This window comes from Canis lupus, chromosome 2, assembly GCF_011100685.1.
Source record: "Canis lupus familiaris isolate Mischka breed German Shepherd chromosome 2, alternate assembly UU_Cfam_GSD_1.0, whole genome shotgun sequence".
Lineage (NCBI taxonomy): Eukaryota > Metazoa > Chordata > Mammalia > Carnivora > Canidae > Canis > Canis lupus.
The window spans coordinates 72,547,691-72,668,578 of NC_049223.1; the positions used below are offsets into that span (position 1 = coordinate 72,547,691).

At 49.7% G+C, this 120,888-nt stretch overlaps 8 protein-coding genes and 1 long non-coding RNA gene across 11 annotated transcripts; 5 read left to right on the top strand and 4 right to left on the bottom strand.

Annotated features, from left to right (window-relative positions):
• The first annotated feature begins 4,574 nt into the window (after positions 1–4,574).
• LOC119876078 (terminal nucleotidyltransferase 5B) lies at positions 4,575–13,397 on the top strand. The gene is made up of 2 exons (XM_038531423.1): positions 4,575–5,650; positions 10,699–13,397. Exons 1-2 carry the CDS (start codon positions 5,387–5,389, stop codon positions 11,716–11,718), a joined length of 1,284 nt encoding a protein of 427 aa, XP_038387351.1. The 5' UTR covers positions 4,575–5,386; the 3' UTR covers positions 11,719–13,397.
• Positions 13,398–15,949: 2,552 nt separating this feature from the next.
• Positions 15,950–22,341, bottom strand: TRNP1 (TMF1 regulated nuclear protein 1). The gene is made up of 2 exons (XM_038531424.1): positions 21,435–22,341; positions 15,950–16,724 (listed from the first exon to the last, which is right to left on the bottom strand). The coding sequence occupies exon 1, from the start codon at positions 22,240–22,242 to the stop codon at positions 21,577–21,579; it is 666 nt and encodes a 221-aa protein (XP_038387352.1). The 5' UTR covers positions 22,243–22,341; the 3' UTR covers positions 15,950–16,724; positions 21,435–21,576.
• Positions 22,342–47,724: 25,383 nt separating this feature from the next.
• Positions 47,725–56,165, top strand: KDF1 (keratinocyte differentiation factor 1). 2 transcript variants are annotated; one of them, XM_038531426.1, is made up of 4 exons: positions 47,725–47,842; positions 53,488–54,555; positions 55,015–55,089; positions 55,540–56,165. In XM_038531426.1, exons 2-4 carry the CDS (start codon positions 53,520–53,522, stop codon positions 55,620–55,622), a joined length of 1,194 nt encoding a protein of 397 aa, XP_038387354.1. In that variant the 5' UTR covers positions 47,725–47,842; positions 53,488–53,519; the 3' UTR covers positions 55,623–56,165. The 2 variants fall into 2 exon arrangements, with proteins under 2 accessions (XP_038387354.1, XP_038387353.1); XM_038531425.1 differs by having other exon boundaries at positions 47,803–47,903.
• A 1,248-nt stretch (positions 56,166–57,413) lies between these two features.
• On the bottom strand, positions 57,414–71,494 carry NUDC (nuclear distribution C, dynein complex regulator). Its single transcript, XM_038531427.1, has 9 exons — positions 71,282–71,494; positions 69,101–69,178; positions 60,800–61,003; positions 60,645–60,710; positions 59,461–59,580; positions 59,190–59,384; positions 58,252–58,335; positions 58,051–58,169; positions 57,414–57,689 (listed from the first exon to the last, which is right to left on the bottom strand). The coding sequence occupies exons 1-9, from the start codon at positions 71,360–71,362 to the stop codon at positions 57,638–57,640; spliced, it is 999 nt and encodes a 332-aa protein (XP_038387355.1). The 5' UTR covers positions 71,363–71,494; the 3' UTR covers positions 57,414–57,637.
• Positions 71,495–71,535: 41 nt separating this feature from the next.
• LOC119870389 lies at positions 71,536–101,042 on the bottom strand. Of its 2 annotated transcripts, none has more exons than XR_005355928.1 (4): positions 100,373–101,042; positions 98,615–98,699; positions 92,455–92,574; positions 71,536–72,024 (listed from the first exon to the last, which is right to left on the bottom strand). It is a non-coding gene; the product is annotated as an uncharacterized LOC119870389 (long non-coding RNA). The 2 variants fall into 2 exon arrangements; XR_005355929.1 differs by lacking the exon at positions 71,536–72,024 and adding an exon at positions 91,620–92,212 and having other exon boundaries at positions 100,373–101,003.
• Positions 84,211–86,235, top strand: NR0B2 (nuclear receptor subfamily 0 group B member 2). Its single transcript, XM_038531441.1, has 2 exons — positions 84,211–84,813; positions 85,595–86,235. The coding sequence occupies exons 1-2, from the start codon at positions 84,273–84,275 to the stop codon at positions 85,891–85,893; spliced, it is 840 nt and encodes a 279-aa protein (XP_038387369.1). The 5' UTR covers positions 84,211–84,272; the 3' UTR covers positions 85,894–86,235.
• GPATCH3 (G-patch domain containing 3) lies at positions 92,874–100,617 on the top strand. The gene is made up of 7 exons (XM_038531428.1): positions 92,874–93,345; positions 94,722–95,143; positions 97,496–97,670; positions 98,180–98,239; positions 99,022–99,143; positions 99,258–99,385; positions 99,879–100,617. The coding sequence occupies exons 1-7, from the start codon at positions 92,910–92,912 to the stop codon at positions 100,093–100,095; spliced, it is 1,560 nt and encodes a 519-aa protein (XP_038387356.1). The 5' UTR covers positions 92,874–92,909; the 3' UTR covers positions 100,096–100,617.
• Positions 100,791–111,487, top strand: GPN2 (GPN-loop GTPase 2). Its single transcript, XM_038531440.1, has 5 exons — positions 100,791–101,407; positions 101,979–102,135; positions 104,522–104,682; positions 105,692–105,822; positions 109,237–111,487. The coding sequence occupies exons 1-5, from the start codon at positions 100,997–100,999 to the stop codon at positions 109,307–109,309; spliced, it is 933 nt and encodes a 310-aa protein (XP_038387368.1). The 5' UTR covers positions 100,791–100,996; the 3' UTR covers positions 109,310–111,487.
• A 6,554-nt stretch (positions 111,488–118,041) lies between these two features.
• On the bottom strand, positions 118,042–119,390 carry SFN (stratifin). Its single transcript, XM_038531442.1, has one exon. It carries the CDS (start codon positions 119,288–119,290, stop codon positions 118,544–118,546), a length of 747 nt encoding a protein of 248 aa, XP_038387370.1. The 5' UTR covers positions 119,291–119,390; the 3' UTR covers positions 118,042–118,543.
• Positions 119,391–120,888: the final 1,498 nt, after the last annotated feature.

The following is a 120,888-nucleotide window of genomic DNA, read 5'->3' on the forward strand; positions in this document are numbered from 1 at the left end:
CATACAAGTACAGACGGTAAAGGGTACAGGGTTTCTTTTAGGAGTAATTAAAATGTTCTAAAATTGAGTGGTACTGGTTGAACAACTGTGAGTGCACAAAAATCCACTAAGTTGTATACTTTATATGGGTGAAGTGTTTGCTATGCAAATTGTATCTCAATGAAGCTATTACTAAAAGACATTGATGATTGGACTTAGCGATGTGATTTTTGTTTCTTGGGCTTTGGTTTTTGTTTTATGTTTTTTAGATGCAAGGAATTATGTTTTAATAGGAATGATCCAGTAGAGAAGGGGAAGTCGCCAGAGTGAAGTCCTTAAGCAGGTGAAAGGCAGGTGGTCTGGTATAGAAGCAGAGGAGTAGCTGCAGGGAGGAACAAGCAGGGTTCCCCCTGAGGCAGCAGGAGGGAAGCTAAAAATGAGGCACAGACCCAGTGATTGGGTAGGCATTGAGAGTCTCTGGAAATTCTCCTTTGATTGCTTCTATTTTCTCAGGAAAATGTAGGAAGCAAAGTCCTCCACTGAGAGGGAGTGAGGGAGGAGCTGTCCACGATGGAGGTGAGGAGGAGAGGCATGGAACTGTCTCTAGGGAGAAGGAGAGGTATGGAATTGTTTCTAGGACCGCAGGGGAACGAAAACACCAGGTCACACGGTAGGCCTGCCAGCTGGTGCTAAGGGACCCTAGAGAGGATGAAGGCCGTGACCAGATGAGTGAGACCTGTCAGCAGGGCCGTGTGTCTTTCTCCAGCTTCAGTCAACTGTAGGGTACAAACCCACAGCTGGATTAACCAGGGTGTGGTTTTGCCAGATGAGTGCAGTTTAACGTGAGAGGAGCAAGGGGGGTGAGGGTGTGTGCGAGGAAGTAATTATAATGATGGTCCATGGGATCAAAGCTGGTTAAGGAGGCAAGAAACAGTGGGGGGAAAGGTGGGAGGATCAATGGATTGAAGGGTCTGGGGAGTCAGGACCCAGTGCAGCCAGGGTTCTAGAGGTAGTGAGCAAGAAAGACAGGAGGTGGTGTTAGGAGGATGAGACACTTGCTATTGAAAGTTTACGGGGCACTGGCAAGGTCGAGAAAAGTACCTCGGCCGTGAGAGGCTGAGGCACGGTGGAGGACAAGAACCGTAGATGAGAGGACAGGTGATTCTCCAGAGGGGAGGACCATCTCTGTGCAACCGAACAAACCAAGCCATCCTCAGAGCAGGGCCCTGGGTAGGGCATGGGCCTTGGGCTCAGCCAGACCTGGGTGTGAAGCCTGTCCTTCCAGCTGTGGGGCCCTGCACAAATTAACTGGTTTCTCTGAGCCTTAATTTCCTCTCACATAAAGTGAGAGAGCACTCCTCTGTCAAAATTTGTGTGTTCTGGGAGTGCCTGTGTGGCTCAGCCGGTTAAGCATCTAACCCTTGATATCAGCTCAAATCATGATCTCAGGGTTGTGAGATCAAGCCCCAGGTCAGCTCTGTGCTCAGCATGGGAGTCTGCTGGAGATTCTCTCTCTCCTCTGACCCTCCCCCTGCCCACACTCGCTCTCTCTCTAAAGAAAGAAATAAAATCTTAAAAAGTAAAAAAGATTGTATTCTGAAAATTGAATAGGAAACTATGGAAGTTGCCTCGTGTGGTTCCAGGCACAGAGTGCTCAGTCATGTGGGCAGATCCCAGAATGCTCTTGTCTGCGGTCCCAGAGCAGAGGAGGGACCAGTGTGGAGGCCAGCACTCCCCGCAGGACCCCTTCTCCTTCCCATCACTTCAAATCACAGGTGAGTGGAAAAACCTGACTCCTACTTTGCTGCCATTTTACAGAATAGGAAACTGAGGCCCAGAAAGGGAAAGTGACTTACCTATGTCACTACAACTCAGTTATCACAGAGAGTACATTTCCCCCCTAAAATCAGAGTCAGGATTGGGATGGGAAGTATGTATGGGAGGGAAAAGGCTCATATATAACATTTGAAAGCCAGATGAACTCTTCGGAAGGTACCCCAGTCATTGATTCCCTCCATTCACGAGGACAATTTTTTGACAGAGCACAAACAGGGGGAGTGGCAGAGGGAGAGGGAGAAGCAGGCTCCTTGTGGAGCAGAGAGCCCAACGTGGGGCTCGATCCCAGGACCCTGGGATCATAACCTGAGCCAAAGGCAGATGCTTAACCGACTGAGCCACCCAGGTGCTCTCACTAGGACAATTATAAGTTGGTCTTGGTGAAGGTGAAAACCCTCCGGAGTATACCCCTGCTCTCTCGCCTTCCCTCTCCTTCTTCCTACATTCCCAGATCACCCACACTCTCAGGGCAGTGATGTTCAGGTACTATGATCCAGCAAAGATTGGACCGATTAGCTTTGGAATAGAAGTGTCAACAGAAGGGTGATTCACAGCGCATGAATTTGCTAATTGCTCTTCCTAGCCCAGGCAGCAGGAAGGTGACAGGAAAAGAGATCTCTAAGTTTCCTTTCTTAGAGAACTTGATTCAAGCCTGCGGAGTGGGCACAGCACCAGGCCCCGCCCCCAGGGCGCCTACCCCTGTGTAGTTCCAGCCCTAGCCAGTCTCCCTGGGCAAATTCCCTCTGGCTTCCTGTACCCCAGTTTACTCATATATAAAGTGGGAAGAGAGTGAACAAAAGGATTGTCAAAAACCCCCTCCTCATTCCCCCCAGCTCAGGGCTTCAGGGTTGTAGGAATGTGTGGCTGGCACCTTCTCTGCTGCCCTGGCTATCTGGGGACAAGCACAAGGAGATAGGTAGAAGCAGATTCAGCAGTTGCAGTAGAAATGTAACCTCCTTGGGCAGGATCTGTGATCACACCAACAAAGGACATCAGTCTCTTCAGTTCTCTCTCTCTCCCATACCCTGTTTTATTTTCTTCTTAGCACTCTCTAAAATGTCTTATTTATTTCTTTACTTAAGTATTGTCTTTCTATACCAGAATGTCAGTTCTAGGGCAGGGACCTTGCCTATCACATCTCAGGGCCTAGCCCAGCACCTACTGGGTGCTTAGTATATATGTGTTGGTTGATGAATGAATGAATGGATACATCTTGAGGGTGGTACCAAGGCTGTGCCAAGCACAATACTGTGATCCGTGCCAACTCTTCCACGAGGAGCAATTGGAAAATAGGGCTCTGGAGTCAGGAGACTTGGATTCAAGTCCCACCCTGCCAATTAGTGGTTGTATGACCACGTCACTTGACCTAAGCATTGGTTTCTTCATCTGTAAATTGAGGATAATGATCCCACATCTTGAGGCGTATTTTTAGAAATTAGAGGTCGTGTATGTAAAGTGACTTGGTACCTAGTAGGTCCTCGGTAAATGTTAGTTTCCTTTCTTTTACTTCCCCTGCTGGGGCATGGGGGTGGTAGGGCAAGGGTTTGGAGACTCTTGGCTCAGCAAAAGAGGTTTCTCATGTACGTTTTCTCTTTCAAAAGAACGTAAAACAAAATAGCAAGCAACTTCAGTGAGAACAGCACCTGAGACTTGCCCATAGTCACACAGCCGAGCTGGGGAGCAAGCAGCAGTTCCCCTTCCCGGGGGGCCAAAGGAAGCCCCTGATCCCAGACGGAATGGAGGGAGGGGCCATAGGCAGGATCTTGCTGGGGCTGGCCTTCAGAAAGAGGACGTGATCGCTCTAGTCTGAGGGTCAGGGTTCTACGTCCAGATCTGTCGGAGACAAGCTGGTGACCCTGGAATGTAGTTTACCGTGTGTAGGTCCCGGTTTCCTCTTCTATACATCGGGAATCTCACTCCTCACTCCGCCTGCCTTACAGAACCGGACAGTGTTAGAAGAATGATATTTAATCTAAAATAGGGGATCCCTGGGTGGCTCAGTGGTTTAGCGCCTGCCTTTGGCCCAGGGCGTGATCCTGGAGTCCCGGGATCGAGTCCCACGTCGGGATCCTTGCATGGAGCCTGCTTCTCCCTCTGCCTGTGTCTCTGCCTCTCTCTCTGTGTGTATCTCTTGTGAATAAATAAGTAAAATCTTTAAAAATAATAAAAAATTAAAAATAAAGATGGGTAAAAATAATAATAATAATAATCATCATCATCTAAAAGAAAATATTGTAGTGATACATCAAGCAGACTCAATTTCTGAAATTCTGCCCCAGGTACACATATTGAAAATCAGAAGAAAAAGTGAATTCAAAAGTAACACTGAGCCGCATCCCTCTAGACTCTGTAAAGTGGGAAAGAAAAACATGTAAGCATATCATTTCAATAGAACATTGGAAAACGTTTTCGCCGACTATGAATAATCAAATCAAAAATTTTAAAATATTTATTGAACATCTTCTCTGGGACAGAAAAGGAAACTGGCTCAGAGCGGTGAGTGACTTGCCTGGGGGCACACAGGACCTGCTAAGGCTGAGAAAAAGCTGGCAGGAAAGACTTCCACCAGCTGCTCAGGAAACCCCCACCAGAAGGGGTTGCCGAGGAGCCCAGGACGCTGGGTCAGGAAAACCAGCTCCCTACTTCCAGCTGCCCTCTATCCTCCAGCCCTTTAAAGGCCCTGCGTCTGCACAAATGTAACGGAAAGAGCATGCGCCGCAGATTCTAGAGCCCAGGTTCAGCACCCGGGCCCCGACTCGTCTGCTGTGTAACCTGAGGGAGTCACGCCCCCTCTCTGAACAGGTCTGCCCTCCCCTCAGTAGGAACTTAGACGCAGGTCAGGCTGTGGGCCAATCAGGAGCGCGTTAAATAGCCTCGACCTCGGTAGACAGTTTGTCACCTTTCCGCCACACTGAAAGCGGGAGGAGCGCCGTGTGGAGCTGAACGAGCAGCACGGTCTCTCTGGGCTTCTGGAAAGAACAGGTGACCAGGACCAGGCCAGGCGATTTCTAAATTCCTTCCAGCGCCAGAAAGAACCCTGGAACTTCTTCGTGGTCCAACTCCGCTCCGAACTCCCCAGGTCACCTCCCTCCCTCCTGCCCCTGGAGGGCGCCGTCCCTTTAAGTCTAGGTCGGCCGCAGCCCGGGCCAATCACGCAGAACCGAAGTTCTTTAAGGACCAAAGGAGGGAATTCAGCCGGAGCGGGAGGGCGGGGCAGGGGCGTGCCATCCAGCCAATCGGAATCTCCCTGGCGACTAGTGACTCACGTGTAAAGCTCCGCTGACCAATGGCAGGGCCGCCGGGAGGCGGGGCGCTCCCGCTGTGTGACAGCTGTCTGGACCAATGGGCATGTCGCCCGCGGCCTATAAGAGTCCGCTGGGCCCCTGGCTACGGGCTCTAGGGTCGGTTGGTCGTCGCCGTCGGAGGTGTGCCCCGAGTTTGCCTCGCCGTCGCTGCCACCCGGTCCCTGCAGCCGCGCCCCTCGCCTTGGCCCAGGCGCTCTCCCCGCCCGTCTCCCCTTGGTCACCCCCCACCCCCCGGTTTCTGCCGTCGGGGCCCCGGGGCTGGGCTAATGATGCCGTCGGAGAGTGGAGCTGAGAGCCGGGACCAGGCAGCCGCGCAGGTGGGGACGGCTGCGGCCTCGGCGGTGGCCACGGCCGCCCCGGCAGGCGGCGGCCCCGACCCGGAGGCCTCCTCGGCCTCCCTCGGACGGCACCTGAGTGGGCTGGGCTGGCCACAGGTGAAGCGACTGGACGCGCTCCTGAGCGAACCCATTCCCATTCACGGGCGCGGCAACTTCCCCACTCTGAGCGTGCAGCCCCGGCAGATTGTGCAGGTGAGAGGGCCCTGGGCGCGGGGTATCCTATCTCCGACCTGAGGCTGTCGTGCCGGGAGGCACCCAGAGTCTGTCCTGTTCTCTGGACTGCTAGGGAAAATGAGGCTTAGAGAGGGACAGGGATTGTAACGATCTCCCCGAGCATGGATAGCAGACCATGCGCCCTCCCCACTTAGCTTTCCCTTCCCCCGCCTCTGGAGAGCCCGATTCCTCTGGAACCATTCACCCTGGCCCTAGCTAGGAAATGGGAGGAGAGTGGGGAGGGACTTGGCTGTGCTGGGGGTGGGGGTGGGGGTAGCGGCGGCGGCGAGAGAACAGCCCTGGCTGCTAAGAAATAAGATACCAGGGAGCCCTGGATGGGTAGGTGTGCATGCTTGGGTTAAAATAGTTGTTGGGTGTTTTTTTTTTTTTTTTTTTTTTTTCATCTCCAAATCTTCATAGTTGGGCTTCACCCACCCACACACACACACCCATTCCCTCTCTCAAGGTCCTAGGGGCAGACTTTGTCCTGTTCTCCCACAGCCCTTGGCTCAAGAGCTCCGTAGCTAAGTGGAAAAGCCAAGAAATTCCTTTTTTTTTTTTTTTTTTTTTTTTAGATTTTATTTATTCATAAGAGACAGAAAGAGGCAGAGGGAGAAGCAGGTTCAATGCAGGGAGCCCGATGCGGGACTCTATTCAGGGCCTTCCGGATCATGCGCTGAGCCAAAGGCAGATGCTCAACCACTGAGCCACCCAGGCTTCCCAAAAGCCAAGAAATTCCAATAAGGACTCCCTCTCAGCTCGAGTTGTGGCAGGAGGGGATTAACTAAGCACCAAGCCAGATCTGGTGCCTGCATGCTGGAGGTGTCCAGTTTAGGTGGTTCTCTCCTTCCCCAAAATTGGAAATGAAGGCTGGCCCTAGTGCCTCCTGAAGAGCAGGAAAAGAGAATTCTGATAGCCCTCTCCCCTTTTTTGGACTCCTTTTCCCATTTACCTAACTTTTAGCACCCCTAAAATTGCTCTTTCATCTGTATAACCTAGGTGCTGTCATACTCTGAAATGCCATAATATGGTAATTATTGTATCCATTTTCTGGCTGGGGAAGCTGAGGTTCCAAAAGGGGCAGAGAGCTGCCTAAGATTACCTAAAGAGGTGAAAATCAAACCTAAAGAATCGTGGGTCTTCCTGGGAGCCACCTGCTGGCAGGTTCAGTGTTTCCTACTCCATCCTCAGTTCCTTCTAAGGCTCAACTTCTAAGTCTTAGGAAAGTCTTCTGATAGAAACCAGAAAATCCAGCCATAATTCCTGTGTATTCCTGCCAGTAGATGGACTTTCTTTCTCGGGAGTTGTCCATAGAAGCAAGTGAAGCAGGCCATTCCCCTGCCTCCTACCATCTCAGCCTCCATTGAGGAGGAAGGGTGCCTGCTAGGGGATTACCTCGCCCTCCCTCCCAGGGAATGGGAGGGGGTGGGGGCAGATTCCCCAGGGCTGACTCACCTGCAGCCCCAGTGGTGCTCACTGAGGCATTCCTCAGTAGCTGCCCTGCTGTCATGGGGTAATTAGGAAACCAGTTGAAGCTTTTCTCCCCAGGACACTCAGGTCAGCCTTGGGGCCCCAGCTGCTGTATCTCCAGGACTGCTGTCCCAGACACAGGGGAAGGAGGAGTCCAGTGTGGAAACTCCCCTCTGCAGGGACAAAGGGTGCTCTGGAGGGGAAGTCCCTGCCAAACTGCCTTTACTGGTGTCCACTCTGTGTCAAGCCCTATTCTGGACACCAGAGCTACAGATGTGCCTGGGACCCCACCTCTCTGCCCTCAAGGTCCTCCCTTGAGAACAGTATTCTCCCGGACTACGGTCAAAGATGTCCCAGAGCAGGGAGCTGCTGGCTGTGGTGGAGAGAGGCAGGGGAGGCTTCAGAGCTGGCCTGGGAGGTTGGACATCTGGCTTCAGGGCCTGGACTATTCTCCGTTCCCTTTGCTGGGCCCAGTGTCCCCATCTGGTCAACACTGATGAGTTGAACTACTCTGGCACACCCTTTCAGGTTCCAAGATCCAAACAGAACAGGTACCTTCACCTGGCCTATACACTTGCACCCACAGGGAAGAAAGTCCATCTGCGGGTGGGAATCTACAGCTGGCAGCTTCACAAACTGTGTTGTGTGTGTGTGTGTGTGTGTGTGTGTGTGTGTGTGTGTGTGGTGGGGCAGAGGTGGTCCTGGGTGTGCATGGGGCATGGACAATGGTGCTTGGTGTATATGGGGATGAGGGTCATCATGCTGGCTGTGTGGAGGTGGGGGTGCTGGTGATAAAGGGAGGGATGTTAGCTATGTGTAGTGGGGGAGGCTGGTTGTCCATGGTTCAAGAATTAGAACCTTTCTCCCTCTGTCTCCCCACAAGACCTAGCCTACAGCAGCAATCTGAGCAGCTAGAGATGCTATTCTTGCATATACCTGAGCTAGAGGGATTCATTCTCCTGTAGGAGTCATCGTGACGGGCCCCCCCCCCCCCCCCCCGCGTACAGCTCTGGGATGCCTGGTTCTAATTGAGCTCAGCCACACTTCTTGGCTGTGTGACCTTGGATAAGTCCTTTGCCCTCTATGGGCCCAGGGAATTGAATTAGACATTCAGATCTCTCTAGCTGCAGCCAGAGGGCCTGCATCAGGCAGCTCCAGATTTGAGTTTTGTAAGCCTGCTGGTGGACAGCACCTATAGCCCCCTGCAGGTCTTGGCAATGACCCAGGAACAGAGTTTCTGGGGAGGCCCTTGGCACAGGGGAAAGGAGGGTGCAGCCATGGCCCTCTCCACGGCTAGAAAGTCTGATTCAGGAGGCTCCAAGCTGCCCTGCAGTCTTTGGGAGTGGTGGCGGTATCTGGGGTCCGCCTGCCAAGCTGGCTGTAGTCACACCTGGGAGGGAGACACCAGCTGCAGGCTGGCTGACACAGCCGGCCCCATGGCCTGACGTAGGCGATTTAACGAGGATACTGCTACCTACTCACCAGGCCAGATGCCATGCCCTGGGGTGAGCATCAGCCTGGGAGCAGGAGCTGGCATTGAGTAAGGCTCAGTCAGCTCTACTGGGACCCGGGGAGGGGGCTGGTCTGCTCTCTTTGGCCTGCATGGGCGCAGCTGCCAGCTGCCCGAGTGTGGGTTACAAGTCCCACAGGCCGGACTGTGGCAACTGGCCCCTGACCTCCAGCTTCTCCAGCCTGTCTGGCCAAGGCATCTCCCTTTCCTAACTGCCTTGCCTCTGGGCTGCAGTGACTGGAGGGTCACCTCTTTGAAATTTTGAAAGTGAGGGAGGATTAGAACCCTAGTTTCTGGTCTCTACTCCTAAACCCTGGGATGGCAATGTGATGGAAGGAGAGTCCGCCCCACCTGGATTTGAAGGCACCTCTACATGATCTTGGGCAGATGACTATGCTCCTGTGAGCCTTGGTTTCCCCATCTATAACTCGGAGATCATAAAGAGCTGTCCCCAATAGGGGCGCCAGGCTGGCTCAGTTAGTGGAGCATGTAACTCTTGATCTCAGGGTTGTGAGTTCGAGCCCCATGTGGGGTGTAGGCATTACTTAAAAAGAAAATCTTTAAAACGAGGTATTAAAAAAAAAAAAAAAAAAAAAGCTCTATCCCCCATAGATTGTGGTGAGAAGGTCCAGGTATTCAATAGGTGGCAACTGGTATTCCTTTCCCACCCCCCATCCCCACAGCTCCTCCTCAGCATGTTCCTGATGGCCAGTTGCTGACTCCCGTAGCCATCACAATACCTTCCCTTAGTCGGGATCCTCCTCCCGGAAGCCTTCCTGGAGGGAGCCGCCCGCCTCAGATTGCCCCACTGCGGCTTGCCTCCTCAGCACTTAAGTGCATTCTTCGCAGTAATTCCTGAGAAGCGAGGAGGGCAGCCCAGCCCAGTGGTGCACGCTGACTTGGCAGCAAGGCGGGGTTGCAGAATCACTCAGGGCAGGAATGCTGCTTGGTCACTTTCAGGACTGTGTGTGAAGCACCCTGGGTTAGTGAGAAAACTGAATGTCCAGGCCCAGCTCCTTCTACCCACATGGTCCTAAGCCCAGAGAGATGCCTCTGGCCAAAGAAACAGACTCCAGATGCCTGGTAGGTTTGCCGGTCACGTTCCTGTGTCAGCAGACAAGGTCTGCTGCATCTCTTCCCACTTGGGCTGGGCGCTGAGCGCCTCCTGAGATGATCGTCCCAAGAGCAGAAAAGGTCTGGGTTTTCACCCCCAGCCTCGCCACTTCCGAATATCCTCCCCACTCGAACCTTAGAGGTCTCACCACTGCAAACCTCAGGTTCCTCGGCTCTAAAACAAGTGCTGTGTTTGCTTCACAGAGTCCTTGGAAAGATGAGTTAAGATGAATATATCATAGTCAAAAGAGCACGAAAGGGTTGGAGAATCCAACTGACCTGAGCTCCAAGCTCAGCCTGGCTACTCTCTGACCTTGGACGTGTTTCTTAACCTCTCTGTGCCTCTGGTCCCCCATCTGTAAATTGAGATAATAATTCCCAAATACAGGATTTTTATGAGGGTTAATGTAGTAAGGCATGTGAATCTCAATTACATTCCCAACACATTTGAGCAGTTAGCATCATGCCTGGCACAAAATGAAGTATTTTACTTGTAGCTTTAGAGAGGTAGAGTAGCCTAGTGGTTAAGACCTGAACTGAGTTTAATTCACCAGCTATGTGACCTTGGGCAAGTTACTTGGCCCCTCTGTGCTTCTATTTCTCCATCTGTAAAATGGGAATAATAGTACCTACCCTTTGAGGGAGGTACTAATTGTGAGAATTATACGAGTTTATATCCTAACGTATAAAGTACTTAGACAGGACCCGGCATTTAGTAAATTCTACATATGTGTTTGCTATCATTAGTGCTGTTCTTTCGGAGTCTTTGCTCCAAATGAGCCATTCTCCATGTTAGGAAATCAAAGCTGTAGAGGGTCAAAAGACTTTCTAAAGGCATGACAGCTGATAAGCGGTCAACGCGGTTAATGTTGGCGTGCTTATTACGGGGGGCCCAGGATCCTGACCCCTCTCTCTCCTGCTGTCTCTCCGGCAGGTGGTCCGCAGCAGCCTGGAGGAGCAGGGACTACGCGTGCATGGGGTGCGGTTACACGGCTCAGCTGCCAGCCATGTGCTGCACCCAGAGAGTGGCCTGGGCTACAAGGACCTGGACCTGGTGTTCCGTGTGGACCTGCATGGGGAGGCGTCTTTCCAGCTGGTCAAGGAGGTAGTGCTGGCCTGCCTGCTGGACTTCCTGCCAGCCGGTGTGAACCGAGCCAAGATCACTCCACTGACACTCAAGGAGGCATACGTGCAGAAGCTGGTGAAAGTGTGTACCGACACGGACCGCTGGAGCCTCATCTCGCTGTCCAACAAGAGTGGCAAGAACGTGGAGCTCAAGTTCGTGGACTCGGTCAGGCGCCAGTTTGAGTTCAGTGTAGACTCCTTCCAGATCATCCTGGACTCCCTGCTGCTGTTCGGCCAGTGCTCATCCACCCCCATGTCTGAGGCCTTCCACCCAACGGTGACAGGCGAGAGCTTGTATGGGGACTTTGCCGAGGCCCTGGACCACCTGCGGCACCGTGTCATCGCCACGCGCAGCCCCGAGGAGATTCGTGGCGGTGGCCTCCTCAAGTACTGCCACCTCCTGGTGCGGGGCTTCAGGCCAAGGCCCAGCACTGACGTACGTGCCCTGCAACGTTACATGTGCTCCCGCTTCTTCATCGACTTCCCGGACCTGGTAGAGCAGCAGCGCACACTGGAGCGCTACCTGGAGGCCCACTTCAGCGGGGCCGACTCAGCCCGCCGCTACGCCTGCCTGGTGACGCTACACCGCGTGGTCAATGAGAGCACCGTGTGCCTCATGAGCCATGAGCGTCGCCAGACGCTGGACCTCATCGCCACCCTGGCGCTCCAGGCGCTGGCTGAGCAGGGCCCGGCCACAGCGGCCGCCCTGGCCTGGCACCCCTCGGGCCCCGACGGGGTTGTGCCCACCACCGTGAGTTACTATGTGACTCCTGTGCAGCCCCTGCTGGCTCGGGCCCACTCCTACCCCACCTGGCTGCCTTGTAACTGACTCAGACCCTGGCCAGAAAGTACTGGGCCCACGCTGATGGAGCAGGGCCTCCAGGAGTGTGCAGAGGATGCCACCAGAAACAGGCAGCCTGTGCCGAGTGGCCCAGCACTGCTGCAAGGTTGGGCCTTTGACTGAACACACTGGACCCCACTCATCCCCAAGTGAGGCCCCCTGGGCTTAAGGCCAAGCTGAGGTTCTTGATTGGCCTTTGGGTTATTGCACCCCACTTTGGAGCAGCATAACTGTGGGGTGTGGGGGCTCTTTGTCTTGGGGGTCAATTGCCTTCAGGAGACAAAACCTGTTTGGGGTGATAGCCTCAATGCTCATCATCTTAGGTCAATTTCTGTGGCCTAGAAAGGGTCTTTTTGGGTAAAGCCAGCCCATAGTGATCCCAGCAGCCTCTGAAGACCTACAGCCCACACAATAGCTAAAATATGGTATGTTATACAAACTACTCACTTTGGATTGAGCCAGGCCCCTAAGAGGGCCTGGCGATCCAACCTGATTAATCACTGGGAGGAGGGAAACTGAGGCAGGAGGCAGCTACCTGGGTTTGCAGAGGGATAAGTTTAGCCCAGTTTGCAAACACCCCTACCCCAAGCTGTCAAGGTTTGTGGTGAGCAAGAGCCAAGCTGCCAGGGGTGGGACACAGCCCATGCCCCTTCTGGGCTGTTGCCCTCTTCGTCTGTGTTGTGAGGATCCCTCTGCCTAGAAGCTTGTTCTTCAAAGGGTGCTGGGCCCAGAATGGCCACAGTCAAGTGCTCCCACCCTACTGGCCTGGTTACAGGGTCTGCACTTGGAGGAAGGGAACCATGCCCCACCATCCCTCTGGATTTGTCACCATTTTGCACTCTTAACACCTGCCAATAAAGATTGTCTACACTAAACCTAGCACCTGATTTCTCCTGGGAGAAGGACTTTCCCTGGCAGTGGGGGCTCTGGCTGCCTCTCCCAGTCTGTGTCTGGCTTGTGTTGTGGGCAGGGACATTTAGGTGGGTTGTTGTCTGAATCCTGGGGTGTGGCTGAGGGTTTGCATTTGCTTCCCTCAACCCCAGCCCCGGCTGGAGGACTATGCCAGGAGCTCTCATCTAGAACATGTGACTTATACCTGCTAATTGCCTCAGCAAGTCTCTTGTTAAAGAGTAAATTTGTCAGTATTTCCTCCCTGGAGTCCTGATGACCCTGGATTTGGCCTCACACTCCAGGGCTAGGGCTGCTTGACTCCAGCTCTGCCCACCCAACCCTACTCCTTCTCAGGAGGCTGGTAGACAAGCTGAGTGAGTTTGAATTGGAGACCCCTTCAGACTGGGGGTCTTCTAACATCTTCCAGAATGAGAGCTCAGGTTTGGCCTCCCTACCTGAGAAAGGGGTTCCATCAGTTCTCTGGCTCCCTCTCTAACTGCCAAGCACTGATAGGCACACTCTGGCCTGCCCTAAACAGGTCTCCTAGAGGGACAGGGTCTCTCCTTTTCAAATCCAGCCAGGGCCCTGTCAGGCTCTCGGGGAGCTATTCCCTCAGGGCATCACCCAGTCACTGGCCTGGACGCTGCCCACTGTTTACCCAGCCCCTTTGATCCAGGGATTGCAAAGCCCTTAACATATTCAGCCTCATTAGTGGTTTCTGAAGTGGTGGCTTTGATGGTTTCAGCCAGGGTAAAAAAAAAAAAAAAAAAAAAAAACAAGGCCACAGAGGAGGCCCCAGGTGACTTGGGTGAGTCCAGCCACCTCACCTGCTCAATGAGTCCCTGCAGTGCTCGAAAGGGCTAGGACATTGCGTGGAAAGAGTTTCTTGGCTTGGTAACTGAAAGCAGCCTGCCATCCCACCCTATTTGTGCCCACCCAGCTCTGGGCCTGGGAGAGAATAAGTTTCTCCCAGCTCCCAATGGGGGCATGAGGGGGGTGTTCACCGGGTAAGAACACAGGTTTGGCTTGTTGGGGTGGGCAGCAGGGTTCACCTGGATATGGTTGTTTTAGTAAGAAAGCTAGACACCCACAGTATGTGTTTAGACACTGCATTCAGACCACCATGTGCCAGTGACCCAGGTAGGAGCAGAATACATCAGCAAACAAAAGATCAAGATTGGGGATCCCTGGGTGGCGCAGCGGTTTGGCGCCTGCCTTTGGCCCAGGGCGCGATCCTGGAGACCCGGGATCGAATCCCACGTCGAGCTCCCGGTGCATGGAGCCTGCTTCTCCCTCTGCCTGTGTCTCTGCCTCTCTCTCTCTGTGTGACTATCATAAATAAATAAAAAAAATTAAAAAATAAAATAAACAAAAGATCAAGATTCCCTACTCCCATGAAGATTACAGAAAATAAACTAAATTATATAGTCTGAGAAGGTCAATGATGCTTACAAGTATGTAGTAGGGCAAGGGTTTGGAAGTGCTGGAGTACTGATTTTTAAAGGTCAGGTTGGACCTCATCGAAAGGGTGACATTTAATCAAAGACTTAAAGGCAGACTGGATGGCAAGTCATGCGGTGTCTGGAGAAAGAGCTTCTGGGCAGAGAGAATCTGTTAATGTGCACATGCTCCTGGCAGGCGTGTCTGGGGGAGGACACATGTGCCTGAGGGTGTCTGGCCGGCCTTGCTCAGGCATGTGTGCACACCGCTGCTGGTCTGCAACATGCATGGGTGTGAAATGTGGGAGAGCCTGAGCAGGAGTTCCTGGTAACAGCTGCTGTTTCTGGAGCCTCTCCTCTAGGCCAGGCACTGCTAAAGTCTTCAAGGTCACTACCTCTCATTTCATCCTTGAGAGAAGAGTGATTGTTATTTCCACCTTTACAGACAAGGAAGCTGGTGTCAGAGGTCAAAATGTGGCTGGCTCCAGAGCTGTTGCTGTGAACCCCTGAACTCTCCTGCTCCTACACTGATTTCATGTGGATAAGCGAGACAGTGTGTCTTCTGTACATATGTGTGATGGAGCATGTTTGGTGTGTGACAGTTTGTACTGCTGTGCACTTACCATTTTATGTAGGACTAGGGCAGTGTAGCAGTGTGCTGAGATGTACAATTTCTTGATGTACATGACACCAGCCATAGCTTGCAGTGACCATGTCAGAGGCCCATGATGGCAGCAGGTGTGCCTGTGGGTGTGTTTGGGGGTGGTGCCATGTTTCTGGGTGTGAAAAAAACAATGACTCAGTGGCTGGCATTATTTGCTCATGGACAGTTCCTGCAGCCATCTAAGATGCCAGGACAGGTGGAAATCAAGAACTGGGAACCAGAGCCAGAGAGGGGAAGGCTGCAGGAGGAAAGCCCACACCCCAATCCCCTGCAGTGCTTGCCCAGCAACAGTCCACCCATCACCCCTCATGGACCGTGGTGGGTGGCAGCACTTCAAAGGGGAAAGAGGCACTGCTATGAACTTTGGGGAACAGAAGACATGCCCTCAAGCAGTGATACGATGTGTGACCCCTCCAGTCCCACACTCTCCTCTCTTCTCCATGTTTTGAGCCCCGGGAGGCTGCCCTCTGTGGACTGTGTATCAATGGCTCTCTTGTTCTCAACCTTCCTGTTGAGTTCAGGCAATGAGAGGCCCCAGCAGGAGACTGAAAGGAGGAGAATGGGGTGTTTTGTCTGCCTGCTATCTCTCCCCACCCCACCCCCCTGCACCAGGCTGCCATAGTTGGCTGCATCTCTGTCAAAGACCACTGCTCCTGTCAGGGGTGCCCTCCACACAGCTACCCCCTCTGGTCCTGTGCCCTCCCTCCCCCTCCGCCTTCTCCTTCTCCCTGTAAAGGCTCCCCACTCTTGCTAGCCCCAGAGAGCTGCACCCATCCCTTGTTCTCTTTTTAAGCCCACCTGTTTGGAAATAATTTTTTTTAAATCTCTTCCCAGTTTGAGGGTGGCTCATCTGCTGCTGGGGCCCTGACTCACAAACAGGTCCCTATCATCACCAACACAGTCACACACAACCCCCCCCCCCCCCCCGCCAATCCTCATGCTGTCACATTATCACAGATATGCACCACCTTCTCCATGTGACACGGTCTCATGTATGCACCCCCCACCCCCTAGCTTCCTCATCCCATCCTTAACTGGGGCAGACTTCCTAGCCTGGAGCCAGATCAAGGGGAAAGCACTCTGCAAACCAGTCCACAGGGCCAGACTGCTGACCCAAGCTAAACCGAAGCTGCTCAAGGAACTGCCAACTTAAAGAGTCGTGAGAGACACACACAAAGGAAGGGCAGTAGGGACACTTGGCAAAGTCAACCTCAAAACCACATGCCTTTGTCTCACGTCACTGAAATTTATTCTTCCTGAATGTATAAATCAGGGGACTGATTCAATATACATTCATTTTGCGGAATACAAGTTCTGGGTTGTATGTGAGTAAATGTGCCCCCCGCCCCTTCCCTATATTTTCAGGATATTTGAATAAATATGCTCCTTTTTTTTTTTCATTCAAAACTTTGTTTTGAATGTTTAGGTTGCCACCACCTCTCCCTGAGAATGAGGTGCCCCTCCCCTTGGAGCCAGCAGCGATCATCTTTCTGAGGGGCCCAAAGGCACACCCCTAGGCAGAGAGGGCAAGGACAGTGGAGGAGGGAAACAGATTTCTCAGACCAATATTTCCCCTCAAACAGGCCTCCCAGCATTGTCAGGGTGAGAAGCAATGACATCGACCACAATGGAGACCCCAGCTGCGCTGTGACTTAAGAATGACAACTCTATTTTAAAAGAAAGCCTTTTCATTTTCACACTGGAAATGTTCGCTGCTTTCTTAAATAATCTGATTGCAACTCAGAGGACCTGTTGTAACATTTCCAATCACAGTGTCAGCCAAAGTCAAATGTGGCTTAGATTACAGGCACCTTCCCCAGAACCGAGCACCTGGCCGCCGTTGAGTGCAAGGCCCCTGTGATGAGAGGATGGTGCCAAGATCATACGGGATCAATTTGTTTAAGGTTGTGGGACGTCTTCCTGGAGGAGGTGCCCAGGAGCAGGAGCAGAATCCAGGAGTCCAGATCCATAGAGTGGAGGCTCTGAGGAGCTGGGAGGAGCTAGAAAGAATCATTTCAAGAGCTTTAATTACCTTCTTCCCGCAGCCACCCAACCCCACCCAAACTCTTCGACATTTGCGTCAAGAGGGACCATTGTGGATAGAAGGTACAGAGCAATATTATGGAACAGGGCTCCACTGGCTCCTGCTCTGGAAGGGATGGGGGCTCCTGGGGTAAGCAGAGGTTCCCTTGGGCCTTGTCCTTGGCTGGGATCCCCACTGGTCTGAGCAGCTGGAATGGAATGTTCCTGGGAAGAAAAGCCTGCCCCTCCACCACCTCTCCCCTTATGGAGTTCCCCAGAGCCCACAGTGGGGGGAGAAGGGGGATTGTTCCAGGGATTCCTGATATGGCGATGCTCTGGGGAAGCAAAGGCCCACACTGCCTGGGGGCTCTGTCCTGGCAGCCTCTACTGGGCTAGGTAGATTGGATCTATCAAACATTTATGAATCTCCACCATGTGCCATTCAATAGTCAGGAGTTATCTCCTCTCCAGCTCCCCAATAAAACATACACATACACATGAAACTGGGAAGTCATTTGCCCTAGGTCTTTCAGCTGAGAAATTACAGGCAAACACTGAACCCCAGATCTGTCTTATTCCAAACTAGGGGCGCTTCCTGCCCCCACCATGGAGCCTGTCATCCTCCTCCTCTGCCATCCCAGGCTGTTTGCTCTCCTGGGCACCCAACATTCTAACTAGGTGTACAGAGAGAGGAGGTAACCCTCCAAGGCAAGCCCAGGCCCTGAGCATCGTTGGCTGGCCCTTGCCTGAAGCAAAGTGTGCTGACTCAGCCTGACTCACCCCCTCCCCGAGCCCAGACAACCAGGGTGGGGAGCCAACTTCTAGGGGTGTGCCCAGACCTTGGTGGTGGTGATGGGGTGGGGGGGATGTACTTTCTGCCACCCTCCCAGCATCTCATCACATCCTTCCCAGATCTGAGGTTCAGGGGTCACAGTACTCAGACTTAAAGAGTAAGAGCCCAGAACCCCCCTCAAATGGAGCCCTTGTTAGCCTGATAAATGAAAAGCCACGTAGACTAATGTTTAAAGGACCTCTTATTTACAGGCTCTATATCCTTGAGCAAGTCATCTGCCCTCCCTGATCCTTAGTTTCCTCATCCATGAACATGAGGATAATAACCCCTACTTTGCAGAGTAGCTGGGAGGATTATAAGAGATAAAGGGTGTGAAGTGCTCAGCACAGTGCCTAGCGTGGAGGTGATTAATATATTTCAGAACCAAGGAACTTGGCCAGGGTTTGGACTAATGGAAGTTCAAGGACTAGTAGAGGAAGAAATAGGCTGGGGATCTCCCAGCTTTCCCAAATGCCTCCTCCCCCGGGCTGTAAAGCAGGGAGCCTCTCATTAATCTGAGAAGCCTGGCTATTGGGTTTTCTCTAGGGACCCAGCAGGTGGGAATAGGGGGGCAGGGAAGCCTCCTAGAGACTGCCCACTACAGGCTTGGAAGCACCTTGGTCATGATGACCTGTTGTTTAAGCCTAGTTTCTAGGAAGCCTCCCTGGTCCCCAGGTGGCTGAAGAATGGGATGTTCTGATCAATGATCGGTGTAACAAATCTGTGAGGAGCGAAAAAGACTACAGCCTTTCACTCAGACGGTGACTGCCAACCAGGGCGACCTTTTTCCAGGAAAGCCTTTCCTCGTGAACCTGTTTCTTGAGGTCCGAGCCCCGGCCCAACCACATGCCCAACCTTACGCCCCTTCTCCGAATGACCGCCATACCCGCTCGTTCTGACAGACCTTAAAACCCAAGACCTGCGTGAAGGAAGGCTCTGCGTGACGGGAGGGGGCTGGTCGGGGGAGGGGACCCTGGGGAACCTAGCTTGCTCCAGGCCACGCCCCCACTCCCCGGGAAGCAGCCCCACACTGCCCTCTGGTGGCGCCGCCCAGAGACGCCTTCGCTTGGTTAGGGCCCTCCAAAAGAGGAAAAGGCTTATCCAAGGGGAGGGGCAAGTTTAAATTAGAACCCTGAACTTTCTCCCAGCCCTAAGCACTGGCCTGAAGAAGGGCTCCTGTTCTTATCTCCCTTTGCTGAAATCCCAGATTCACTGCTGGCCATCGATATTCTCAAGATTCCCAGGGCTGTGGCCATCAACAAGGTGTTGAGGAAGGGCACCCAGGTGGCTCAGTTGAGCGTCTGCCTTCAGCTCAGGCTCAGGTCATGATCCCAGGGCCCTGAAATCGAGCTCCACAGCGAGATCCCTGCTCAGTGGGGAGCCTGCTTCTCCCGCTCCCTCTGCCCCTCCTCTCTGCTCATGCTCTCTGTCTCTCTCTCTCTCTCAAAATTTTTTTAAAGTGTTCAAGAAGCTGGGAAGGGGGTGGGGGATGCTGTGTCAGTCACCAGACCAGAGGCTATAGTTATTTGTGAAGGCTTCCAACAACACAAATTGCCCAGTCCCAGAGGGACCCCTGGGATAGTTACCACCAGGGATAGTTGCCTCGAGGAGAGCTGGGAGACACCAACCCTTAAAAGCAGAGACCCTCCGAATCAGTGTTCCTTCTTGAGCCCCTGGACTGATTACACTGAGGAAAAAATGGAGCCTCCCAGACGGGGTTGGGTGGGCCAGACAGGGGTGGGGAAGTGGCTTTTATTAGCTGGCTGGGGAATAGTGGGCAGAGCACTGAATCGTGAGTTCAAGTCACTGAACACTGTATGCCTGGGCCAAGGCCCTTGGTGAGAGGCAGTGGGACATCTGGCAGGGGGGAGGGGGACAGAGCTGCCTGTGACACTAGGACCAATCACCATCTCCCACAGACATGCATCACTTTCTCAGCAAGAGCCATCTCTAATTCCTCCCTCCCCACCTCCTCCAAATCGGGACAAAGCTGATGACCAATAAATCCCAGAGAAAGGCAACATCGTCATGGCACAGAGCACTTTACACCATTAGCTAAAAGCTTCTCTGGACCAAATGCCTCTCTCCTGTACAACACAGAAAATGAACAGTGCTGGCTGCAGCCCAGTGCTGCAGCTTGAGCTCCTCACTGTCACCTCCAAGAAGTCCTTGTCCTCTCTGGGCCTCTAGACCCCAAATGAACTAAGTAGCTTCAGAAGGTTCTCCTTTTCCACGGAGGCCAGAGGATCCCAGGGACCCTCACTGCTCTCCTGGCCCCCACACTAAGACTCCCTGAGACTGCCTCCTAGACTTCCCTTCCCTATAAGAATGGGTTTGGAAAGGCCTGGTTGTCAGAAAGCAGCCCTAAAGTTTGGTACCTGAGGAGAGAGAGAGGAAGTGCTGATGAGACTTCAGGTTAGGGCCCCTGGGGCTCTGCCTTTCAGAACAATGCACCTGACCCTCAAGACTCTAGGATTAAACCAGATTCCTGTGACTCTGAAGTTCTCATCCTACCCTCTCTTCCCTATTCCCAAGCCCTGACATGAGGAAGGACAGCTGTGTACAGAGAGGGACTGAGGAAACCGGCCCAAAGAGGAGGCAGAGTTGTTCTAGGTCACACAGCAGACGGGCTGCACACCAGCTCTCTGGAGCCCCTGCCCCTGGGCAGGGAGGAGACACTATGGGAAGGACACACACAGGCCTAGGACCTAGTTCTGTCCAGTCGTGACATGTGACCTTGCCACTCCATAAAATGAGTACTTTAAAAAGTAGCTCCTAGCTCCACCAGCAACAGCACTGCCTGTTTCTAGGTGTGATTTTAAAAAAAATAAAGCATTCCTCCATCACTTGAGGGGGGGGGGGAGAAGAAAGACCTCTGCCCTGTGTTAACCTCACTACAGCCCTTCCCAGAGGTGAGGATAAGCACTTCACAGACGGAAAAGGGAGGTTGAAGTCCAATCAGCCGATGAGCAGCAAAGCAGCAGCCTGGCCATTTAAGGCTGGGAGGATGGGGAGGGGGTCGAGTAGGGGCCGGTGGTTCCTGAAGGGCATGTGGACAGGAAGAGAAGTCAATCTCATTTCAGGTCTGGCCCTTTAAGGCCCCCCTTTCTAGAAGCAGATGACATACCTGCCCCCTTGGGGCCTGTTAAAGGATGGAACCTGGCTCCATTCCTGGCAGAGCCATCTTAGAGACAGGTTAGGAGCGGGCCCCTAGGAGAGCAGGTGCAGCGTCAGGCAGTTACCAAACACCCTACCCTGGTTATCTACGTCAGGAGGTACGCTCGGCAAAACTGCTTGAGAGCGTGAGAAAAGATCTGCCTCCTAGAAGTGGAAGGGCCTAAGTATGATGGAAACAAATCCTCAACTTCTCTGGGATTCCATCCCCTCAAATGGGAAACAGGGGCTTAGGGAGAGAACTCGGGGGTACGTCGCTGGCCCAACCCCTACCCCATCCCGGGACCTCATTATTCTGTCCTCCCCAAGGTGTGGAGCTGGGCAGTTCCAGAAAGCAGCAGTCTCAAGGGCAAGACTCTCCTGACAGCCACAAGGGACCCAGGAAAGGCAACGCGGGCGGGGGGCTGGGGGCGGGGGGGGGGGGGGGAGGCCTGCGTCAGTGCCGCAGGCTCCAACTGGGAAAAAGTTTGCCGGCAAGCCCCTCCCGGAACCTGAGCATCTTCAGTTTATCCAGCTCTACAATGGGGACGTTCTGCAACCACCTCACTCCCCGGGAGGGCTGGGAGAGGCAGAAACAAAGTGGCCGGCTCCATCGGGGACCCGGAGGCCTCCAGAGGCCCCAGGGAAGGGGGACTCGCCGCCCCGCCCGCCCCCTCAGACGCGCCCGCCGCTGAGACCGCACCTCAGCCTCCTTCACTGGGCCCCCGGCCCCCGACTGTCTCTTCCCGGGGTCTGTCAGCTCGTCCTCGCCGGCGACGCCGTCCATCCGTCGGTCGGCACCTCCGCGACGGCCTGTCGGGGGGCCTGGGGTCCCGGCGCCGAGGTCAGCGCTGGGGGGAGGCGGGGCCGCGGGGCGGGCTGCGGCGGAAGGGCGAGTCGGGTTCCGGGCCGTGGCCCCGCCGCAGGCGCCCGGCGCCCCAGGGCACGCAGCCACCCAGGCCCAGGGCCGAGGCGAGCAGCGCGGGCGGGCGGCCGCGGCGGCCGCGGCGCTGGCCCTTCTTGAGGCGCGAGCCGTGCGCCGCCAGGTAGAGCTCGGCCTGCGCCACGCCGCCGCTGAGGCGGCCCAGGCTCTCGGCGCGGTGCGCGAGGCGCAGCTCGGCCGCCAGGAAGACGCGGTGCAGCTGCAGCACCCGGCTCTCCAGCTCCGACACCAGGCGCCGGCGGCCCTCCACCTCCAGCAGTCGCCGCCGCGCTTCGGCCAGCTCCAGCGCGCGGCCCCCCGCCCCCGCCGCCGCCGCCGCGCCCCCTGCCGGCCCGGTGCCCCCGGCGCCCCCGTTAGCGCCCTGGCGCCAGCGCTGCAGCTCCTGCCCGTCCGCCGGGGCCGCGTCGGCCGGCGACGAGACCTGAGCCGGGGTCGGAGTCAAGGTCGGAGTTGGGGGCGGGGGCTGAGGGGACGACAGGAGCTCCCGGGGCGGCGGCGGCGGGGACCCGGGTTCCGCGGTCCCTTCCTGGGCCCCCGGGCCGCAGGCGCTGATGCGGCAGCCCGGCATCCCCCGCCCCCCGGCGGCCTGCAGCGGTCGGTCCGCGGGTCTGGCCAGCTGCCCCCCGCGAGGGGGAAGACCGACGCCGCGCGCGCGAGAGAGATGCCGCGGCAGCCCCCGCGCCGGCCGCGGGCGAGTTTTATAGCGCACGGGGCGGGGCGATGGGCGGAACAGCCAATCAGAGACTGGCATCCCCGAACCCGCCTCCCCGGCCCCGCCTGCTCAGGACCCTGCCCAAACCCCTCGGGCCCTGGTCCTACGTCCGGCTCTGCCCTGCTGGGGCATCCGATCCCCATCCACCTCCCCCAAAATTTGGGGTGAAAGAGGACCGCATCTTCTCTGCTCTGGTCCCTGAGGCATAAGCTCTGGTAACTGGTGCTTAGAAATCATGGACTCCAGTCCGCTCGCGGCGAAGGGTGAGGCCGAGGGCGGGGATTCTTGAGGCCACACCGTGTGCGGGTGAGAGTCTGGACTAGAACTCAGGAGACTTGACTCCTTGCGCAGTGCTCCTTCCCGTACCGCACCGCCTAATGCGTTCTGCCTGGTCTGGACCACCAGTCTCGCCAGGACCCCTTCTCTAATCTCCCTGGTCAGTGGCGAGGTAAATGTAGAGGAGTGGCTGGCGTCCTGGTGGGGATCTGGCCCTGTTGGTTCCCCGCCAAGGAAGTCCTTGGCTTGCAGAACAACCTACAGCGCACCCGCTGAGCCTGGCATGGCTTTCACAAAGGAGCCCCAGGCCCCATGGTGTGCAAAATTCTTTCTGTGTCCTTGCTCCTGTTTGCTCCTCCCAAAATATAGATATCCCCACACCTAGAAACAGAGGAGGAAACAGACCCAGAAGGTGCAGTGGTACCTTGCCCAAGGTTCTGTTGCAGGTCAGTGGCTGAATCTGGACCACTGAATGAGACCAGGTGGGCCATTCATGCCCTCTGGGAGCTCAGATACCTGGGTCTCTCGTCATTGAGGGACCCTCCTTAAATGTGACTTTAGTCATCTTGGCAAAATGATAAGACTGAGCCCCACTGGGCAGCCCCGGTGGCGCAGCGGTTTAGCGCCGCCTGCAGCCCAGGGCGAGATCCTGGAGACTCTGGATCGAGTCCCACGTTGGGCTCCCTGCATGGAGCCTGCTTCTCCCTCTGCCTGTCTCTGCCTCTCTCTCTCTGTCTCTATGAATAAATAAATGATATCTTTTAAAAAATGTTAAAAAAAAAAAAGAAAAAGAAAGACTGAGCCCTGCCCATTTTTCCTTGGAGAAGAAGTGACCCTGCTTTATTGCCTCCAAACACTCAGACACCATGGCCCTGCCTCAGTTTCCATACATTTGAAGGTGCCATGAGAGATGAGAGATATCTGTTGTGGGCGGGGGCAGGGACTGGAGGCCAGAGACCAGTTCTAAAACTGATTGGGAAGAAACCCAGCAAATCCATCTCAGGAGGACTTGCCAAAAATGTGTAGCCAGTGTGCCAACTGCCTCAGCCTGAAGAGGAGGCTGATGGGGAAGCTGCACTCACTTGGTGAGGAGGAGGGCTTCATGGGGAGGAGGACTAGGGAGGATTGCCCCCCACCATGTTCTCTAAGTGCTCTCAGGTACCTTAGACTGATTGATGGGGACTCATGGGTGAGAAAGTTTGGCTCAAAGGGGCTAAACTTTGAGAGGGGAGTGGTCCATGACGGTGTACCAGGCTCATGAGGAAGAGGGAGGAGGAGTTGGAAGGAGTGAGGAGGGTGTTCAGTGACCCGGCTCAGTGGAGGCGGAGGCAAGGGCTCAGTGAGGGCAAGAAAAAGGGTCCAGTGAACATGATGGGCTCAATGGTGGGAGAGGACTAGTGGGTGCACTGGTGCCAGAAGAGGCTCACAGAGTGAGAAGGGAGCATGAGTGAGGGGGATGGGGGCTCAGGGAGTCAGAGGAGCTCCATGGGGTTGATGGAGGCTCAACAAGGAGGAATGTCCTGCTAAAAGGTGTCCTTACTTGGAATTGAAAAATCATGGTCGAGCTTGTTTAGAATGTAGGAGCCCCTTTCTCCTTCCTTGCTTCCTTGCTTCCTTCCTTCTTTCTCCCATTCAATAAATTTGAGGGGCATCTGGGTGGTTCAGTGGATTAAGCGTCTGCCTTTCAGCTCACGTCATGATCCCAGAGTCCTGGGATCATCCCCTTCAGGCTCCTCGCTTAGCAGGAAGTCTGTTTCTCCCTCTACCCACCCCCACCCCACTTTGAGCTCTCTCTCACTCTCTCTCGTAAATAAATAAATCTTTTAAAAAATTTGATCATTATCTCCTTGTTGGGCTCGCTGGTGCAGGTACCGCAATGATCAGCTGGGGCTCTGCCCTTAGGGTCTAGTGGGGGGGACATAGCCAGATGATGGCATTTCAGTGCGATATCTACTGGGATGGAGGGAACACTGAGGCTATGAGGACCTAGAACAGACACGGAGCCCAGCTGGGTGGGAAAGGGTTCAGGAGAGTTCCCTGCAGGAGATGATATTTAAACTGAGACCTGAAGGATGAATCAAATTGAGTGATGCACAGATGGGGGTGGGGAGGACAGGAAGGGAAGACTACTCAGGATGGGAACACTATGTGCACAGGACCAGATGTGAGAGACGTTTGGCATCTACTATCTTCCGTCCCAGCTTCCCTTTTTTTGCCCCCCCTCCCGGCTTCCTTAATTGGCCTGCACTCCCATTCCTGGGAGTGGACAGGGGCCACTGCTAACCACCTCTAAGGACACAGCCAGCCTGGCAAACACAACATTTGGAATTACGGAATTTTTTTTTTTTTTTGAGAAAGTGAAAGCAAGAGAGAACACAGAGGGAGGCAGGAAAGCAGGAGCCCGATGATGATGATGATGATGATGATGATGATGATGATGTGATTCGGGGCTTGATCCCAGGACCCTAGGATCATGACCTGAGACAAAGGCAGACGCTCAACTTACTGAGCCACCCAGGCACCTGGAACACATTTATAAATTGTAATGATTATTGGCATTTCTGATCTTTATAAAAGTTATACATTCCTTTTGTAGACGAGATGAGAAACAAAGAACACATTAAAATATTTTGAAGCAATAGGGAGGGAGGGGAAAGGCATCCGAAATTAGAGAGACTGCAGTCTGAATCAAAGCTCAGTCCATTCCTAGCTGTGCAACCCTAACAAAAGCACTTTTTCTCTGTGAACTTCAGTGTCTAGGGAATGGAATTACCAATACCCACAGCACAGACAAGGACACAGATGCAAGGGTTTGTCCAAGGTCCCACGAGCTGGTTGTATCTGTCTGTGGTCTGAGTCAGAGACCAGAAAGAGAAGAGGCAGCCCGGGGAATACAGAGTCCTATCCATTATATGCATGCTTCTCCCAGGACAGAAGCCAGTGGAGAAAGACAGAGCCTGACAGAGGCTATGGCCCAAAGCAGGATCCCCCTCCATCAGCTGAGAATGGGGTGGGGCAGGAGGTCAAGGCCAGAGAAGTCTGCTTCCCTCCCAGCCTAAAAGATTCCAGGCCTTGCCAAGAAATGTAACCCCTCCTTTTCAGTCTCTTCCTGGCAACCTGGCCTGGATGTGATATCAGTTTAATAATTTAGCAGATGCAGACAAAGATAGCAGCTCTGAAAATAACCCAGCTAGGCCCCAGCCTCCATCTCCTCTTTCCTCAAACTCCCCTGCCCTCCCCACAAGGTTTCCGGTTGCCCCATACCTGTCAGTGCCGCTGCCTGCCAGTGAGCACGTGAATCTACACCTCCTCCTCCACCTCCTCCCTCCTCCTCACCTCTTTCTCTCCATCCTCATGTTAAGAGCTTTCATATTAATTAGAGCTTACAGGAATCTTGGGTGTAAGTCCCATCATTCCTAGTCTCTGTTCCCATAATGATAAAATGAGGCCTTTGAATTCCTAGATGTAGCATGAACAAAATGTTTGGAGGGTGGCAATTATTTAGAGAGAGGACTGGACATCTTTCTCAGGAAGTCACAACTTGCAGGGTCAGTTCTGCTTAAGCCAACTGCACCGCAACCCACCAAGCCGCTCCATCTGGAGAGCTCACAGATATCCTTGTTTTTTATTTCTCTCATGACGAGAATTTTGCCCCAGTTTGTATTTCTAGAATAAAAGGCTATGACTTGTGTTCACAGTGGATGCAGCAGGTCCACATGCATTTGGTGCTCCATCACGTTTCCTTTTTTTTTTTTTTTAAGAGACTTTATTTATTTATTCATGAGAAGACACACAGAGAGAGGCAGAGACACAGGCAGAGGGAAAAGCAGGCTCCCCATGAGGAGCCTGATGTGAGACTTGATTCCAGGACCCCGGGATCACGACCTGAGCCAAAGGCAGATGCTCAACCACTGAGCCACCCAGGAATCCCACCCATCACATTTCTGCAAGTAGAAATGTTACTTCCCTGTGGGAAGAGCAATACCTCTCTCTCCTTGAAATTTTGCTCAAATCACTCCATTTTTATGGGTCTCAATTTCCACATCTCTAAAGTGGCCAGGTGTCAAAGGGTGAGTAGAACAAAGACTCCATGATGTCTATCTAGATCGTAAGCTCCAAGAGGAGTGAGAGTGCATCTGTTTTCATGCATTCATTCAACAGCATCATCAAGCACTCACTATGGACCAGCCACTGTGCAAGGTACATGGCAGTAAATAAAAGAAGCACAATCCCCGTTCCCCCAAAGTTTATGTTTCAGAATCAAATAATTGAGCCCTCCCAAAAAATAAAAAATAAAAAAAATAATTGAGCCCTAAGAAGTGTGCCATGAAGAAAATACCTGCTAATATTTATTTAGTGGTTACTCTGCCAGGTACAGATCCTGTGAGGCACTATTATTAGCACACTCCATTTTACAGATGAAGAAACTGAAGAACAGACTGAGTAAATGTGACTGAGATCACATGGCCAAGGAATAACCAAGCGAGGATTCAACCCAGACAGTTGCCCTGCAGAATCTATTTTCAACCATGATGCTATCTATAGTGCTTCCCTAGAAATCATGAACAAGGAATCACCTGGTGACATGATAGAGGAGTCAGGGAGGTGACAGTTAAAATGAGACCTGAGAGATGATCAGGAGTCAGTCATGTGGAATCAGGGAGAGAGATTTCCTAGCAGAAAAAAAGTACTATGTGCAAAGGTCCTGAGACAGAAAGATCAGTGTGCTTGGTGCCTGATAAGCCAATAGGAGAATGGGGAGAGGTGAGATCAGAAGAGCAGGTTGGACCTGGAGGTCTGGGCAAGGATTAGGATTTTACTCTAGGTTCAGGGGAAGCCTGTGAAAGGTTTAAGTGGGGATCAACATGATCTGATTGGTTTTTAAAAGATTGTGCTGTTTGCTGTATTGAGAGTGACCTGCAAGGGAGCAAGAGTTGGATGAGGGAGATCAGTTAGGAGATTACTGCAGTAATCCAGCTGAGAGGATGTGGCTAGGCCAGGAGTAATGGCAGGAGGGGGAGGTGCGGGTGGATATGAGCTTTATTTGGAGGTGAACTGAGAGCCCTCATGGATGGATTAGTGGGGGTGGGAGAGGGCGGGGGCAGGGAATGCCCTCCGGGTTTGTGGGTAGGGCACCAGCATGGATTCTGATGCCCTTGATGAGATGGAAAAGATGGGTTTCAAGGAGAAATCAAGGCCAAAGGGTCTTTTTCTTTTTCTCCCCCCTAAATGTTCATTTGCTTTGGTACAAAAATAAGAACAAAAGGGGTCTATGGTAATAGCCCATTATATCTTCCCATTTTTTAGTCCAGTTAAGAAATATATTTTACAGGAGATATGCACACAGTTTCAAAGGTGAAATATTATTTGAAATAAGTGACATTGACATAGCATTCAGAGAATATGGTTTGAGTTACTGTGCACTGGAAAGTGGAAATACAACTTGTAAAATCGTGTTCATTAAGTATCAATCTAATGTAGAAAGGGAAAACTCAAAAAAAATACAGAGAGGAAAAATATATTTCTAGTAAAGGTCTACACACATAGGGGATAGGTATACATTTGGAAAGAAGTTTGGTTTGGACACATTTTGGAAATTATTTTCTGATTTTCTTTTTTTTTTTTTTAAGATTTTTTATTTATTTATTCCTAGAGGCAGAGAGAGAGAGAGAGAGGCAGAGACACAGGCAGAGGGAGAAGCAGGCACCATACAGAGAGCCTGGTGTGGGACTCCATCCCGGGTCTCCAGGATCACCCTCTGGGCTGCAGGCGACGCTAAACCGCTGAGCCACCGGAGCTGCCCTATTTTCTGATTTTCTTCTCTATTCTCAATACCCTAGTCACAGAATACTTCACTTCTGACACTTTTGGTCACCAAATGTGTGTGTGTGTGTGTGTGTGTGTGTGTGTGTGTGTTTCCCACACCAACCAATCCGGCAACACCAGCTGGGTATCCTACATTTCAATTCAATTCTGGCATTAGCTGGAGTTAATGAAGACTGCACAGGACAGGGCTCATTCCCACAAGACTGCTCTCCACTTCAGACCCTACTTGCAAGTTGTAGGCCCTTAAGTTACCCAAAACTTCTGTCTGACTTGGCAAATCAGAGTTTCCCAGGAGCCATTCCTTGGATTCAGTCATTTGCTAGAATAGCTCACAGAACTAAGGGTAACGTTTATCTTTACCAATTCATTATATAATAAAAGATGTGATAAAAGATACAAATGAAGGGTGCCGGGTGGCTCATTTGGTTAAGTGTCTGCCTTCAGCTCAGGTCATGAATACAAGATCCTGAGATCGAGCCCCATGTCAGGCACCCTGCTCAGTGGGGAGCCTGCTTCTTCCTCTCTTCCCCACTCATGCTCTCTCTTGCTCTCTCGTTTACTATCTCTGTCTCTCTCAATAATAAATAAAATCTTTTTTAAAAAAAGATATAAATGAACAATCAGAAGAAGAGATACATAGGGCGAGATCCAAAGGGCTCCAAGCACAGGAGCTTCTGTCTCCAGGGAATTAGGGTGTACCACCCTCCAAGCATGTATATGTTTTCACCAATCCAAAGGCTCTCCAAAACTAATACTTGGTAAATTTTTATGGAGGCTTCATGACATAGGCATGATCAATTCTTTTTATTTATTTATTTATTTATTTATTTTTTTATCAATTCTTTTTAAAAGATTTTATTTATTTACATGAAGGGGAAAAGCATGTCCAGGGAGAGGGGCAGAAAGAAAGGGAGAGGGACAAGCAGACTCCCCGCTGAGCACAGAGCCTGACGCTCCATTCCAGGACCTGAGATCATGACCTGAGCTGAAGTCAGATGCTTAACTGACTGAGCCATCCAGGCGCCCTGGGCATAATCAATTATTAATTCAATCTCCTATTAATTCAATCTCCAGTTTCTCTCCCCTTTCCAGAGGATGGGGCTGAAAGTTTCAAGCTTCTAATCATGGCTTGATCTTTCTGGTGACCAGCCCCCATTCTGAAGATATCCAGGAGCCCATTAAGAGTCACCTCATTAAAGCAAAAGATGCTCCTATGACCCAGGAAACTCCAAGGGATCTACGAGATCTGTGTCAGGAACTGGGGTCAAAGACTGAATATTGGAGGAAAAGAATGCTCCTTATGCTTTTATCACTTGGGAAATTACAAGGATTTTAGGACCCCTGTACCAGGAACCAGTGGCAGAGACCTATATATTTTTTTTCTATTATTTCATAACACCCAAACTGGATATCCATGGTAGGTAGGCAGGTGTATAGATGCATCTGGAAGTCAGCACTGGAGAGTCAGGGCTGGAGACTTAAATTTGCCATCAACATATAGATGGCACTTAAAGACATGGGGCAGGATGAATGGTCTTGGGAGAAAGTGCTGATAGAGAGGAGAAGCAGAGGCCTGAGTCAGGATAATGGTGAGGAGTGAGCCATGGAGCCTGAGCAGGAGCGGCTGGTGATAAAAAGGGAAAATAAAAAAGTGGCTGAATAAATTGAGAGTGAGGAAGTACTCACAGCAAATGTAGACCACTTTTCTGCTCTTCTGTGAAGTTTTGTTTTGAAAGCAAACAGAGAAGTGGGGTGGTAGCAGGCAAGAAACTGGGGTTGAACAGGAGTTCTGTAAGCTACAAGGAGCACCTTGATACGCTGATGGGATTGATCCAGTGGAGAAGGGAATCTAGCTGCCTGGCATCAACCCCAGGTGGGAGATGCTTAAGAAAGTAAGAGAAGATGGCTTTCTCACAAGCTCATTCCTGCCCAAAGCCTTTATTAGGCGCTTAACTCTGTGCTCTACACGCTAGAACATAGCAGTGATCGAGAGGTGCCAGGTCCCTGCTCTCTGAGCACTCTCAGTGCAGAAGGAAAGAAGGAGGCCACAAGGAATCAATACAAATATTTCAGATTGGGTTACCTGTGTGCTTTGAAGGAAGTAAACAGGGTGATGGACCGGAAGTAACCAAGAAGACGTACTGTAGATCAAGAAGTCAAGGATGATGGATTAGGGAGCTATGGTTTTTGCCTTCCCATCATTCATCTATCCTACTTTTGACAATAACACCTTTATGTTTCGGGGGGCACCACTTCTCCGACAAGCTCAATGCATGTTTTTTGTGGGATTGACCCCAGCCTATCTCCAGAATGGACCTGTGATTCTGGCCTGGCCAACAAAACTCAATCCTAGGACATTTGTTAGAACTCCTGGGAAAGAGAGACTTTTTTTACCTGGGAATTCTTGGCTACATAGATTATGAACTGGGAGCTGCAGGCAGTCCTCTTGCTAACCACAAAGGAAGTACCTGCCTGGTGCCTGGCAGGAGACCCCAGAAACAGAGACCTCATGAGTGGAAAAATCACATGAGCCCCTGATTCTAGCTATACCTGAAGGTGGTACTCCCCTTGGACTCTTCAGTTAAGTGATTTTTTTTTTCTTTTCCCTGAAGCTGTTTTGAGCTGGGTTTTCTTTCATTTATAATTGAACAAATCCTGATTGATGAAGAAGGCTTAAAAGATGGAAAGGGGGGAAAAATGAAAAATTTAAAAAAATTAAAAAGATGGAAAGGAGCCAGGCTTAGAAGTGCTGGGGAGAAAAAATCCAGGTGGAAGGAGCAGAAAGTGTGAGATTCTCTGCAGAAGAGAGTTTGGCACATTTGAGGAATACAAAGGAGGCAAGTGAAGCTGGGTGTGGAATAATGAGCTGTGGTGTGGAATGAAATGGGATAGAACCACTGGAAGAAAGTTCCATTTCTAGCAAAATGACAGAAAGGGGAGCAGAGAAACACTTCCCCATGTACAGTATTTAAAAAACAATGGATACATTTTTAAAATTATTTTTTGTAAAGCATTGATGAACTGACCACAAAGTAAGGGAAATAACAGAGGCCAGAAATGACAAGAAAGGACAGTTCCTCAGGAATAAAAGAGTCTTGTAGCTGGTGTTTGCCCTAAAGGCATCTATTGAACCCCAAGGCCTGGTCTAAATGTTTTACTTCAACACGTAAGACATTTTACAATAGGATTCAGTATGCAGACAAGAGATTCATAAGCAGTACTCACCCTAATTACATGTGAGACACATTTCTTTTTCCTAGACTAGTTTATTCTGTGTTAATCTATTTCTTTTCTTTTCTTTTCTTTTCTTTTCTTTTCTTTTTTTTTTTTTTTTAAGTGCTGGTTGGAGTGCCTGGCTGGCTCAGTCGGGGAAGCATGTGACTCTCAATCTCAGGGTTGTGAGTTTGAGCCCAATTGTATGTAGAGATTACTTAAAAACAAAATCTTAAAAAAATATATAAGAGCTAGTTGAGTTCCATTAAATGATGTAGTGCCAGGAGCTGCAGAGCCTTCTATCTGGAAAGGGAGAGTGAAGTTGTAATCAAATTCCAAGTTGCAATCAGGAAGCATTCAAAGAAAAAGACCCTTTGAGGCCCCAGCATGTTATTGGATTTTTCTTTTCTAGGGAGTTAAAATTTGGTCCTACGGAGTTTTAAATGCCTATTAGACAGAGATATTCAAGTGGAAATTTTGAGCAAATGCATTGAATTTGCATGTCTGGAGCTCAAGAGAGAGAGGAGTAGGCTACAGATGTGAATTCCAAATTCACAGGACATAGGCAATATTTATTGGGACCATGGGATGAAGAAGGGAGAGAGGCCTAAGGACTGAGTCTATGCACTCAGTTGGCAAGCAACCGTTTCTCCTTTCCCATCCTGTTGCCAGAAATGGGGATGTGATGGGTGTCATCCAGGACCTTATGACAAGGACCTGACTCTGGGGATAGTAGAACAGTGGGTGGGTCAACTTCCAGCTGAATCTAATTCTGAACTGATACAGGAACAAAAACTGAAACATTCCTGGGAAGACTGATTGAGAAAGAAAAGGAAGGTGGCACAATTAAACAGTGTTGGGCTTGAAAAACAGACTACAGAACTACAGCAGTAGACGAAATTTAAAGGATAACAGAACATTACAGACAATTTGATGACAACCAACTTAAAGGTAAAATCAGCAAATTCCTGGGAAAATAAAAATTTATTTCAAAAACAGTCAAGGACAGGGCGCCTGGGTGGCTCAGTCAGTGGAGTGTCTGGCTCTTGATTTTGGCTCAGGTCACAATCTCAGGATCCTAGGATAGAGCACCACGCTCGGTGGGGAGTCTGCTTAAGATTTTCTCTCCCATTCCCTCTGCCCCTCCCCCTGCTCTGCTCCTTCTCTTTCTCTCTCTCTCTCTAAAAATAATAAATCTTTTTTTAAAACAGTCAAGGGGGCAGCCTGGGTGGCTCAGCGGTTTAGCGCCACCTTCGGCCTGGGGTGTGATCCTAGAGACCTGGGATCCAGTCCCATGTCGGGCTCCCTGCATGGAGCCTGCTTCTCCCTCTGCCTGTGTCTGTGCCTCTCTCTCTCTCTCTCTCTCTCTCTCATGAATAAATAAAGAAATCTTTTAAAATAATAATAATAAATAAATAAAAATAAATAAAACAGTCAAGGACGAAGGAAAAATTACAGAGCAATGTTACTTAAGAATATAGATGTTAATGCCCACAATGAAATATCAGCAAACTCAATCTAGCAATGTATTCAAAAGGTAATAAATACATCATGACCAAGTTGAGCTTATTCTAGGATTCAACATTAGAAAATCTACTGGTGGAATTAATCATATTAGCATGCTAGTTGAGAAAAACCACTAGTAAATATTTCAATTTATACAGAAAATGTATTGATAATTCAACAATACTTATGTTAAAAATTCTTAGCCAATTAAGTATAAAGCACTGTTAACCCATTCATTCAATTATCTCTGATTTTAAAAGAAATTAAAACATTTTTATGGGCTTCTAGAAGTATCATGGGTCCTAGGTGCTGTGCCCAATGGGTCAATCAGCCCAAATGATTAACACCAGGGTGCCTGGGTGGCTCAGTGGTTGAGCATCTGCCTTTGGCTTAGGTCGTGCACGATCCTGGGGTTCTGGGATCAAGTTCTGCATCAGTCTCCCTGTTTCTCCTCTGCCTATGTCTCTGCCTCTCTGTGTCTCTCATAAATAAATAAATAAAATCTTTTTTAAAAAAAAGTTTGACACCATTTTCAAGATGGTAGTTTTCTCTGGGAGGATGAGAAAGGAGAGACAACAGAAGAAGGCCATACATGGGCTTCAAAGGTACTGACATGTCCCATTAAACTAGCCATGGGTGCCTGGATGTTCCTTTTATCTTTATTCTTTAAACAGTATATATACTTCTATATAGATACATATATAAATATATATATATACAGTTGACCCTTGAACAACGTGGGAGTCAGAGTACTGACCCCATATACAGTCAAAAATCCGTGTATAAAAAAAAAATCCATGTATAACTTTTGACTCTCCCAAAACTTAACTATTAATAGCCTGCTGTTCGCTGGAAGACTTACTGATAACATAAACAGTCAATTAACACATATTTTGTGTTACTTGTCTCATATACTGTATTCTCACAATAAAGTAAGCTAGAAAAAAGAAAATATTAGGAAAATCATGAGGAAGAAAAAAATACATTTATAGTGCCATGCTGTACTTACCTGCATGTAAGTGGACCTGCACAGTTCAAACCTGTGAGTTCAAGGGTCACCTGTATTATTTTATATCTATGTATATATACACATATATTATTCTACAAATTATTCACAATAAATTTTTTTTATAATACAATGTGTAAGAACCAGGTCATGTGGGGCCTTGTTGACCAGCGTAGGGCCTGGCCCACTGTGAAGATCACAATAATGGTGGCCAGTGGAGTTTCTGGGGATCCTCCCCCAGGCTCTCTGGGCTGGGTCGAAAGCTTCCAGGCCCCAGTGGGTTTGCTGGGCTGACCCTGGCTGCTCAGTTGTGGGATGCTGAGGAACAGGGACTCTGCTACGGGAGAAAGCCCCAGACTCAGGGGCCAGAGGGACAGACAATAGCCTAGAGTTTCTAGGGACCAGAATGGGAGGATCTTCCCCAACCTTTTATATGGGGGTGGGAGTGGCAATTCAGGCTCCCCAGTCCCAGGGAATGGATGGATGTAGGCCCCAGGTTCAAGGGGACCAGTGGCATTCAGATGACTGGATCCTATGTTGACTAGAGCCACTTGAGTGACTCCCCAGATCACCAAAGATTTCATGCCCCAAGCATGCCTGGCACTGAATGGCACACAGTACCTGACCTAATGGGGTCATGCCAGCCAGGTGACCAGATAGAAGGACCTTGTCCACGCCTAGTTCTATAATACCTTAACTCTAGGGCTGTCATAGGTTGAGAGAGCCCAACAATAACGGAGACTTGATTTCCCATTCACCAGATGGAATGAGGACTCTGAGTAAGTTTTTGTTATGTTTTATTTTTTAAGTAGGCCCCGTGTCCAATATGGGGCTTGAACTCACAACCCTGAGATCAATACCTGAGTTGAGATCAAGAGTTGGACACCCACCCAACTGACTATGAGGGCTGTGAGTAAGTTTTTAAAAATAGCCTATTTTGGGGCACGTGGGTGGCTCAGTCAACTGAGCGTCTGACTCTTGATTTTGGCTCAGGTCAAAGTTTCAGGTAGTGAAATTAAGATGGGTTCAGCCTGGAGTCCACATGTCCCTCTCCCTCCCCCTCTGCTCCTCCGCTGCTCACTTACATGCTAGCTGTCTCTCTCTATCTAAAATAAGTAAATAAATTCTTAAGAAAATAATATAAATAAACATGGCCTATTTTCTTGCCTACCTGAATGCGTGCATGCATATTCATACCCGCTACACCTACTTCTGCCTTTTTTCTCCCTTCTCTCTCTTTCAGATTCCCTGGGTCTGGCTTCCAGCTCAACTACAGAGCTCTCTGGGTCTGAGGAAAAGAGGCTTTGGCTGTGAGTGCATCAGATGCCAGGACCTGCCCTCCCCCTCCCTCTGTCTCCTTCCACTCCTATTCCACGCCTCAGGTATCTGAGGCCTGAACCCAGCAGCCCCCTCCACTGCTGCCTCCAGACAAGCTGGGAGGAAGGAGCAACATGGCTCCAGCTAGGGTCAGCTGTGGGGCCACCAGAGCTCAGCAGGCTTTTGTGTTATTGAGCTCCTGTGCTGGTGGCCTCACTGGGCAGAGCTCTGGAGACTCTGGGCACCAGCCTAGAAGAGTGGGACAAACTCCAGGTCACTCAGGCTGAGGCTGAGCTAGACCAGCCTCTAAGCTCCCAGCCTCCCTCCTTCCTCACACCCGAGAGGCCAGGGCTAAACCTGGCAACCCCCTGCCCTTCCGCATGTGATAGGGAACCAGAGAACCAGATGTACCCTATGCCCTCCCTGGCCCTGACCTCTGACCCCCAACTTCCACACAGTCCCTCTCCATCCTTCATCCTTCAGACCATGTTCTCCACCCCCTTCGACAGGGTGCCCTGAGGGCTGGACTCCACAGGAGGGTCCTGAGGGAAAGAGTGGGGTTGTCTGCTCTGACTGGGGGCTCCAAGTCTGGGTTTGCCCACATCCAGTCATGTCACCACCTCCCTATATGTCTCCTCACAGGACTCTGCCTGCCTTAGGGGAGATGGCACAAATCTGGGACACGGTGGGGAGGGGCCCCCCACAGCAGCTCCCACACCAGCCTCTACGGGCATTCCTGCAAGCTCAGGAGAGAGCCATCCTTTCCCCCACCGTCCCTACGATTTTGGCAAGAATCAAACATAGTTGAAAAAAGCACGAGATGTGAGGAGCCAGATTGATTGGGTAGAATGATTTCCCCACTCTGAACCTCAGTTTGCTCATCCATAAAATGGGAAGAATATCTGCAGATGGTCTTCCCAGAGCTCACTTGTGGGTCCACTTTCACCCCTTCACTGCCAGGACGGGGAGGCAGTTGGCCCAGGCTGGGGCCCAGGCTGGACTCCCTGCTCCAGCTCCCAAATCTTGTCTGACCAACTATTTATTCTTTCAGTACTTCTCTGTTGGGAACCACTCTGGAACCCCTCCCCTGGGACCTTGGACCAGCTTCCACTGTAGCACTAAGCTGTCACCTCTCACATTGTGTTGGCACCTCGGAGTGTGGTCTGTCTCCCCCACACACTGTGGGTTCCCCAAGGTCACAAGCCAAGTCTCACTTCTCTCTGTGTCCACAGTGCTCAGGCCAGAGTAAGGCACAGAGTAGGTGCTTCGGTGATGCCTGTTGAGTGAGGCATCTACCTCGATTACCACACCCTCCCTATCTCCACCCTGAGCCTCACCATACCTGCCAGGGACTTTGTGTCCCTACTGCTGCCGGTCTCTCGAGCCCACTGTCTTCCTCAGCGTCTTGCCTGGGAGGTCCTGGGGCAGGACACAATACCACCCCAGGACCTCTGGTAAGCCCTGGCTTTTCCTTCTACCCTTGAATCTCACTCAGTTCCTCAGGCCACAAACCCAAGGGAGTGTGCTAAACAGTTACATTGGTGGCCTCCATGCACTGGGCTCCCAGGTCTGGATGCTCTTGTGTGTGTACCCTCCCATGTTGACTCTGGGCTTGGCTTTATGACTTGCTTTGGCCAATGGGACATCAAGAAGCGTAAAGCAGAGACTCAATAGACACTTGCACATTGGGGCCTGTCCTCTTGGAAGCCAGTTGCCTCGCTGGAAGGCGGTCAGCTAGACATCTGAATGATGAGAGGTCAGGTGAAGACAGGTACTGGGTGACAGGAAGCCATTTGGTAATCCAGCCGCAGCTGCCCCCAGCTGAATGCAACCACGTGGCAACCCCAGGCTAAACCAGCAGCGCTGGCCAGCTGGCCCTGGCCAAACCACAGAATTTTTAGAAATGATGTATCAGGGGGACACCTGAGTGGCTCAGAGGTTGAGCATCTGCCTTCAGCTCAGGGCATGATCCCAGGGTCCAAGATCGAGTCCCACATCGAGGTCCCCGCAAGGGAGCCTGCTTCTCCCTCTGTCTATGTCTCTGCCTCTCTCTCTGTGTGTCTCTCATGAATAAATAAATAAAATCTTAAAAAAAAAAAAGAATATATCATTGTTTAAGCTACTAAGTTTTGGGATGGTTTCTCTCCCAGCAGTAGATAACTGAAGCAAGGCCCAATCCTGCACCTTCTCCAGTCCAGTGGAATCCACCCCCAGAATATGTCATACATCTCATCACTTCTCACCACATCTCCAGGCACCCCCTAGTCCAGGCCTCTGTCATCTCTCACCTGGACCATTGCCACGGCCTCCTCACTGGGCTCCCTGCCTCCAGTCTTCTCCTCCTACAGTCACCGTCCAGCAACAGGTTTTGGGGTTTTGGTCAGATCAAGCCGCACCCCTGCCCAAGACCCTCCAGTAAGTTCCCTGTCATTAAGACTAAAACACAGACTCCTCCATGGCCTTCAGAGCCCTGTGTAGTACAGCACCTGCCACGTCTCCATCCCCATCTCCAGCGGTTCTCCCCTTGCTCACTGTACCCCAGCATCACTGGCATCCTTTCTGTTTCTTGAACATGCCAAGCATATTCCCCCTGTCAGGGCCTTCACACCAGTCTGTCCAGAAGACTTCCTGTAGGTCTTTCCATCTAGGTCTTTCTGTTCTCAACTTACATGTCCCCTCAGGAAGGCTAAGCATAGAAGAGGGAACTGAGGTTCGGAGTAGTGAGGTCATTTCTCACATTCACATGATTAGGAAGAGGCCAGGCTGATGTTCCATCCTAGGTCCATGTGACTCCCCCCCCACCCCCACCTTGCAGGGCTCCTCCTGCCACATCGGCAGTTGGGGAGGATGATAAGTGGTGGTCGCAGACACCTGAGAAAGGAGAGAGGTCAGAGGGGCCTCCTTCACTTAATCCTACAAACACTTCCCGGCTATAGCCTTTGGACCCTGCCCTGGGCTGGGTGTTGAGGACTCAGAGATGAATCAGACCAGACTTTGCCCTCTGAGAGCTCCCATCTGGGAACAGAGAAAGCAGTAGAGGATGTCAAGGATAACAGAGGAGCTCAGGAAGGCAGCCTTCAAGCTGAGAGCTCTCCAGGAAGGCCTAGCAAGGGACTTGAGATGGACTGGAGGGGAGAGCCAGAAAGTAGGAGTGGGGGTGGTGTTCAGTGGCCAGAGCTGCCTATTGTTTCCCTGCGAGTGACCAGGACTCAGTGTTGGCCATGCCTGTCCTGTCCATGTCCCGCTGTGTGTGTGCATGTGTGTGTGTGTGTGTGTGTGTGTGTGTGTGTGTGTAAGACAGTGAGGGAGCAGTACCAGGGGTGAGGTAGAGGATAGACAAGAAAAGAGTTGAATGAATAAGTGGGTTTTACTGATGTGCAAACAAGTCCAGAGAGGCTGAGTCACTTGCACCAGCTCACAAAGCCACTAGGTGATAAAGGCAGGATCGGAACCCAGGCCTATCCTGCCACCACACAGAGCACAGGGTAGGAGCAGAGGTCCACCTCCTCCAGGGCCTGCTGCATATTCACTATATCATCCCAGGTAAGGTCATTCCCCTCATGGACTTCATTTCCTCATCAGTAAATTGAGGGAATTGGATGAAGGTTCTTTAAGCACAAGGACTCTGAAGAAAATACTTCTATTGGAACCAAATTCAGGACAAAAGGAATAGCCTTTGTGCCTCAACCTGGTACAGGATGGCTCCATAGCCTGTGGCTCCCTCCAGGCCCAGCAACTGGGTGCTATGCTAGCTGAATCCAGGGAGCTCCAAGAATCCCCCAGTGTCAAGTGGACCTGGGATTTTCCACCCAACAGTCTAACTGAGAGTTCCAGAAGCCGCTACCACCAGCTCCTTAGAATCCCAGGGCTCTAACTGCACTTCTATGTACATCATCCTCCCAACCCAGACCCGAGCTCACTGGCCCTCATTCCCCAGCATAACTTCCAGACTTCTCGAGTTCTCTTCAGAGTGGGACACACCTTTGGCCAATGAAGGAAAGGGGAGAGGCAACTCACTGACCCACTGTCTGACCTGTGCAGACAGATCTGCTCAATCAGAGGAGACAAGATGGCCTCATTTCCCATATTCCAGTTCTGTTCATCCTCCACCATTCTGTTCCCTTCCATCCTGAAGGGTTCCCTTTTGCTGGTTCCATTCCATTTATTCCATTCAGAATTTCAGGAAATTCTACCTGGGAGAGAGGGACATGGTGAGCAGATCTGGAGCTGATTACAGAAGGAAATTGGTTGTTGTTTTTTTTTTTTTTAAGATTTTATTTATTCATTTGAGAGGGGGAGAGAGAGAGAGAGCATGAGCAGGGAGGTGGGGAATAGCAGAGTGAGAGGGAGAAGGAGAAACAGGCTCCCTGATGAACAGGGAGCCTGGCATGGGGCTCGATCCTAGGACCCTGAGATCATGACCTGAGCCAAAGGCAGATGCTCAACCAACTGAGCCACCCAGGTGCCTCCAGAAGGGAATTGTTGAGGGAGGATTCCCACACTCTGCTGGGGCCTAGAACAATCTCCAGGACCCTGTTTCTGGGGTACCCAGAGGAGCCACTGCATTGGCTCAGGCTCTCCGTACAGAATGAACTCTGGGATCTACCACTTACTAATTGTGTGACCTTAAGCAAGTGGCTTAAATCTCTGAGCCTTTGTTCTCTCAGCTATAAAAAATGGGGATTTGGGACCTACTCACTGAGCTTTTTGGCAGTTGTATGGAATAAGGCATAGAATATACCTAACGCAAAAGGGTAGTCAAGGCAGCAGCAATAATTTTTTTTATCTGCTTATTGTCAGAGGTGGTGGCCTTACCTCAGAGTGCTGGCCCAGAACGGCTGGGGAGGCAGAGACGGAAGAAGGGGTTAAAATAATACAGATATCATCTATTTAGCACTTAATGTGCCAGCCTCTGTCATAATCACCACATGAAACTATTGCTACTTTCACTTTATAGATAAGGTGTCTGAAGCACACAGACGTTCAATAACTTGGCCAAAGTCACACAGCTAGTAAGTGCCAGAACTGGGGCACATTCAGGCTCTCTGACTGCAGAATTCACACTCTTAACCACCCTACTCTCCTACCTTGCATGAAACCCATTTTCAGGGCAGCCCCGGTGGCTCAGCGGTTTAGCGCCGCCTTCAGCCCAGGGCGTGATCCTGGAGAGCTGGGATCGAGTCCCATGTCAGGCTCCCTGCATGGAGCCTGCTTCTCCCTCTGCCTGTGTCTCTGCCTCTCTCTCTCTCTCTCTGGTCTATCATGAATAAATAAATAAAATATTTAAGAAAGTAAAAGAAACCCATTTCCAGATGAGAAATGCTGGGGTTCAAAGAGCTTAAATCCACACTGCAGCAAAACAGGAGTAAGTCCTGACTCAGAGCCGTCTCGGAAGTTCTGGCAATTTCCACTGTGGCATGCTGCCCCCTAGTGCCCTCTATGGGAGACACACACCAGAGGCAAGCAGCCAACACCCATGCAGCCTGATGCACACTCCCGACCCACTGTTCCTGCCCGTGACCAAAGCTGCCCATCTTACAGTTTCTTTTTTTTTTTCTTTTTCTTTTTTTTATTTATTTATGATAGTCACAGAGAGAGAGAGAGAGGCGCAGAGACACAGGCAGAGGGAGAAGCAGGCTCCATGCACCGGGAGCCCGACGTGGGATTCGATCCCGGGTCTCCAGGATCGCGCCCTGGGCCAAAGGCAGGCGCCAAACCGCTGCGCCACCCAGGGATCCCCATCTTACAGTTTCTAGATGGCACTCTGCATGTCATCTACATATACAATTGTGATGATTTTTGGCTATCTCACAAATCCTCAAATTCAACAAATCTAACTCAAACTTTTACACCCCAAACTTGGCCTTCCTCATTCGTGTCCGGCCAGCCAGCAGCACAAGCCAGAACTCCAGTTGTCTTGACATGTCCTTCTTCCCTCCAGGCTGTCAGTAGCCAAGGAGCCCAAATGGTGGCTAAGGAAGGAGACGAGAGGAGTAGACATCAAACAGGGTAAAGCAACAGTGGTGGCTGCAGATCAGCACGATGGCCCCTGGTCATGGCCAAGAGGCAAAACTGAGCTCTGGTGGCTCTGGCTAGAAAGGCAGGCCTTTCTGCTTAGAAAGGGGCCAAAACACAGCTCTAAGGGCTGGGAGGAGGTCACAGTGAGGAGCACTATACTGGGAGCCAGAAGGGCTGGGTACTACTCCATCACAGTATGGCCTTGGGAACCTTGATGAGTCTCAGTTTCGCCATCTGTAAAATGAATATGACAATGCCTACCTTGGACTGTTGTAAGGATAAATTTAAGTCTTCGCTTTGTAAACTGTAAAGGGAAGTGCGCAGGAGAGGTTGGTTGTTATCTGGAAAACTCACTCCAGTAGACTTCTTTCTTTTGTCTTACTGAATACTGGATCCATAAGGTAGGTTGTTTTGTTTTCATTTTTTTTAAAATATTTTATTTTTTTATTCATAGACACAGAGAGAGAGAGAGGCAGAGACACAGGCAGAGGGAGAAGCAGGCTCCACGCAGGGAGCCCGATGTGGGACTCGATCCCGGGTCTCCAGGATCACACCCCAGGCTGCAGGCGGCGTCAAACCGCTGCGCCACCGTGGCTGCCCCATTGTTTTGTTTTCAAAGAGGGTCATCAGGGCACCTGGGGGGCTCAGTCAGGTAAGTGTGACTCTCTTATTTCTGCTCAGATCATGATCTCAGGATCCTGGGATGGAGCCCCACAGTGGGCTCTGCACTCAGCGGGGAGTCTGCTTGAGATTCTCTCTCCCTCTGTCCCTTCCCCAGCTTGCATGCATGTTCTCTCTCTCTCTCTCAAATAAATAAATCAATCTCTAATAAAGGTCATCAATTTGGTTTTTTTTTTTAAGTTATGGTAAAAGATATAAAAACATAAAATTTGGAGATCCCTGGGTGGCTCAGCGGTTTAGCATCTGCCTTCAGCCCAGGGCATGATCCTGGAGTCCTGGGATCGAGTCCCACGTCAGGCTCCCTGCATGGAGCGAGCCTGCTTCTCCCTCTGCCTGTGTCTGCCTCTCTCTCTCTGTGTGTGTCTCTTGTGAATAAATAAATAAACCTTAAAAAAAAACATAAAATTTGCCATTTTAACCACTTTAAGTGCAGAATTCAGTGGCATTAATTACATTCACACTGTTGTGTAACCATTGCCATGGTCTATTTCCAAAATTTTTCATCATCCCAAATAGAAACTCTGTACCCATTAAGCAATAACTTCCCATTCCGCCCCCCCTCCAGCCCCTGGTAACCTCTAATCTCTGTCTTTATAAATGACTTTGTTCCAAACATTTAATATTAAGTGGAATCACAATATTTGTCCTTTTGTGTCTGGCTTATTTCACTTAGGATGATGTCTTCAAGATTCATCTATGCTGGGGCATCTGGCTGACTCAGTCAGCGGAGTACACAACTCTTGATCTCAGCATTGTAGGTTCAGGCCCCATGCTGGGTGTAGAGATTACTTAAAAATAAAACCTTAAAAAATATTCATCTATACTGTAACATGTATCAAAACTTCATTCTTTTAAGATTTTATTTTTAAGTAATCTCTACATCCAACATGGAGCTTGAACATACAACCCCAAGGTCAAGAGTCTCATGCTCTACCAACTGAGCCAGCCAGGTGCCCCAGAACTTCATTCTATAAAGAATGAATAATATTCCATGGTGTGTATTTACCATATTTGGTTGATCTAGTCATCTGTTGACGGACATTTGAGTTTTTTCCACTTTTCAGCTAATGTGAATAATGCTGCAATGAACATTGGCATAGAAGTGTTTTTTTCTGAGTCCTTGTTTTCAACCCTTTTGGAGATATATATATATAATCGAGTTTTTTATGGAGTTTTCCAGTATGTACTGTGGTAGGGGGAAGGGCCCTGGGAACAGGGCCCAGTGTGTTAAAGTGTGGCAGAGCAAGGGCCAGAGAAAAGAGGTTTCAGTGTGACCATCATGAGAATAACAGCTAACTTGTGCTTTTTGCAAAACATTCCACACAACTCTAGAGGGGGAAGTATTTTCATCCCCGTTTTACAGATGGAGAGAAAGCCAGTGGCTTCTCCAAAGCCACAGAGTTGGTGAGGGCTCATATTTTCTTTCCTTCCATTTTTTTTTTCTTTCTAAGTAAAGAAAGTAGTTCTGAGATGCTTCAGTCATCATGTTCTTACATGTTAATCTACAGCATTTTAGGCAGCACAGAATTAGAATTTTGTAGTGCAGCTCTGCCCTTTTACAACTAAACACATCCTAGAAAAAGCGAAACTATGGAGACAGGAAAAAGATGAGCGGTTCCTAAGGGCTGGGATTGAATGGAGGGACTCACCACAGAGAGGTTTAGGGAAATTTTGAGGGGTGATAGAACTGATCTATATTGAGATTGTGGTGGTAACCATGCAACTGCATGCATTTTTAGAGATTCACAGAACTGTATCCCTAAAAGGTGAATTACAAGTTGAAATGTACCTTACCTTTTAAAAAAGAACGAATAAATGAATGGGGGACAAACTAAGACTCTAGACTCTCACATTTGTGCTACCTTGAGAACTTTGCAAGTGAAAACACCCTTAATTATTTAGAGCAGGGCAGCCCGAGTGGCTCAGCTGTTTAGTGCCGCCTTCAGCTCAGGGCCTGATTCCTGCAGGAAGCCTCCTTCTCCCTCTGCCTGTGTCTCTGCCTCTCTCTCTTTCTGTGTTTCTCATGAATCAATAAATGAAATATTTAAAAAAATTATTTAGAGTATAAATATCTATTCTTTCATTCATTTATTCATAATAAAACAAAAGGATGTGAACCCATCATCCAACCCAAGAACTACAGCATCACTAAAAATTAAATCTATTTATGGTTTCCCCCACTCCATACCCCACGATATCACTGTTCTAAATTCTATATTCTTCATTCTATTGCTCTTTTTTTAAGTAGGTTTTTTTTCACACATAAATTATGTTGAGCCTTATGAATTTGCCATTTTTATAGGTCAAAACAGGTCACAACCCAGCAACTTCATATGGCTCAATCCAATATTATGCCTAAACATAGTAGTTCTGTTTTTATTTGAATTTTACAAAAAAGAAATCATTCCATCTATACTCTTCTAGGACTTGTATTTTTTTAATTAATTTTAGTAATCTCTATACCCAATGTGGCACTAGAACTCACAAATGCCAAGATCAAGAATCACATGCTCTTCCAACTGAGTCAGCCCCGAGGGACTTAAATTTTTCTTTTTTTTTTTAAGATTTTATTTATTTATTTATTCATGAGAGACTCACAGAGAGGGGCAGAGACAGAGACAGAGGGAGAAGCAGGCTCCCTGCAGGGAGCCCAGTATGGGACTCAATCCCAGGACAGGGATCACACCTTGAGTCAAAGGCAGATACTCAAATGCTGAGCCACCCAGGCGTCCCCAGGACTTAAATTTTTCACTCAATATTATATCACTATGGAGGATCCCTGGGTGGCTCAGCGGTTTGGCACCTGCCTTCAGCCCAGGGCGTCATCCTGGAGTCCCAGGATGGAGTCCCACGTCAGGCTCCCTGCATGGAGCCTGCTTCTCCCTCTGCCTGTGTCTCTCTCTCTCTCTCTCTCTCTCTCTCTCTCTGTGTCTCTCATGAATAAATAAAATCTTTAAAAATATATATTATATCACCATGATTCAGCCACATTGCTATTTTTCATTCATTTTCTACTGTTGTATAATTATTCCACATTTCTTTGTTTCCTGTCAATGGCATTTGAGTGTTTTTATTTTGGGGATACCATGAACAATGTTTCTACTACTATTCTTAGACATGGTTCCTAGTGCATGTGTGCATTTTTTTAAGATTTATTTATTTTAGAAATATAGCTCTCATGAGCAAAGAGAGGGACAAAGAGAATCCCAAGCAGACGCCCCCCCTGAGTGCAGAGCCCACTCGGGGCTTCATTCTAGGGCCCTGAAATCATGACCTGAAGATGAAATCAAGAGTAAGATGCTAAACTGACTGAGCCACCCAGGCACCCCATATGTGTGCAATTCTTGTGGTGGTACCCAGGAATGGACTTGCTAGGTCTTAGGATATACAGGTGTTCAACTGTACACAATGTGACTCGCTTTCTGAGCTCCAAATGAGGATATACCATGCCACTTGCCCCCAACTGAGAATGTGGACAAGATATGGTGGGAATTGTGGAGGGTTTCTGGTGGAATTGAGCACCTATTGTGTACACATGGTAGGGGACCCATAGAATGAGATGTTGGTGCCCTGAGAGATAAGATAGGGGAAAAAAGAAACCCAAGTGCCATGGAAATCATCTTCCAAGGAGTGCTCCACCCTGGCTGGACAAGGGGAAGGTTTGAGACCCAAACGGAGCAGACAAAGGACTCTATCCTAGTTGGCAGTATCTCCATCTAGGGTTAGGAGGTTGTGTATCTGGTATATCTGGAGCAGGAGAGGCTTAGGCCATGCTGAATTCCTCCCACCTACCAACCCTTACCCCAAAGATCTCTTTACATATCCTTTATCTCATTTTGCATCTGTTATCTTTTTTCATTCTCCCAATTGGAGAAGATACTATCATCTCCACAAATGAGGCTTAGAGAAGGGAAGTGCCTTGCCCAAAATCATGTGTTTTATTCCAACTGCCTGAACAGAGAATTGTTGCTTCCTTATCCTCAGTTTCCACATTTATAAAATGGGAACGATAACACCTAACCCACCTCACAGACTAGTGGGAAGATTAAATAATACCATTTAAGCTTGAGTCCTGGAGATGCTCCTTGAAAGTCACTTGTTTGAAAAAAAAAAAAGTGGGGCACCTGTGTGACTCAGTTGGTTAAGCATCTGCCTTAGGCTCAGGGCATAATCTTGGGGTCCTAGGATAGAGCCCCACATCAGAGTTCCCTGTTCTGCTTCTCCCTTTCCCCCTGCTCCTCTCCCTGCTTGTGCTCTCCCTCTCTCAAATAAATAAATGAAATCTTTTTTAAAAATAAAAATAAGTTAGGGACGCCTGGGTGGCTCGTGGTTGAGTGCCTCCCTTCTGCTCAGGGTGTGATCCTGGAGTCCCCCATATCAAGTCCCACATCAGGCTCCCTGCACAGAGCCGGCTTCTGTCTCTGCCTGTGTCTCTGCCTCTCTCTGTGTCTCTCATGAATAAATAAATAAAATCTTTAAAAAATAATAAATTAAAAAAATAAAAAATAAAAATAAATTAAAAAGAAAGAAAGAAAGTCACTTGTTTATTGGCGTTACTGCTATTATTAAATTGCTATTAAGGGGAGCAGGAGGGCAGCCTCGGTGGCTTAGTGGTTTAGCGCTGCCTTCAGCCCAGGGTGTGATCCTGGAGACCCAGGATGGAGTCCCATGTCAGGCTCCCAGCATGGAGTCAGCTTCTCCCTCTGCCTGTCTCTCTCTCTCTCTGTCTCTAATAAATAAATAAATAAATAAATAAATAAATCTTTAAAAAGGGGGGGAGGCTGGGAGCAAGAACCCAGAATAGGCGGAGCCTTGACTTCTTGCCACCTTGTGATGTTGCCTCTTGCAGAGACTCCATAGGTTGTGGTAATCAAGGCTCACTTTGGTCGCCTCTGCTGTTCTGCGATGTGTCTTTCAGGACTGCACAGCCGCATCCTCCACCCTGCTTCTAGGCCCCAGAGTAGAGGTAGTTGTCCTCTCCCGCAGATTTCAGCAAACAGAGATGAACTGACCTGCGGGCAGAGGACGCATACCCTCTACTCTACCTCAGGGCAAAGGAAGAAATCAGAGCCCAGCAGTTTATTCCATCGAGAGCACCTAGTATGTGCCAGTCCTGCCTGGGCCCCAGGAGCATCGGGAGCAAGCCTAGACCCCGTCCTCAGGTCAGCAAAGGAGGGGTCAGAAGACAAGAAAACTGTGTGCTAATTATTACAAGACCGAAGTACAGAGAACTGTCCTAGTTAACGGGAAACCAGACAGGCCTAGGGGCCAGAGAAGGCACCCCAGGAGACCCATGCCCTTAGAGCTGGGCCTTAAAGAACTGCCAAGCGCTCTCCAGGTGCGCAGAGATTGCTAGGGCTCCCTGCCTGCAGGAGAGGAGACTGAACGCCAGCGTCGGTCTGCCCTGCCCGCCTCCCTTAGCCGGAGCAGACCGCACCGCCGGAGTCCGTAGGCGGAGCGCCCCAGCCGGGTGCCCCCCCACCGCCCCCCGCGCCCAGGGCGGGGCCTCGGCCCAGGTGCGCGGCGGCGGCGGCGGCGCTTCGCGGAGGCAGGAAGTGTGTCCCCAGCGGCGGCCCGTGCAGCGCTCCCGCGAGACGCTCACCTGCGCTCCAGGTGAGCGGCAAGGGGGGCGGGGGGAGGGGCCGAGCCGGAGGCGGCTCACCTGGCGGGACAGGTAAGCCCCGCGCGGGCCCGTGGGGGCGCGAAGCACGGCGACACTGGTGTGGAGAGACCCCCGAGGCTACACCTGGGCGGGGGAGGGTCCCGGGGCCGGTTCCGCGGGCGCCACCCTCCCACTTCCGGGGTGTGCGGGCCGGGCCGAGGAGCGGCCCGAGCGGGCGCCTGGGCTGGGCGGGCAGAGAGGGGGCCGCGGGCGCCCCCGGGGCTGCGCTGGCGGGCCGGGGCGGGGGGCAGCGTCGGGCCGGGGCGGGGGGCCGTGCACAGCCGGAGGAACGGTGTCGGGGCGGGCACGCGGCTGCGTCTGCCCCCGGGCGGGGGCCCCTGCAGCTGGAGAGGGTGGCGCCCGCCCCCAGGGCACTGCTGGCGTAGGGGCTGTGCTAATCGGAGGGGCAGTGCCGGGGTCTGGTCCTCCCTCGCCCCGGGAGTAGGTGCCCCCGGATGCCGGAGCCGCGGGCTGAGCCTTTGGGGCAGGAAATAGAGGGTGCGGGGATGCCGGGTGCGAGAGCCGAAGGCTCTTCCCCGAGCGGGCTGGGGTGCCCCTGTCGGCTGGGTGTGCAAGACTAGGCTGGGTACGGGGGTGGGGCCTGTCCTGGGGAACATCGGGAGGAGGGGGATGGTACAGAGACAGACCCCCGTGTGTGTGTGTGTGTGTGTGTGTGTGTGCGCGCGTGTGCGTCTTCTCAGGGACTAGGGAAGGGGGAAGAGCATCTAGGGAAGTTTGGTGAGGACGGGCTTAGGACCTTCTGACTCTGGGGAAGATCCCTGCAGTGACCTGGGGCGCCCAGCGTCCGAGCCCCTCCCACGTGCCAGGCACCGCACTAAGCAACCTGCAGGCAATATCTCATTTAAACCTTACGGTGACCCAGGATGATACTAATCTCTCCCCTTGTTAAAGTGGAGAAAACTGAGGCCAAGAGTTTTGCCCCGGGTCACAATAGGGTCAAAGGGTCCTCCCCTCACTTAACCAAGTGACCGGTGTTCCTAGGGTTTAAGGGGGGCGGTATGCAGCAACAGTTTGGGGAAGATAGAACCTGGAAAAAATGGACTGAGTTTGACTTCAGGAAGGTTTTGGACCTAGAGGGGTGGGGGAAACTGAAACAAGTTACTGTCCTTATCCTACCTAGGTCTTGGTCCCCACTTCCCTCTATCTCACCCACATTCCAGGTATGTGGCACAAAACAAAGTACATGGGCTCCGGAGTCTGGTAAACCACAGTACAAAATCCTGTTCCATCCCTTTCCAGCTGGGTGTCTCTGGGCAAGTCACTTCTGAGCTTCAGCTTCCCAATCTATAAAGTGGAGACAGAATACTTACAGAGCAATTGTGACTGTTGGGTAAAGTGAAAATCCTCCTGGGCCGGACCCGTTTCTGGCCCATTCACTACTGTTTCCCAGCATTTAGTACAGTGCTGGGCACATGATAGGTGCTCAGTAAACATTTGGTGGGTGAATTTAATGAATAGCAGCAAATCCTTAAGCCTTGGAGGCAGAGGAGTGACCCAGACCATCATCAGTAACCCCTTGATGTTTTTACAAACCCCAGGTACCCCAGAACTCAGTGTGGTTCAAACAGCGTAGAGGCACCTGCCCTCCTCATCCAAGGCCTGAGCCTGGAAGACTTGGGGCTTCCTGTGTGGTCCATCCATGGGTATAGGCTTGTCCATGGGGCTGGCAGCTGGCCACTTTGCCCCCTTCCTCCCAAGTAATAGATGGAATGAGGTAGTGGGTTAGAATCTGGGCTAGGCTGCTTGGGTACAAATAAATGTGTGGCTTGAACAACATATTTAACCTATTTGGGCCTCTCAGTGTATGGTAATAATAACAACAATAATAATACCTACAAATAAAGTTGTGAAAATTGGTTTAATATATTCACAGCACACAAAACAATAACCAACTCATTCACTAGAATACAGACTCCTGAGGTTAGGGAGTTCTGTCTGTTTTACCACTTGTATCCACCAAATTTAGGATAGTGTCTAGCACTCAGTAGGCCCTCACTAAATATTTGTTAACTGAGTGAATGAACGAATGAATCCATACTCATTCCCACATTGCTCAAACCAAGGCAAAGGTTTTTAACCATGGGCTGTCTGGATCATGAGGGACTTTTTTTTTTTTTTTTAAGATTTTATTTATTTATTCATGAGAGACACAGGGAGAGAAAGGCAGAGACCTAGGCAGAGGGAGAAGCAGGCACCAGGTAGGGAGCCCGATGTAGGACTCGATCCCAGGACTACGGGATCATGGCCTGAGCCAAAGGCAGACAGTCAACCTTTGAGCCGCTCAGGTGTCCCCATGGGAGACTTTCAAGTCACCTATTGCAATCTCCTATTTCATCCCCCTCCCCCGAGCCTGCTGCTACCCCCATTCTGGTCAGCCTAGAGCCTAAGTCCTTTTTTTTTGTACCCAATGGTCCTGGTTCTACTCTGAGGTCACAAAGAACATGTCAGTCCCCTGAAGCACTTACTGTGCCCAGCCCTGTTCCCACAATGAGGTGGAAGGGAGTCAGACACAGCCCCTGCCCCTTAGGGTCATATAGGCTTATCTTCAGTTCAAGGCCAACCCAGCTGACAGAGCCCAGCAGAAAGCTATGAGGAGAGGTGTTCCCGTCTGACTTGGGGAGCTGGAGGGGCTTTGGAGAAGGAGTGCCGAATGAGGCCAGGGGGGTGGATTCCATAATTGTAAGAATAGAAACTTCCATATCCTCTTACCCAGACACCATGGCCGACATTCCTTCCCTCCTTCCCCTTCTCTTTTAAGACACATGCACCTTCTGATTTTCTTGGGAAACTTTTGAGATTAGCTTGCTGACATCATGCTCCTTTACCCCTAAATGCTTCAATGTGTACTTCCTGAGAATAGAACATTGTCTTATTTAACCACAGTAATCAAATTCAGAAAATTTAACACTGGCATAATACTATTAAATAATATAGTCTCCTTTTAAATTTCACCATTTATCCACATCATCCAGTTTCCAATTTTTCCTCTTGATCCAGGATCCAGTCCAAGATCACACATTGCATTTATTTGTCATTCTCTTAAGCTGGGCTTGTCTGATGTCTCCTCATGATTACATTCAGGTTACACATTTTAGGCAGAAGCACTCCTTAAGTGATGTAATATCCTCTTGGTAGAGTGTCAGAGGCCCATGATGTCAGTTCATCCTATTATTGGTGACGTTAACTTCGATCATTTGATTACAGTGGAATCTGCCAGGTTTCTCCAGATTTGTTTAAATTTATTTATGATAGTCATACAGAGAGAGAGAGAGAGAAGCAGAGACACAGGCAGAGGGAGAAGCAGGCTCCATGCACCGAGAGCCCGACGTGGGATTCGGTCCCAGGTCTCCAGGATCGCGCCCTGGGCCAAAGGCAGGCGCCATACCGCTGCGCCACCCAGGGATCCCCTTTCTCCAGATTTTTTAAGTTCTCCCTGGCTGCCTCAAGTAGAAGGGAATGGAAGAGGATGAAATAGGAGCCTTGACAATAACCTGGGTGAGAGATGATGGTGGCCCTGTTTAAAGAGGTGGCATTTATTTGTCCACAGAAACACTGTCTGTTAGAGCCAAAACTGGGACTCTAACACAGATATCCTGATGTCCACCACATCACCAGTTCTAGGACCCCAATGCCATTAAATCGAGGATAGAAAGATAAGGGATCAATGTTGCAGAAAATCCAGGTTAAAAAAAAAAAAAAGAAAAAAGAAATCCAGGTTATTCCTGGCAGACCCCTATATGTGATCAAGGACCTTCCACATATTGCTATATAATGTCCCCTGACTCCCTCAGGCATAGTTATTCACTCCCATAATGCCTCGTATATCCTACACGTTCTATCTCAGGAGCTTTTAAGCATCTGTTTTTCCTACAAAACCACTAGTGAGTCACAAAAACAGGATCCATAGTTTATTTGTCTTTGATTTTATGGTGCCTAACATGGGCCTAGGCTCAGTGATTATGGGATGAATGAAATCTTCGCTCTGAGCTTGCTTGCAACCAAGTCAGGAAAGGAAAGAAGGTGTATTTTGTGGCTTGGCTTTCTTGTCTAATCAAAGGAAGCAAAAGAGTGCTTGGCGTTAAATATTGCTAAGAGAGCAAAACCGATCCAAACTGAAACATTGACAGGGGAACTGTCACACTCCCATGTCTGACTTGAAGGAAGAGGGGAAGGCAAGGTAGTGATGGTCAGGTTCTGTAGAAAGTCACATGGAAAGGCATTTGTTGAGAACCTCAGAGACTCTGTTGAGTAGGCTCACCAACAGTGGGAATAAACTGGGGGAGACCATTCCCTGGAAAGTGGTATCTCAGGAGATTGTGATAAAATATACATTGCATAAAATTTACCATCTTAAGTTTTTTAGTACCATTTTAACCATACAGTTCTGTGGCATTAAACACATTCACATTGTTGTGTAATCATCACTACCATCCATCTCCAGAACTTTTTCATCTTCCCAAAGTGGAACTCTACCCATGAAACACTGACTTCCCATTTCCCCCTGCCTCCAGCCCCTAGCAACCACCATTTACTTTCTGTCTTAAGGATTTGACTATCCTAGATTTTTCATATAAGTGGGACCATACAACATGTGTCCTTCGTGTCAGGTTTATTTTACTTAGCATAATGTCTCAAAGCTCATCTATGTTATGGCAGATATCAGAATTTTATTCCTTTTAAGGACTGAATAATATACCATTATATGTATACATCATGTTTTCTTTATTCATTCATCTGCCAATGGACATTTGGGTTTTTTCCACCTTTTGCCTATTGCAAAATATATATATGCTACTGTGTTACCTTGGCATACAGATGTCTGTTTAAGTCCCTGTTTTCCATTCTTTTGGGTGTATATACCCAGATTTGGGATTGCTGGGCCATATGGCAGTCCTGTGTTTAATTTTTTGAGGAACTGCTGTACTGTTTGCCACAGCAGCTGCACCACTCTACAAGGGCTCCACTGTACCCACATCTCCAATGCCTGTCATTCTCTGGTTTTTCAGTAGCAGCCATCCTACCGCATCCCTGGGTGTGAGTCCCAGGGCATTTCTTTTTTCTTACAGGTTTTATTTATTTATTTATTTATTTATTTATTTATTTATTTATTTATTCATGAGAGACATAGAGAGAAGTAGGCAGAGGGAGAAGTAGGTTCCCTGTGGGGAGCTTGATGTGGGACTCAATCCTAGGACTCCAGGATGACCCTGAGCTGAAGGCAGATGCTCAACCACTGAGCCACCCAGATGCCCCGAGAGATCTTTTTTAAGATTTATTTATTAATTTGAGAGGGCGAGGACGGGCAAAGGAAGACGGATAGAGAGAATCCCAAACTTTGCACTGAGCGCGGAGCTCAATGTGGGGCTGGATCTCACGACCCTGAGATCATGACCTGAGCCAAAATCAAGAGTCGGACACTTAACTGACTGAGCCACCCAGGCACCCTGTCCCGGGAAATTTTCACATGTAGGTTGGACCAGAGAGATAATTTCTTTGGGAGAGAGGGACAGTAGGTGAAGGTTCGTGGGCGTAACTGTCCCTTGAACCTGACTCCTTCCTGGCCTCTCCTCTACAGGTGCCTGACTGCAACAAATCTTGCAATGAGCCATGCCCCGCCCTGGACACCCCCGCCCATCATCTGGGCCCCCACGCTTGGGACCCTGGGAACAGCCGACAGAACTATGCCTGGAGACTTTTGATGAGCCGTCCCAACCTCCACCAAGCCGCCGCACCCGCAGGCCAGACCCCAAGGACCCTGGCCACCATGGGCCGGAGAGCCTTACCTTCATCTCCGGCTCTGCTGAGTCGGCTGCTGAGCCCCCAGCCTGTTGCCTGCTCTGGCGACCCTGGGTGTGGGACTGGTGCCGGGCTGCCCTCTGCTTCCGTCGCTGCCGGAGTTGCCTCCAGCGTTGTGGGGCGTGCATGCGGGGCTGCAGTCCCTGCTTATCTGCTGGGGACTCCCCCGAGGGGGCTGCTGAAGCCAACTGGGCCAAAGAACACAATGGAGTGCCCCCCAGCCCCGACCGCGCACCTCCCAGCCGGCGGGATGGCCAACGGCTCAAGTCAACCATGGGTAGCAGTTTCAGCTACCCTGACGTCAAGCTCAAAGGCATCCCTGTATATCCCTACCGCAGCGCCACCTCCCCAGCCCCGGATGCGGACTCCTGCTGCAAGGAGCCACTGGCCGAGCCCCCACCCATGCGGCACAGCCTGCCTAGCACCCTTGCCAGCAGCCCCCGGGGCTCTGAAGAGTACTACTCCTTCCATGAGTCGGACCTGGACCTGCCCGAGATAGGAAGCGGCTCCATGTCCAGCCGAGAGATTGATGTGCTCATCTTCAAGAAGCTGACAGAGCTGTTCAGCGTACACCAGATAGACGAGCTGGCCAAGTGCACATCAGACACTGTGTTCCTGGAGAAGACCAGTAAGATCTCGGACCTTATCAGCAGCATCACCCAGGACTACCACCTGGATGAGCAGGACGCTGAGGGCCGCCTGGTTCGCGGCATCATTCGCATCAGTACCCGCAAGAGCCGAGCCCGCCCGCAGACCACAGAGGGGCGCTCCATGCGGGGTGCTGCCCCTGCTGCTGCCCCTGACAGTGGCCATGAGACCATGGTGGGCTCAGGGCTCAGCCAGGATGGTAGGTGGGGTTCCACACGGCTGAGGGGCAGAGTGGAGGAGACTCTGGCCAAGGGGGGCTGCAATGGGTTGTGGCCACAATGGGCCCACCCCTCAGCCAGTCCCTGCTCCCTGTTGTCTTTTTCCTCCCCTTTCTCAACCCCTCTGTGTCCCCTAAGAGGCCCCTCTGTCCCCTCGCTGTCACCTGCCAGAACTTGCAGGCCTAGCCCAGGAACCCATGTGAATTTGGACCTCTGCCCTGGCCTAACCAAAACCCCCACACCTGCCCACTATCACAGATGCACACATACACGCATGCGAGCACACTCACACACTCAAGTTGTGTCTTTGTTTTAAACATTGGTTCTCTAAGTTGGCCCAGGGGTAGGTGACCCTGCCCTCGTCAGGCAGGGAGCTAAAGTGGGGGGTTGGGCTAAAAGGATGTGATAATGACCACTGCCCCCTCCTGTTCCCTCCCTAGAGCTCACAGTGCAGATCTCCCAGGAGACTACTGCAGATGCCATCGCCAGGAAGCTGAGGCCTTATGGAGCTCCAGGTTTGGTCCTGACCTGAGAGTGCAGTGATGGGAGTGCCCCGGGGCTCCCCCCTCCCCCCTGCATGTCCCCTCTCCCAGAGGGTGGGTGGGGATGGGATCAGAAAGGGGCCAGAAGCCTGAGCAGCCACAGACCCCATCCTAAGCCCCCCAGTCACTGGGGACAGTGAAGAAGGCGGAGGCCATGTGCTAGCAATGAACAGGCACCGGATGTGCTTTCTACTGCTGCCTTCTTGGTCTCCATAAGCCCCCAGGAATGGTGTCATTACCCTTTTACAGACAGTAAGGCTGGGGCTCAGAGAGGTCAAGAAGCTGAGTGGGTCATCCAGCCAAGATTAGACTGACCAGGCTTGAGTCCCACTCTGTTCCTTCTCAGCAGGCTTCTCCCTGCCCATAGTACCTGGATGAGCTCCTTCCCCTTTCTGAGCCTGTTTCCTCTTCCCTTCCCCTTAGGATACCCAGCCAGCCATGATTCATCCTTCCAGGGTACAGACACAGACTCATCAGGAGCACCGCTGCTCCAGGTGTACTGCTAACCCCAACTGGGCCCAGGGAAGCAACCCCTTCTGGGAGAAGTACAGCCCACAGCATGAAGAGGGGAAGCAGGAGCCCTTTTGGAGGAAGCTGGGCCATTAAGACCAGAAGCAGTGGCCACCCTGGCTCCTCCCACCTCGGTTGACTGGTTCCTGAACCATGTGCATTTCACTGGGCCACGGTGCCCACATCACCCTGGTTCCCTTGCTGGCCTGACCCCTGACTGGGCCTGTTCCTTCCTGCTCGGTCTTCAGAAGCCCGAATCATGGAAAGCGAAGACTTACAGTTCCTTTCTGGGATTGAATCCCAGCTCTACCCCAATTACATGCACCCATAATCATACAAAGTTCCTCCTCCCCAGGATGAGGGTGGGGGGAAAGGTGATAGCTCACAGAAGCTTATCTTGAATGGATTGGGTTGGGGGCAGGCAGGGTCTGTCTGGAATTCTGTGGGCAGTGCCCACTCCACATTATGTTCTACTGGTTCTTGGCTGATGTTCTGTATACTAACACGACCACAGTTGCAAGTACAAAAGTAGTAGATGACTGCCTGGTCATCTCGGCTGTGATACTGCCCTTTCTGTCCAATCTGCTGGACTGATACACAGAGTGGGAGACAGGATAGAGTGCCCAGCCTGCCTTAGCGTTATGGGGTCAGTCAGAAGGCTAAAATGAGAGCAAGACTGCCCACCTATGAGGTTCACTGAGTTCCAGGTAAAGAGCCAGTTTCTGTAGTTTCTGTACCTGAGAAAGGTCTAATAAGTGGTTTCCATCACTGTTGAGAGGTTCTTCTAGGCAGGCCTACCAACTCCTGAAGGCTGGCCTGTTCCCAGCCATTCTTGCAGCTTCCCCAAATCCTTTGAGCTTGGTCAGCCCCCACCCAGCCTGACTTGAAGACCCATCCCCCTCTTCCCGGTTCTGACAAAACACTAGGGTCTACTGGAATCTTCATGACCTTCCCAACAACCCTGGAGTGGGCTCATTCTTTGATGGACCGTGAGGCTAGGGCTCTGAGGGGTCAAGAAACTTGGTCACACAGCTAGTAACTGGCTCTGGACCTGGAAGCTGGCCTCTTGGCAGTTTTGCCTCAAAGCTGGCAAGCTGACCTGCTTGGGGCAGAAGTGAGGTCTGTTTGGACACAAGCCTGAGTTCAGAAGGATCCTACTTAGCCCTCCCTCCCACACAGGAGAGTGTCGTCAGCCTCTCCAGTGAGGACAGAGCAAGCCCACCAGCCCATCCTTGCCCAGGATCCCCCTCCTTAGCCACTACCTCACCTAGAGCCCTCACAGCATCCTTCTATTGTCCTCATAGGCCCTTTCGGAAAATGACCAAACTACTTATCTAGCTCCCTACAGACACACAAGCCGGTCCCCTTAGGGGCTGTGACCATAGGCCCCAGTACCAGGGACAAACTGGCCCCTTTCCTGCAGCTCCGCCGTCCCATCCAAGGCCAGGCCTCTCCAAGACTGAGTGTGTCTACAGTGAGACACTGAGAGATGTAAATGGAATCAGGTCCAGCTGGTCTTAAGTTCTGCTGAGTCATGGGCCCCTTAAGAATCTGACGTTTATTCTGGTCCTATAACCAGAAAAACTCACCTATGCTCAGTCACAGAGACTAAAAGCCTTGTTTTAATTCTCCCTTTTAAGTAAAGAGAAACCGCTCCAGAGAGGTGTAAGGACTTGCTCCAGATCACATGGCAGGATCTGGGAGGGACTCCCAGCCCCCAGCAGGCACAGTGAGGCCTGCCCCCCACCCACCCTCCAGGAAAGGCCAGAGGGAAGAGGAGACACAGCTGGAGTAAATAGTTTTAATGTGTAACAGGAGGCCAACTGGGGAAGATAAGGCACCCCCCCACCAAGGCCCCAGCCCTTCTCCCATGATGCCCTGGGACCGTTGTGCCTGAGCGGGTCCCATGCCTGCCCCAGCCTTGAGGCCCCCAAGTCCCAGGGAAGGGTAGGAAAAGAAGGTGGACGGCTGGTGGCTCAGCCCCAAGAGTTCAGGGAGGCAGACACAGGAACTAGTTGAATTTGGCCTTGGAAAAATCCATCTCCGGATGCTGATCCATGAACCTGGGGAGCGAAAGTAAGAAGCTAAAACAGGCTGTCCCGTCCCGCACATGAGCCCCTTTCTCCCAGCTCCCCCACATCAGGTCTAATTTTCTTCAGAACCCTGAGCAACTTGGGAGCCAGGCCAGGCACTGGTAGCACCTCAGGGTCATCCCTTCCTACCCGGAGGTGGCTCTGCCCTCAAGATGACCTCAGAAAGTGACCAGAGTAGGCAAGCTCACACTATAAATCCATAAATCCGGCCACCTCATCCCGGAAGGGGCAGGGCAGCTCCTGTGTCCCGCTCCGTGACCCACTAAGTACTATCATCCAGGTCCAGGCCCAACACCTGCCTCCCCCAAACCCCCATCTCCGCATTGCTCACTTCTTCAGAATCTCCTGCTTTTTCTGCTCATCCGAGGTGGGCAGCCCCATGGACTTCTGCCTCTGGTCATACATCATCTTTTCCACCATGCTGCGGGTCTCACTGTCCAGGTCTGACAGCTGAGGGCAGGCAGTAACAGGAACAGCTGAAGCTCTGGGGCAATCCACACCCCACCCCACACCCTGACCAGCCAGGGCTCACCTTAGAGTTCTCAGGGTTGATCTTCTTGGTATTGATCTCAGGGTCACTGGACACCAAGCGGCTCCACCACTCCATCTTGTTGATCTGTGAAGGGGGGGGAAGGTAGCTCCCTCTGTACCCTAGGAATCACCCCTCCGCCTTTCCAGAACCCAACTCTCCTCCACAGCCTGCACCTGAGACCTGTGAAGACCTGTGTAGGGACCCAGGGTGCAGACGGGAGAGGTCTCTGGCCTCTGCAGTGGCTGGGGGAAACATGCTGACAGTTACAAATCAGTGTCATCAGGGCAAAAATAAGGTGCAGAGGGAGCTATGCGTCCAGGGAAGGGGGAGAGAAGTTAGAGTGGCAGCCGGGCCGGGCCTGAGGGACACTCAACACAGCTAATCAAAAGCATGGCAGGGCACCCTGGTTGGGAGGAACAGCAGACACAAGGGCACCGAGAGGTGAGGAAGAGGCAGGTAGGCTAGGACAGGCCTTAGGTTCCGGGGAAGCCTCCCTTGGACCAATGGCACTTTACAGACACCACGTTTATTTACTGGTGTCTTGTGTCCCATCGCTGCGGGAATGAGCAGAGGCTTTCTGAGGGTAATTATCTACATTTTGTCCATTGCTCTTTCACCAGCACTTAGAAGAGTCTCTGGCATGTAGTAGGTTTTCAAGTTATTTGCTGAATTTAATGCACGTACAAACCTAACGTAAGGAAGATGCTTTGGTACCAAAGACTTTCAATTTTGATTCCATCCCTACCTAGAGGGAGAAGCCTGGCAAATCTCTGAGTTTCCCTTTTCCTGACTTTAAAACGGGACGGACCTACATTAAAACTCTTGTGCTGATTTCGTATGTCTACAAGGCCCCCAACAGGGTCCCTGAGTGAATGAGCAGAAACCCTCCCCTCCTTTCTCCAACAAGACGCAGACCCAAGAGGCCAGGCCGCTCACACCTTCTCCAGATGCACCGTCACCACCTTGCCGTCCTCAATGAGCCATGAGCTCTCCTCCACCTTCACCTCATTGTAGAGCTCCCCATCAATGACCGCCGGTTGTCCCTTGAGCCCCACCCGGAGGTGCCGCCGATGGATGTCCACCACCACATCCTTCCCCTTCAGCCGGAAGTTCACACGGAAGGGCAAGACCAGCTGCACGGGGCAGGAGAAGTCAGAAGGAGCCCCAGCCTGGCTCCCTAAGCTCCAAACCCTAGCCCTGGCCACTTACGTCCAGCTCCGACAAGGTCTGGGTCCAGCGGTAATTGGGCAGGTCCGCCCCGTTGCCAAGGTTGGGCTTTAGTTTCCCTTTGTCTTTCTCATCCTCCTCTTCCTCGTCCTCCTCAGCCTCCTGCTCACAGTTGGGGTGCTCAGCTACTTACCTGACAGACACAGACTGAACCCCACTGAGCCAGGCCCAGGGGCTGGCACTGGGCATACAGCCACAAGATGAAACAGACCTGGTCCCTGCCCACTCCATGGCCCACTGGGAGCCAAAGGTAAAAAATGGTTCTGATCTCTGGCTGAGAGGAACAGCATACCATGTGAAAAAAAAAAAAAAAAAAACAGCTGGGGAAAGTGATAGAGATGGACCCACAGAACCTAGCTAGGGACCCAAGCCATGGGACTCAGAAAGAAAGCTTAGCACAAAAACAAAAAGTCACAAGGTAGCCATGGGCACGGTTGTTTTAAAATAAAACCAGACTGCCAAATGGTCAATTTTCTTTTTCTGTATCTGTAGGGTTGATACCCGTGGTGTCAAACCAGAAACTTTGGAAAGCCAAATGAATGCTCCAAGGATGGTTTGGGAAGCTGGACTTGAGTCAGAGGGAAGAGCCCTGGGATCCCTGGGTGGCGCAGCGGTTTGGCGCCTGCCTTTGGCCCAGGGCGCGATCCTGGAGACCCGGGATCGAATCCCACGTCGGGCTCCCGGTGCATGGAGCCTGCTTCTCCCTCTGCCTATGTCTCTGCCTCTCTCTCTTTCTCTCTCTGTGACTATCATAAATAAATAAAAATTAAAAAAAAAAGAAATAGAACAGATGGACCAAAATTTAAAAAAAAAAAAAAAAAAAAGAGGGAAGAGCCCTGATACATCCCCCAGATGTATCAGAGCAGCCCACCACAGAGGGCGAGGCTGGGCTTAGTGACCCCAGCCCACCTGAATGATACTTATCCAGGCACTGCCCTCTCTGGCTCTTGGGCTCTCCTGCCAAGACTTTAAGGCCAGGGTTTTTTTTTTTTTCAAACCTGGTCTTGTGGTCCAATGTCTATGAGTGGGATCTTGAAGTGTGGGAAGGACCCCCAAAGCTGAGGGAGAAGGCATAAGGGAAGGCATTCCAGAGATAGAGAAAGGCTAGAAGGTCCCTGGAAGTTCCCAAGTCCTGACTAGTCTCAGGCACTCCCAGTCCATCTCACCTGCTTCCCTGGTGAGCCAAGGCTGCCATTCTTGAGCTGAGCTTCATGATTCTCTGCGTCCTTTTTCTGTGGCAAAGGGCACAGCAGTTGGAAAGAGTATCCTCATTGCCAGTGCCGATGGGGATGGGGACAGGGCTGGGGGAGCCCACTCTTACCTGGTCAATCTCTAGCTGCAGCCGCTCTGCCTCCTCATCAGTCAGCTCCTTGATCTGGGGCCCAGAGGTCTCTGATTTGGCCTCTTTGGCCAGCCTGGCTGCCCTCTCGGCCTTCTCCCGCCGCTCAGTCTCCTGCCGAGCTCTCTTCTCCCGTCGGGCCTTCTGTGCCAGCTGGTTATGGTGGTTGAAGGTCTGTGTGATGAGCTGGGGAAGGGAGAGAAGGCGATGAGGCACTGGAGCAGTGGCCAGTGTCCCAAGGCCTAGAGTCCCACCTCCATGTGCTAGGGTACCTGGGCAAGGCACTGTACTCAGAACCTCAGTTCCTCACTATAAAACGGGGATCACACTGTACACACGTATCTCAAAGCTATGATGAGAATACCTGCAAAGTACCTGGAGGGATAAACAGTGGCTACTTAAAAAAAAATAACCTATTGACAAAAAACACGGGACAGTGAAGTCGGACAAGCTGAGTTCTAACCCAGGCTATTACATATGAGCTATTATATTTTTGGCAAAGGACTTAACCTGTAAGAGCTTCAGATTCCTCATCTGTGAAGATGAATCCCTATAACCTCATAGGGTTGTGGTGCTCGGAGTCCTTCCCTACAGAGCAGGGCTGTTAGAAGCCAAACTCCAGCCTCCGCCTGAGAGCACAGGCCCACACTGCCCAGCTCCTGACTGATCTCTTACCCACCTGTACCCATCTCCAGGATGGCAGGCCCAGCCCTGCAGCACTCAGCACTGCACCCAGGACTGCCATGGTAGCAGGGAGTCAGAAATAGCTTTCTTGAGGGAGGAGCTTAGGTTCCTCCTCTCCTCAGCCTACAGGCCAACAATGTCAAGTCCCTCCTCTCCTACTATCTCCCCAGGATGCTTCCAACCTGCATCCTGCTCCCTGCTGCCCAATATAATAAATATATAGTAATACTACTGCCACTGTCACTATCTGGCTGTGTGGCCTTGGACAAGTGAACAACTTTGACACTTTTTAAGCCCTATTTTCCCACCTGTAATGAGGATTGAACATGACACTTACCAAGAAGCTGGCACAGTCCCTGCCATATCACAGCCACATACTAAGTGTTAGCTGCCCAACATCCCTTGCCTGGTTGAGGCTAAACCAGTGTCAGCTGATCGGGTGAGGGGACAAGCACATTCTCTGCTATAAAAAATGCAGTGGGAGAGACGGCTCACCTGTTTATACCAACAGGTCTCCAAATGTGGTACCCCATACCTACAGCACCAGCATCACCCAGAATTTGCTAGAAATCCTAAACTTTGGCCCTGCTTCAGACTTACTGCATCAGACATTCTGGGTAGGGCTCAGCAGCATATATATATGTGTGTGTGTGTGTGTGTGTATATATATATATATATATATATATATACACATACATATATATATTTTTTTTTTTTAAAGACTTTTTTTATTTGGAGAGAGAGAGCATCTGTATGCGAGCAGAGGGAGGGGGGCAGAGGAAGAATCCTGAAGCAGACTCCCTGCTGAGAATGAAGCCCAACACAGGGGGCTGAGATCCTGACCTGAGCTGATATCAACAGTCAGCCAGGTCACGTAACTCTCTAAACCACCCCAGTGCCCCAGCAATCTGTATTTCTTTTTAAAGATTTTATTTATTTATTCATGAGAGACACATAAAGAGAGAGGCAGAGACATAGGTAGAGAGAGAAGCGGGCTCCATGCAGGAAGCCCGATGTGGGACTTAATCTCGGGACTCCAGGATCACGCTCTGGGCCAAAGGCAGATGCTCAACCACTGAGCCACCCAGGCGTCCCAATCTGTATTTTTAACAAGCCCTCCTGCCCAAGTCTCAAGCAGACATGAGAGTCACACCTAGACTAGAGTTCCCGGACTATTCCTTGTTCCTATGTGACCCTGAGGTCATCACTCTGTGCTTCTATTTCATTATTTTCAAAAGCAATCTTGCATAAGCTGTTCTTTGCCTAGAATGTCCTTGTCCCTACTCCCAGGTCACCCGGCAATCTCCCACTCATCCTCTAGGACTAGTTCCAATGTCTCCAGAACATCATCTCTTCACCTTCAGTAGGCTCAGGAATACATCCAACACAGAAAGCCCAACCATGTCAGCCCACACACCTGGAAGAGGCCTTGCAGAGCACTCAGCACATGATCAGTGGTCAATCAGATGGTCAATACCATCTTCCAAACATCTCTGAGCCACAGCTGGAGGGAGGAAAGGGTCTGCAAGAGCTGAGACCTAGGTGGGGCTCAGGGTCACCAAAGTCACGAATGGACTCCTAGATGTAGGTTCTGGTAAATGTTCCCTGGCTTCTTATCCATTTGATGTCAATTCTTCCTGCTACCTCGGAACTCCCCACCTCATGCCACACTGTGGTAATTCCATACTTTGCAAGGCTGAACGGCGCCCAAAGCATCTCCCAAACCAAACGAGTTAACAAAATGGGGTGCATATGAAAAATAAGTGGGTCACCCGCAGGCCATTCTGCTATCAATAGAATCAGTCATGAGACAATTACGCCAGTAGATGCTGTTCCACCACAGGGCCTTGGTCCCAAATCCCTAATCAGGAAGACCTTGAACTCAAGCCATTTGCCAACCAGTGGCCAAGGGGAGGCGGGAGCAGGGCCCTCCCTCTTCCCAGGTCCAGTGAATCATGTTACATCCCATTTGTCCTGTTCCTTCCTAGCTCCTGGAGGTTAGCTGAGGGCAGAGCTGAACCACCAGGCACAACCAAGGGCCAATCAGAGCAGCCTCTGACCCCTCCTCCCAATCTCCTCCTCCCAGCTTTACCTAGGCCCAGACCCAGGCAGAGACCCCTGGTGGTGTATAGCCTACTCAGTGGTGTCAACTGGCAGGCTGTCAGAGAGCCAAGCATCTGTCACTGGACACCTCTTTAGGAACCACAGCCCAGCAGAGTGGGGAAAGGATAAGGACAGTTGGGCTAGTTCTAGAAGACAGGTCTCAGACTGTTAAATGGGCATACCTGAACACACAGGTTTTCCCTGACCTAGGCCGGATGATCAGGGAGTAAAGAGTGGTCCCCATCAGCCTTGCCAGGAGAGACACTGAGAGATATTTAACCTGAATATGGCAGGGGCTGGGGTGGGGCAGTGTAACCCAAAACATCTGAAAGAGAGAACACACACTCCTGTTCTAGAACTTCATATAAATGAAATCATTCAATGAGTGCTCTTTTTTTTTTTTTTTAATGATAGTCACAGAGAGAGAGAGAGAAAATGAGAGAGGCAGAGACACAGGCAGAGGGAGAAGCAGGCTCCATGCACCCGGAGCCCGACGTGGGATTTGATCCTGGGTCTCCAGGATCGCGCCCTGGGCCAAAGGCAGGCGCCAAACCCCTGTGCCACCCAGGGATCCCCTCAATGAGTGCTCTTATGTGTGTGTCTTCCTTTAAAAGGCTGAACAATAGGGGATCCCTGGGTGGCTCAGCAGTTTAGCGCCTGCCTTTGGTCCAGGGCGCGATCCTGGAGTCCCGGGATCGAGTACCGTGTCAGGCTCCTGGCATGGAACCTGCTTCTCCCTCTGCCTGTGTCTCTGCCTCTCTCTCTTCTCTCTGTGACTATCATGAGTAAATAAATAAATAATCTTAAAAAAAAAAAAGGCTGAATAATATTCCTTTAGATCCATTATACATATATACGACACTATTTACTCATCCATCGATGGATGCTTGGATTGCTTCCATCTTTTGGCTCTGTGCATAATGCTGCTATAACATGGATGTACAAATCTCTCAAGAACCTGCTTTCAAATCTTTTGGGTATGTACCTAAAAGCAGGACTGCTGGACCATACAGTAGTTCTATTTTTAATTTTTGATGAAGTGCCATGCTGTTTCCTACAGCAGCTGCACCATTTTATATTCCCATCAACAATGCACAAACGTGCCAATTTATCCGCACCCTTGCCAACACTTAGGAGTTTCCTGGTTTTTTACAGAAACCATCCTAATGGGTGTGAGGTGATATTTCAGCATGCTTTTATTTGTATTTCTCTGATTAATGATGTTGAGCATCTTTTATAATAAAAGATTTTTAAAGAGCCACAATAATTCACTTTTACCAGAAATATCTGAAGATTAATTACCCTTTTCTCCACAGCCCTGTTAAGAATTGGTTTTGGGGCGGGGGGGGTTCTATTTGTCACTTTGGCAGGAAAAAAGGGGCATCTCACTGTTTATTTCTCCTAGATTTCCTTGATTACTAGTCAAATTGGAGATCTTTTCAAATTTCTTTGGATCTGCTCTTGGAATGGCCTATTTTTCTGTTTATCCTTTTCTTGTCAATTTACAAGAGTTCCTGCATATTGAATCAGTCATTAAATTTTCTGTCCTCTGCACTGAACATTTTTTCCAAATCTATGGTTTTCCAATGAACTCTGTAGGTCTCTTTTGTCAGACCCACAAAATCTTTAACGTTTAAAGAGGTAAAAAGCTACTTTTTCCCTTATGGCCTCCAGGTTTCTTTCCTTTTTTTTTTTTTTTTTTAAAGATTTTATTTATTCATTCATGGGAGACAGAGAGGCAGAGACATAGGCAGAGGGAGATGCAGGCTCCCCATGGGGGGCCTGATGCAGAACCCAATCTCAGAACCCTGGGATTATGACCTGAGCCAAAGGCAGAATTCAACCACTGAGCTACCCGGTGCCCCAGCTTCCACGTTTGTAATCTTGCAAAGCCTCCTCCACACAAGATCATACGGTTTCCTAGCTTTCCTTACTAGACCCTTCTTGGTCTGCAATTTATTTTTACATATGAATAAAACAGATGGTATACTTTTGGTTCTTTATAGAAAAACAAAAAAAACAGCCAGTTGTAGCAGCAACGACTTAATCATCTTTTGGGTACGGAACTGAATTACTCTAGCATATTCTGAATTCTCCTGTGTTAGACTTTTTCTGGGTTCTCTATTCTGTTTCACTGTTCCATTTGTCTCTTCCTATGTCAATAACACTGATTTGATCATATGGCTTTCCTCAAATCCACAATCCTTTATCCATAATTCCTAGCCTCAAAAGCTATAAAAAAAATATAAAAGTGTTTTTGGACTTAGAAGTTTGTGACACGAAGGTATTATAGTCTTCATATCTCCCACTTGGTAAGAATATTGATATACATTTCTCTACAGAAATACTAATGCTTCTTTACAGGATGCTGCTCCTAACTCATGGAGCATACATTACATACATTACTCCACTGTTAAACTACTGTAAGTATAGTATATGTAACTATATCACCTCCTAAAATCCAAAGAATTCTAAATCCCCAAACACATCTGGCCCCAAGAGGTTCAAAAAAGGAGGGGGATCCCTGGGTGGCTCAGCAGTTTAGCGCCTGCCTTTGGCCCAGGGCGCGATCCTGGAGTCCTGGGATTAAGTCCCACGTCAGGCTCCTGGCATGGAGCCTGATTCTCCCTCCTCCTGTGTCTCTGCCTCTCTCTCTCTCTCTCTCTATCATAAATAAATAAATAAATCTTAAAAAAAAAAAAAAAAGGATCATGAACTTGTGGCTCAGTTGGTTGGGTGTCTGACTCTTGACTGCAGCTCAGGTCACGATCTTGGAGTTGTGGGGCTGAGCCTCACATTGGGCTCCCCACTCAGGAGGGAGTTTGCTTCTCTCTCTTTTTTTTTTTAAGATTTATTTATTTATTCATTCAGAGAGAGCGAGAGAGAGGCAGAGACACAGGTAGAGGGAGAAGCAGGCTCCATGCAGGAAGACCAATGCGGGACTCGATCCCGGGTCTCCAGGATCACAACCCGGGCTGCAGGCGGCGCCAAACCGCTGCACCACCGGGGCTGCCCGGAGTTTGCTTCTCTACCTCTTTCTCTGTCCCTCCCCTCATGGACTCTCTAAAATAAATCAATAAATCTTAAAAAAAAAAAAAAAGGACGATGAACTTGTATTCTCAAACGCCACCCACTTCATCTACATGACTTCTTTTTATCCTCCCAATAGCCCTGTAAGGTAATGATTAAGACTTCTTTACAGGTAAGAAAAAGTGAGGCTCAGAGAAAAAAGGATTCACCCAATGCCACACAGTTGTCAAGGAAGGGATGGGGAACTGGGATTCCAACTCATATCTGCCTGACTCCGGAGCCCATGCTCCTAACTAGTGCACTTGAAAATGCTGTATGTGGTGGCCTGTACACAGTAGGCACTCAATATAAAAGTTATTGTGCTACAAACGGAAACCAGGTAGGAAAGCTGGATATGTTTCTGCCAGCCCAAGGGTCTGATCAACCACCTGGGAAAGAGCTTTGTTTCTATGAAACAAAGAACCAAGGAGCATGACAAGGTCTAAGACGGACCAGCAGACATCCAATATGTGGTGGTTTTATCACCCCACACTTGTAAGATACCACTTCCTTTTTTTAAAGATTTTATTGATTGATTGATAGGTGGGGGGAGGAGTAGAGGGAGAGAGACCATGTCAAGCAGATTCCTGGCTAAGCACAGAACTCGATATGGGGCTCAATCTCACAACCCGAGCCAAATCCAAGAGTCAGACACTTAACCAACTGAGCTGCCCAGGCACCCCAATACCACTTCCTCATATCACTCAACACTCTCTTCGTCCAGCTCTTACTCATCCTTCATACTTCGAGCACCAATGTCTCACAAAGTCTCCCTTGAGCCCTCAGCATAGGTTAGTCTCCATTTAATGCTTCCAGGACTTCTCCCTAACACCCATGACTTCACTTTTTAGGGGATGGGGGCAGGGTGCTACACTGTGAGATCCAAGTACACAAAGACCATTTCTGTATTCACCTCTTTATTCTAAAGGGTCTGGCTTAATACCTACCAAACAAAGCATTAGGTGTTCAATAAATATTCATTGAGTGAATGAATAAATGACTACTATTATGCAGTCTGGCCCAAAGAAAAACAAAAGGTGCTGGTGCTGGGATGCCTGGGTGGTTCAGTGGTTGAGAGTCTGCCTTCAGCTTCAGGCATGGTCCCGGAGTCCCAGGATCGAGTCTTGCATCAGGCTCCCCACAGGGAGCCAGCTTCTCCCTCTGCCTGTGTCTCTCTCTGCCTGTGTCTCTCTCTGCCTCTGTGTCTCTCATGAACAAATAAAATCTTAAAAAAAAAAAAAAAAAAAGAGGTGCTGGTACTAACACAGGAAGAATATCTGAGCCAGAAGTGGCCTACAGGTAATTCTACCTTCTTCCATTTTGCAGACATGTAGATTGAAAGGACCAGAGAACTAGTGGGAAATCAACAAAGCCATACAGCTTAGCCAAGATCTCGGGACTCTCCATGTCCCGGCTAGTGTGTCTATGACAGAGTAGCCTCAGATCATTAAGATCCAGTATAGAGCACTCCAGTTTGTCAGACCCCTGAAGCCACAGAAAGCGGTTTGCAAAACTCCTTCTTGTTACTATGTCTCTTTAGGTAAAAACAAACATTATGGTCCTAAAAATATTTGTTCAGTGAGGTAACATTTTCATGACTTACCAATCTTCAAAAATATAATTAAAACCTAACGAATCAAAAGGAAGTTCAAGGTCTCAGAGCCTGTAGCACAAAACGCAATCCCCAAATCTATGAACTTTGGGTCACAGTATCTGGGAAGACTGGGATTAAATGATTTTAAGTTTTCCTGTATTTCCACTCTCAATTTCCACTCTCATCTCCAGCTAGGTAATTAGATAAAACTTCCTCAATGGAAAAGGAACCAGGAAGCATGGTGTCGGGCAGAAGGTAGTTTGACAACAGACTCTGGTTTGAACCCTGGTTCTTCTACAATTCAGCTCAAGATCTTACACAAAATCCTACTCCCTGAGTGGCACAGTTGGTTAAGTATCCACTCTTGGTTTCAGCTCAGGTTGTGATCTCAGGGTTGTGAGATCAAACCTGGCGTCAAGTCAAGCTCCACATTCTGCTCAAGACTCCCTTTCCCTCTACCCTTCCTACCCAGCTCATGTGCATGCATGAATGCACATGCTCTCGCCCTCTCTCGCTCTCTCAAATAATAAAGCTTAAAAAAAAAAAAGGACTTTGGACAAAGTGCCAAACACCCCTTGAGCCAATTTCATTTGCAAAATGGGAATAGTAACACCTGGCCTTCTCAAGCTGCTAAAGGATCACAGGAAATAGGAGTAGATAAAGTACCTGGCAAGGAGAGGGGCTTCAATACATGACAGCTTGCTTCCTTTCCCTGACTCTTTACCCTTGGCATTTTACTTTTACTGAAGGTTGTTATAATGCCAAAGGAAGATTACATGTGCTTTCCTTATGAAGAAACAGGTTCCAAAGGGACAGCAGGCCCCAACACTCACCTTCTCTGCCATCCCCTCTTCTCCTCCAACAAAAAAATCTGTTTTGCGTCGAAGGAAGCTGAAGAAAGTGTTCACAAGCTGGAAAACAGAGAAGACTGAAGCTGTGGAGATGCCCCCAGGGAGCCCTCAGCTGCCCAGAAACCAGATCCTAGTCCAGGAGGGAGTCAGAAACTTGGTAGTTTCCTCCTAAGCCTCTCATTGGACAAGACAGGCTCCCCAGCAGGCTCTACTTTAGTCACCTCCACTAGGAGGCCTAACCTAACCTGATTTAGGTGGCCTGAAAGGCAGATTTCCATCTCCTGTGTATGTGTGCCTGTGTTTCACATTCCTTGTGGCTCTAGAAACAGCCTAAAGATACAGAACACTCCTCTGCAACCAGGGCTTAAAACACCTAGGCCCAGCTTTCCTTCCAGACAGTGAAAAGTCCATCCAGACTGGCAATGGCTGAGTTACTAGGGCAGAGCCAGAAAGAGGGGAGCCACTTCAAAGGTTAAAACCAACTAACTCTGGCTGGTACAGTAAAGTATCCAAGTGGTTAATTAAGCACATGGGTTTGATTATCAGACTGATAATATATTAGCTGTCACCTTAGGGAAGTTTCTTAACTCTAAAAGAGAAATAGCAGCCAGCCTATTTCTAGGGATCTTGTGAGAATTAAATGAGATAATGGAGGTGAGGGCCTTAGCAATGTCTGGCCCAGAGCAAGAGACCTCCTGCCAGAGTGAACGATTCACACATAGGTACCATGAATTGTGGCTTATTCTGTCTACATCCCCAAAGCCTGGCATCAGATCTGGCTCAGTGTATATGCTCAGTAAATCTTCTGCTGAATGAAATGATCTAGTGGTGTTCTAGAGTTAGCATATACAAGCCCTTTTACTTGCCCAAATGAGTGGTTCTAACTCTGATGCTAGACTTTATCTTCATGGTTTGAGTTTCTACTTCTAGATAATTTTTTGATTCATTCAAAAATGAACTCACTCCGAATCCTATTTGGGATCAACAATTTAGGAGGATGGGAGAGGGAAACTTTACACAAAAGCAAAGTAGTAACTCTTCCCACCTCAAAGGGCTTGAGAGTCCTTGGTCTCCACCGGTGCCCAGCTAAAAGAATGGGAATGGAAAGCTCAAAGAAAACTTGCTCCCAGTGAGACACAGAACCAGCACACTGGCCTAAGGAATCTGGTCCTAATTCAGGAACCTGCTGGGTGATCTGAGGCAAGTTCCTTCAGTTTCTCTTCAGAATTAGAGTTTTGGAACTGATCCTGATAGGCTTTTCTACTTCTAACTTTCCATGGTTTTGGTCCAAAACACCAACTCCAGCATCTATACCAGTACGTCTTTGTGTTATGTGTGGTCAGTACGCATGAACTGTGCTTTTGAAAGGGCCTTTCCAAGCTCCATCAGGGCAAGGATAGACTTCTGCTCACATATACACCCAGGACCCAATCCGGTGAGCATCTGACACACATCACTCAACAAATATTTGTTGAATGAACAAACCTGCTTATTGTGAATTCCTTACTGTCCTTTACTTCAAGACACTACTCTCCTCACTACTCAGAAGAGACTTGTGGCTGCCTCAAAGACAAAAGGAACTGAGGCTTGCTGATATGGAAAGGCCCCTTACTGGTAGGTGGTGGAGATAAATGGTGAACCCAGGCTTCCTATTCCCCATTCTAGGCCTGAAAGGACCACGTGTTAACATCACTCCGCCCCGCCCCACCCCCGCACCCCCCCACAAGCATTCGTCAGCTCGGTCCAGGTCTTGGTAGATGCAAATGCCAAAGTCTGGGATGGTTCATCCTAAGAACTGCTCTTCGGGGGCGGCCATCAGTAGGGATACGAGGCCGGAAGCATGTGTGAGAGCGGGGGGGACGGGATAAGGGGGGCGCTGCGGGTTTTCCAGGGCCGCGTTCGGAGACGCAGGAGTTGCTAAGACAGGAACTCCTGAGTGGCGCCGGGGGGCCCAGCACAGAAACGACTGAGGCCTTAAGGGCGGCGGGGAGGCCAGACCGGAAGCTGGGGGCGCGCAGAGATGGAGGCGGATCCCAGGAACCCGCGAGGCCCAGAGGTGGATCTCGGCCCCCGAGGGTAGGGAAGCGGAGGGAGCGTGCCAGCGCCGCGCGGGCGGGCGAGCGCCGTAGGAGCAGGCCAGGCCGACGCCGCGCGGGCCGTTACCTCCTGCACGCCGCCCTCGTGCTGCTGCGCCATGGCCAGCAACATGCCGTCGAACCGCTCCTCCTCCTGCTCTCCGCCCATCGCGCCGGCCTCTCGCCACACTCCGAGGGCCCAGCTCCGCGCTCGCGTCCCGCGTTCTCCCGGCTCCTTAGAGTCGCGTCCGGCCCAACCGCTCCAGCCGTCCGCCTTCCGCAGCGGAGCCGGAAACACGCACGCGCCGCGCGGCCGGTCCCGCCCTCCCGCCCTCTCTTCCCGCCTCCCTCCTGGCCCGCGACCATTGACCGCGCGGCAAACAGCCCGCGTCTCCCACGATTGGTCCGCCCGCTGAGCCAATCGACGGACCCGTTCAGGAAGCGGTGGGCGGAGCTAAGGGATCCGGAGTTTGGCGTGAGTTGCTATGGTCACCAGATGCTTTGGAGCCTTCCAGAAAACCCTGAGCTACAAATCTGGCGGGTTCGAAGTTAAAAAGGGACAAACTCTGCGCCTCCTCCTTGAGAGTGACTTACCAGCCTGTAGAAGGGCGGGGCTGAACGTGTCCCTCGTCTTCTTCTCCAGCGCTACCATGAGGCAGTGCAGGCCCAGAAGGGAGCCGGGGCTGGCCCAAAGGACAGCCTACCTCCGTCGTCACAGCATACTCGCCAGAACCAGCTTCGTGGGATTACAAACCGTACGGTCGCGCGGGCGTCCGTCTTGGAAGGGCTCCGTGCTTGGCTTTAATGTTCTTCTGATGCAGTCCTGAAAATCTAAATTTTTGAACAAGAAACAGCACGTTTTGTACTGGGCTCTGCAAATTACATAATGGTTGCTGTATTCCACCTTCACTCCCGTTAGTGGGGGACACAACCCAGCCATCTAAAGATGGCCAACCCCTCCACTTTTGCAGTGAATTTCATCATCTTAGTCTTTTCAGGGATTCTAGCCTCGTTATTATCCTTTTTTTTTTTAAATATTTATTTATCCATGAGAGACACACAGAGCTGCAGAGACACAGGCAGAAGGAGAAGCAGGCCCCATGCAGGGAGCACGATGTGGGACCCGATTCCGGGATTCCAGGATCACACCCTAGGCTGAAGGCAGCGCCAAACCGCTGAGCCACCCAGGGACACGCCCCTTATCCTTTTTTTAATTTCCTACATCACAGATTTCTTTCTTCTGGATCATTCCCTTCAATTTGCAAAGCTGTTCTAATGTCCCTTATTTCTTTTTTTATTATTCTGTGACCCCTGCTTTTCTCCTCCTACCACGCCGGTTTTCAGTTCTCACAGCAAAACTTGAAAAGATTACATGTCTCCACTTTGTTACCTAACATCTTTCCTTTTCTGAAAAGACTCTAGCAAAGGGTACAATGACTTTTTTATGCCAAAGCGCATGAACCACAATTATCTTCCTCAACTTCTTTTTTTTTTCTTAAGATTTTATTTATTTACTCATGAGAGACACAGAGAGAGAGAGGTAGAGGGAGAATCAGGCTCCCTGTGGGGAGCCTGACGTGGGACTGGATCCCAGGACCTAGGGATCACCACCTGAGCCAAAGACAGACAGACACTCAACCACTGAGCCACCCGGATGCCCCATTATCTTCCTCAGCTTCTCAGCAGCATTTGACACAGTTTGCCCCTTCTTCTAGACACACTTTTTTTTTCTTTAGGCTTCTGATCTGGATGGAATTGTGTTCCCCGAAATTCATATGTTGAAGCCCCCAATGTGACGTTTTGGACCAAGAGCCATTTAAAGAGGTAATTAAGGTGAAATTAATTCATAAGCATGTGGGGCCCTAATCCCATATGAAAGAGTGTCCTTACAAGAAGAGGGAGAGATCCCTAGGAAATCATAGGTACACAGAGGAAAGGCCATGGGTAGCAGCCTTCCACAAGACAAAGAGAGGACGTGGGAGAAAGCAAACACCTCGATCTTGGACTTCCAGCCTCCTGAGCTGAGAAATTAAGTTTATGCTGTTGAAGTCACAGAGTCTATGGTATTTTATTATACAGCTCTAGCAACCCAATAGAGCTTCTGTGTTACCACAGTGACCTGGTTTTCTTCCCACTGCACTAACACTCTTAGTGTCCTGCACCACCTAGACATTTACTAAAATGCTGGTGGCTCTGTCCTTTGCTCTCTCCTCTTCCTTCTTACACTTTCTCCTTAGGTAATCTCATATCTCTGGCCCAGAGCTCACCTAAGCTTCTGGTTCTTCTGACTACCTCCTGGAAACTCCACTTAATGATCCGATAGGTATCTCACAACTCACATGGCTTTGGGAAGATGAAAAAGTTCTCGAGATGGATGGTGGCAATGGTTGCACAACAATGTGAATGTACCTAATACCACTGAACTGTATCCTTAAAAATGGTTAAAATGGTAAACTTAATGTCATATATATTTTTTACCACAATAAAAAATGTATAATTTTATGAGACAATTTGAAATTTGAACTATGACTAGATATTTGATCATATTCAAAAATTATTGTTTGGGGGCACCAGGGTGGTTCAGTTGATTAAGCATCTGCCTTCAGCTTGGGTCATGATCCCAGAGTCCTGGGATGAGCTCCACATTGGGGGTCCCAGCTCCCTGGGGAGCCTGCTTCTCCCTCTCCTTCTGCCTGCCGCTCCCCCTGCTTGCGCATCCACGTGCTCTCTCTAAAATCTTTTTTTTTTTTAATAATTATTGTTTTTAAAAAACTAACATGGGGCAGCCCCGGTGGCGCAGCAGTTTAGCGCCGCCTGAAGCCCAGGGCGTGTGATCCTGGAGACCCTGGATCGAGTTCCACATCAGGCTCTCTGCATGGAGCCTGCTTCTCCCTCTGCCTGTGTCTCTGCCTCTCTCTCTCTCTCTCTCTCTCTCTCTCTCTGTGTGTGTGTATGTCTCTGTGTGTGTGTCTATGAATAAATAAATAAAATCTTAAAAAAATAAAAATAAAATAAAAATAAAAAACTAACATGGCCAACATCAGTACTCCCCCCATGCGCAAATTAATTTCTCCCAAAGTCTTCCCCATGTAGTCTAATGGCCTTTTACCACCAATTTACCAAAGTCCAAAACTCTACTCATCCACCCATTCGCAAAGGCCAAAATCTAGCCTCATCTAATCCTTTAGTAGTTTTGTCAGCTCCTCCTCCAAACTCAATCCTCAGTCCCCTTCTCAGCTTGCTATGTGAAGCAAGGTGCTATTGTTATTCTGGTCCAAACCAGCATCATCTCTTGCATCCTAGCTTGTCTCCTTCCCTCCTTTCTCATCCCTTTCTGGTCTATCCTTCATCCAGCAGCCAGAGCAATTCTTCTAAAAGACAAGCCAGATCTTGCCACTCTCTTGCTTAAAATTAAGCCCTCATGGATTGCCATTCAGGACAGATTCCAAACTCTCAACCATGGTCTCTGAGGAGTGACACCAACAAGCCCCTGCCCGCCTTTCCAGGCACATCTTGTCCCAGGCTCCCCTTCAATCAACAGGCTCCTTTCTCATTGGCCTCTTTCACTTCTTCAAATGCTCTGTCCTGGTTCTGAGGCCTTTGCCAGTCAACTCCTTTCTGTCCATCAGATCTCAACTGAGATGCAACATCTTCTGTGAGGCCTTTACTAAACCTGATACATAGATTAAGTCTCCACCTCTGTGATTCTTGCTTTCAAAGGGCCTTGTGCTCATCCTCTAATTACTGACTACACTGAAACAATTAATTAAGAAATGTTGGTTCATCTCCTCTTGCTGAAATATGAATTTCATGAAAGATAGCACCTGCTTGATTCATCTGAGCATTCAGCTCAGAACCTCAAACATTGTAGAGCCTCAGTAAATATTTAGGGAATGGATAAATGGTCTTTGCCTGGTACCATTGAATCTCATTATATCACTTATCAATACATTCTGGTAAAATGTATTGACATAAGGACTTAGTACTGTATGAGCATTTTAGAAACATTATTTGACTTAACATAGTGCTCCTATGTTATTTTCCTTTGGGGGGAAAAAGAAAATAGAGACAGAGAAGTGAAGTCATGTGCTCAAGGTCACACAACTAAAAGACTAGAGCCAGGGTTCAAACCCACAAACCCAGACTCCAGAGTCCACATACATTACCCACTTCACCCTAGAGTTCTGTCTCCCTGAATTAGCATTCTGATTTTATAAATCACTCCCAGATGCTTATTGGATATGACTGCTCCCTGAGGAACCCAGACCTGATATTGGACCCTGGTGAATTCATTGAGATAATAAATATTGCCCTGGAAGGCCTCTTGGTGACCAGCCAGCAACACCTCCAACAGCAAGTAAGTGGGTAAGATTGTACCACCAGGTGCTAAGCATCGTGTTAGGGTTGTGGGCTGGATGACCTGGGAAATTAGAAAGGCAGCAATTTAGTCTTCTGAAAAGGTGGAGAGAGAAAGATGTGAATCCTGTGCTAGAGAATTAACATTTGTCCAAAACTATGAAAGGTGATAGGGAGCTTACGAGGCAGGCAGAGTAAGGGAAAGGCATTCCAGGCAGAGGGAATAGCATAGCAATAGAATAGCAATAGAGGGCAGAGCAAAAGCTTGCAGGCACGATGATAGATGACATGTCCAGGGAATGAAAAGGTGCCTAGTGCCACCTTCTGATTTCCAGTTCTGATTCTTTTTTTTTTAATTTTATTTATTTATTTATTTACGATAGTCACAGAGAGAGAGAGAGAGGCAGAGACACAGGCAGAGAGAGAAGCAGGCTTCATGCACCGGGAGCCCGACGTGGGATTCGATCCCCGGTCTCCAGGATCGCGCCCTGAGCCAAAGGCAGGCGCCAAACCGCTGCGCCACCCAGGGATCCCCCCAGTTCTGATTCTTAACCCAGGCCCTCTGCACCCCAGGATCTCATGGCTGTCCCCCTCAATTAGTCTGAGGCCTCTGTACACAACAAGAGGGCCAATACTTGCACCCTGGCCATAGGATTGCAAAGCGTTTTCACATACATCATCTTACGAGGAGTGCTTTAACTTCACAGATGACACCCAGCCCAGGGCCTGACACATAGTAAGTAGGTGTTTAATAAGTGTCACTCGTGGCAGCCCCAGTGGCTCAGTGGTTTAGTGCCGCCTTAAGCCCAGGGTGGGATCCTGGAAACCCGGGATCAAGTCCCATGTCAGGCTCCCTGAATGGAGCCTGCTTCTCCCTCTGCCTGTGTCTCTGCCTCTCTCTGTGTGTCTCTCATGAATCAATCAATCAATCAATCAATCTTTGGGGATCCCTGGGTGGCTCAGCGGTTTGGCGCCCGCCTTTGGCCCAGGGTGAGATCCTGGAGTCCCGGGATCGAGTCCCGTGTCAGGCTCCTGGCATGGAGCCTGCTTCTCCCTCTGCCTATATCTCTGCTTCTCTCTCTGTGTGTGTCTATCATGAATAAGTAAATAAAATCTTTAAAAAAAAATAAGTGTCAGTCATTATCATCCTTGGGATGATGATGGTTGTTGTTCCTGCTTGGATAGGAATACCTTCATCCCCCTGTCACTTGCTGATCAACTGAGATCATTGCTGTGAAAGTGCTTTATAAACCATGGAGTGCTGTACAGCGAGAACACTGTCAGGCACTTTTCCCCCAGAAAGCCTTCCAGATTCAAGGTACTCAGCCTCACCGCCCCATTTTATATATTTTTTTAAGATTTTATTTATTTATTCATAAGAGGCACACAGAGAGAGGGGGAGAGAGAGAAAGAGAGAGAGAGAGAGAGAGAGAGAGGCAGAGATACAGGCAGAGGGAGAAGCAGGCTCTCTGCAGGGAGCCTGACGTGGGACTCGATCCCAGGTCTCCAGGATCATACCCCGGGCTGCAGGCGGCACTAAACCGCTAAGCCACTGGGGCTGCCCTTCCTGTCCCATTTTAACTCCCCTGTCTGTCATTGATGTGGGCGTCCCACATCCCCTGTTGGATCTCCTGAAAGCAGGACTGTCTCTCCCTCTCCAGAATGGGGCTCCTCAGTGCTGGCCTGTGTCTCCGCAGCAGACGGAAGACTCCCCAAAGCAGGGTTCGTCTCTTCTCTCTAACTAGGGTCTCTGGGGGATGGTCTGTGTCACTCTAGTTAGATTTGGGATTCCCAATGGCAGGATTACATCTCCTCCCTTGAATGGGGACTCCTGAAGGTTGACTTGTGTCTCCGCCTTCAGACTGCAGGCAGGGCCTGGGCAGAGGGCAGCTGCTGGGCCATGTCCTCCACAGAGAACTCCCAACTCCTTGAAAAATTCCTTGCCCTCTGGGACCTCCAGGACTGACACTTCCACCCTCAGGCCACACACAGGGCTCAGAAAACACAGTGCTCCACAGTGCAAAAAGACACCAGACTAAACCTGGGGGGCCAGCTTTACCATGACACCCCATCCCCGGCTGAGAGATCGCTCTTCTGTGTCTCCTCCTCCTCAACTGCCTCCCCTGGAAAACGAGGGTGAGAACAACAACAATAATAATGACTACTGCCCTTCCTTTACAGAGCACTTGCTGTTTGCTAGACTCTTTGTCTCTTTGAGTCCTGACAAACACATAGGAAGGATGCTATTAGAGGCAGATTTCCTATGAAGCTAATGAAGCTCAAACCACCAGGCCCTTCACCGGCACATTCAAGGCCTTGGGAAAAGCCCAGCAATGTCTGTCTGTCTGTCTGTCTCTTTCTCTCTAGATATATAGATATAGATATATTATATATATTCTTTTATATGTATTCTCTTTAACTTGCACAAATAAAATTTTATTTGTGAAAAAAATAAATAAAATTTTATAACTACAATTGCTTCAGACCACATTTTCTTCCCACTCTATCCCACTTCCCAATACGAATGATTCCCAAGACACCTGGAAGTACGTGGGTGGTGGAAGAGAAAGAAGAATAGGTAAAGAGCAAGAGGCAAATCTGTGCAAAATTCTTTCAATCATCACTAAATTGTCTGTCATTTAATAGTGACACCAACTCAAAAAGGAAGTTCTCTCCTATAAGGGAGATGTGGCATATGCAATTATAAATACTCCATGCATATCTTTCTCTTTTTTTTAATTTATTTATTTATTTATTTATGATAGAGAGAGAGAGAGAGAGAGAGAGAGAGGCAGAGACACAGGCAGAGGGAGAAGCAGGCTCCATGCACCGGGAGCCCGACGTGGGATTCGATCCCGGATCTCCAGGATTGCACCCTGGGCCAAAGGCAGGCACCAAACCGCTGCGCCACCCAGGGATCCCGCATATCTTTCTTTTTTGATAGAATTACACAAAGTAGAATTTATCAAAATTCCTACTACAAACCTATTGGCACTACTACAAGTGTCAGAAACATCTGTGTGTGAAGTCACATGATTGTGTATCCTGACTCTCAGGAATAAAACAGGTTTTTATTACTAAAAAAGAAAAAAGGAAAAAAACATTTTTAAAAATTTATTTATTTGTTTGTTTGTTTATTTGAGAGAGCTAGCAGTGTGAGTGAGGAGAAGGGCAGAGGGAGAGAGAATCCACAAGCAGACTCCTCACTAAGCATGGAGCCCAACGTGGGGCTTGGTCCCCGCCCCTGAGATCATAACCTGCGCCGAAACCAAGAATCAACTGCTTAACTGACTGAGCCACTCAGGTGCCCTTAAAACATGTTTTTGATCAACCATGCAAGAGGAAAGACTGAATCATCTCTCCATTTTTACTGGAGAAATTTACTTTTAAAATTTATAGACAGTTCTTTTTTTTTTTTATCTTCCTTCTCTTCCTAAAAATTTGAGTCCTAAAACTATTAGGTAGAGCAGAACAAGAGGAAAGCATGTGACAGGGGGAGAGAGCCACAGTGGCTGAGAGCAAAAATCAGAGCCCCAGCAGGGTGAGGAGAGTGTTCACATGGCATGGAGTTCAGGAAGGTGAAGAAGGTGTCCCTGCGTGGGAGGGGGCAGCCTGCCAAAAGGTATCAGAGCCCACATGGGGTGAGGAGGGCATTTATAGGAGATGGGATGGCAGCAAAGCTAGGAGATTGTTTACAAACAAGGGCTTGATCCAGTAAGCAAATAAATTGAGAAAAATGGAAGCCAGATTTCTCAGTGTTAAGGAATGGAGGTATAAATATAGAGACGGGGGAGCTAGGATGAGCCCCATTATAGTGGATTAGAATTGCCTGTAATGGTAGGAACCCATGTTTTTAATATCTATAAATAGACATAGAAATAATTGTAACTGTAAATGAGTGTGTGTGTGTACACTCTTTAGCTCTGGAAGAGCCTGGGCACAGTGACACCCTCATAACAGTGAGGTCTTGGTTTCTGATGATCATCCTAGCACCAGATCATGACTTTTAAATACTACGCTCCACAAAAGATTGAATCAGAGATTCTTGGAGGACTGGTTGATTCCCGGGGCTTGAAAAGAGGTATCTTCTTATACCAGAGAACAATGGATGCTCAAAGAATGATGGGACATGTCAAAATGACAGACTCCAGTTTAAAGAAGCTGCCATAAGGCAAATCTGTGACAATCTGAGCATTAAAATAATGATAGTAATAGGTTACAAGCCACTAAACAAAATAGGAGACCATGAGTTCATAACTAAAGACACACATACATACATTCAAACTTTGAGAAGGTATATACCTCCATAGTCTCAAAACACCTCCTCACAAACTACACATCCATTACAAAGGGAAAAGAGTAAGTATAGTGGAGAAGACTGGCAGACATCACCTTAGCCAAGTGACCAAAGTGAAACATGGGACAGATGAAAATGTGTGCTACCTAATAAAATGTATCAAAAAGAACACAGCAGGGACGCCTGGGTGGCTTAGTGGTTGAGCGCCTCCCTTCGGCCCAGGGTGTGATCCTGGAGTCCCGGGATCGAGTCCCACATCAGACTCCCTGCTTCTCCCTCTGCCTGTGTCTCTGCCCCTCTCCCTGTCTCTCATGAATAAATAAAATCTTTAAAAAAAAGAACAGAACAGTGGGGCGCCTGGGTGGCTCATCGGTTGAGTGTCTGACTCTTGATTTCAACTCAGGTCAGGATCTCAGTGTCATGAGATTGAACCCTACATTGGGCTCCACACTCAGTGCAGAGTCTGCTTGTCCCTCTCTCTCTGCACTCCACCCACCCACTCACCATCCCACTTACTCTCTCTCTCAAATAAAATCTTAAAAAAAAAAAAAGAATGGGGCACCTAGGTGGCTTAGTCAGTTAAGCCTCTGGCTCCTGGTTTCAACCAGGTTGTGATTTCATGGGTTGTGAGATTGAGACCTTCGTTGGACTCCACACTCAGCAGGGAGTCTGCTTGAAGAGGCTCTCCCTCTGCCCCCTTCCCCCCTCAAAATAAATAAAATTTAAAAAAATATTTTATTTATTTATTCATGAGAGACAGAGAGAGAGAGGCAGAGACATAGGCAGAGGGAGAAGCAGGCTCCCCGCAGGGAACCCGACGTGGGACTCGATCCCAGGACCCCGGGATCACGCCCTGAGCCAAAGGCAGACGCTCAACCACTGAACCACCCAGGTGTCCCTAAATAAATAAATCTTAAAAAAAAAAAAAAAGCCCATGACATCACTTCTGTGATGTTCCTGTTAAAGATACATAATCTGAATCACAAGGAGTCCTTAGACAACCCTAAACTGAGAGCCTTGCCACAAAATAACTACAACTCTTCGAAAGTGTCCAGGTCTTGAAAGGCAAGGAAAGACTGAGAGATTTCCTGACTGATAAAGACTAATGGGACATGACAAAGAACCTCAGTGGGAGATTTTGGCCTGAGTCTAGTCGCTGCAATGGTTTCACTGGAGCATTTGGTGAAACTTAAATGGAGTCTCAGATTATTTATTTATTTATTTATTTATTTATTTTGGAGTCTCAGATTAGATGGTAAATGTTCCATGTTAATTTCCTAATTTTGATGGTTGTATTGAGCTTATGTGGAGGAGTGTCCTTGAACACAGGAATTACACACTCAACATTAACTCAAATTCAAGAGAGTTATGGGCAGCAGGTTGGCAATTTACCCTCAAATGGTTCAAGTTAAAAAGAGTTCCCTGTACTGTACTTGCAACCTTTGTTTGTGATGGTTTCAAAACAAATACCATGTAAATGAGGCAAGCAAAGAATGTGCAGCTAAAACAGAGGCAAATATTGTCAAGCAATTAATCAAAGTATTGTGTTATTCTCCTGTGTTTGTGACAGTGTTTTTCAGTCAGCTTATTTTAATTTATAATTGGTCGTGATTTGTTTTCTCATTTTATTTTAAATATATTTTTTTAATTTTTAAGTAATGTCTGCACCCAACATAGGGCTCTAACTCACAACCCCAAGATCAAGAGTCAACATGCTCTGCCAACTGAGCCAGCCAGGTGCCCCTGTGTTTTCTCAATTTATTTATTTTTTTTTTAATTTTTATTTATTTATGATAGTCACACAGAGAGAGAGAGAAAGAGAGAGGCAGAGACATAGGCAGAGGGAGAAGCAGGCTCCATGCACCGGTAGCCCGACGTGGGATTCGATCCCGGGTCTCCAGGATCGCGCCCTGGGCCAAAGGCAGGCGCCAAACCGCTGCGCCACCCAGGGATCCCTGTTTTCTCAATTTAAATATTCACTTTCATACCTGGTTTTCTATTCCTAAAGAGGGACCTCCAAATTTTATAGGCTTCAGTCCCCATAAAGCCATTATCCACTATTGGCCTTTCTTGTACCCTTTAAAGATGAGGAAACTGAGACACAGAAATATAAAGTGACTCACCCAATGTCACTAAGTGATGAAGCAGGATTTGTTTTTTGTTTTTTTAAGATTTTATTTATTTATTCATGAGAGAGACACAGAGAGAGAGAGAGAGAGAAAGAGAGGCAGAGACACAGGCAGAGGGAAAAGCAGGCTCCATGCAGGGAGCCTGACGTGGGACTCGATCGCTGGTCTCCAGGATCAGGTCCTGGGCTGAAAGCAGCACTAAACCACTGAGCCCCCCCGGCTGCCCGGATGAAGCAGGATTTGAAGCCAGGAAGTTTGACTCCAGAGTCCCCTTCCAGGGGAGGGGCACTGAGGACTCGGTGAGATGAAAAGAACTTTACAAATGTGGGGATTAAGATTATTCACAATTAGAATAAAAATGCACACTTGTCTGCTGGAGTTTAGGTTCCTCAGGCAGAGGAAAGGGAGGAGCAAAGTCCTCCTACTGTATGCCAGAAACTGCTTGGAATTTCACATCCAGGACTTCACTTTTTTATTGTCCCAGATTCCCAGATGAAGCTCCTGAGGCCTACAGGGATCAGCCCAAGGTCACACAACTGGAAAATGATAGAGCCAGGAGCAAGTGCCAGGGATGGTGACGGCTGCCCAATAGTGTGCTGGCAGAAGGCTTGCCAAGCTGGGTTTGCCAAGGTTCATGGACATGGCACAGCCCAGGACCTTCCCACCCTCTCTCACACCCCGTGCCCCACCATCCTGAGACAGATGCCCAGGACAGAGTTGCCATGTGGCTGGCGGCAGCGCAACATTTCTACCCAGATCGTAAGTAGGCAACATTGTTGACCAGGCAGCTGCAAGGTGGGGACCCAGGTAGCCACCAGCTCTGGGAAACAGGTCACACAGCTTGGGACTGCACCATCAGGAGAGTGGGTCCAGGGGAGCAAGTAAGGACTTTAGAGTCAGACAGATCTGGGCTCTGTCTCCTCTTACTGGTGTGACCTGTTGGGGCCAGGCGGGAAGGGAAACTCCTCAAGATGGCGGATACGCCAAAATGGCTGGGGTTCCTGTCACCACCTCCACTTGGGACGCCAATGGACCAATGACCTGCTGACAGCTTGAGCAGACCCTTACACCTCTCCTTTGGACTTCCCCAACCGAACCCAATGCCCTTCAAACCCCAGAGGAGGAAGTCACCTTTGACTGGTCGAATTGCAATCCTTCCTTTGCATAGTGAGGGTCACTCTGACTGGTTGGATTGCAATCCTTCCTTTGCATATGAGCCAACCAATAGGAAACCGTTCTGCCTTACAACGTTATGTAAACCCCCTACCACCTTGTCTTGGCGCGACTTCCTCGACTCACTCTCTTTCCCCCGTGAGTCGTGGAACCTCGCCCGAGGGTGCCTGCAATAAAATCTGTTCTTGGACCCTCGCTTGCCTTGGCGGTCTCATTTCCATCTAGTTACTAAAAAACTTAACATGACCTTGGGCAAGTCACTTCACCTCTTTCAGTTTCAAAAAGTAAGAATTTTGCCTCATGGGGAAGCTCTGAGTATTAGAATGGAAAGTGCCTAGCACACAGTAGGTGCTCAATAAATAGCAGCCAAACTTTATTCTCATTCTGTGAGGGCTTCTCAGCAGAGACAGCCTTTTGGGAACTTTAGAAATCCAGGCTAAGGAGAGAGAAGTTCTTAGGTACCTTATTTCTGGAGGGGCCCCAGAACTGAGTCGGGAGAGGGAGGCCTCCTGGCCTGCACAGTGGGCAAAGTCCTTCCAGCCCCCCAGGGTCCTGGCTCCGTTCCCGCAGCCTGTTCCTTACCAACAACAGGAGCAGAGCCCCAAGGTTAGGCAAACAAGTCCCTGATAAGGCACTTCCAGGTTGGGCCTTGCATTCAAGGCTCGTCCAGCTCCGGGGCTGGCCTCCCAGCTTAGCGCCAGTCTTGCAGGCACCAATAGGGACACCTGCAATGGCCACCTGCTGATTGTGCACCTGAGGCCTTGGTGCCTCGGTACAGCCTGGGTTAATGACCCTGTTTATCCACTTGAGTCATCTGATAAGGGGCAGCCGGGCCAGCGGGCAGGCAGCCTTGTGCCCTGCACAGGCTGCTTCATTGACTGAAGTGATATCAGGGCCACGTGGAACTCCCAAAGCCCCCTCCCCCGCCACTTCCCCACCAATCCTGCAGGGTCAGTGCGTGTTTTTTTTTTTCAATGAACATGACTTCTGGAGTCAAGGTTGTCAGGCCGTCCCTCCTGCCCCCACCCACCGTCCCTCCCACTGGGGGAATATAAATAGCACCCAGCACACAGCAGAGGGCAGAAGCGGGAGAGCTGGGAGGAAGAAGGAGCAGATCCCCAACCATGAGCTCCAGCCAGCCAGGGACCTGCCCGTGTCAGGGTGCTGCAGGCCGCCCAGCCATTCTCTATGCACTTCTGAGCCCCAGCCTCACGGCCAGGCCCCCAGTGCCCCCGGTTCAGAGTCGCTGCTTGTGCAGACAGCACCGGCCCGTCCGGCTGTGTGCCCCGCATCGCACCTGCCGGGAGGCCTTGGATGTTCTGGCCAGGACAGTAGTCTTCCTCAAGAACCTGCCGTCCTTCTGCCAGCTGCCCCCTCAAGATCAGCAGCTGCTGCTGCGGGTCTGCTGGGGCCCCCTCTTCCTGCTGGGGTTGGCCCAAGACACTGTGACTTTCGAGGTGGCTGAGGCGCCGGTTCCCAGCATACTCAAGAAGATCTTGCTGGAGGAGCCCAGTAGTGGTGCACACAGCGGCCAGCTGCCCGATCGGCCCCAGCCCTCACTGGCTGCCGTACAGTGGCTTCAGTGCTGCCTGGAGTCCTTCTGGAGCCTGGAGCTGGGCCCCAAGGAATACGCCTACCTGAAAGAGACCATCCTCTTCAATCCTGGTGAGCTTCCAGACATTCCTGGATGGGGACCCAGGCAGGGAAGGCATCTTCTAAGGGCTTGACACCCGTTTTCTCTTTGGGTCCTCATTATCCCCAAAAGTCACCTCCCAGAGAGGTTAAGTGTTTTGCTGAAGGTCACACAGCCTCGGTAGGGGCAAAGCAGGGATGGGAACTCAGGTTTATTCCCTCCAGAGACTGGTCCATGCCACTCTGCCTAAGAAACTTGCCCTGACTGTCAGGGAAGGTGAGCAGACACAACTCTGCCTCTGTCACAGGTAAAACCCTGTGGGTTCAGAAAGACCCCATGGAGAAGAATGAAAATGTGAGATGAGAATTCCTCATCAAAAAGCCCTCGTAGAATGCATAAATGATGGTAATTAATTATAGTGATAGTAATGAATATTCATATTACATTTACCATATATTAGGCCCAATTATAAGGGTTTTGAATATACTAGCTGACTTAAACTTCATAACATGCCTAGGAGATAGGTATTATTATCCCCATTTTACAGATGAGAAAACTGAGGCACAGATATTAACATATCTGAGGTCATACAGCCAGTGAGTGACAGCATGGGATTCAAACCCGGGCTGCCTGGCTCTTAACCATTACTCTGGGCTGCCCCATAAATGGATGGATAAATAAAGTGATAAACACATAAATGGAGGAGGTAGTAATGGGGCCTCAAAGGCCAAGCCAGTGACCTCCGGTCTTGGGCCAATATTGCTGCCTGGGAGTGGGGTACTCACCCGCCCTCTTCACCCTCTCTGCCCACAGGCTTGCCAGGCCTCCACGCCTCCTCCCACATCGGACACCTGCAGGAAGAGGCTCATCATGCGCTATGTGAGGCCCTGGAGCCCTGGTGCCCAGCAGGCCAAGGCCGCTTGGCCCGTGTCCTCCTCACAGCCTCCACCCTCAAGTCCATCCCGCCCAGCCTCCTTGGGGACCTCTTCTTCCGCCCTATTGTTGGAGACATTGACATCGCTGGCCTCCTTGAGGACATGCTTTTGTTGAGCCAACCTGTTCCAGCCCAGGCAGAGATCAAGTGGAGGTTGGGCAAAGGCTGGCAGCACTGATTTGGCCCAGCTGTCCCCAGGGCTACCTGTTGCCCCCAGAGGGAGCAAGTTTGTACAGGCAGCACTCAGCCTCCCTGGAACAAGCCTGTCCTGCCCCAGAGAGATGGGCTAGGGGCACCCCCCACCTCACTCACCACACGGCCCCCACTGGCCTTTCTTGGTTTGACATGGCGCTCCAGCTGTCTGGAACTGGAGTGGTCCTCTGGCTTCTGGGCTAAGACTCCTGACCCCTTCTGAGATGGGGATGGCAGTTAGGTTGCTCAATGGGACAAGTCCTACTGACTTTGTACAGAAATGATTTAAGTTATTGGTTTTTGTAATAAAAGGCATGATACCCTTGGAGCCTGACACTGTAATTTGTACATGGAAGGGACTGTCCCACCTCCAGGGCCCACTCTGCCACTATCAGGAGTTCAGGAGGAAGGAATCATAAGGAGTGCTGGAGCCAGCCCTCAGGGAACTGGGATATTAATTTTTCAGGGCAGGATGATTATTTCATCTTGAGGGATGAGATTTATTTTGCACAGGGACTAGGATCAGTTCAGGCCCCCTTACTTCCTTGCCTTTATCTTTAGGGCTGAGAGTGTCTCTTCTTGATCCCCTTGTGGGGATCGCTAACCCCTCTCTTGGCTTCTGAGCCATACAGGCTCCCTCTCACCTCAACAAAAGTCAGATCACAGCCAGTAAGGAATATGAAGCAGCCCATTCTCAAATTTAAACAGGCAAGGTCAAGGTCACGGGAATTTCTGCAGTTTGGGATCATTCACTTGCCCATTCCTGCAGATGACAGTAGAAGACAGTCCACTGCTGTCCCAATGGGAGGGGCAAGGGAACCCAGGGCTGGCCCCACACAGCTGCCTGGAGCCCAAGGCCCACTGAGGTCTAGCTACCACAATGGCTGTTAAGAGTCTGAGACTCTTCCATGGTAGTTGGTTCACAGCGACTGCCCTGAGTCCCCCCAAGTCCCCTCCCATGGCCTCTCTGTCCCGGCCCTTCACCTGGAATCCATCCTCATTGGCCAACACCTAGAGAGGTGATGGCTGGTATAGCCATGGCCTCCAGCACTGCTCCATTCAGAGCATGGCTGGTGTCTGTTCTGATTGGTCAATGTCTGTGGCTCACTGTTTGTTAAATATTTTGAATATCACACAGGTTCGGGTGACTGACCTGTAAGCAGCAGGGAATGATAACGACACACATGCCTATAGGATCCCCCAGCAAGCCTCCCCCTTCCTTTAGCAATAAGGCTTGTCCTTACCAGTCCCACCCCCTTTGCCATCAGTTTGGATTCTCTTCATGGGGCCAAGTTAATTATTGCTTAATGAGAGGTCATTCGCTCAGGAACAACAGTTGAAGAGCTGCCATTCAGGCCTCTCCCGAAGGCCCCCAGGATAGGACCACAGTTGAACCAGCCATATGCCCATTATGGGCACCCAGTGCCAGCAGAAAGGGCAACCCTGTCCCTTAACCAATCACCTGCTCACCACTCAGACACCCAGAGTGACAGAAACATACAGCTCACACCCCACAACAAAGACACACAACTCAGACCTACAACTCTTACACACATGCACACTAACATATACAAATCAGAGATACCTACACAGACCCTTAAAACAGACCCACCATCTACCCACACACAGCATGGAAATGCACAGCCAAGACACACTCGGTGACATACAGTAGACCCAAACACATGACAGCAGAGACAGCCCCAGAGCCAGATGCTCACACATCCATCCCTATGCTTCAGGGTGGGGCACACAGTATGGAGATACCTTCACACTGGGACATGTTCTCCATTTTCTGTATGTCACAGGAGAAAGAAAAATGGCCCCCAAAGTAAACACACCTATATCTGTACATCTCTTAGGTCGACCCAGAGCCTGCTAATCCCGGCCAAACTGCTCTGGTTGGCATTTGGGTCCTAAGCTCACCAATCTCCCCCATGGTGATCCCAACATCTACCCTCCTCCTAGACAGGCTGTGCCCTGCTCAACAGCTCTCCCAAGCCAGGACCTAATCAAACTCCCAAATAGAAGCATCCTTGAGAGTCAAGAACAGGCCTGGCATTCCTCTGTCCCCTAACCTCCCACCAGAACTCCCAAACTCAGACCTCAGGCCCCCAAGCACCTCTCCCTGCCTGCCCTTCCCAGCACTTAGACACACACTGCCTATCTCACCATGCAGATGCATGAGGTTCTTCCAAGAGCAGATGTCTTGTCTCTCTGTAGGTGTCAAATCCAGAGGATTTGGGGATTTCAGGTTATTCTTTTATGTTCCTTCACCAACTGTCCCTCATTAGTTTATTGGTGTGCCTCTCTGAACCTGCAGGCTGCCCCTCACCCATTCCCTCCTCCAACCTTGAACAGCCACTAGAAAGTGTTCCTCTCCACTATCCACCCCAGCCTTTCCCCTCATCTTACTTCATGTTTCCATCATCCAAATAGCTTCCCTGATTAGCACTACCTTGCTTCTTTGCAAAGTTCTTCCTTATCCCCTCCACATGATTGGGGACCTATACTTCTGTTTCTCGTCTGTACCTCGTGTCATTCCCTGTGCCTTATCCAAACCTTCTGCAAGGAAGATCAAGATAGATCTAGCAAAACTAAGGAGAGTATTATAATACAATGTAATAAGAGCACTAATGTTTCCCCTGTGAGACAAAGGTGGGGGGTTGTGTCTCCATCACCAGCAGCTTAGAAGTGGGACTGTGTCTTATCAACCAGAGAGGGTAGAAGAGGAAACAGGCTCAGACAGGTTATGCAACTTATTCAGTGTCGAGACTGATCCTTATCTGTGCTGAGATTTGAACTCAGGCCTGTATGACTGTAGAGGCCAGGCTCCACCAGCAGCACAGGCTGGCATGAGTTATGGCCAGGATCAGGCTGTCTGGAGCCAGCTTACTAAGGTTTACTGACCATCTACCCTCTCAGCAATAATCTCTATCCTCAGGCCCAGCCAAGGATGACTCACTAGGAATCAGGAGAGGCTGAGACTTTGTGTCAGCCTTGGGTACCATTTTATTATTATCATTATCTCTACCTTCATTAGCCTAATAATTGACTGATTATTAACAAGTCAGGTGCTGAGCTGACATGTGCTGTGCGTTGGCCAACACACCCTGCCTTTGGGTATCCTAGAACCCATGAAGCCAGCAAAAAGCCACATCCACCCTCCATCCTCCATTCATGTCATCATTCACCATCTCTCTTGATTAGCACTTGTACCAGACCCTGTGCTAGGTGCTAAGGGGTGAAAAATACATAAGATAAAGTTCCTGCCTTCACTGAACATGCTGTCTATGGCAGAGAGAGACGTATCAGTAATTGCAACCCAGAGTGATCTGAACTGTGATAGAGGGAGGTTTAGTGGGCAGCAGGAGCTCAGAAAGGGGAGTGATTAAATCCGCCTGGAGGTAGGAAGAATACCTCAGCCAAGTGGTGACTACTCCGAGCTAAAGAGAATGAATAGAGGTTAGCCAGGCAACCAAGGGATGGGCATTTCAGATAGAGGGAATGAGAGGTGCAAAAACACTGAGGTGACATAGAGCAAGGGTGTTCAGCTAACTGCAGCAACTTGGCCTCAGGTCAGCAAGGGATGAGCCTGGAAAGGTGGACAGGGACCAAATCACAGAACAAGGCAGCAGAGAAAGGAAATCTCAGTGAAACTGCTGGAGGCAACAAGGTTAAGTAAGGTCTCAGGGGAATCAGGGTTAACATGGGGAATCACTCATTCCTGGTAGGTTAGTCTGGGTAACTACTAAACAATAACCAGCTAACATTTATTGAGGGCTGTGCTCTAAGCATGTTACAGTGGATTCCGTTATCTAATTCTCACAATTACTGTGCTGGAATTACCATCATTATCTCCATTTTATAAATTAAGAAACTGAGGCACAGAGAGGTTAAGTGACTCGCTCAAAGCCACATGGTTAATAAGTAGTAGAGTCAGGGTTTGAACTTAGGTGGTCTGAATTTAGGGCCTATACTATTAAGCACTACACTGTCTTGGGTCTGTAAATGCCAGGGATGGTCAGCTGGAGAACACGTAACAGTACCTGGAACCCTTCCCTTCCTCACCACACTACAAGGTGGAATGAGAGGTAAACCTCTGAGTCTAAGGTTTTGATGAGAAATCTGGCTTCCCCCAGGTAAGTGGCCCTACTTTCCCTGAAGATGGTCCTCAACCACACCAAATGGCACATCCCCACACTAGTGCCAGGAATATTCATTCAATCAATGGTGGTTTACTGAGTCTACTACATATCAAGCATCATGCAAGGTTCTGGAAATTTAGGCCCACAAATGGCAATTGTGTGGAACCTTAAGTGCATAACTTCTTGGGTCAGCTAACAGCTTTTCCAGAGCACTCATCTCGTTTGCTGTAAAGGACTTATTTTTCTTTTTCCAGATTTTTTCAAAATATAGTTTTAATTCAACCTTTTCTGTACAGTATACAGAGAAGTATACAAATAGTCCATGTACAGTTTGATGAGTTATCAAAATGAACTCCTCTCTGTAATCACCACCCAGCTCAAGAAATAGAGCTTTAGCAACACCCTGGAAACCCTCCCCCATTCCCACACTCTCTCTCTTCCCTAAGTGGCATCGCTATCCCTGATTTCCAACATAAGTGAAATTACTTGCCTTAACCTTTATATAAATGGAAACATACAGCATATATTCTTTTGTGTTTGTCTTTAACTTAATATTATGTCAGTGATTCATTCTGACCCATTCATTTTCATTGTTGTAAAGTATCCCATTACACTACAATTCATTTATCCAAGATAAATGGATGATGATCATTTGGTTCATCAAATATTGCTAGGATTATTCCTGCATACATCTTTTGGTGCACAGATATTTGCAGATCTGTTGTTAAATAACAAGAACTGGAATTACCAAGTCATAGAATGTGTGCTCAACCTAAGATCTTGCCAAATTTTCCAAAGTGGTTGTACCAATTTATACTTCCATCAGATTTTAAAATTCAAGTATGTATAATGATCCTATCTGCAATTACCCAGACTTTATTAGAACTTTTTATTTTTTTCTTTCTCAAATACGTATATATATATGTGATCAACACAAAGTAAACACTTGCCTTATTGCTTTTTGAAGTTATTTTCCCTTTTAAGAGGTTTTATTAAAATTGAGTAAGACAAAATAATATTTGCAATACATTGTTAAGTGTAAAGAATAACAGTACAATGAACTCTCATCATGTCCAACTTTGAGTCCCTTTCTAAATCTATGACCTCCCCTCAAAGGTAATGATTACCCTGAACTTGGAGTTAATCATTTCCTTACTTTTCTTAATGACAATTTAAAGCATACTTATGTATTCCTAAGAAATATTTTTGTATTTTTGAACTTTTAATATAAATGTTTTGACTTACCCTCAATATCATATACCACTTAATAGTACTAAATGCGGGATCTCTGGGTGGCCCAGAGGTTTGGCGCCTGCCTTTGGCTCAGGGCGTGATCCTGGAGACCCGCGATCACATCCCACGTCGGGCTCCCGGTGCATGGAGCCTGCTTCTCCCTCTGCCTATGTCTCTGCCTCTCTCTCTCTCTCTCTCTCTCTCTCTCTGTGACTATCATAAATAAATAAAAATTTAAAAAATAGTACTAAATGCCAATTTTTTGCTCTAACAAACATTGCAGCTATGAATATTCACACATATTGAAAAAAAACAAATCTGGACTCAGTAAAGAGAGGCTTCATTTTAAATGATTATTCCAAGAGAGGAAAGGAACTATTTCAAGGGAGAAAGAAGGTATTGAAATGGGACCATAAGATCTACGTGTGCCTTCAAGGGTTAGGCAAAAGGAGTCTGTCATTCATAGGGAAAAGTAAACAAGGCCAGAAAAAACTGGGTGTGAGGAAGCGGGATGACCAGAAGTGGCATGATGGAACAGTAGATCAGAAAATGTTTTACCCTGCAGCCAGGCTATTCTCAGGAGGGGTTGTGTGCTGGCTCAAACTTGGGGGGTGGATGGGGAAGGCAAAGTTCAGGGACCTGGAGGAAGGAGAGAAGCTTAACCAAAGTTTGGTTAACAAGCATTTTGCTCTGATTGATCAGTGGGGACAAGCAGTTCATCTAAGCGTTTACAAGGCAAAGAATTGGAATTTGGAGTCTGTTGCTAGCCTTGAGATAGGTAAACAAGGGGGCACCTATGAATTTTATCTGTCATATGAGGGAGGGTGTTTCTTTGCAGTAAGCTGTGTTCCAGGACACAAAACGGTGGGATAGGGTTTCTTAACCTTCGCTCTCTTCCAGGATCACAGGGTTGGGTGAAGTTCAACACTGTCAATACAGAGGCATATGCAAGAATTTATTGTTAGTACATGCACAGACATGGAACCGCTGGGTCAGAAGATATGGGTAGCTTCACTTCTACTGGGTAATGTTCAAATTGTTTTTCAAAGTGCTTGTACTAGTTTACATTCCACAACAGTGTATGTAAGATCCAGTTGATCACCGACACTTGATTTAAAATTTTTTGCCAATCTGATGGATGTTAAGTGGGTCTCGCTGCATTTCCTTACCGATGGGACTGAGGCTCTTTCATTGTTAATCCGCTGTTTCTTTTCTGTGAAGTGTCGTCAGTCCACTTTTCAATTGGATTACCTTTTCCCTGGAGGTTTGTGGGAGTGCATGGGTACGCTCTGGAAGAATAAGTGGATGAACAACTGAAAAGGCTCTGAACGGCGAAAGCTGAGATGAGGTGTGGGAAATCCCCAACAACCAAAAAATCTTAAGAACTGCCCTTCTAATTTTATCACTAAAGCCTTGCGAACGAGATCTGTAAACCATTTCTCAGCATCGCCCGGCTTCTCATTGCGGGAAAGCGACCCGAAAGACTTACCCCAAACCTCCCCAGCTCCTCAACCACAAACCGGCCGACTAATTGCCGGTTACTCAGCATCGCAGAACAGAAGCCTCTGCGCCACTTGCGATATTCTCGCGAGAGTCGGTCACAGCCATCATGTGACAACCCAAGATGGCGGTGCCCGGCGAGGCGGAGGAAGAGGCGACAGTCTACTTGATAGTTAGCGGTATCCCCTCGGGTTTGCGCTCGGCCCAGCTCCGGAGCTACTTTAGCCAGTTCCGGGAACAGCGCGGCTGTGGCTTCCTGTGTTTCCACTACCGGCATCGGCCTGAGCGGGCTCCTTCCCAGGCTGCTCCCGACTCTGCCCTAACTCCTGTCGGCCAGGTTCTCGCCCAGACTTCCGTCACCGATGCCCACGCTCTCTCCACTCGGGACTCTGCTCCGGCCCAGACCCGCACCTGCTGCTGCGTCATCTCAGTACGGGGGGCAGCTCAAGCTCAGCAGCTTCTTCGCATGTACTCGGGCCGCAGGTGGCTGGATTCTCAGGGGACTTGGTTGCCCGGTCGTTGTTTCATCCGCAGACTGCGGCTACCTACTGAAGCATCAGGTACGAGTGGGAAAGATAATAGACCGAGCCTACTGGCCCTGGATCAGAGACACCTTTCCTAAGAGTTGATGAGGATAAGTCAGGTCTCTGATTATCAGACTTTTTAAGAGTTTAGATTATTTCTGGACGGAGCTTCAGGCTCAACTGCATGTTAGTCTTAGAGGGGAAAGAACAGGAAGAGGCCTAATGGATTGACCCTTCATTTTCCAATTAATTAGATTCTTCTGAGACCCTTTTCTCTGAGAGGTTGATATTGCACTGACACGGAAGGAAGAAAAGTAAATGAGGTTTCTGATTCTCTTATTGTCTGTCTTTATTGCATTCTTTGTCGCTTCTTACCCAGCCTTCTCTTAGCAAGATGCAAATGAAAAGACAATCTTTTTCATCGGGACAGCTCCCATTTTCATGGGAAATCCCTTTGATGGGGGTACAGGAAATACTGCAGAGACCTAACTCATTCAACAGATTGAGTTTATGTGCTACACATAATGTGACTCTAAGCCTTTTATTTTCGTATTGACTCCTTGCAACAATCCTAGAAGGTGGGAGCTATTGTTACCATTTTATAGGTGAGGGTACTGAGGGATACAGAAGTTATGTTACCTGCTCAAAGTTACAGAACTAGTAAGTGGCAGAGTCATACTACAAACCCAGGCACGTTGCCCCAGCACGTATGCTCTTTATCACCAAGTGGTGTGAGATGACAGAGGAGGGAAAAACTGATCTCCTATAGGTATCAGGAAATGTGGCTTTTCATCTGGATCAGAAAGATAACAGGAGTTTGTAGGATGGAACAGTGTTCAAGGCAAATGGCATTTGCAGAGATACAGACAGATGTGAAAACCCATGGAGGGGCATCCCAGGTGGCTCAGCGGTTTAGCACCACCTTCAGCCCAGGGCGTGATCCTGGAGACACGGATCGAGTCCCACATGGGGCTCCCTGCAGGGAGCCTGCTTCTCCCTCTGCCTGTGTCTCTGCCTGTGTCTCTGCATCTCTCTGTGTCTCTCATGGATAAATAAATAAAATCTTAAAAAAAAAAAAAAAGAAAGAAAGAAAGCCCATGGAACTTTGAGGGCATGTTAAATTGTTTGGTAGGGTTGAAGCACATGGTATGAGGATATGCAAGGAGTGGGGGTTGGTGGCAGTTGAGAATCAGCAGGAACCAGATTTGAAAGAGACTTGTGTGCCTGGCCTAGGTGATGAGAAATGGCATGTAATTATTGAGTAGTTCTGGTCAGGGAATGGAGGAAGTTACTCTGGAGAAGTCTGAAAGGGAGGAACAGCATTAGGCTAAAAGATTTGAACCAGTTTCTAGCTCAAGTGTTGCTGGAGGCTTCTAGGTTTCAAGAACCATTCTTTCCTCTTGCTTTCCAAGGTTTGGGCTCCTTTCCTTTCAAAACCCGGAAGGAGCTGCAGAGTCGGAAAGCTAAGAGTGAAGCTTTCACTTTGGCCGATCTGAAGCAACTGCCAGAGCTGAACCCACCAGTGCTGATGCCCAACGGAAATGTGGGGACTCCTCTGCAGGTCTTTTTGGAGTTGATCCGGGCCTGCCGCCTACCCCCTCGGATCATCACCCAGCTACAGCTCCAGTTCCCTAAGACAGGCTCTTCCCGGCGCTATGGCAACGTTCCATTCAAGTATGAGGACTCAGAGACCGTGGAGCAGGAAGAGCTTGTGTACACAGCTGAAGGCGAAGAAATACCCCAAGGAACCAGCCTAGCCGACATACCAGTCAGCTCCCATGGAGAGCCAGAGGAGGAAGGGGAAAACGAGGAGGAAGAGTCACACTCAGATGATGTGAGTACGGTGAGCTACCCTGTCTTTGCTGGCAGCTTAGAGAGGGTAATAGAGCATTAATACTATCACTCTTCAACTGCATATTACAATAGTTCTAAACATGCAACCTTCTCAGGAGGGTTCCAGAGTTAGAACTCCCTGACATTGAATATAAAACTGCATTTGCATGTGCATATATGCATTTCTCTGAGGGATTTTTATCAGAAGATTCTCAAAGGGGTCTTCTTTGCATTCTCTTAGAAGGAATGTGAGGAGGTTCCTGTTCTTTTTTTTTTTTTTTTTTTTTTAATTTATTTATGTTAGTCACAGAGAGAGAGAGAGAGAGAGAGAGAGAGAGAGCAGAGACATAGGCAGAGGGAGAAGCAGGCTCCATGCACCGGGAGCCCAACGTGGGATTCGATACCGGGTCTCCAGGATCGCGCCCTGGGCCAAAGGCAGGCGCTAAACCGCTGCACCACCCAGGGATCCCCTAGGAGGTTCCTTTTCATAGATGAAAATGGACCATCCAAGAGATAAAAGTCTTGTAAGGAAATAGAGGCAGAGCTGAGATGTGAACTTGGTCCCCTTTGCTGCTTGTCTAACCTCTGTGTGCTTTCATTATGTGGCTGAGAAGTCACCTCGATTTTCTGACCTTGAGTCTGTGGCTTGGACACTAGCCTCCACTCTAATTTTATCAATGAAATAGACATTTCTTCTACTTTTTTCCAAATTTGGTTGTTCATCCATAAAATCAGGAAAGGTGTGATTTTTGGGGGGGAAACTTGTGTGTGTGTGCATACTCTGGGTAAAAAAATAATTCATCTGTGTCTTCAAAGCTGCCAGCCTGGGGACGCCTGGGTGGCTCAGTGGTTGGGCACCTGCCTTCGGCTCGGGTCATGATCCCGGGATCCGGGATCGAGTCCCACATTGGGTTCCCTGAGAGGAGCCTGCTTCTCCCTTTACCTATGTCTTTCTCTCATGAATAAATAAATAAATCTTAAAAAAAAAAAAAAGCTGCCAGCCCAGAGTTGCTAACATCTGTACCACATCCTTAGTGTAGTACCATCTGGACTTTTTCCCCAGCAGCTGTTCTGCAGCAGTGATACCTGGGGCCTCCTGGGAGTTTAACTAGGACAGGTGCCCCCAAGATTTCAAGTCCAGAGTCATCCTATCATTCTGCAATTCCTAGCATTTGTACACACAGGCTAGTGCAGGATTCCAGAGACACTCCAAGATCCATTTCCTGCTTTGAAAGAGTCTAAAATCTCCCTGAAGAGAGAGAGAAGCAGTATCTGGAAAGACTGTGTGGCATGGCAACCTGGGTTTGAACCCTGGCTCTACCACTCTCTTGATGTATTATCGTGGATCAATTCACTTTACTCCTCTGAATCCAGGTCTCCTCGTCTGTAGAACGGGAATGATGATACTTACCTCACAGCATTATTGGGCTGATCAAAGGAGCTAAGTTATGAGAAGGGTCTGATACACAGTAGACAATAGGTATTAGTTGTTATCCCCTCTTTTTTTTTTTTTTTTTTTTGTTATCCCCTCTTTATGATGTAATGTATAGAGGCCTAAACAGTGTGTATCAAACTCCTCCAAACTGAGGAGTTCGGAGGCCAGCAAGAGTGCTGTGGGCCTCAGTGAAGGGGGCTTCATGTAGAACTGTACAACTTGAGGGATGAGGATTTGCCAGGTGAAGAAATGGTGGTGGAGGGCAGATATTTCCAGCAGGAAACAACATGGCTAAAAGCAGAGCGGTTAAGAGTCAGTCAGGGGATGCCTGGGTGGCTCAGCGGTTGAACGTCTGCCTTTGGCCCAGGGTGTGATCCCCGGATCCAAGATCGAGTCCCACATCAGGCTCCTTGCAGGGAGCCTGCTTCTCCCTCAGCCTATGTCTCTGCCTCTCCCTCCAGCTGTGTCTCTCATGAATAAATAAATAAAAATTAAAAAAACAAAAAGTCGGGGCAGCCCCGGTGGCACAGTGGTTTAGCACCGCCTGCAGCCCGGGGTGTGATCCTGGAGACCCGGGATCGAGTCCCACATTGGGCTTCCTGCGTGGAGCTTGCTCCTCCCTCTGCCTGTGTCTCTGCCTCTCTCTCTCGCTCTCTCTGAATAAATAAATAAATACATCTTAAAAAAAAAAAAAAAAAGTTGGGCTTGGGGTAGGGTGCCAAGTATGTTGAGGCACAAGGGATGGAGAGATGTGTAGGGCAAGGCCTGGAGGACCAAATATGTGCTGCTTTCTAAGAGAAATTTGGAAGAATGGAGCTGAGGGCCTGTCTCACAAGCCTCCTGTGCCAAGCTGCCCTCCATGCAGGCCTGAGGTCAGGAGGCTGGACAGGCAAGTCACCTCTCCCCACCTTCTCCAAGGACAACGACCGGGGTGAGGAGTGGGAGCGGCATGAAGCCCTGCATGAGGATGTGACTGGACAGGAGCGTACCACTGAGCGGCTCTTCGAGGAGGAGATAGAGCTCAAGTGGGAGAAGGGCGGGTCCGGCCTGGTGTTTTACACAGATGCCCAGTTCTGGCAGGAGGAAGAAGGAGGTAAGGCCAGAGGCAGGGGCAGGAGTGATCCCTGGTGCCTTTAGTCAGGGTTCTCCATTCCACATGGTGGATTCTCTGGCAGTGAGGCCATATAAAGGGCTATGGAAGAGGCTTACCTTGATTGTGTATGAGAGACCAGTCATCTTTTTTAGGGGTGGGAGGTTAGTGGAGTGGAGAAAAAAATGATACCACCCCACCCCCCAGAAGAGACTTAAAAATACAATCAAAAGCTCCAAGATGGGATGGCTGGGTGGCTCAGCGGTTGAGTGCCTGTCTTCAGCCCAGGGCGTGATCCTAGGGTCCCGGGATCAAGTCCCACATTAGGCTCCCTGCATGGAGCCTGCTTCTCCCTCTGCCTGTGTCTCTGCCTCTTTCTGTATCTCTCATGAATAAATAAATAAAATCTTAAAAAAAAAAAAACTCCAAGTTCTAAAACATATGTCTAAATTTAGATTGAATTCTGAACAGAACTGCGAGTCCTTAGCTTACTCTGTGCTTTTTATCTGCAGACTTTGATGAACAGACAGCCGATGACTGGGATGTGGATATGAGTGTGTACTACGACACAGGTACTGGGCCAGGGGTTGCAGTACGGGGAGGTAGAACTGGTGCCCTGGCCTTGCAGTGACACTTATGTGACACCCTGCTTAGCAGAGGCTGGGATGGAACCAGTTCCCTTGGGGTAGCCCACTGAGAGAGTTCCTCTCTTAAAAAATCTCCAGTTGTGTGCATTAAGTGCTGGTTGTGGACAGAGTCTTTTTCCTTTGTTTGTGGAGGAAGGATAGAGTCAGCCCTCAGAGAGCTCTGGTTCTGATGGGCAGGCCCTGGTAGAGTGGGAGGGTCAGGAGCTCAGGCTTTAAGAGTTTAGATTCTGGAGTCAAAAATGACCTAGGTGGGGGGTGGTGGTAGGAAGGGAATTCCTGGGTTCTAATTTCATTTCTCACCTTTTGGCTGTATGACTTTTCTGTACCAATCTCCTCATTTGTAAGATGGGAAAGGCAGGGTTCCTATTCTTGGCCAGCGCCCAGTCTAATGAGAGAAATAATAATAAAGTAATAAAACATGAGGGGCACCTGGGTAGCTCAGTTATTTGAGCATTTGCCTTCAGCTCAGGTCTTGATTCCAGAGCCCTGGGATCCAGCCCTGAGCCAGGCTCCCCACTCAGCAAGGAGTCTGCCCCTCCCCTTGCACGTGCTCTCTCCCTCTCTCTCTCTCAAATAAATAAAAAATAAAAATAAATAATAAAATACCCTAAAGATGAAAGTGTAAATCTTGTGAGGTCCTAGAAACCTGATTTTTCCCCCTTTCTGCTGAGAGAGACCCTTCTGCAAACTGAGCTCTACTTTCTCAGATGGTGGAGACAAGGATGCTCGAGACTCTGTCCAAATGCGTCTGGAACGGAGACTTCGTGATGGCCAGGAGGATGGCTCTGTGATCAGATGCCAAGTGGGCACCTTTGAGCGCCATACCAAGGTAAGTGCTGTGCCTAGCCTGTTGACTTATTTTTCTCCATCCCCATTCCTCACCCCTCCCCCCCACTCCCCACAAGAATCCCATACTCTTGAGTCTTCTCTTTTCCCTGCACAGGGCATTGGACGCAAGGTGATGGAACGGCAGGGCTGGGCTGAGGGCCAGGGTCTGGGGAGCCAGTGCTCAGGGGTACCTGAGGCTCTGGATAGTGATGGCCAGCACCCTAGATGCAAGCGTGGATTGGGGTGAGTATGACCAAGGGACTTGGCCCCAGCTAGCCTTTCATCTGTACCCTGGTTTCCCCCTTCCCTCTGGTTTTGGGATGGGTGCTAGAGACTCCTAGGGAATGAACTTCAAAGCAGAATTAGAAGGAAAAGGTAGATGTGGCACTATTTCTTTTTTTAGAACAAGCCCTAAGGCTTGACAGGATCCCTGATCTCCTGGGGGAGTCATACCCCCTGATCTGAGGAGTCTGGACTTCGTGATTGCCATTAGGGAGTGCCTATAAGTCACAGAATGGTGACAGTTGTTCTAAACTCTGTGTACTATTTAAACTGAAAACAGTATGTGAGACCCCAGGTTGCTGGCACTGTCAGTGAATAGATAAGGAAACTGAAGAGCAAAGATCCAAATTTAAAGGCTCTGTCTTGGGACAAACCAGACATGTAATAGCTGCTTCTCTGTCCTTTCCCAACCTATTAAGAGCAGCCCTCTGACCGTGAGCCCTTTTTAATGCAGGTACCATGGAGAGAAGCTACAGCCATTTGGGCAACTGAAGAGGCCTCGTGGAAGTGGCTTGGGGCTCATCTCTACCATCTATGATGAGCCCCTACCTCAAGACCAGGGGGAGTCGCTGCTCCGACGCCAGCCACCCACCAGCATGAAGTTTCGGTCGGACATGGCCTTTGTGAGGAGTTCCAGCTGTGCCTTGGACAACCCCTCAGAGCCTGAGTGACAGTTTTGGGGCCTTCCTTAGAATCACTCATACCTGCATAGTGGCAGCCCTCTGCCTTGGCCTTACCTCCCACCACAGCGCAAAGAACTTCGGGAGCAGCAATCTCTGCAGTGTGTTCAGGGTGCTTTATTTTGAACTTGCCTTCTGGCTCTCTACCTCAAGGGCATTCTTCCCAAAAGCCCCCCATCCTCCTCTTTTAATATTAGGACTTAAAGACCTTTCGTTGGCCTCCTAACCCAAGGCCGTTTGGTCTTGCCCACGTTGCCTCCCCCAGTACCTTGAAGAGCAGTATTGAATGAAGTTCTCAGCACAATCTTCGTTGGGGGTGGGGGGGGTGTCACTATAAAGGTCAGAAAGGCGGGGTAATGGACCTGGAAAGAGGACTCTTGGGCTTGGAAGAGTCGATCGTGGGGCGGGCGCCCCATCGCCAACCCCCGTAGCTGGCTGGGACCGGCAGCGGCAAGGCCGCGGGACGTGGCCCGGGTCTGCGACCTAACGGGATAATAAAAGTTTACCACCGATCTCTCTTTTTATCTTGTGATTTGGACCGGGGGAAGGACGGGAAAAGCTGGGTTAGGGTCCCCCACCCCACGGCCGTTCGCCGAGCGGGTAGAAACGCTCCGCGTGGCCACGCCCCTCGACGCCAAGTTGCGCCATCACCGTGGGGGCGGGACTTCCTCTCGGGCCGTCGCCGTTTCCGACGTCGTCCGGAAGTCGGGTTCTGATCCGGTGAGTACCGGGCCATTCGGCTCCTTTGCACCGCCAGGTTACCTGCGCTTTTTCTGGGGACACTCGGGCATCGCCGCCGGCCTCCGACGAGGTGCACGACGGGGGTCCTGTCGTCCCTCGGCTCGTGTCTTTGCCGAACTTACCCGGCTGCGCAGGGGCCCGCGTGCCGCCCATGGCGGGAGCCGCCCCGACCACGGCCTTTGGGCAGGCGGTCATTGGCCCCCCCGGCTCGGGCAAGACCACGTACTGCCTGGGCATGAGTGAGTTCCTGCGCGCACTGGGCAGGCGCGTGGCGGTGGTGAACCTGGACCCTGCCAACGAGGGGCTGCCGTACGAGTGCGCCGTGGACGTGGGAGAGCTGGTGGGCCTGGGCGACGTGATGGACGCGCTGCGGCTGGGGCCCAACGGCGGCCTGCTCTACTGCATGGAGTACCTGGAGGCCAACCTGGACTGGCTGCGCGCCAAGCTAGATCCCCTCCGCGGCCACTACTTCCTGTTCGACTGCCCGGGCCAGGTGGAGCTCTGTACGCACCACGGCGCCCTGCGCAACATCTTCTCCCAGATGGCACAGTGGGACCTCAGGGTGCGTCTTGGGTCCAGCAGGCTCCTTTTGCAGATGGAGGAACTGAGACAGGAAGGACAGATGCCACGCCCCCATGTCACACAGCGAGGTAGGGGCCGAGTCGCTTTGGAGTTTGGTGTGAGTTCGATTTTAGGCTCTGCCACTGACTCGCTGTGTGGTCCTGGGTAACTCAGTTTCTCTCTCTGAACCTCAGTTTCCTCATCTGCAGAATGGATGTGCTAGTACCCAATTTGGGATCATTGAAAATATGGAAGAGGTTATGTAGAAAGTGGTATGGTGATTGTTGTGACTTGCTGGGCAAAAGTAAATGACATAGAGTCATATGCAATCAGAGTTGAGCCAGTTGCCCACTGGGAGGCACCGTGCAAGGCATCTTGTAAGGAAAAATGCTCTATATCACCTGGCAGAAGGAAATGAGAGTCACTACCAGAATGAAGCAGAAACAGGAGGAAACTAATGGGGAAGACTTGCACTCTGTCCTCAGGAGTCCCAGTCTCTTGGGAAAGACTTAGGCTCTGATGTTTCCTGCCTCCCCAGGCCCACTCACCCTATCTCTTCTCTCCCCTTCCAGCTGACTGCTGTCCACCTGGTGGATTCTCATTACTGCACAGACCCGGCCAAGTTCATTTCCGTACTGTGTACCTCTCTGGCCACCATGCTGCATGTGGAACTACCCCATGTCAACGTCCTCTCCAAGATGGACCTCATCGAGCACTATGGGAAGCTGGGTGAGAGCTCCTCTTCTGGGCAGGCAAGGAGTCAGGAGTGAAACAGATCTCAGCTGAAGGGAGCTGCCTCCAGGGACCACGCACGGCTTGGTGATCATAGCCACAGGCAGGTCCTAATCCCTGCCTGTTTATTTTGTGCCACTCTGTGCCAGATACTGTTCTGGGCTTTGGGGACAAGAGAGCTATATAGTTGGTGGTATGTACTGCAAAGGAATTAAAACAAAGTGAGTGGTTGGGATTGAGGGGATTGAGCAGTGCTACCTGAGCTGAGACTGCCAAGGCAGAACTGTTCAAGACAAAGCGACCAGTAGGAAGAAAGTTCCTTAGGGAAAGAGCTTTCTGTGTTTAAGAAGAAAAAGGAAAAGGTAGGGGGGGCAGGGGAAGCCAAGAGCAGCTGAGGTAGTAGTCAGGGGAAGGGTGGTAGGAAACGAAGTCAGAGGGGTGGGCAGGGGCCAGAACCTGTACTGCGGAAGCACCAGGTAAAGCCACTGATGAATATTAAGCAAGGAGATAGCATTAATTAAGATGTCATTGTGGCTATTTTGTGGGGAGTGAATTGAAACGCGCAAGAATGCAAACAGAGATCCTTGAGGTTTTTACAGCAACCCAAAAAGAAGTAGTTCCATCCAAAACTCAAAAAATAGGGTTTGCTAGTGGATTGAACATGGAGACCAAGGAATTAAGGATGACTCTCAGGTTTCTGTTTGAGCCAGTGGACAGATAGAGGTCCCTTTGTCAGGGTGGGAAAGATTGAGGGAGAAGCAGGAGGCAGGGGAGTTGCTTAAGGGCCTCATGGCCAGCACTTTTTTCCCAGCAAAATTAGTGTGCCTAGCCAGGGCATCAGTTCCCTAGATAGCATCTCCAGCCACAAAGAAGCCTGGGGAAGAAAACCTGAAATGACTGGCAGTGAACAGGAAAAAGAGTTGTTAGAATCACGATGTCAAGCCATTGTCCAGGGAAGCCTACTGGCTGCCTGTCTGGACCTGGAGGGATGTCAGCACCCTGGAGGGCCTGCCTCAGCCCGGAGTCCTGGCCCATCTCTTGGTAAGCCCAGAAGCCCTCCCCCCCCCCTTTTAAAAATATTTTATTTATTTATTCATGAGAGACAGAGAGAGAGAGAGAGACAGAGACACAAGCAGAGGGAGAAGCAGGCTCCATGCAGAGAGCCCAATGTGGGACTCAAATCCTGGGTCTCCAAGATTGGGCCCTGGGCTGAAGGCGGCGCTAAACCGCTGAGCCACCCGGGCTGCAATAAACCCCATTTTATCTTTGCCCAGATTTGCAGTCTTCTCAAGCCCCTATCCCCACCCACCTTCACAGACTCCAGCTCAGATGGCTGCATGGTGGTCCTTGACCTTTTTAGCTCTGACTTCAGCCAGTCATCCTTATAAAAGACTGATGTGCAAACCGCATGAGGCCGTTGAGGCCCAGAGACATTACATGAATAACCCAAGGTCAGTCCCACAGCTAGCATGTTAGCTGACATGAAATCTAAGCCCAGGTGCACCTGGCTCCAACTGCTTCATTCCTGGAGAAGAATGTACCAGTCAGGCAATCCAAAAAGTTTTTTGGAATGCCCAGGACATTATTCCTTGCAGGCAGAGGGGTGACCATTTCTGATTAAAATACAGGAGGCAAAAAAAAAAAAAAAAAAGGAATATATATATATATATATACACACACACACACACACACACACATATATGAGGCAGAGGGGTGCCTGGCTGGCTCAGTTGGAGGAGTATGTCACTCTTGATCTTGGGGTTGTGAGTTTGAGCCTTACATTGGGTGTAGGGAGTGCATCAATCCAGCAGCCTGATTGCCTTCACTCACTTTGGGACAGATCAGTTGAGTAGCCCAAGACTCGAGTTTTCTGGCAGAAATGGGCAATGACTGAAAGGCCTGCTTTCTTTCTCTTAGAGGAAGTTTGCATTCATAGAACTCTGAGTCCTCTGGTCTGGTATCCTTATTTTACATTCAGAAGGAACAGGCCCAAAAAGGGAAAGTGATTTACACAAGAGGCACCCTATTAGGGGCCTTACAGGTCCTGGGGTACAACTACCTGCCTGTGAGCTCTGTGTGGTAGGGACCAAGCACTGTTCTTGGGACACATTCCATCTTGTTATTTATTACCATTCAACAAGTGCTTGTGTGTACTAGACACTGGGACTTAGAGCATTTAATCCGCACAGCAGGCCCATCTAGCTAGGAAATGGCAGAGCCAATGGGTAAAACCAAGTATTTTCTTTTGAGTAAGTACATTTCACTGTGTCAACAAATACTTGCTGAATGAATGAATGAATGAAGGAAGAAGGGAATATGATCCCTGTCCTTGGATCTTTTAGCCTGATGTCAGCTGCTCCTGAACACCAATTTCTCTCCTTAGCCTTCAACCTAGACTACTACACAGAGGTCCTGGACCTCTCCTACCTTCTCGACCACCTGGCTTCTGACCCTTTCTTCCGCCACTACCGACAGCTCAATGAGAAACTGGTGCAGCTCATTGAAGACTATAGTCTGGTCTCCTTCATCCCTCTCAACATTCAGGTACTTGGGACTAAGAGGCCTCTTCCCCATGCCTAGCCTATGCTCTGACAGTGCCTGGGATCTCACCAAGCCAAGGATACAGGAGACTTTGAGGGGTCAAACAGTGGGTCTTTGTCCTGGGTCCAACTATCATTCAGTCCCCCTTGGTTTTAGGACCAGTGGCTCTCATGGGGAGGGTTCCAGTAAAGAGAGTGAGCCAAACTTCAGCCCTATCTGTTTTGCTGGGTTCTCTATGCATGTTCCCACATCAGTGCAAAAATGGATGATTTCAGAAAGTTATCCTCAAGGCCAAAGACAGGTCTGTCAGCCTCCTTCAGGATGGGCAACTGCCTATTTGACTTTGCAAAGTAGTTCCCAACCAATGTGTGTGGACTTGAGCAAACTTGTCTCTTCCCTAATGCCACAGTTTTTTCCTCTAAAATGAGAAAGTGAACCCTACAATATTAATCATAACAACTATCACTTCTTGAGCACTTTCTGCACTAGGCATTGTGCTAAGGACTTGTACATGCATTATTTTGATCTTTCCTTCCCATCATGTGGTGTATGGACTGTTCTTATCACTATTCTGGAATAGCAAATAGGTTATATACATATTTATTGGGAGTCTACCATTAAGTAGACTAAGTACTGTGCTAGGCACTGAGGATTACCTCGACAAATAAGTCCCTGGCCTCATGGAGTACAAAGTCAAATAGGGGAGCTAGATGAGTTAATAATTTGTCAGTAGTAAGATGGTAGGATCAGAGCTGTAATAGGATAGATCCAGGAGACTGTGGGTGTGCATAGAGGAGCTTATCTGTTCTGATTTGAGTGGGTTGGTGGACAGGAAAGACAGGATGTAGTCAGGCCTCTAAGGATGTGTAGAACCATTCCAGACACAGAAGCTGCATGTGCAGAGGCTTCATGAGCAAGGTTGAGGGGGGTGTTTGGAGACTACAGGTGATTTGGTACATCAGTTCCACACACCTCTGTTTCACTCAAAGCTGTCTGTCTCCTCCCTGCCCAGGACAAGGAGAGTATCCAGCGGGTCCTGCAGGCTGTGGATAAAGCCAACGGCTACTGCTTCGGGATCCAAGAACAGCGAAGCCTGGAGGCCATGATGTCTGCCGCCATGGGTGCTGACTTCCATTTCTCCTCGTATCCTTGCTGTCCAGCCTCTTGGCTATAGCCAAGGGGAGACATGGGGCTCAGGGATGGCCACATCTACCCTTGTAGGTGACTGACTCCATGTTGACTAGTTGGTCTCCCTGGTGACTGTCTCTCAGGTGCAGAGGCTGGTCCCTTAGAAGGATTCAGCATTGATTGTACCTGAGGACAGAGGAGGATAGACTTAGTCCTCAGGTACAGAAGGAGCAGCAAATACAGATGCTGAGAAACGAAAGGGCCTTGGTCATTTGGGAGAGATGCAAGGGGGTTGGTTTGCTTGGTGTCCTGACTGTGAAAGGGTAAGAGGGATGTATGGGTGCAGGGGCAGTAGTGGACTTGCAGTGGGGGCCTCGTGTGCCCTGCTGATGAGTGTGGACTTCAGCTCGTGGGTGGGTAGGGTGAGCCAGCATAATAAGGTTGTGTGGAGTGTGACACGATCAGGTGTACATTTTTTAAAAAGTCCCTTCAAGTGCAGAAATTGCATTTAAGGGATGCAAGTGGGGGCAGGAGAGTGTTTACAGTCTGCAGATGAGAAGAGATGAAACAGTAAGAATAGGAAGAAGGGTGTGAACTGGATGAAAGGATATGGATTACCGGAGTTCGCAACCAGATGGTTATAGGATAAACGGAAGTAGGGCAGAAGTTAGACTGCCAGGTTTCTGGCTATACAGCAGTATGGTGTGGCAAGAAAAGGAAGAGGAGAGGGCAGGTTTGTCATATGAGTGGAAGGTATGGGCCCTAGCAAATGTGCTGTATTTGAGGGGACTATGGGACAGCCAGAGCTGTCTGGGAGGCAGCTGGACCTTCAGACCGGAGCTGGATTAGTGACCGTTGGGGTGGAGCTAAGGTCCTGTGTAGGCCACATGTGAGGCAAGACAGGGAAATCCAGGCCCATAGGATAGTTTCAGATATTTGCCTTCAGCACACTGGAGGCAAGGGGGGCTCCAGAGTCCTGGATATGGAGGAAACAGAGCTCCCAGGGAAACAGGTTAGAAATGGTGGCAGCAGAGTGCCCAGTGCTCCCTGAAGGGGTCGAGTTGTTACCTCACACCTGCGGTTATTGGCAGCACATTCGACTGCATGTGCTCAGCGCAAAAGGGAAGGGGCCGTTCCAGCAGCACTCTGATTTTTCACACACTGTGCATTACTTTATGCATTCGTACGTGTTATTATGCAAGATTCTCCATATGAAACTGTATACTTTTTAATAGATGATTGAAGGAATTTTCAAGGGTATTTTTAACCATACACTTATGTGCTGGTTTTACATTCTGTCCCCTCCCCTAATCTTCTTAAGGTTCAACTTTAGTCTGTGTATAAGATAATTAAGGATTGGCATAAAGAAGGGGAAAGTCAGCTCTGCCAATGAGTGGGTGGGTAAGGAAAGCTTCATGGAGGTGGTGGCACTTGAGTTGCATTACCTTTTTTTTTTTTAAGATTTTATTTATTTATTTATTCATTCATTCATTCATTCATGAGGGACACAGAGAGAGAGAAAGAGGCAGAGACACAGGCAGAGGGAGAAGCAGGCTCCATTGCAGGGAGCCTGATGTGGGGCTTGATCCCGGGACCCCAGGATCACGCCCTGAGCCAAAGGCAGATGCTAAACCACTGAGCTACCCAGGTATCCCTGTTTTATTTATTTATTTCAGAGAGAGAGAGAGAACATGAGCAGCAGGAAGGGTAGAGGGGGAGGGAGAAGCAGACTCCGTGCTGAGCAAGGAGTCTGGTGTAGGGCTTGATCCCAAGACCCTAGGATTGTGACCTGAGCCCAAGGCAGACACTTAATCAACTGAGCCACCCAGGTGCCCAAGTTGCATTATCTTAAAGTAAGGATTAACCAGGCTGATTAAAAGGGTAAGAGAATTCAAGGCAGAGAGAACAGTATATACAAAGACGTGGCGGTTTAAAGTTGAGGTATGTCTGGGGGTTTGCAAGTAGAATAGCATGACTTGTGGGCAGGACAGGGCTCTGAGTGGGAGCAGTGGCAGAGCCAGACAGATGGTGAGATAGAATGCAAGGTTTCGTGTGCCCTGCTCAGGAATGTGGGCTCAGGTTGGAGACGAGGCAAGTTTGAGATAATTACATGTCAAGCAAGGTGGTTTCCACTCATCCTGAGTGATCCTCAGGGTCGACTAGCACAGGAACAAGGCATTACCTCCTGAGGAAAAGTGAAGGGGAAGGGGCACAGGTTCAAAGTCAGTTTGAGTAGAGGTGAGATGAATTTGGGTGGAGAGATCTGTAAGAGATGGAGAAGAAGGTCTGTAAGCTGACATCATTTGGTGGGCTACATACTCTGCTTGCAGGATCACATTTAAACCTCATTCAATCCCTTTTTATAGATGAGGCAGTTGGGGCTCTGAGAGTGACAGGTGCAAGGCTTCTCCCTGGATGTGTTGGAAGAACGGTTCAAATCCCAGTCTCCCTGGTTGTAGAACTTTAGTTTCTGAGACTGGAGTCATCTAGTAGAAAAAGCCATGGTGGCCAACCTACCATGGTCAACTGCCATCTCCTTCTCAGACGCACACCCCGACCTCAGGCAGCCAGCCTCACAGGGCTCCCTCAGGAGTATCACAGTCTTTTCCTCTGTGAATCTGATTTGTATCCTTCCTGCTTCACTTTCCTGCTGTCCCACAGAGAGGAGGACGACACCCAATAGCCCAAGAGGAAATTCATTGCTATCTTTGAGTTCCCCTGAATTCCTTCCCATGGCAGAAGAGAAGTCAAACACTTACTGAGCACCTGCTGTATGCCAGGTGCCATACTAGGCATTTTATATTTGTTGTCTCATTTGATCCTCACAACAGCTCCATTTTACAGATGAGAAGAAAGGAAGTGTAAAATCAGGATTTAAACCCCAAAGTGGGGGCACCTGGGTAGCTCAGTAAGCTGGGTGTCTGTCTTCTGCTTAGATCATGATTCCAGGGTCTTGGGATCAAGTCCCACATCAGGCTTCCTGTTCAACAAGGAGCCTGCTTCTCCCTCCCTCTCTGCTGCTCCCCCTGCTTGTGCATAGGTGCTCACAGTCTCTCTCTCTCTCTCTCTCTCTCTTTGTCAAATAAATTAATAAAATCTTTTTAAAAATAAGTAAATTGAATAAACCCCCAGTGGTCTGGCTCTGGAGCATGTGCCCTAACACAGCCACAGGGTTAGTGCTCTCTGGTCCTTTGATTCTCAGCAATATGAGGAAAAGACAAATATAGGAGCATTTGGGCCTGGATGTTTTGAGGGGCTTCTCAGACCCAATTAATTCCTGTTGTGTGGAGCTATAATGGTGAGAAAGGGAGAGGAATGAGAGCAATCTGCCAGACATGGCTGGAGAGCCAGCATCAGTAGAGGTCAGATCCTGCCCAGATTAGTTCCCATCCTTCCCTCTGTTACCAACCTTGACACGCTCTCCCTCAGTACCTTGGGCATCCAGGAGAAGTACCTGGCACCCCCAGACCAGTCCGTGGAGCAGGAAGCCATGCAGCTGTAGCAGCAAGCTGGGCTCTAGAGAATGAGAGGCTTAACCCAGCATTGGAGACAATGGCAGTTCCCACTGACAGGACAGCCCAGCCAACTGCAGATCCAAGAGCAGCCTTCCCAACTAGAGCACCCACCACCCCCTCCGTGGTCAAGAGCTCTGGATGTGTGGCCAGGAATTCAGCATTGGCCCCACTTGGGCTATGAAGGAATATGCTACAAATACAAGAGTTTATTTTCTACTTTTTGTGACTTCTAAACTTTCTTCAACCATCTAGGCCCAGAGAGTTGAGGCAGAACAAAAGAATGTTACTTTTCTCAGAAGAATTCTGTTTGTTTATACAGGGCAGTGTTTCCCCCCAAAGCACAGGATTGTGCTAGAGGACTGACACCCAGTCTCCAGGTGCGCGACTTTGTTAATTTTCGGTTTTAGTCTAGACTCAAGCTGGAGCTTTCACAGGCAACACTTCCTAGCAGATCTTATTTTCATGGTATTTATTTTATGGTTTTGTTCCTTTTTGGGAAGTGTTAACCAGTTTTCCATTTATACGAGTGATTAAAAGTTTACTTTGAAATTGTTTATAAGAAGTGAGTTATTTAAAGAAAAATATTAAGTACATAACGTGACATCCTGAGGAATGTGGCAAACACTAAGGGCTTGAAGTTGGAAGAGTGGTGGTTACTTTTGCTCTTCTTGCAAGTGGTTGGATGCAATTCACGTTTTCAACCAATAGGTGGCATCCCAGGCCTTTTTAATTTTATTTATTTATTTATTGCTTGCTTGCTTGCTTGCTTGCTTGCTTGCTTGCTTGCTTGCTTGCTTGCAGTCACAGCCTGGAGGCAGCAGGGGACAGATGGCAGTTGTGCCAGAAGTCTTATTTGCAGACAGTTGGTCCTGTTAACACACGGGAAGGGCTTGGCATTTTACAAAGTGCTTCCACACACATGGTTCTCATGTGGCTCTCACAGCAACTCCTGGAGATTTAGACAAATCAGGATATTATGAAGCCCCATTTTACAGTGAGGAAACAGATGAGTTTGAACTTTGGTCAACCAATAATTATTCTCATTGTTCGCTTTGCTGACTTCTTAATTTTGAGTTCTTAATGGTGAAAAGTCACATCCCTTCTCCCACAGGATCTATAGCCAATCAGGAGAAAGAATTTAAACACCTATAGAGTATTACTGAATCACAAAGGCAAGATAGGTCACAGGTGGTTTGGGCAGTTGGAAGAATTCCACTTAGGAAAATCTGTTCACAAGTGGCATTGAGAGGGGGATGACTGAGCTTTGCTTCCCAATTGGGGGAGTCAGAGCAGAAGGCAAAAGTAGGGGGGCTATGAGGAGGCTCCTCCAACTGGATAAGTATGAAAGCAGCCAACCTCCACTCCCACGCCTGGCCCTATAGGGGATAATAACCAGGTGCTGCTTCCCCAGCCTCTTTCATCTGAGAAGTTCAAAGCACCACACCCCTATTAGTACCCTACAGTAGGTGGGGAGTATCAACAGAGCAAGCCAGGGAAACTGAGGCCAGGAGACACAGCCTAGGGATGGCTGTGAGTCACTGGTGGGGCCTGAGCCCAAGAATCCTGACGCCCAGGTCGCTGGACAAATCCCTCATCAGGTCGAGTGTGAGGGTGGGTGCTGTTTTTGAACATAGTACCAATAGCTTTGGTCTGGGTTTCTGATGTTTACCCCATCACCCTGGCTCTCACCAGAGCAAACCAGCTGGAAGGAAGGTGTCATTTGAACTTGATGACCTCAAATCCAAGCACTGTCAGCATGTAGTCTCTGCAGTCATGGAGTGAGGAAAGATGGAGGTCATCCAAACCTTAATTTTTCAGGCCTTGGTTTGACAATAAGGGTGTTTTCTACTCCAGTAAATGGAGCTCTGTTCACCTTCTACTGATGGCAAAATGATTTTCTGTTCCCTTGCCATGGTGGGGAGGGGACAGCACGATGAAGAAAAGAAGAGACACCTAGGTCGATCTGTTTGGCATGAAACCTGTGGAGTATGAAAAAGACCATCCTCTGATTTGACTGGCATGCGGCAACCATTCTTGAGATTTTTTTTTCTTTCCTGATAGAAAAGTAAAAAACTTGGGAAATGAAAATAGGTCACCTATAATCCTGTAACATATCAATAAGCAAAAATATTTGTAATCTACAATAAATTTTCTATTCAAATGTATAAATACATTTTGGTTTTTGGTCTTATTTTTCTGTACATTCAGAAGGATAGCTATAGCATTTGTATGAGTGGAATATGTTATACTTGCTTTGTAACCTTTTTTTTTTTTTTTTAGTTAACACTATTTCATGCAATTAAAAACATAAAGACTTTTTTAGTGTCTACATGATAATATTCCATGGTAAGGCTATGACATTGTTCACCTGTCCAGACTCCCGTGGTTATCCGAGTCATTACCAGTTTTTTGCTATTGTTAATAGGGCTGTGATTACATCTTTATACTCAAATCTTTGTCTTGAGTCTCTGATTTTTAACTTATGATTAAGTCCAAAAATGAAACAGCTGATGTTTCCCAGGTTCTGGATTCATATTGCCAAAATGCCTTCCAGAAAAGTGGCACTTTGCATTTCCCAGGCACCGTCTGAAAGCACTCTTCTCACTTCCAGACCTCACTTGGCAATCATGAACAACTTCTGGAGGGAGGAAACGGAAACTATCTCTGAATGCCTTAGAAGGGACCTTATGGGTCATCTCTGCTAACCACTGACATTAAGATATATGCATTTACTGGCTCTGAAGTGAGGATTCCCCCCAAAATTGGAAGATACTGTTTGGAACTTATCAGAGGCCACAGCTAATTGGAAAGGCTTCCAGCCCAGACAAAGAGGCTTAGGAGTGAGTGTGACGCCCTAAAACCCACAGAGCTGAAGCACAGCCAGTCTGCTCTCAGCTGTTTCTGAATTAGCAAAATGCTCATCCACAGTTGGCTGAGAAAGGAAGCCTGATCCCATTAGAGTCTTTGGGAAGGTCTCAGAGATTCTCTCTCCTTTCCCAGGGCTCCTGAGTGATGGCAGACCCATCCCAGCACTGCCAAGATCCATCCTGTTTTTGAAAGCAATATGGAGGCCCAACTACCCAGAATCCTGGAGGGAAATTCTTTTGCAAGCTGAGTAGCCCCCCTACTCTTTTCCCTTTTCTTTTTTTCTCCCTCATCCCTGGCTGTTGAGGCCTCACCTAGCCTTTAGGAGGAAGAGTCCCAGATTAGGGCACACTTCGATGGCATCAGACCTGCTGAGGGTAGGGGAAAACCATACTCATTTCCAACCCATTGTGTCCTTCATTTCCAGCCAAGAATCCAACTTCAGACAGCCCCAGATGTCCAGGTGGCCTAAGACTGAGGAGCTATGGGGGGGATGGGCTGGGGACTTGGAGCCCAAATGAGGTGAGAAAAAGTATTGGTAAAGTCCTCTGGGGGATCCCTGGGTGGCTCAGCGGTTTGGCGCCTGCCTTTGGCCCGGGGCGCGATCCTGGAGACCCAGGATCGAGTCCCACGTCGGGCTCCCGGCATGGAGCCTGCTTCTCCCTCTGCCTGTGTCTCTGCTTCTCTCTCTCTCTCTCTCTCTCTCTCTCTGTGTGACTATCATAAATAAATAAAAAAAAAATTTAAAAAAAAATAAAAATAAAGATTTATTTATTTAGTTATGATAGACACACAGAGAGAGAGAGAGAGAGAGAGAGAAGCAGAGACACAGGCAGAGGGAGAAGCAGGCTCCATGCCGGGAGCCCGACGTGGGACTCGATCCTGGGTCTCCAGGATCGCGCCCCGGGCCAAAGGGCAGGCGTCAAACCGCTGAAGCCACCCAGGGATCCCTCTTTTCTTTCTTTTCTTTCTTTCTTTCTCTTTCTTTTCTGCGAGGGAGGTTGTTCTTTCGGGAGGAGGGAGGGAGGGAGGAGTATGGTGGAGGGGGAGGGAGGGTTTTTTCCTGAGGGAGGGATAGTCTTTCTTTCGTTCTTCTTTCTTTCTTTCTTTCTTTTCTTTCTTTCTTCTTCTTTTTTTGCTTTTTTTTCTTTCTTTTCTTCTTCTTTTCTTTGTTCTTTCTTCCTTTCTTTTTTCTTTCTTCTTTCTTTCAGATTTTATTTATTTACTTGAGATAGAGAGAGCACGAGCAGAGGGAGGGGCAGAGGGAGAGGGAGAAACAGACTCCTTGCTGAGCAGGGACCACCCCCCACCCCAAGATCATGACCCAAGCCCAAGGCAGATGCTTAACCAACCGAGCCACCTAGGCTCCCCTCTCCCAAAAATTAAGTCCTACCCATGGTCACATAGCGTATTCTGAGCTACCTATCAGGCCCCTCTACAGTGAGACAAGGATATTTCAGGTTAACTTTATTTGGGGGAAGAAAGGGGAGTGGGGGATGTGTCTTCCTTCTCTTTTAACAAATACTCATGGCATGACATAATCTGATGTATTAAATATTATACCTAGCCACAGACTGAAGACTCCATGCTTTTCAGAGTCTAAGATTTCCTCTTTTATCTCTAGACAGATAATGAGTTAAATTTCCCAGAGAGCAGTAAGGAGAAGATTGGGTGGAGATGAGAGATGAATCAGCCTCTGACACCCCCAGGGTGACATACCTGTCTGCTGCCCCCACAGACATTCCTGGCTCCTGACTCAGTGGGTAGGTGGGGCTAGGGGGGGTTCTGAGAGGAGCGGCACCTGCCCTGCAGAAACCTGCCTTCCTCCCCCTCTCCTTCACAGCAGGGAGAAGGGGTGCGGGAGGCCCTGTGAACAGAGTGAAGAATTGAAAAGAACAAAGGATGTAACCAGGGTAAGGAAAGTTTAACTTGGTGAATGTGCCAGGAAATTGGCCCACTGCACAGTCTTTTCTCATTGAAGACAATTCCTTTCTGCTGGGCCCTAGGGTGGCATTAGATTAAGAAGCCTTTCTTAATTCTTAGAAAGTCCAAGATACAAGCAGGGTAGCATAACATAATGCGGTTCTTTTCAAACTTATTTTTAACTCATGAAACTCCAGTATACAAAACAGACATATGTGTGGCTATTTTAGCCAAAGTGTGTGGGAACAGGGGAAACCCAGACTGCTGGGCTCCTGCCCTGTGGCAGTTTATAGGGAACCCTCTAAACACAATTTAGAAACAGCTGTTGTCGTTTAAAAATCATGGGCCTTGGAGTTAGATTCGTTCCACTCCCCAGACACACATGTTAATTGTATAACCTTGGTTATTAGGTTATTTAGCTGCTCTGAGCCTCAGTCTCTTCATATGCAAAACAAAGATGATAATATGTATTGCTGCGAGGATCAAGGTATGAAAGTGGCTGGCACATGGCAGTCATGCCAGCTGCTATCATTACTGTACTCTGTTCTCTAGGAAGAAGTGGGGCGTGTTGGTCAGATGTGCAATCTTGGTGCAAGCATCCAAAGTTAAGTTTTTGAGGCACCTGGGTGGCTTGGCAGTTGAGCATCAATCTGCCTTTGGCTCAGGTCGTGATCCCAGAATCCTGGGATTGAGTCCCACATCGGGCTCCCTGCATGGAGCCTGCTTCTCTCTTTGCCTGTGTCTTTGCCTCTCTCTCTCTCTCTCTCTCTCTCTCTCATGAAGAAGAAAGAAAAGAAAAAAGAAAAGAAAAGAGAAAGAAAAGAAACCAAGGACATAGCTGTAAACCCAGAAGTAGAATCAACTAAATATGAAATCATAACTGAATAAATGTTCTTGTATAAATGAAAGGAGTTGGTAGGATAGCATATCCAAAGCTCTGTATATGTGTTAGAAGAAGAGGGGAGGTAGCTAATCATCTTCTGACCTGAAGATGGGTTTTGAAATTTGGAAAACAAGTGGAAAAAGTTAAGCTGAGATAAAATGCACATGCCATGAAATTCATCTTTCTCAAAAGACAAATACCATCTGATTTCACCCATGTAGAATTTAAGAAACAAAACAGATGAACATAGGGGAAGGGAAGAAAAGAATAAAATAATATAAAAACAGAGAGGGAAAAAAAAAAACAGAGAGGGAGGCCAACTCTTAACTATAGGAAACCAAGGGTTGCTGGAGGGGAAGTGGCTGGGGGGATGGAGTCATTGGGTGATGGGCATTGAGGAGGGCATTTGATGTAATGAGCACTGGCTGTTATAATCAATTGATGAATCACTAAATTCTACCCCTGAAACTAATAATATGGTATATTAGCTAATTGAATTTTAAAAAATCCTTCTCAAGTGTACAGTTCAGTGGTCTTTAGTATTTTCACAAAGTTGTGCACATCAACACTTTAAGTTTTTATTTATTTAAGTAATCTTTACACCCTATATGGGGCTCAAACTCACAACTCTGAATCAAGAGTTGCATTCTCTTCAGACTGAGCCAGCTAGGCACCCCAATAACAACACTATTTGAATCTGGAACATTGCCTCACCTCAAAAGAAATTCCGTACCCATTAGCTGTAGGACTGAAAATTTTTAAATGTCAAATTTAGGTCAGGGAGAGATGGCAAGAGATGCTCACTGAGACTCCACCCTGGGTAATAGAAAGTTTTAGAGAGATTATGTCATAAATGAAAAGATCTGGGACTTTCATGGCCAGAAGCTGGTGCCTAAGCCTGCTCACACCTAGCCATCTGATTTGGTGATACTCCAATCCACAGCATCTGCTTTTGAAATCTGTCAACACCAACACATTACCCTGGGGTAGCTCATTTCTTTCCCCATACAGGACAACCAAGAGTGGTATAGGATAGACAAAAGTCAGACTGAGAGAAAAGAAAGAAGTTCCTTTCCCAGGACCTACCTCATTAAGAGAAAGTCACCAGACCTGTCTGGTAAGAGAAACTGGGTCACTTCCAGAGCTGAGAAAGAGTCACTTGCCCTAGCCTAGAATCTCTGCCTGCTTTGGAACCTTGAAACCCAACACCCTTCCAGGAAAGGAGAGGAGAGAACTGGGGACTCAGAAGGCAGCAGAGTGGTCCTGCCAGCTTCTCCTGTAGAATTAGTAGCTCTGATACTTCAATTTCGAGTCTCATGGGTGTGACCAAATTTGGATTCTGGGGAACCTGATGAGGCTGCACTGAGTTCCCCGCATCATGCAGTGAGCATGCAGGCCAGTTTTGGCAATAAAGCTACTTCTCGGAATCCCTGAGATTTGGCCTGAGAATTGGCACAGAGACAGATAAATCCTAGACTACTGATGCTGGAAGGTTCAATCATAGCTAACATATATTAAAGATGCACTGTGGACTACTTTACATGCATTTATTTTTTTCAAATTTCATAGCAAATTTTTATTTTTTAGATTTCATTTATTCATGAAAGACACAGAGAGGCTTAGGCAGAGCCACAGGCAGAGGGAGGGGAAGGCTCCCTGTGGGGGGAGCCTGATGCTTGACTCCACCCCAGGACCCCTGGATCAGGACCTGAGCCAAAGGCAGAAGCTCGGCCACTGAGCCGCCCAGGCGTCCCTTGATCCCCATTTTACAAACGGGGGCACAAACTAAAGCAAAGAGCCTCGGTCTAGGAGGGCTGGGATTCAAACCCGGGCAGTTTGGACACCACACTTTTCGTTAAGACTTTCGTCCAAACCCTTTGATACAGAGGGGGAAACTGAGAGCCAGAGAGACTTAATGGCTTTTCCAAAGTCGCACAGCCCGTCGAGGACAGTCCCAACCCGTGGGGCTCAGGGCTGCCTGGACCCTGCGGCGCCGCGGGGACGCCTCGGGGGCCGCGCAGCCGACCCGCCCGCGCGGCCCGCAGGTGACTCAGAGGGCGGGGCCTCCGCTTCGCGCACAGCCCGCCCCGTCCCGCTGCTCCGCGGACCCGAGCTCTCGGGCCGGGCGGGTGGCGACTTGTCTGAGTGAAACCGGGAAAGCGCTGCCCCCGGCGCTGGCCGGGCGGCCGGGGCCCCTCACGCGGGCTGCGCGTCGCGACGCCGGCGGGGCCGGGCTGGTGGCGGGAAGACGCCCCGCGCGCGTTCCGCCGCGCTCTGCCCCATTGGCCCGCCGGGCCCGGGGGGCGGAACCCCGAGCAGCTCCGTCCCGGGATTGGGCGGCATCGGCCTCGGGCCCGCCCCCGCCCCGCCCCCGCCCCCGGGCCGTGGAGGTGGGAGCCGGCCAGCTGGCCGCGGGTCCCGGCGTGTCGGGGCCGCGGGAGGGGGCGGAGGCGTTGATCTGGCCCGGCCTGGGCGGGCCTCCGCCCCCCGCGGCCCTGCCCACCCCGCCCGCGGCTCCTCCTCGCCGGACCCTTTCTTTCCGTCCCCGAGTCGGAGCGCTGGGGGCGGGGGCATCCCCTCTCAGATACGGGCTTTTAATGGCGGCGCAAGCCTCTACCCAGATTGTGCTCCCCTCCTCTCAGATCTGAGCACTGGATGGGCCTCTAACTCGCTTTCAAGGCCGGGGTGCTCGCTGCGGCTCACTACAACCTGTCCTTGTCGCTCGGACCTCACACCTGAGAGGCTTTCCTGTCCCCTCAGATCTGGACTCTTCAGCCCCCCGCCCTGCAGCCCTAGAGCAGCCTTAGGGCCGCCTTTGCGCTCCCCCGACCGTCCGGGACCAGACCAGCTTGCTGGGGGCCACCCTGATGGAGAGCTGGACCTCCTGCCCCCCAGCCTCTCACCTGGGGTCACTGGCTCCAGAGTCTTGCCTGTGGGTCCCTGAGCCAGCCCCGTGAGAGGTCAAGGCCCTAAATCAGAAGTCAAGGTCTCTAAATCATAAGCCAGTCCTTGTCCCATCGCTTCGCCAATAACTGGAAGAGACAGGAGGAGTGTCACAGGGGAGCTTTATTGAGAGGAAACAGGGTCACACCCAGCAGACATGCTTTCCCTTTCATCCGGGTCTTGCGCGCTCTCACTCGTGCTCTCACTCGCTCTCGCTCTTTCACACACACACACTCATCTCCAGGCTCTGCCATACAGTCCAGCTCTCAGCCACAAGGGTGGGACACTCCTCAATTCCTAAGATTCAGAGGCAACGGGGGGCAGGAGGGAGGCAGGAGGGGGAGGAAGTGGCCCGGTTGGCGGTGGGGTTTCGGGGAGGGGTGCGGAGAGCAGGGGTGGGCGGGCCCCGACAGCGGCAGGAAGAGCGAGTCCCCCGGCCCTAGCCGGCCTCAGCTCTGCTGCTTCCTCTCCTCGGAGCTCTCGTGAGCAGGAGGCAGAGCATTGGGGTAGGAGGGTCGGGCCTCGCACCCCACACTAGTCCTCTCTGCCACGGGCGGGCGGGGTGCTGGAGAGGGCAGGGCGCGGCGGGGAGGGCGCGGTGGGCGGCTCAGCTCTGGGGTTCCTCGGGAGCCTCGCCCCCCTCTTCCCCGGCGTTGTCGGCGGTCCACAGCGTCAGGTTGTCTCTCAGCAGCTGCATGATGAGGGTGCTGTCTTTGTAGGAGTCCTCGCTGAGGGTGTGCAGGTCAGCCATGGCCTCGTCGAAGGTGGTCTTGGCCAGTGAGATGGCCTCCTCGGGGCTGTTGGCGATCTCGTAGTGGAAGACAGAAAAGTTCAGGGCCAGGCCCAGGCGGATGGGGTTGGTGGGTGGCATCTCCTTCTTGCTGATGTCCATGGCCTCCTGGTAGGCGGACCGGGCTGAGTCAATGATGCGCTTCTTGTCGTCACCAGTGGCCACCTCGGCCAGGTAGCGGTAGTAGTCGCCCTTCATCTTCAGGTAGAAGACTCGACTTTCGGCATCCCCGGCCTCCTTGATGAGGTGGCTGTCCAGCAGGCCCAGCACCGTGTCACACACGCCCCGGAGCTCGGTCTCCACCTTCTCCCGGTACTCTCGCACCTCCGGGCCCTTCTCTTCCGAGCTCTCCTCATTGCCTTTCTGCTCGATACTGGACAGGACCCTCCAGGCAGCCCTCTGGCCCCCCACCACGTTCTTGTAGGCCACCGAGAGCAGGTTTCGCTCTTCGCAGGACAGCTCCTCACCCTTTTCCACGGCGCTCTTCATGAAGGCTGCCATGTCCTCGTAGCGCTCAGCCTGTTCTGCCAACTTGGCCTTCTGGATCAGACTGGCTCTCTCCATGGCTCTGGTGACAGACAGGCGGCGGGCTAACTGGCTGCCTTGAAACCGATGCCGGATTCTGTGCCTCTCCTGCTCTCTGCCTGCCTTTTGGCTGGAAGGTCTGGCCCCAGAGAGGGGTGGGGAGGGACCGAGGGCGGGGCTGGGGCCCGGGACCTGCCTCCCTCTGGTCTTCTCCCCACACCCTTTCCGGCTCTTCCTTAAAGGTAAAAGGCTGGGATGTAGGGTGAGTCATCGGGGCTCAGTCTGCGGGAGAACTCCGCCGGGCGTCGGCCCCACCTGCACAGGACACCTTTCCAAGCTCCAGGCTGCCCCCTCTTGTTCGGTGCTTTGATTCCATGAGTGCCCACCCAGATGCCCCAGTTTCTCAAATCAGATCCTCCTTCATGGTGTTCTTCCAGGGGCCAGGGATGGCTTCAACCAAGTGGCCGCTTCAGCCTGGCTAGAGCGCATGAAGACAGGTGCACCCAGGAGGATGGGGTTCTTAATCCTACCAGGTACATTTTCCACCTTGGTTTGGGTGAGATAATTATGTTTAGGTAGGGCTGTAGTTTCCCAAGCACCTTCACAGCCACGATTGGATTGAATCCTTACTATGTCTCTGTGAGATGGGCCAGACTATGACTTTTACTCCCACTTTAGAGGTGGGAATGCTAAGGCTCAGAGAGGGATGAGATTTGCTCAAGGTCACACAGCTAATAAATCCCCTGTATCCTACTTCCTTTGGCTTCTCTCGTCAAGGCCTCTGACTTGTAAGCTCCAGACTGTATTTAGAAGTGAAATCCAGGCTTCTTCCGGAGTCTACCTGAAATGGTTCTCTCCCTTGGTCATCACCCCCCCTCAGGGTTCCCTCTGAGGTCCCAGAATGCACAGGTGGCATCGTTCAGGGTGCCACTTAATGAGGTATTTAATGAGCGGCCCCTGACGCTCCAGCCCAGCCTTTGTAATTAGTCATCCAGTAGGTTTGTTGGACACCTTCCCCATCACAGCACAATTTTCCCTTTCAAGTTGGTGGCCTGTTACCACTTGTTTGAGGACCTACCCTCTGGCTCTCCACGCCAGGTCACCTACCCCCTCCAAGCCGCCTGCCATCATGTATCAGTGGGGCTCACACAGGGTGGGGGCCCAGCTCTCCTGCCTGACTCAGCCTGCCTTCTGTCAAAGGCTGGGAAGCAGGCCACTTGGGTGCTCAGCCCAATTTGGTTCCCCAAGGGGGACGCTAGCACCTGGAGAGAGAGACAGGACCAAGATAAAGAAGGTGGCGGTGACACATACCATTTTGTTTTATAGGGTAGCAGTACCAGGTGAGTGCTGCCTCCCCCAGTCTGCCTCTCAGAAATTTCCCTGTCCCTTCCCTTTGATTATGGCCCCCCCCTCCTCTGGCCCCTGGTAGAGGACTCAGAGATGGGAGACTTCTCTCTTGCCAACCTTCTGTCCCTATTTGCTGGGATGCTGTTCTCATTCAGCCAGGAGTTTCACCTGAGGTGTTGGCCCTGTGCCTGTGAGGGTGGGTTCCTGCTTATCTGCCCCACCCCTAGCCAAGGCTCAGATGGGGCTCAGGGGTGGGGCTCCCCTCACTGGGATCCAGCCAGCCTAATCTC

Excerpts from the sequence above, each read along its gene's own strand:
- LOC119876078 (XM_038531423.1), top strand. The coding sequence starts at position 5,387 with ATGATGCCGTCGGAGAGTGGAGCTGAGAGCCGGGACCAGGCAGCCGCG. Across the intron at positions 5,651-10,698 it reads AGCCCCGGCAGATTGTGCAG|GTGGTCCGCAGCAGCCTGGA; the intron begins GTGAGAGGGCCC and ends TCTCTCCGGCAG.
- TRNP1 (XM_038531424.1), bottom strand. The coding sequence starts at position 22,242 with ATGCCGGGCTGCCGCATCAGCGCCTGCGGCCCGGGGGCCCAGGAAGGG.
- KDF1 (XM_038531426.1), top strand. The coding sequence starts at position 53,520 with ATGCCCCGCCCTGGACACCCCCGCCCATCATCTGGGCCCCCACGCTTG. Across the intron at positions 54,556-55,014 it reads CTCAGGGCTCAGCCAGGATG|AGCTCACAGTGCAGATCTCC; the intron begins GTAGGTGGGGTT and ends TTCCCTCCCTAG. Across the intron at positions 55,090-55,539 it reads GAGGCCTTATGGAGCTCCAG|GATACCCAGCCAGCCATGAT; the intron begins GTTTGGTCCTGA and ends CCTTCCCCTTAG.
- NUDC (XM_038531427.1), bottom strand. The coding sequence starts at position 71,362 with ATGGGCGGAGAGCAGGAGGAGGAGCGGTTCGACGGCATGTTGCTGGCC. Across the intron at positions 58,336-59,189 it reads TGACGGTGCATCTGGAGAAG|ATCAACAAGATGGAGTGGTG; the intron begins GTGTGAGCGGCC and ends CCCCCTTCACAG. Across the intron at positions 58,170-58,251 it reads TCAACCCTGAGAACTCTAAG|CTGTCAGACCTGGACAGTGA; the intron begins GTGAGCCCTGGC and ends GCCTGCCCTCAG.
- NR0B2 (XM_038531441.1), top strand. The coding sequence starts at position 84,273 with ATGAGCTCCAGCCAGCCAGGGACCTGCCCGTGTCAGGGTGCTGCAGGC. Across the intron at positions 84,814-85,594 it reads GACCATCCTCTTCAATCCTG|GCTTGCCAGGCCTCCACGCC; the intron begins GTGAGCTTCCAG and ends CTCTGCCCACAG.
- GPATCH3 (XM_038531428.1), top strand. The coding sequence starts at position 92,910 with ATGGCGGTGCCCGGCGAGGCGGAGGAAGAGGCGACAGTCTACTTGATA. Across the intron at positions 93,346-94,721 it reads GCTACCTACTGAAGCATCAG|GTTTGGGCTCCTTTCCTTTC; the intron begins GTACGAGTGGGA and ends TTGCTTTCCAAG. Across the intron at positions 99,144-99,257 it reads CCTTTGAGCGCCATACCAAG|GGCATTGGACGCAAGGTGAT; the intron begins GTAAGTGCTGTG and ends TTCCCTGCACAG.
- GPN2 (XM_038531440.1), top strand. The coding sequence starts at position 100,997 with ATGGCGGGAGCCGCCCCGACCACGGCCTTTGGGCAGGCGGTCATTGGC. Across the intron at positions 102,136-104,521 it reads CGAGCACTATGGGAAGCTGG|CCTTCAACCTAGACTACTAC; the intron begins GTGAGAGCTCCT and ends TTCTCTCCTTAG. Across the intron at positions 104,683-105,691 it reads TCATCCCTCTCAACATTCAG|GACAAGGAGAGTATCCAGCG; the intron begins GTACTTGGGACT and ends CTCCCTGCCCAG.
- SFN (XM_038531442.1), bottom strand. The coding sequence starts at position 119,290 with ATGGAGAGAGCCAGTCTGATCCAGAAGGCCAAGTTGGCAGAACAGGCT.